This window comes from Artibeus jamaicensis, unplaced genomic scaffold (genome assembly GCF_021234435.1).
Source record: "Artibeus jamaicensis isolate MK-2021 breed Jamaican fruit bat unplaced genomic scaffold, CSHL_Jam_final contig_1016, whole genome shotgun sequence".
Taxonomy (NCBI): domain Eukaryota; kingdom Metazoa; phylum Chordata; class Mammalia; order Chiroptera; family Phyllostomidae; genus Artibeus; species Artibeus jamaicensis.
The window spans coordinates 6122717-6243622 of record NW_026521195.1 but is presented as its reverse complement, the minus strand read 5'-3'; the positions used below and the strand labels follow the sequence as shown (position 1 = coordinate 6243622).

Here is a 120906-nt window from a genome sequence, read left to right as displayed (position 1 = left end):
ACAAAAAACTCAGCTAATCCTGGCTTAAGTCCTAGGGAAATGGAGTATTTACTTAACAGGAAGTCTGAAGGTAGACAGATGGTCCTGAACTTGGTTCGCTGGCTCAACCACACCATCAAAAATCCAGATTCTTCTCATTGGTTTCCATGAACTTCACTTCTGGTTGTTGCCTCCTAGTTGCAGAATGGCTGCTGAAGCACCAAGCAGTTCATGCTGTCATAGGGTGGGAAGGGAAGAGAAGAGCAGAGAGGGACCCTCTCCCCAGCTACCTTCCTATTTTCAGGGAAAAGCATCTTTCCCAGGATCACATGCCATGCACAGACTAATCACCGGCAAAAAGGAGTGATAACCATTTTTGACCCAAACCAGGTGCTGTTGGGCTTCTGCTGTTTGCTTCCTCCTCTCTCTTCTCCTTTCTCAGCATGTCCCCTGCCCTTGCCTGCAGCCCTCGAAGTGCCATCTCGGTGATACTATATTCTTTGGGTTTTTTTGTTAAAAAGCAGAGAATGTTCTCTACCCTTTAAGCTTCACTCGATCAGTTGGACCAAAAACAGATTGTGTGTTCCCCAAAGCTACTGTTTGCTGCTATTTTTAGGGAAAACAAAACCGAAAAACCATCTCCAGGTGCTGCTTCCACTGCCTCTCTCCCCAGAGCCAGACTCAAGAACAAGGGGTGACACCCACGCATGCACACCCACACCCCCAGTGGATATTTGGAAGTTCCTGGACACAAGTTTAATTGTCGAAGCTGGGTAGACAGATGGCAGTGCTCCAAGACCCAGTGCTCCTGACACCCAGGAAGCCACCGAACATGCTTCCTGCTTCTCCCCTCCCCAACAAAGAATCATCCAGACAAAAATACCAGCAGGGCCAAGGCTGAGAAACTTGGCCTTGCAGGACGGCACTAGACCAGGAAGCCTTCTTTCCTTCTGTTGGTAATACCTTCTTGCTTTTGCCTCAGACCCTTATAAATAAGAACAGTGTCGTATTCTACACAAGCCTCCCTCCAAGGACAGTAACTTGCCCCTGGGAGGTAGCAGTGACCCAGGAAACCACGTAGCAGAGGCCTAAGGAGTTGTCAACTCATTGCTTAAATAAACTAATCTGTTTCCACCTTTGGAAAAATTGCAGCAATCACTGCCTGACTTTTGTGCAAAATGACAAAATGTTGCAGCTGCGGCAATAGCGGTCTCCAGCTGCCAGTTGCTTCAGAGACAAGCCCCATGGGAGGGACAGATTCATTGGAGTCTGGTCCCCCAAGTGGGAAGTGAGCCAGCTGGCCATGGAGAAGCAGCCTTCCATGAAGGCTTATGAATAGTTTCGATCTGGTCCATGGCACCCCTACCCACTCCCAGTTGATCTCCATTGAGTGAAAACTTAAGTCACCTTTAGAGATGTTCCTTCTAGTTTTCTCTTTCTGCCTTTCTATTTTCATCCTGGTGCGCCAGGTTTGTCAGTGCTGGAGCTGGCTGTTGCAGAAGGCAACTCCATGTTCTCTCCTGTCAAGTTCATGCCCCCGGGGACTGTAGGAATTAAGGTCCAGGACTGGCCACTGTTGTAAAGAGATTCCCCAACCTGATACACTGTCGTAAATAAGTCAGAGGTTTCTCTCTTCCGTAACCATCTGTGTAGGCGGTCCCAGGCTGCCATGATGGTCCAGTGGTGCCCCAGGCCTGTTTGCTCCAAGTGCAGCTTCTTCCTCATTGTCAAGGGTGGCTAGACACCATTTCCCGTCATCACAGCCACATTCCAGCCAGTGAGAACAGGACTTACCCTTACCTTTAACGGACATTTTCTGCGAGCTGCACTCACTGCTTCTGCTTAAATGAAGTTGGCGAGGAGCCAGAATTACAGCGAGACTCGCAGAGAGCAGATATCCTCCAGATGAACTAGAACCTTCCCTCTCCCAGAAGGTCAGATGCACAAACCCCACGGAGAACGTGAAGGTCAGTGGTCACGAGGCAGCAGGGGCCCGGGGTGTGGGGTCTCTAGTGCCCCATGTCTCCTGCCAGGCCTCACACAATTAAAGACCCCAAATGCCTTTTATCCATAAGGTAGATAAGACCATCGGTTTAAAAACAACGATATGAATCAAGGAGGAGACCCTACATTTTCAAATAAAAAGTAGGAAAAACCTACCGAATAAAAGACAACGAGCATTCTGGATGGATTCTGCCTCCTCCGGCATCTTCCAAGGCCCCCTCTCTGGGTCAGGAGCAAGGCTCCTGTGATACCTCACCCTGCAAATCTCCCGGGTCTTTTAATTTCACGCTCCCTGCCCGGTCCTACAGAAAGGGCTTCCTCCGGGGCCCACCAGGGACATATATGCAGTGAGAGGACACTCTAAGTGCACACCTCCTCGTAGAGCTACGGAGAGCAGTCAGGTGCAAGCGCCGCGGTGGCCTTTGCTGCCCTTGGCCCCTGTCCAGGCATGTGTGGGGTGAGGGCTCAGCTGCGCGGTGCCTGCCTGGCTGGCAGGGCCCTGGAAATCCCTGGCCCGGTGCGTGGGAGGCGCTTGGCAGATGCAAAACATGATTGTGACACTCAGAATAACCTCCTGGTTCCAGGTACCAACTATCTGTTGCTGGGAATTGAAGAGGATTTTATTTTCTTTCTGAGAATCTGCAGGGCAGCCGGCTGTGGGGGAGGGCCTTCATTAGGGAGGCAAGGGTGGGCATTCCCTTGGGGGAGTGGCTGTGCTTCTCGGGGTCCGCCCCCAGGTAACACTGTGGTCCTGTGCAGCGGGTGGGAATGCGCCATCGCACAGGTGTTTTACAGATTCCAGAGCGCAGGTGCGTTGGAAGCATGAAGCTTTTCAATCTGGATTTGCACCCAGGTCTCTCTGACTTGAAAAATTCACTTTTCTACCCCAGTGCTCCCCTAAATTCAAATTAAACCCTTTTTCAAGAATAAACCTCTTCAGCCCTGGCCAGTGTGGCGTGGTGGCTTGGTGGCTTGGAGCATCACCCCATCGGCTGAAAGGTCGTGGGTCTGATTCCCAGTCAGGTCACGTATGAGGAGGCAGCTGGTCAATGTCTCTCTCTCTCTCTCCTTTCCTTTCCTCTAAAAAGCAATGCAGAAGTGTTCTCTGGTGAGGATACAAAAAAGAAAAAGAATTAAACATCTTCATACACACCTTCTGCCCTGGGAATTGAGGGACCGGGTTACTCTCTTTCTGCTGAGGTCTCATTCTTTCCAGGGAGAGGTCGGACCATTAAAAAATGGCCCCAATTTCTAACCCGAAATTCTTGGGCCAGATGTATGTTACAATCAGTAATTAAAATTTGGAAATGTTCAGATTGTATAAAGGAATTCTAGTGCATGGGTCACGTCTTTCATAAGACCTGGTGGGGCTCGGGCGAGAAGAGGAGGAATGGACTTTCAAACAGGCAAAGCCATAGGCGGAGGAAACCTGGTTAAATGACATGTTTGTGGTTAATCCCATGCTACAGAGCACACCACCGAATCATTGGCTTCAGCACGCAGGCACAGAGGCCGAAGGCAGTGTCTTCCTCGTTTCTCCCAAGCCCATTACCCTAATGGCTGGTGAAACCTCAGCCAGAAAGGACTGGGGGAAATGTTAGTTCCTTCCTGGTGACAGTGTCTCTTTCATTCTCTATTGATCTTCTGCACCCACACACTTCCTCGTGGCCCTCCCATCTCCCCCGGGAAGCTCCACCCTTCCCAGAGGGCTTCAAATCTAATAAGAACTCTTTTCCTCTGGCTGCAACTGCTCCAAGTGCATCTTTCCCAGCCCTGTGCTCAGCAGCCCCAGCTCTCCTAGCTGCTGCCTGCTACTGCACGGGTCCGTGCAGGTGTAGATGCTGAGATGCGGGCTCTGCAAGGTCAGCTGCCCTGAGCCCCCAGACAACACCCCCCCCATGCAGTGCCCCTCCCCACCTGTCCGAGTGGTGCTGTGCCTTGGGAGAAATTTTCTTAACACTTGTGTAGTTAAAAACTGCCAAGCTGAATACAACCTGAAAAGGGCTGTTTGGAAAGGAAATGATCAATTTTGTGCTGCTTCTTATATGTTGACAGCCAGCCTGCCATGAGTGATGTCACTGTTTACCTGTTCCACGCCTGGACCTGGGTGGACCACACGGCACTTATAAAAGTTGCAGTTAAATGAACGCACTGATCTGCTTGCTTCTCTTGACCCGTGTGTAGGAAATCTGCGTTCAGGGCCAGTTCACCTGAAAGCCCTTTAGTATTAAAAGAAGGCTTTCCATGCAGGCCAGACTGAAGAAAAACCAGGTTCCCAAACAGAGAGCTGAGTGGGTTTTCAGCAGGTAAGGTCTGTTGGTGAAGACTTCCTTTCCATTTTGATTTATTCTAAGGGAATTAGAACTTCTCTGAATGGAGAGGGAAGGGGAAAGGATTAGGAAAGTTTACCCCCTGAAGTCTACCCCACACCATCATGCCTGGGTCAAGTCTCTGCCATCTTTGCTCACCCCCTCGGGGATGCCCCCGGGGAAGCTGGGTGAGGGGCATCGGTGCAGGGCTGGGCTGGGTCCCCCCAGCCAGGTAAGATGCGGCTCCCTTCCCTTGGAGGAATATGGGGAGCAGGCTGGAGAGTAGCTGGAGCTGTTGCCGGCACCCAGTGCATCCCGAAATGTGATGAGCCCAGGACTGTGAGCTGTGACTGACGTCCCATGGGGCCCGCACCACAGAGACCAGGCTTCCTTTTCAGAGCAGGAGCTGTCCCCCCTGGTCCAACTGGTTCCTGAGCACCCTGTAGCCAGACGAGCCCCCCTCTCCACGGGCTTTAATTTGATGTCTCCCAAAGCCTATCCTAGTAAACCTAAGTATGGGCAGCGGAAAGACCCCTAGGAAATGCTCTGCCATCGTCCCCTGGCCACGGGGCCAGCCTGGGGATGGCGTGGACCCCTGGTTGCATGGCATGCCAGCCCGGGGCGGGGGGGCGGATGGAGAATAGAGGGAGTGGCCACTGCATATTCCAGTTGTCTCCTCACTCTTCAAACACCCCTGGGTCCGGAGGGGGAGTCTTTCTGGATTCAAAGCCAACAGATTGAAAATGCAGGTTTGAGAGGGATCCTGGATTAGTGGTAGGTTTCCGTCACAGTCCTCGCTTTTGTTTTAAGTGATGGTTTTTCTATCCTTCTTCCATTCAAGAATAAAAGGGAAAGCCCAAGGAAGCAAGAGGAGGCCAGCCGTGGGACAATGACAGCAATGTGTCTGCCACGCACGAAGGATAGTGACTGATCCATAATCCAGTCCTGTGTACCTGAGGTCCGGACACGGAGGGTAGGAATGAACCACAGGAGGCCAGTGTCTTTGGGGACTGCCGCAGGGTCTTTTGGGGGGCAGCCAGGGGCAGGGACACTTCATGGAACCCCAAAGGGACTGGCAGGGGGTTTGAGTAAAGCAGAGCTGGCTGAGTCTAGTGACACAGGAGAAAAGGGTGGGTCACTCTCTGCCTGGGCATGGGCCTGGAGGACTGAGTGACCAGGCCCTCTGGGAGCTGGCCTCAGTTTGCAGGGCCAGCCAGTGGGGGAGGGGGTACGAGCAAGACCGGTTCAAACAGGCAGGCATTTCCGTCACGTCATAAGCCCTGCCTTTGCCGACATCTCATTTTCTCCTCAAAACACTGACCAGGAATTGGGGCTTGGGGGGAACTTTTCATTTTTCATTTTATTTATTTACATAGAATTTTTTTTTCAGTGGGGGAACACCTTGTGCAACATATGGTTGGGAAGCCTTTTAGAAAATCAATTACAAATTTACCAGCACGAAAATTAGGCACCAAAGCAGATACTTACCTAGAAGTGAGGGCCACCCTGCTACTTAGCTCTATCAGCGTCACGGTCCCTGTGGCTCTGGGGTCTCATCACTCTCATGTGAAAGGTCATGGCACCAGGGTCAGATGGTCGAGTGGCTTGCTGCAGGTCAAACAGTGGGTGCCGCGTTAACCAGGATAAATTAACCCAGATCAGCTCTGTGGGAATCCCAATTGGTCAGTGTCCTTGGGTGACCTTGGGTGGTGGTGGTGGTGGTGATGGGAGTATTTCTACTCTAGAAAGGCAGGTCACCTAGTTTGCATCACAAAATGATTTCTACCACGAGCCAAGTCAGTGGTGCTTTTCTGAGGTGCATTTGGTGCCTGGACAGCACCCACCGACCAGGAAGATGGCAGTAATGGAGACAGCACAGGCCCTGCTCCAGCAGGCCTAAGAGAATGAATACCTCCGCCCCCTACTCCCTGCCGCTGAATAGGAAAGAGGATCATTAGTGAAAGAGAGACTGTTTCACTGGCTGGCCCCAAGGGTCTCCGGAAGGAACCGTGTGTGTGATTAGGAAGATGACTGGATCAGCCTGCGGAAATGGCGGGAGGTGGAGGAAGACCACAGAGCGGTGGCTGGAGTGCACTAGGAGCGAGCACACCTGGGGGTCAGGGAGCAGGGGGGAGCGGAGGAGGAGGGAGAAAGGAAAGTGGAGAGGAGGGCAGGCCAGCAGGGCGGGAACGTGCAGAACTGTCTGGGAGGCTCAGCCCTGGTCCGCACCGGTTTTGTGCTGTGGTGTTTGTGTGGCTCTCCGCCATATCCACAAGGCGTGGGTCAGCTGGACAGAGCCCCTGGCCTGGAGTGGATGCTGAGTGTGAGTATGTGGGAGTCAGGGTGATTGTGTGTGTGTAGCCGAGTTCCACATCTTGACTAGATTAACAACAACAAAAACCTAAAGGAGAAAGAATAATGGAGTCGAAGTGAGAAACTGGATGGGTGGGGCTTCCCTACACCCTGGCTTGGCACTGGGTGGGTGGGGATTCGAGATCATCCTACACTGCGGTGGGCAAATGGGTCCCATCCAACACTACCCAACACCTGTGTTGTGAAGGGAACGTGGCTCTTTCGGCACCCCTGTGTGCCCAGGCCCCAGGGCTGTGCCACACACAGAGCTGGATCCGGCACAAATAACGCCCCCTTTTAATTACAAAATCATAGGCATGTGATTCTGTAACATAACACTATCCCACTTCAGCACAGAACGTGACATTTTGGGTGAAATGTTCAAATTAAAACCATAAATGATGACACCCATACGATTACCCTGCCCACCACACTCAAACAGGCGCTACTTCTGCCGGGCCCTGCATCTCATCTCATCTTGATACAGGGTGCAGCCAGGGCCCCCCCCCCAAAAAGATTTGGAATAGTGTCCAGAATTCAAAGTGTATAGAAATATTGGAGAGACATATAAGATGTCCTCACCGCCCCCCCCCCCAGGGGGAAGGGATGAATGGAGCCAGGCCATTGAGAGCTGTTTTGCATAGCAACGGTTTTGCAGCTAACCTCTGGAAAGATTATTTAACATATCTATAACCTTTAACTAGTTTCATAGATATGTTAAATAGCAGTGGCCACGTTTGGAGCCAGGGAGAAGGGAGTAGCTTAGGAACTCAAGATGGAACTAGCGGGGACTGAGGATGGAATTAGGAGGACTCAAGATGGGAACTAGGGGCTGCACTCCTGAATGAGAAGGTAGTGGAACTGAGGGACTCAGGATGGAAACTAGGGGCTGCACTCCTGAGTGAGAGTGGCAGGGACTCAAGATGGGAACTAGGGGCTGCTCTCCTGAGTGAGAAGGGCTTGGACTCAGAATGTAACTAGGGTCGGCACTCCTGAGAAGGGAGAAGGTAGTGGACTGGGACTCAGGAGGATGTAACTAGGGGCTGCTCTCCTGAGTGAGAAGGGTTTGGACTCAGGAGGGTAACGAGGGACTCCTGAGTGAGAAGGCCTGTGTGAGAGCTTGGAAAGGACTGGCTCCGAGACATGAAGGGCCCCCGCTTGGCCAGATGAGGGAGAGCCACGCGGTTTCAGCAGAGTGAGGACCCCCTCTAGGTGAGGTGAAAGAGGGAGCCACGTGGTTTTGGCAGGGTGCGGACCCCCTCTTTCCCAGGCGAAAGGGAAGAACCACGCAGCTTTGCCAGAATGGAGATCCCTGCAGCCAGGTGAAGAAGAAAGCCACATGCTTTTGGTGTAGTGCGGACTCCTGCAGCTTTGGTAGAAGAGGCCCACGTGGCTTTGGGGTGCCCCCTTTGGCCGCGGGGCCTGAAAAGCAACAGAGACTTTGACTGGAACTGGGTACAAAGGACTCTTGCCAGTGGACCATGAGAGGGTACCACAGTACTTTGGATTAACTCGAGATCCTGCACAGTGACACAGCTGACGGTGCCAGCGGCCTGCAATACAGACGTGTGCTCTTTTCCTGATTTACGGTACCCGGAGTTGGGACAGTGGGAGAAGGGAGCGCTGTGTGGGTGTAGGTGTACAACCTAAAAGACTTTGATATTTTAGTAGTGGCATTAGGCCTGAATAGCATTAAATAAACATTTTGTTTCCTTTTCACAAATCTCTGGCATTGAGACATGTCTTTCCAATTGGCGGCGGACAGAAGGGCCCAGTAGATTTTAGTATTTTGGTTTTGGGAGGGGCCCCTGTTGTATAGCGGTTTTGGGCATCCCTAGGTGGGCCAAATATTGTATTGCCCCTCCCTCGGACCACCTCTTGTTTGGTAACAATCTCCCCCCTAATTGTAAGAGGTGGGTGCTTCAGTCCCCGCTTTGGGGACAGAGAACTCAGCGCTCACACAGGTTCCACAACCTGCCATGAGCCGTGACTATGCAGAACAGGTTCGCCTGATGTCTCAGCCCGTGCCGATCCCCTGCCTCCGGCAGCCTGGCCGCTATTCCTTGCACTGTGGCCCTCTTCTAGACCCACTCGCCCAGGCTGCCTCGTGAGGCCCAGCAGGACACGGGGCGTGGACAAGGCCCAGGCGATCGCCTGACGGTCCTTGGATCCCTGCAAGGTGGCTGCCAGGCTCTGTCCCCCGCCGCCCCTTTCCCTGCAGGTTTCCATGGAAGCCAGTGGGTGGTACAGGCCTGGTCCCACCACTAAGGGGGCCATTACTCCCCCGCTGCTCAGATTGCGCCTTAACTATTGACCAAATGTGTGGAAGCTGCTTTTAAGTGTGACCTCACACATTAAGTGAAATGATAGAGGCAGATACATGGTACTCATTTTTTTTTTTTTGCCTCTTCTCAGAAATTGAGAGGAAAACATGTAAGGCAATTGTTTTAATTGGTGAGGTCTTTAAAAAGTGGACTGTGGGTAGAGTGCTGAGCCGTGCCAACTAATTTCAATGTGTCAGCCAGCTGACTGCCACCGAGACACAGCTGCGCGGTTTTTCTGGATGAAGTGTTAAATGCTGTCAAGTCTGATTTTGGGTGATAACAAGCATCCAATTATCACTAAAAAATGGAGCCTGCTCCCAGAGTCCTGCCAGTCCCCGGGGATTCAGGCAGAATCTTAGGGCTGGTCCTTGCACCCAGGAGAAACCAGCAACAATGGTTATTCACTGGGCGCCTCCTGTGCACCAGCCACTGGGCAGAGCGTCCTGCATCCAGAATCTTGTCCTGACTGCACAACAGAGTGGCCACCAGTGTCCCCTATCACACAAAGACAGAGCTGGCACCCCAGTCGGCAGCTTACAGGTGTCTGGGGTCACCTTTAGGGCTGTGCCCAAACAATCCCAAACCGGTTCTTATTTCCAAAATAGGGCAGGATTGCACTTTCCTGCCAGGTGCAAATGGTTTGTCGTTTGCAGATAAGGAGAATGGTTCCTACCCCAAACCTGCCAGGAGGGTTACCTGGAGCAATGTATACACGATCATGAGTGTGAGAATATATAGCATCGTACGAGAGGGGAGCCCCCCCAAAGCTGGAAGTCATGCATAAGATTTGTCTATTTATTCTTACATGTTTAAACTTCAGCCACCTTTAAAGTACTCACCATTTGATGCAATACACCTAGCAAGGTTTTTTTCCCCGCTGCTCGAGACAGCCTCTGAACCCATCAATTCTGAAGCCTTTCAGTGCTTCTGCCGTGTTTTGTTTCCTTTCTGCTACATTGGCAACACATTTCCTTTTGTGGACATTTTTTATCTGGGGAAACAAAGAAAAGTCTTTATGGGCGAGATCAGGTAATAGAGAGGGAAGGTGGGGCATGGGGCTCATGCCATTTTTGGTAAAAACTCCTGAACACTCAGCATGGAGTGGGCAGGTGCGCTTATAAATCACCCATCATGAAATGGGCAAAGGCACTGGAAGAATCTTCTAAAAAAAACTCAGTGAAGCTGAACCAGCCTCTCACAACAACGCCAGTTGGAGCACTGACACAGATGGGTTCCTGGAACACTCACACAGTTGGGGAAGCCTGTACTGCAAGGGGCCCATCCTCCAGGAGAGAATTCCGGGTTGTGGGGGGTCCCCCCCTCATATATGGCATATACTAAATGATTTATAAATGTTAGCTGTGATTATTTTCATGATGATGGTTACATGATGTGGCTTCTCTAGACACATCCACAGCTTCCTGTCTCAGCCATTAAGTCGTGGCCAATGTCTCAGCTAGGAGCTCTAGATGTCAAATGGTTCAGGGGGCTCTGAAGGCAGGCCACATTCCTTAGCCCCTGGGCCGTTTGAGGGAGGTGAGGAGGTTGGAGACAGGAGCCAGGCCCCTGGGAGACCCGACCTCAGGGGCATAACGTCAGGGCACCTGGCATCCGCCTTGGCCTCCCCGTGAGGGGCCAGCAGGCCCGTTCCAGAGGGAGGGACAAGGCGAAGGCCCTGTGGAGGCCACCCTGGGGATTCGTGTTGGGTGTTGGCCCTGCTGTGGAAGGAAAGCAAGGTCTCTCTACTGTTTTCTGTGGCATTGGGTTGAAAACACAGGGGCGGGCAAGCACAGGTTCAGAGTTGTGAGGGCATGAAACGCAGAGTTCGTTCTCCTGTTATGTGTGAAGTACTGTGTTGTTTACTGTGGGACAGCTATGAACCTATGTTTGCGTGGCCCTGTGTATAAACTGGGCTGGTCACTCTGGGCAAGGCGAGGCTGGCACACGCTGACATGCCACACACAGTGACAGGCAGCTCCCCTTGACCCTTAGTGCTCAGAGCAGCTTCTGTCTCACCGGAGGCGAAGAAAGGGGAGCAGTGGGCTGGGGAAGGAGAGTGGACCCTGAAGGCCCTCCCACCCTGGGATGAGTCCGTCTGGGCTAAGGTCATCTGGCCTCCAATGTCAGGCAGCCAAGGAGCTGGATGGGACACCACATGCAAACACACAGTGCTGCTGTGAGACCCTTGCTTTCCAGTCTGCAAAGGGATTCCTGAGGGTCAGGGAAATGGGGAAAGGCCCGGGTTGTTTTTCCCATTCTCCTTCCCAGCCTTCAGCTAATGCCCTGGGGGCTCCTTGCAAGGGGCCTAACTTAATTAAAGCTTTAACCACAGAAGCTGCAGTGGGTCAGAGAGGTGGGGCCAGATCCATGGTGCTGGTCTTTGCCAAGGCCCCTGAGGGGCTAGTGTGTCCCCATGTGGGCCTCCTCCGCAGCCCACGTGAGGTGGCCGAGAGGCCCTGTCTCACTGTTAACAATACCAACTTACAAAAAAAAAAAAAAGAGAAGAAAAAATGCTAAAAATAAGAAAGGCAAAAAAAAAAAAAAAAAGAAAAAGTAAAAGGTAATTTTTAAAAAGTAAAAATAAAAGGATAAACAAAGAAAAACTGGAGAAAAACTAAAAGAATAAATAAAAATGTAAGAATTAAAATAAAAGGAAAATAATTAAAAATGAGAAAAATAAAAGAAGAAAAAGAAAAATGGGGGGAGAAGAAAAAATAACAAAAGGGGAAAAAGCAGAGGAAGAAGAAAAATCAGAAGCAAAATAGGCTGTGATGTTGTGACACAAGAAGAAATACACAGTTGGTCTCCGCCTCATCTTCCCTGCAGTTTCTGAAATCCTACTAATTTCCCGAGTAGTAGGAGTGAAAGGAGCATCTTTTGTTATTCGTAATAGGCCCCTTTCAACCAAATCAGAGTTTATGTTAATTAGATGGCTGGTGGCTAAAAAGCCTTTCCCAGCTTCTGAATGGGGGCTGGTTGCTATAGAAACCAACCATGTGACTGGAGGGTTGGACCTTTCGGCCAAACCCTACCTCCCAACTTCCTGGGAGGCCAAGGTGGCTGAGATTAAATTCAGTACCAATGGCCAGTCACTGGCTCAGTTGGAATCAATCGGACCTAGTCAGTGCAACCTCCATAAAAGCCCTAAGTGGACAGGTTAGAGTTGTGGGTTGGTGAGTGCATCCTGATACCAAGAGGGTGACACACCCCAAACTCCAGGGGACAGAAGCACCGAGCTTGGGACCCTTCCAGGCCTGCCATATGCAATTCTTCATCGGGCTGTCAATTTGTATCCTTTATAATATCCTTTGTAAACCAGTAATAAATTTTAAGTAAAGTGGTTCCCTGTGCCCTGGGAGATTACAGAAATTTATCGGCCCCAAGGAGGGGGACCTGAGAACCCTAATTTGCAGCCAAGTCAGAAGTGGAAATAACCTGGGGACTCACTACTTGTAGTTGGCAACTGAAGTGGGAGCAGCCTGTGGGCTGAGCCCCTCCTCACCTGCGGGACCTCGCTGGTTCCCGGACTTCGTTTGAGAAATGAACTGAACTGGAGGATGCCCAGGGGTGTCCATGGAAAGCTGAAGACTTGCCTGGTGTGGAAAACCCACACTCTAGGTGTCGGAAGTGTTGGGAGTAGAGAGACAGTTCTGTTTTACGGACAAAAATTCAAGGAGGATAAAAATCTAACTTTGGTGAAAGTTTTTCTGATGATCCAAAGCCAGCTTGCTGACCCAGAAGGCCCGCAAACCCAGGCCCAGGCAGGGATTTCTTTGTGCCGGAATTCCAGAACAACAGCTCCTTCTCAGGTCAGAGCAGGAAATGGACCAAACGCCACCAGGGGTGACCCAGCGATTTTCTCACTTTTTGGACTCTGTCCTCACCTTTTCAAACAAAGTGGGGAATGTCAAGAGCTTTTTGTTCATCTGCACTGCAGCGATCGATACCGACCTTATTACAGGAGCTTAAGTGACTTCCATTTCTAGTTTGAGAAGCCGTGCTAATTGTTGGCTCTTTGATGAAAGAGCTTCCACCTAAATTATTGAATTCTCTTTAAACTCTCAGTGATGGGCCTCAGAATGATGCCACAACTTGACAGGTGTTGGGACACACAGGAAAGTGGCCTGTTACACGATACACAATGAGGCACACTATTAACAGCCGAGGGGAGGACAGCTTGCGTCACATTTGCATTTCCTGCTTACCACGTGGCCCTGTTTCCTTGGAGCAGACTCCTCCTCTGGGGCACCTATGTAGTGGCTGCGTCCATGGGTCAAGAAGCAAGAATTCTACTTTCTCTGAGCACTGAATAGACATTTCAAAGAACAGTTTTTGGCCCAGAGCAAAGCTTAAAGGAAGTACAGGGGTTTCCTGTGTCTGCCCCTCCACACGTGTGCACCACCACTGCCCTGCACCAGAGGACCACGCTGGTGCCAATGACGGGCCTACACTGACACAGCAAAACCAGCCACAGTCCAGTGTGAAATGGGGTTCACACCTGCACATTCCGTGGGTGTCGACAAATGTGTGATCGTGTATCCTGCACTGTAGCATCGCACAAACTAGTTCTGCTGCCCTAAACATCCTCTGTGCTCCACCTACTCACCCCTCCTCCCCACGCAACCCCCGGCCACTCACCTTTGTATCGTCTCCCCAGTTTTGCCTTTTCCAGAAGGTCATAGAGCTGGAATCATACAGTGTATATCTTTCAGATTGACTTCTTTCACTCAGTAACATGCATTTAAGATTCCTCCCTGCTCTTCGTGACTTGATAGCTCATTGCTTTTCGGTGCTGAATACTATTCCGCTCTCTGGATGGACCACAGCTGATGTACCTGTCACCTACTGAAGGTCATCTTGGTTGGTTACCAGTTTGGCCATTGCGAATACAGGTGCCAAAAACATCTGTGGGCATGTTTTGTGTGGACACAATTTTCAACACCTTTGAGGTAAATACCAAGGAGAACGATTGCTCAATCACATGGTCAGAGTGTGTTTAGTTTTGTAACAAACCGCCAGACGGTCCCTCAGAGCGCCTGTGCCACTGTGCCTGCCCAGCAGCATCTGGCGTTGCTCCATGTCCTTGCCAGCATTTGGTGATTGGGATTTTGGCGATTTTAGTATGTTTGTAGCAGCGTCTCGTGATCATTTTAATTTGCGTATGATGTTTAGCGTCCTTTTTTATGTTTCTTTGCCAATACGCATCTTCTTCGGTGAGGTGTTTCTTTTGGCCTTCTGTCCATTTTTTAATTGGGTTGTTTGCTCTGGTTGTGTCGGGTTTTGAGTTCTTTCTATGTTTTAGGTAACGTTCCTTGATGAGACATGCCTTTTGCAAATAGTTTCTCCCAGTCTGCAGCTTGTCTGCATGTAGCCAGTGTCTTTTGCTGAACGGAAGTGTTTGTTCTGCCGAGGTTTTCATGGGGATTGCATCAAACCTGCAGGTCCGTGTGTGTGGGTAATAGGTCACCGAGGAGAGCCCTCCCGGCAGTGTGGGGGCACACGGAGGGCCACCCTGGCATCGAAAGGGCGTGGCAGGGCTGACACGCTGTCGCCACCAGCCTAGCAGGAGGGCTGACTCTCACACGAATGGGTGCGTCTCCTCTCACACTGGCCTCAGGCCCAAGTCACTGCACAGTGGCTATGCCTTTCCCTGTGAGCACAGCTCCCTGAGCAAACACATGCACACACACACACACACACACCCTGGGCCGGTCACCACGCACACCTGGCAAGGCTGTTGGGACACGTGCTTTTGTGGCCCGTGGAAAACATTATCAGGATTCCTGCCCAGACCCAGGAGAGTGATCTGTCCTTTCTTCTCTGGAGGCAGAGGTCTCCTTTTATGACTGACTGTAAACCCAGGCAGGACAAAAATAAGATACACATTCCAAAGACCTGTGTCACTCTCCCCAGAACTGGGTAAACACAGTGGCAGGGCGGGGGGGGGGGGGGGGGGGGGGCACCCAGTACTGTTCCTGGGACACAGGGCGGCCTTCTGTGGGGTTTATCCACGTGAGCTCCTCCCCACAGTATTTCCCTTCACTGTGGGTTCTCTCCAAAGGCGGGAGGAACCGGTTTCTCCCAGCCTCCTCCTCAAAAGCCAGGCTCCTGCACAGTTGTCTCTAAATCCGAATTTCTCGGGGATGAAGTCAGCGCAGAGACCTGGGGCTGCCAGAAAGCCACTGGGCACTGGGCGTCTGCAGGCCGTTAGCGGTAAGGATAGGTTACAACACCACCGATGCACTTGGGGCTGGTGTGGGAAGCAGACACCCCCGCCGATTACCTTGAGAACCGGTTATGTCTTTCACTGTCCCTGGTTGATTGTCTTTCTGTTTTGATTCTGGCCTCCAAATTACATCTATATTTAAACCCAAGTCTGCATTTTCCCACCTGGATAAATGCTGCCCTTCTGTGGCAGCTCCTGGCAAATGACTCCTGTTCTGAGCCCCTGCCAGGGCCTCTGTGGAGCCCCTGCTGAGACCCCCATGCACAGTTGGCCCCTCACACCCTGGTGCCTTCTCTTTGTCGGATCTCCCCCGAGTCTCCAGAGAGTGAGCCCCACCAGCAGCCACCAAACATTCATCCCTGCAGGTCACCCAGTGACTACTCATCCAGTCGGTTGTGAGTCAGTCGGTGCTTTAAACAGGTTCTAAGGCTAATACTCTTGTGCCATCCCATAAAAACCCTACTGCTGGCAAGAAATTCAGCGGATCATGCCCCTCCACTGTGCAGGATGGTATGGTGTTCACGAAAGACCCCCTACAATGAGGCTGTGACTCAGTAAATAAGAGAAAAGTTCCCCACAACCCGAATCTGGCCAGGAGCCAAGGTTTGAGGTGGCAGTTGGCCCAGGTGACAGTTTTCACTGGGGTCACCAGCCTCAGACCTGGGGAATCAGATGTCAGGTGGTTGCCCACTCCTATCTCTACTTTTTGGACAATTAAAATTTTTTTTATTTATTGATTTTTAGAGAGAGATGAAGAAAGAGAGAGAGAGAAAAATATTGATCTGTTGTTCCACTTATTCATGCATTTGTTAGTTGATTCTTGCGTGTGCCCTGACCAGGAATTGAACCTGCAACCGTGGCATATCAGGACGATGCTCTAACCAGCTAAGCTACCCAACCAGGGCCTCCTTGGAAAATTTGATCTGAGAGTGAATTAATGCCCTGGCTTTGGGTGAGCTCGGCTCTCCCTGTGAGTTCTCTGGGGTTTCTCCTTAGTTTCCACACGACCCATTTTCCATGAAGGAAATGCTCCCAGTGAAGCGACTCATGAGTTGAAGAGACGTGTGGACATTTCTGGGACCTCAGGAGGCATCAGCTCCCTGGCTCCACCCTCCTGCCCCCCGAACAACAAATGGTTTGTCTGGTCTGACACTCGGTGATTCACTTCACATTCAGGGCCCCTTGAGATCCAACCTTTCAGCCCAAGACCCATGAAGAAAAAAAAAAGCTCATTTTTTTCTGAAGAAGCAAAATTCTAGGAGCACAATTCTTCCTTTGAATTAAGTGGCAGCATGGTTGGGGAGGGAAAGGCCAGGCTTTGGAAGGAGGAAAGTCCTGCATTGTCCCTCCACCAAGAACCGTTTGGGGACGTTATTCTGAACCTCAGTTTCCTCACAGGTAAAATAGGGTTGCAGGGGGGTCCGTCTCCTCCAATCAGCCCCGGAGATTCCTGGTTCCTCAGAAAGGCTGGCTCCTTTCCCTTCCCTGGTTAATACAACGGCCGCTGTGCTGGCAGGAAAGCTGGAGGGTCAGTCCTGGTGCTGTCACCTGGCACTGTCAGCGACAGTTGTGTGACCCCCAGGAAATAGCTTTACCTGTCTGGGAGTCAGGTTTCTCTCCTGTCAGTGAGAGACACAGACCCACCGGTCTCTAGATGAGACTTTATTTTATGATTGTTGTTTTGATAAGCACTATTACCTGCCTGGGCATTTCAGTTCAGCATTGAAGAGCAAGAGTCTCAAGAGATGGGGGTCAGCTTTCCAGGGGTGGGTTTGGGGCTGGGGCTGTGGCTGAGACATCATCTAGGATCTGCCTGCCTGCGAGTCACTCAGCTTTTCGGGGCTCAGTCCCCTGTGGGTGGAACAGCAGAGAGCTGAGGCTGGCGAAGGGTGCGGAAACAGACCAAGAAGGAGAGTGTTGAAAGGCCATTAGAGGGAAAATGAGGCAGGTGTTCCCCAGGGGCCAGGTTACTGTTGGAGTCCCCAGCAGGTGGAGCTGGCAGCAGGCACCTGAGACCTGCCCGACCCAGATGAGACAATGGCGGCCCAGGTCTCCCCACCTGAGCTCCGTGGTTCTGATCGGTCTGTGTGTCCCCCCTACAGAAGCCACTTCTATTTCAGCTGGCCGTGACTCTAAGGAGGGAAACATCGGTGATGTTCAGCCCTAAAAATGGCAGGACCCGTTTCTTTAAGGAGCTGCCTTCGGGGGTGCTGTCGTTCTAGCCCACTTTCCACAGAGACTCCTGATTCTGTCTCCCGGCCCCACTGGTTGCCATAGGTACAAACTTTCCTTTTCCCTGTGGTGTGATTCACAGTGATGCTTGATTTAAAAGGGGGAGGACTCCTTTTCTGGCCTAACTCATAAGACACAATGAAACGGAGGTAGGGAGCAACCATTTCTAACCCAGAAATACAAAGAAATATTGATTTGACTTTCATTTACTTAAGAACCAGTTGTCATTGCAATTCAATTTCTCTACATTGTTCCGAATGTTTTAGACATTTCTCTCTAGTTTTGCTGTTGCATAACCACCGGCCCTTCCAAAGCAGTTGGGGCGCCGCGTTCCTGCGGAAGGAGCTGGACACGCGAGAAGAGAAGCCAAGGCAGCTGCCAGCATGAGCCGTGGGGCTGCTCGGGGCCTTTTCTTCTTTGGGAGACGAGTCCTGCCACCCACCCACACCCCGTCTCCCCCGTTTTCCCCACGTTTGGCAGGGTCACACCTGATTCCTTCATCAGGTGTGGGAATTCCCCTCCCCGGACATCTAGTGCCACTGGGTACCCTATCCATGGGGACCCTGGTTATGGGAGATAAAAGGAGCTTTCCTGTGACCCCCTAAAGATCACTGGGAAGGCCTCCTGGGGTCCACTTGCAACGACTGTGAGGACCAACCTTTGCGGCAGTAACCATGCATCAGGAGCTATGACAAATGCACAGTAACCCTAAGAGAATGGGACTATTGTTATTATTCCATTTAACAGATGAGAAAGCCAAGGCACAGGGTGGTTAGGGAAGTCAACCAAAGTCACACAGCTAGTAAAAGGGTGGAGCCAGTGTTGCGGACCGCTCTGCCTGGTTCTAAGAATTGTAACTCTACCCCTTGTGGCTAAGGAGGAGTCAGTGACCTCTGGAATGGGAGCCGCAGGAGACAAGGCTTGTCTCTGGTAGCAAACGCTGCCTCAGTTTCCTCTCCCTGCCCCCAAAGCTTGGTCGGAAGTCAATGACAAGTAAGACCCCTCACAGCAGGGGGCAACCTAGGCCAGCATGGGAGGACTCGGGGAGGCTGTGACAAAGAGGGAGCAATGGACGCTTGCCCCTGGGCTTTGACAAAGCCCGAGTTCCTATGTTCTCTGGGAGAAGTGCTTCCTGCCTCTAATACCCTGGAGACTGAATACCTGATGGGGAGAGGTGCAGCTCCTTGTCGGCCAGAGAAAAATCTGGCATTACAAAGACTTCCTGATAAACCTGTGAAATCCGCTCTGCTAAGAGTGCTTTCGTTCATATGTTAAGGGTTTGAGTAGGAAACCCTAAAACTCTGTTCCTGACAGATTCTGACTCTAACTAAGCCCTCAGATTTCTTTGATCCTTGCCGCCCTGTACTCCTGTGTATTACAACCCAATAAAAGCCCCTGGAGGAGGGGGCTCAACCCCTCTTTCCCCTGAGAAACTGGCCACTGCTCAAGGCCTTTTTCCTCTGGGAAACTGGCCACCTCTCCTCCCCAAGCAGATCACATCATGTCTCAGTCATGTTTACTCTCATCCGTGGCACATGGGGGGACTTGCAAGGAAAGTCGCCCCCACAAGCCAGGATAAAAAACCCAGAGTCCACACTCTTTAAAATTTTTTTTAAAATTTATTGATTTGAGAGAGAGAGAGAAAAACATGGATTTGTTGTTCCACTTATTTATGCATTCATTGGTTGATTCATGTATGTGCCCTGACCAGAATTGAACCTGCAACCCTGGCATATTGGGACAGCATTCTAACCAGCTGAGCTACCCAGCCAGGGCCCTGGAATCCACACTCTGAACCATCACCCCCACTGGCTCAAAATGATGCATCTGAGTGCCTGGTGCATTTTACTGATTACTGACAGGATGTGGAGAAATGGACCCTTTCTGTAGCAATAATGACTTTCTAGCCACAGGACAAATGCCCCTGGTCACTGAAACAGCTTGGCCAGCTTTTTTAACCTCCTGGGTTTCACTTTGCACCTTCTGTAACATGAGGTTAATAGTAATACCCACCTTCTAAGTTGCTGTGAGAATTAACGAGAAAGGTTTTCCGCCCAGCACCTGGCCCCTAGCCAGCGCTCAGTAAATGCTCCCTTCCATTCCTTCTCACTGCAGGTTTTCTGCCGCAGGTCTGAGTCACGCCCTTGGGGCTCAGCTTCCTACTAAAACCACAAGGGTAGCTGCTGTTGACAGAAAATAACCCCATAGATGAGCCAATGTTGGGGATTTTAAATTAGAAGCCCTTGAATTATATTTCTAGTATTTCCTGAATTATATTCCCAGTGTCTTTCTGACGCCTGGGCCATCAGAGGCAAAGTGCAAACTGGTCAATGTCACAGGCCCCTCTCGGTGTGCGACTGCTCCTTGGACATGGGCCACACTGGTTTCCTCATGGCTGAGTCACACACCCGGCAGTTCTGTCTCGCCAGCCAACATGAGTGCCGTCATGGCCATACGCGTTGAAAGGGTAGAAGGTCCGGGAGACTCGCCGTGCTTAGCCCACGGAGCCCTTCCAGCCGTGGGTCCCAGCGGCTCTGGAGCTGAGCTGGTGAAATTCACAGCCAGGACCTAAAATTCCCTCCCAGCGATGCTCCCACTCACGCCTGCCTTTTCCTCCCACAATTTTACAATCTAAATCCTTCCTAAGAGTTGCTGTGCATTTTTTTTTCCTGAGAATCATTTACACATAATCTAGACGTTAAGACACGTTTTGTCTGGTGGCATCACAGCACTGAGCACCACTATCTGCTTCCTGGCTGTGTCATTGTTACTCAAGAATGCCACAAGGCTTATGGGCCCCCACCTGTTTGCCAAACATTGTGACTGGGACAAGGGTGAAAGGGTGGGCCACACCTGGGCCTGGCCCGCGGGGATGCCCTGTGGGTGACGTGGAGGCAGCTGCACAAACACAGGCCCGAAGGCGGCGGGGACAGGGTGGGGAACCCACAGGGCTTCCCAAGGAGGAGGAGGAGGAAGAGGAGGAAGGGGTGGGATCTGGTCTGCCTCCTTCAGACTGGTGAGGACCAAGTCCCACTGTGGGTGCCCACGGCTCTGCCCCCACCTCCTGCCTGCAGACCCTGTGTGTCTGGCTCCCCCGTGAGTGCACTTCCCTCCGCTGCCGCCTCTCGCAGGGGCGCTCCCGTGCACTCGTGGGCAGCGGCACCCCTCCCCGTGCTCTGCCCAGCTGGCACATCCTCTCTCCTCCCAGTGTGTACCACCATTTGAACATTCCATGTATTTGTTCGCTCGGACATTCTGTGTCCCCCCACCTGGGAGACACTCCGTGAGCATCTGCCGAGTGACCGGCAGAGCCTCGGAACGAAAATGAACAAACAGACAACACACTCGTTGGGTGTCAACGTCAATCCCCACATGGGCTGCTTGGGAAAGAGGTGTTGGCAGCCCTGTGACCACAGTCTTCCACACGAGGAATTGTCTGTGACAACACTGGTCAGGGGGCTTCCATGACTGCAGAGGAAAGGGGACTCACACCAATACGGGAGAACCATGACAAGGTCCTGTGCGTTAGAAACATACCTCTGAGTAAAGACATTAGTTCTAGAGTCTTCCGGGAAAAGGGACCACTCATTTTGATGGCTTATCTCTTCCCCTGCCTGAATATGGGAGGTCAACCGGAGGTGCGAAGCTGGGCCAGGCAGCCAGCCAGGCCCCAGAGAATATTCACAGTACCATCCATCACTGAGAGAGGCATGTATACATATAACACCCTCCTACATGTATACATATATGTATGGAAATGCATATAGGCATGCATGCATATTCTTATACACACACACACACACACACAGGAATGGTGAAACTATGGGGCACTGTGCGGCCAGGACAGTTTGAGCTACACGGGTCTCCCTGATAGCCAGCTATCTCCTCTGTCCTAGAGTTTAGGCACACCTGCAGTGATGCCTTCTAGAACATTCTTGGTACTACTGAAGAGGGAGTTAATTGGCTGGCAAAGTGCCATGGGCATGGGAAGCATTACGCCAGTTTGGCCCATATTTCCACATTTCTGGAGACATACTTATCTAGAAAACAGATGCGGAGCCCCTATTCAGTACCAGGCCTGGGGAGAGGACCAGGCACGCAGAGAAGCTGAGCTCATGATGGAGACAGACAGACCAATGACCGGCCACAGGAGGGTCAGGGGATGGTGGGAGGGGCTTAGATAGACTGGGGCTCTTGGGAGGCCAGATAAGGCTTGCTGGGTGGAGAGCAGGGAGCGGCAGTCAGGCGGAGGGGATGGCACGCCAGGCAGAAGGGACAGCATATGTGTGGCCAGAGAGGAAAACGGCCTGCAGTCTTGGAGATGCGTGGAGGTGGGCAGGGGCTGCAGATGGGGCTGCAGAAGGCGGCAGGGGCCCTGTCGTCAGGGGCCTTGGGTTTGAAGCCAGGGAGTTTGAAGAGTGTCCTGAGAGTGAAGCATGCTGCTCAGGGATTGCTGCAGACCTGCCCATTGGGAAGGAGCCTTGGGCAGCTGGGAAGATGCACCAGAGGGGAGGCGGCCCTGGCTTGTGGTTCCTGGGAGCTTGGACTGAGTGGAGCAAATGGAAATGAAAGAGGGTAAAACGGAAGATGCCTCAGCATGGGCGACATCGAGAGCATGTGACAAAGAGGCTGAGACGGTGGGGAGTGCAGAGGATGAGAACCACCGTGCACAAGGACCCACTGTGCACAAGGACCCACTGTGCAGAGGCCCTGGGCCGGGCTTCTGGAGCATACAGAGCAGACTGCCAGCCCTGCCTCCTGGCTCTGGCATCTAGTGGGAGGGGCCAGACAGAAAGAAATGAGCAAGTCAGCAGGTAGTAAACCCAAGCTAAGTCCTCAGTCGGAAAAGAAAGATCGCAGTGCTGGCAGAGTGGCGCGTAAAGACCTGTATGGGCCATTGTAAGGAGTTGGGTTTGTCCTCTGAGTCCGTGGGAGGAAAAGGACTGACCCAACTTCAGTTTTTGTGGGCTGACTCTGGCTTAGGGTGGAGGACAGACTGGAAGAGGCAGGGGCAGAAGCAGGGAGGCCTGTCCTGGAGATGGCAGCGGAGGAAATGAACGTGGTCAGGTCCTGGTTGAGTGTCAAGGTCAAGCCCTCTGGCATTGCTCACAGATTCCACATTTTTGAGAGGGAAAGTTGAGGTTAACTTCGAGAGCTGGAGGATTGGATTTGCCACCTTCCAAAGTCAGAAGATCAGAGGCAGAGCTGGTTTCTGGGCGGGGATGGAGATAATTAGGGGGTTAGCTTGGGAGAGGCCAAGTTTGAGATGCCAGATGGAGATGTCCAAGGAAGAGTGGATTACAGAGGTCTGGGCCTCACCTGAATTTCAGACAGAGGTGGGGACAGGGCAGGGAGGAGGCCATGGAGGCGGTCCCCACAGGGTGTCACGGCCTCCCATCTCTTAGCAACTCTGAAGGTCTAGCTTTAATGCCATAATTCTTATTGGCACTGTTGATTGTAACCAGTTAGGGAGGCTTTTTAAAGGTGTACATTCCTGGGCCTCACCTCAAACCTGTGGAACAGGAAGCTCCAGGTGGGACCCCAACCCAGAAAGTGATCGTAATGGGCACCGTTGGATAAGATTCTCCACATACAAGCGGCTTTCCGATGGTTTTGAGATCAAGGAGGTCAAGAGAATAAAAAGACAGTTCACAGATTGGGAGAAACTGTGGGCAAAACACACAGATAATAAGGGACTGTGATCCAAAATATGCAAAGAACTCTGAAAACTCAACAATAAGGAAATAAACCCTCGACTTTAAAAAAGAGCAAAGATCTGAACGGACACCTCACCGAAGAATATATATACAGATGGCAAGTAAGCATATGAAAAGATGCTCGATATCATAGGTCATTAGAAAATTGAAAATTAGGACACTAAGTTACCATCACACACTTGTGAGAATGACCCAAATCCAGAGCAGCGCCAGGTGCGGGTGAGGGTGGGGAGCAACAAGAGCTCCGATTGGTTGCTGGTGGGCAGGCCCCATGGCACCGGGACTTTGCAGAGCAGTTTGGATTCTTACGGAAGTCAACACACTTTACCACACGATCCAGCATCACAATCCTGGTAATTTACCCAAAGGTGTGGAAAACTTGGGTCCACACAAACACCTGCCCACAGGTGTTTATAACAGCTCCATTCATAGTTGCCAAAACTTGGAAGCCACCAAGATGTCCTTCAGTCGGTGGATGGATAAACACACTGTGGTCCATCCAGACACAATGGAATACTATTTGATGCTAAAAGGAAATGAGCTTTCAGGGCATGAAAAGACATGGTGGGACCTTGAGTACATATTGCGAAGTGAGAGCAGCCCATCTGAAGATACATACGATGTGATTCCAGCTCTGTGACACAGTGGGGAAGGCAAAGCAACGGAGGCGGAAAAGATCAGTGCTTGGCAGTGGGTGGGGTTGGGGGAAGGGAAGGATGAAGAGGTGGAGCGCAGAGGATGGTTAGGGCCGTGGAACTATTCTCTGGTGGCACTGTAACGGTGGACTCCCATCGTCACACACTTGTCAAACACTCCTAGAAGGCACAACATCAGGAGGGAACTCTAATGTAAACTTTGGATGATAAAAAAGAAAATGAAATTAAGGGCAGGGGGTGGAAGTTGATGGGGGAAGACAGAAAAAAAAAAAAGAACATAGCGATTTGACTCACTTTAAAGTGCTGACGACTTATCTAATGTCGTTTGGCTGGAGTGTGCCTTTTGTGCCGGGCGCTCAGCAGGTGCTGGAAATGGGTGAGTGATCGGAATGGGGCAGACGCTGCCCTTGTGAAGATCCCCTTCTAGAAAGCCTGCTTGAAAAGTGAGGAGAAGAAGGGAGGGCAAAGCCGAAGCACCCGCCCAGCAACGGCACTCAGGCCGATCTGTCTGTGCCTGGAGACAGGCTCCCCGTGGTGTGGGCTGGGAGGGCAGCACCCCCAAAGCTTGGCGCCAGGACAGAACCCAGAGGAAGTGTTCAGTCATCACCCCACCTTCTTGGACCTCAGTTGAGTGCACATTTCGATCCTAGGCAGCCCCCCGTGCCCCTTTGTACCCCTGGCAGTTGTCCTGACCCCCTAAATAATTGCAAAAAGTCCCAAAGAGGTCACTCTACAGCTGTGATTGTAGTGGCGTCATTCAAATAGCCTGAAAGTGAAAGCACCTAAGTGTCCACCCATGGATGAATGGGGAAGTGACATGTCATATATCTGTACAGCGGGACATCACTCGGCCGGACAAAGGGACTTCTGGCCCGTGGCGCTGCCTGGAAGGAGCCCAGGGACATTACGCTAAAGGAGAGAAGCTGGTCACAAAAGGGCAAGTACAACTGGTTTCCTCTTATACGAGGTCCTCAGAGTAGCCACGTTGACAGAGATAGAAAGTAGACTAGAGGTTGCCAGGGGCCAGGGGGAGGAGAGGAGGGGACAGGAGTTAATGCGTGATGGGGACAGAGTTTCAGTTTGGGAAGATACTGGAAAGGTCTGGAGGTGGACGATGGTGGCAGTTGCACAACAGGGTGAAGAGATTCAATGTCACTGACCTGTACACTTAAAATGGTTACAGTGTATTTTGCCACAATTTTTAAAAAGAAGGTAAGTGCTTTTACTAACCAGGATTACAGCCCTTCCCAGGCGGGCTCAGGTGGGGGGTGGGGGCACCAAGGGAGCTGGGGCCTCCCGGAAACTGGAACAGGGGCAGCAGATTGGGGGGCGCTGCCTGCATCCTCCTGGGGCCTCTGGGCCAAGCCCTGTCCTGGGGCCTCACAGCATCCTCGCTGCCCACAGCTTGCACTCCTAGCCTCCCTGCCCGGCTGTGACCCTCAGGACCTTCCAGCCCCAACAGCTTTCCTGTTCACTGCCTGTTCTGTAGCCCGAGGTTCACATTGGCAGGAATCAGATCACTCACCCCACTGAGGGAAACAGGTGGGTTGGAAGCGGCTGTCAGCCTGTGCGCTGGTGCCTGGACCCAGCCAGCTCTGCCAGGTTAGCGGGTCCTCCCGGGCAGCCATTTCTCTCCAGTAGAGGCTGTGGGTGGCAGTGGGTCCCAGTGATGGGACTTGTTGGAACAACATTAGCCTAGTCTGAAGCGTCAAGACTTGACTGGTTCTATATTCATCCCAAAGTCAGCTGCTCCCTCCCTCCACATCCCCACAACCTTTCCATGGTGTTATTTTGTCGCTCATTTATCCCAGAAATAGCAAATTACATGCAAGGCAAGGCCTGCCTTGTTCATTTTTATATTCTCACATCACCACAGGGTAACGCTCAAATGTTTATTAATAAACGCACTAATGGGAAAATGAAAACAGAAAAAGTACTGGATTTGGAGTCTGAAGACCTGGGTTCAGTCACACAAGGTCACTCTCTAGCTATGTGACCTCTGAAAATGCATCTAATTTCTCTGGGCCTCGGCCTCAAATTCCGCAAAATAAATGGCCCAAAATACATCAGTGTCCCAAAGCATGTCCCCCAGTGCGTCCCCCAGAAGGAGCTGGATGGGTGTTTGACCAGCAGAATTTCTCAAAGCCTTTAATATGCATAGGGGCCTCGTGAACTCCCCAGAGGGAGATGAAAGGACAGAGCTCTTCCTGAAGCCACTTGTCCACATGGTCCTTGACACTTCAGTCTCACTGTGGGGCACAGGCCGGGCGAGAGGAAAGGCAAGTGCAGGATGCGCATGGCTTCTCAGGGCTGATTTAGCCTCAAAGAATCTCTGCTCATGTGTGAGTCTGCTGGCTGCTGCCTGCTTTCTCAACTGGAATAAATGGCTTTGGATTTTAGATTTCAATGACCATAACTGGCCTTTTTTCCCTTTCCTGCCCACTGTTCATTTCCTCATTTCTTGTGATTGTCTGAGGTTCATTCACCTCTGTCTGTTTATCTGTGACCTGCAGGTAACCAAGGCCCCTGAGTCAGATTCTATGAAGTTGGTTCCCCTTATCCTGGGCCGAGATGGTACCTCCTATTACCAAGAAAGATAAGGCACTGTCACAACACGCCACTGGCCTGACAAACCACGTTGAGGCTCCCACGTGGCCAGCTGCTGCCCGAGGAGGCCCCTGGGATGTCGTTTGCTGCCAGATCATTCTCTCAGCCGTGTGGTTTGTGGGAGGCACCATCTTACTTGACAGTTGGCTGCAGGAAAGTTAACTACCTTTCATGGCTTTGATTAAGGGCCAGATATTCTAACTGGGCAGCAAGGAGCACTGTCAAGTCAAAATTCGGGGTGCACGGGCTTGCCGAGAACCTGGGGAGTACTCTCCAGTGTTTCCCTGGATTAAACCACGGAAACGTGTCCCCCCCATTCTGGAGGCTGGGCATCTGAAGTCCAGATGTTAACAGTGCTGTGTTCCTACGGACCCACTGGGGAGGACCCTCCGGGACCCTTCCTTGACTCTTCCAGCTTCTGGAGGCTCCAGGTGTTCCTTGGCTTTCGGCTGCATCCCTCTCATCTGCGTCCATCTTCATGTGGCCATCTTCCCTCAGTGTCCGTGTCCAAGTGTCCCTGTTTTTATAAGGACAGCAGTCATATTGGATTAGGGGGCCATCTTTTCAAAAAGTTTTTCTTTCATTTATTTCTTGGAAAAAGGGAAGGGAGGGAAAAAGGGAGAGAAACATCAAACAAAGAAACAAAGAAACAAAGATGTTTCTCTCAAACATCTTTGAGAGAAAGAGAGAGACATTGATCAGTTGCTTCCTGCGCACTTCCTGACCCGGGGACTGAACCTGCAACACAGGCATGTGCCCTGACTGGGAATTGAACCTGCGACCTTTTGGTTTGTGGAATGATACCCAACCAACTGAGCCACACTGGCCAGGGCAGGGGCCCATTTTAACGGCCTCACCTTAACTCAGTTATATAGGCAATGACCTTCTTTCCAAATAAGATCATATTCACAGGCATCAGGAGCTAGGACTTCGCATATCTTTTGGAAGACCTGATTCAAATCATAACACCCCTGCTGCCAAGAAAAAGCTTGTCTGGGCACCAGCTACATGCTGTGTTACCCTGGCCCTTGGTGAACAATGGCTACTTACTCTCCCCTTTCGGGGCTCGTTCTGGGTTGTCAGAGAGAAGAGTCCAGAGTCCAGGCACCTTTAGCACAAAAGCCAGAGTGTAAGGCCAGGGATAGCAAAGGTTTTTGAGGCTATATTTGCAGAAAAGGGTACATTCTCGAGTCAGCATAATGTGGGGCTGAGAAGCCAGCTGGAGCCTTTGGAACTCTGCCTCTACCCTTGGGTGGCTGTGTGACTCTGGGCATAGTGCTTGCCTACTCTGAGTTCCAGCTTCCTCGCAGGCAAATGGAAATGACACCAACCCCATCCCAGGGGTTCGTCCCTGGGGGAGATTTTGCTCCCCCACCAAAGATACATGGCAATTTCTGCAGCTGCTTTTGGTTTTCACAGCAGAGAGGTTCTACTGGCCTGTACTGGGTCCAGGCCAGAGTTGCTGCTAAGCATCCTACAATTCAAAGACAGGCCCACACAACCAAGAACAGTTTGGCCCTGCATGTCCGTCCGTAGTACCAGGTTTGAGAAACGCTGTCCACCCCTACGGGGTTGATAATGAGCTTCGGGAATGAGACGCGCACTGTGCCCTGACACTGAGTCAGCCCTGTCAGTGGGAGTCATGTGGAAAAGTAGGGTGTTCGTGACGATCCCACAAAAGTGCTTGAATGCACTAGAATTTTCAGAGTATGAAGAGGGAGAGGACGTGATGAATTATGAGTGCCTGAGAAACTTAAAGAATGTGAAAACATGATTGGCAGATGCAGACAGCGAGACATACAGAGGGACAAAAATAGTAACGGGGTGCTTGTCATGTTGCAGGCTGACACTTCTACCGACATCGCCTCTTTCAGTCATTTTGACAGTGTAATAAGGCTTTTGATTCTCATTCTGTAGGGGTAGAAACTGACACTGAGGAGGGTTAGTATTTCGACCCTGGGTCGGGCATCTGGAAGCGGCAGAGTTGGTGTTTGAGCCCAGGTCTCTCTGCCACCAGCCCCAGGGCCCCCTGTTGCCCCGCCCCATTCACACGTAGTTCCTGCAGCTGACGGACTGATTAGTCATGAAGCCAACCTGGGGCGTGGATACTGAGGGGGCAGCCAGGGAGACCCAGGGAGAATCAGGAGCCCGGCAAGGGGCTTCCTAAGGATCTCCACCTTCCTGAGACCCCCCTGCTTTTCCCTGCACGTGAGTCCAGGCCCTTTGTGTGCACTCTCTGGGCCTGACGGCTGGGCCAGGCCCACACTCCCGGAACAACTCAAAATGCAAAACCATGGTCCCGTTTATTTCCCCTCCTCCAGCCCCCACAACAAGTCCCATTCTCTCGGGGTAGCAGAGCACAGGTAAACTACACGGAGGGGAGCATCTAACTTAGCCAGAGGCATGAAACTGCAGCACAGAAAGGGGGCGGAGCAATGAAAGCACACATTTTCAAGGTTCTTGAATGTATACAAAGTGGTATAATATCACATGAAGGTAGATAGCGGTAAATTAAGGATATATACTATAAATTCTAAAACAACCATAAAGCCCTGGCCGGGTGGTTCAGTTGGTTGGTGACATCCCGTACACTAAAAGATTGCGGGTTCAATTCCCAGTCAGGGCACATGCCTAAGTTGTGGGTTCGATCCCTGGTCCAGGTGTATACAGGAGGAGACCAATCAATGCTTCTCACATGGATGTTTCTCTCTCTCTCCCTTCCCCTGTCTCTAAAATCAGTAAATGTAATTTTAAAAATTAAGAAAGATAAAATACTGAACTAATGATACAAAGTCTATGGCATATGAGTCACAAAGGAGGTAAAATACAATCATAAACAGCAATCAGTCCACCAAAGGAGATAATGCAAATGGCCAGTAAGCACATGACCAGATGCTCAAAATTATTCTTCACCAGGGAAACTGGAATCAAAGCCACAGTAAGATACCGCTTCCCACCACTAGGCTGGCTATAGGCAACAAAGTCAGACACCGAGGGGTGTTGGGGAGAGTGTGGGCGAATGAGAGTCTTCACCCGCGGCTGGGGCGTGAACAGGGAACTGGGGCAGCCACTGACGCGTGGTCTGGCGGGTCCTCAGAAAGTTAAATGCAGCTGCTGTTGGACCCAGCAATTCCACTCCTAGGTGTATATATATATACCCAAGAGAAATGAAGCAAATGTCTAGACTAAAACATGAATGTTCGTTCATAGCAGCTTTATTCATAATCACCAAAAGGTAGAAAGGCTCCAAGTGCCCGTGAACTGATGAGTGGAAAGACCGCCGTGGTCTATTCATGCAGTGGACCTCGCCCAAGGAAAGGGATGAAGTGCTGAGACAGGCTATGACATGGGTGGACCTTGAAAGCATGATGCTAAGTGAAAGAAGCCAGTGGCAAAAGGCCCATGGCCCAGGATTCCATTTATATGAAATGTCCAGAACAGGCAAATCTAGCGAGACAGAAAGTAGATTAGTCACTGCTTAGGGCTGGGGAAGGGGTAGGGATAAGGATTTGGGGGTGATAGCTAAGAAGTAAGAGGTTTTGCGGGGGATGCTCACATTTTCTCTGTGCTGCTGTGTCTCCTAAATTCCTCTTCCTCAGCCCCCTTGGACCACACTTTGGGGGATGCTCTTTAAGGCCTTGGAGGTTTTTTTTTTTTAAGGGAGTTATTCCTGGAAGGGAACCAGACTTACCAGACCGTGTTTTTCCAACATTTAGAAGAAATGGGCTAAAAAAGACCATCACTGGCAATGGTCAGAGGCAAGAGAAGGTGAGAAGCAGAAAAGTGTGTCATGAGGTCGAACCTGGCATGGTGTCGCAGCGGGGACTGGGCTGTTGCCAGCTGAGCCTGAAGCGGGAGGCAGGGCAGGCGAGCCCGACCTGCCATTCACCTGCTGCTCGTAGTAGGTGTATTGGAGCCTCTCCTCTTGGCCCTGCCCCTGGCCCCAGCCAGCAGGACTCTCTCCCTCTGGCACATGGCCTAGCTGAAGGAGCCTCCCCACCCACCCAGAAGGTCTGGGTTCAAGGCCATGGCCTTGATTTACCCTAATGTAGGAAGAGTAGCCCTTCTCCCTCTTTTGACATGACATGGGAGGAACTTTGTCCAGCAGAATCCTCCTGTCCCTTGGGCATGGTAAATAAGTCATCCTGGATACAATCTTGCTGTTCCTGTGGGAAAGGGGGTGGCAATTCCCTCTAGTGGGGAACACTCCAGCCCTTCTCCCAAATGACTTTTACTGGGAATGGTATGTGTAGGTGTATACAGCATACATGCACAGCTCGTCAATCAATGTCAAAACACTACAGTCATACAAAAGCAAGCATTATCTATAGATAACAATTGAGGGAACACAGAGATTTGTCATAGGTGAGTCATGCTGACGCCAGAGGGTCTTTAAGACTTGTTTCATGAGATAAGGAGTTACTCCTAAGGTCTTGAACTTAAACAACCGGATTATATCACCAGGGCTATCCAAAACATAACAGAGCAAGCTTCAAAAGTATACAATGTATTTATCAGGCCTGATTTCCACCCGAACCCTTGGCACTTGAGTTGAGTCATGCTTGCCACCTGCCTTTTACCTGGTTTTCCAGGGAGACTTACTAGCCCCTTTCAGGGCTTGCTCTCGTGGGGCTACAGTCTCAGAAACCACACAGCGTGGTCCCCAGCATCTCTGGAGTATTCTGTACTAAGAGAGATCTCCTTATTAGACATCCAGAAATGGAAGTAATGGGGTTTTTCCAGGAAGAATGTTCTATAAACCCCAAATTTCATAAACAAGAAAGAAGAAACTGTTCTGTGAAACAGTGAAAGTCCGAAACTAACTGGAAATGTTGCTCTTAAGAGGAAATGAATAAAACAAACAGGAGCTAGGGTTCCTAAGTGTGATGGCAATAATCACATTACTTTTAAAGATTAATGAACATTAGTTTCTGTAATAATAATAATTGTGGAAGTGGTTGGGGGGGCACGCAGGGCCTCTGATGGTAAATGCTCTCCATTTGGTACTGTAAATGAAGCCACCTCGTTCTTTTGGGACTTTGCTCCAATAAGCTCCAGCCAAAAGCTCCATAAAAACAATGTGGTGATTGCCAGGGAAAGGGGGTGAGGCAGAGGTGAAAGAGGGTATAAGGAGGATCGATGGTCATGGAAAAATACAATAAAAATTTAAAAATAATAAGGCACCAATTAAAAAGGCATTTAGCATGTCAGGGAAATGACAAAGGCCTTCCATTGTCAGCCACGTAATGAAACAAAGTATCCGTCGGTAGACTATGAACTTTAAAGGAGGAATTTGATGCAAAAAAACCGCAACTGGTACTGCCCAAGTTTCATTTCCCTTCCCTGGGAGAAGGCCAACTTCACAGAAGGAAGGAGAAATAACACCTGAGGCTCATTGGAAGTTGTGAGCAGGAAGGCCTGTTGTTTTTAACTGGTGTTGAGCTCTCTGGGGCGGTGGGGATGGAGGGGGGACACTAAGTCATTTACTAAAACCCCAAACAGACTCGGGCGTGCAGGTAAGAACACTTGGGAGCTGCTCTTCCTCAGTCCCCATGTGTCCGACCAGGAGAAACAGGCTCCTCTGTCTGTCGGCAGCCACCCCTTGGCAAATAGGCTAACATGTCTTCAAACAGATGCATAGAACCTGCATGTGAAATGTTTTTTCACAGTCTCTTGTATTTGGTTTATTGTCATGGAAATGTTTTGATTAATTCACTTTCAAAATTTCATTTTGAGAAAAAAAATGCTTACACAGTAGACACATTGGATAGGCCTATGTCTCTTACAGGAATTGAATAAATATGAATAACCTTCCAAGAAAGAAAGCACCAGGCCCAGATGGGTTCACTGGTGAATTCTACCAAACATTTAAGGAAGAAGATAATACCAATCCTTACCATTTCTTCCAGCAGAGAGAAGTGGAAGGAGTGCCTCCTGAACATATTCTGTGAGACCCGCATTACCCTAATACCAAACCAGGCAAAGATGTTACATTGTTTCATGCAAAGGAAGCTTTCTGTGTAGCACTGTAATGTCAGTTCAGTTGTGGCATCATTCTGAGACCAATCACTCAGAGTTTAAAGGAGAAAGATTTTAATATTTTAAGTGTAGACATTACAAGCTTTTTAAAAGTCAAAACTTACTACTACTTTTCAAACCAGGACTACAGGGGCGCTGAAGCATCCTACAGTTTTAACTTCTATAACTTAACTCCACCGCAGTGCTGTGCTTTATAAGATATTTGGTCTTCATCCACCGTTGTTGGCTCACAGCTCCCCAGACACTTGAAATTTATAAGTGTTGAGTGTGATAATGGTGTCTTTTATGTTAATGAGGTGACCTTTGGACACCACCCAAGGGTCGGGGCTGGTTGCCAGGAGAATCAACCCTGTGATTAGAAGTTGGGAATTTCAGTCTGGTCCCCTGACCCCCAGGGAGGGGAGAGTCCATCATGACTATGTAATGAAACCTCCATAAAAGCCTGGTGCAGGGGGCAGCTCATTGGTCTGTTTTTTCCAGAGAGCTCCCACTCTGGGGAACTAGGAGGCTTCCACCATGCTGGCCCCAAGGTCTGAGGGGACAGAGGATCCCTTCTTTGAGAAATTGCCCTAAGAATCTCTTATCTGGCTTTGATCATATCCTTTAATATCCTCTGTAATAAATCAATGATCTAGTGAATAATGGGTTGTCCTAAGTTCTGGAGTCGTTCCAGCAAATTATTCGAGCCTGAGGAAGGAGTTGTTGGAACCTCCACTTTGTAGCTGGTAGCCAGTGGGTCAGAAGCCCAGGTAACAACCTGTCCTTAGGACTGGCACCTGAAGTGTGTGTGTTTGTGTGTAGGGGGTACAGTCTTGTAGGATTGAAGAATTCCTTACCCTGTGGAATCTGATGCTATCTCCAGGCAAACAGTATGGGGATTAAGCTGAGTTCTTGGACACCCAGATGGTGTCTGAGAATTGTTTGTTTTAGGAGGGAGGGGCTCCCTCCCCCACAGTGGAATTGGGTCCAGGAACTCTTTTCACCCACACGAACAAAAAGCTCTTGTTTTTGACTTGTTGTTATTGGTTTGGGAACAGTTGAGTATTCTTGGAGGTAAGAAAATCACTGTGAAGTATCCCTAGCTGTGATAGGTGCATTTCTTGCTCTGATCCCTTAAGGAGCCATTGCTCTGGAATTTCAGCACCTATGTAAATCCCTGGCTGAGCCTAGGTTTGTGGTTCTTCCAGGTCGGGAAATGCTTTTAGTCACCTGAAGGAGTATGCCAATTTTTTTCTCTGTGACTTTTTTTTGTCAATATTGCTGACTATTTTTCTTTTCCCCTTCTATTCTTTTTTCTTTTACTTATTTTTCTTTGTTTCTTTATTTTAACTTTTCTAATTAAAGAATTTTCTTTCTCATTTCCCCCTTCTTTTCTTCTTCTCCTTTTTTTATTTTCCTCATTTTACTTCTGCCTTTTCTTCATTTCTTCTTTTTTCTCTTTATTCTTTTCAATTTTTCTCAAGTTTATTGTTTTGTTCTTTTTTCTTTTTCTCATTTCCTTATTGCAGGGGCAGAATATATGATATTCAATACCCCCTTCTACATGTCTGTGGACAGCCTGCTTTATTGCAAGAGCTGCCACAAGATACTCATCTACCACTCTACAAGAGAAGGACCCTGAATACTTCAAAATTCTCATGACACAGCTGGAAAACAAAACAACAAATAACCAAAAGCACTTTCCCTCCGAGGTTTCAAAGCCTGGTGAGCTCATCCTAAGAATGGGACAAAGGTTTGAGGAGTCATAAAGGGGACCGAATTTGGAGCTGTGGCGCATCGGCTTACCTTGCTGGGAATGCAATGCCAGAGGATCACATCTATATGCTAAAATAGACCACTTCAGTATTCGAAACCTAACACAATGACAGTGCACTTGCGCTCCTGCTACCCCATCTGCCAGGCCCACCCATCACTGGGGAATTTCACTGGGCTTCTCTTCTGCTAGCTCCACACTCAGCTTCTTGGGTGGCATCCTCTGCTCCCTGTCCGTCCCCTCCTCTCCACCCTGGGTCACCTACTCCTCCCCAAAGTAAGCCTGTCTTTTTTTTTCCTTTAAGTTTCAGGAGCATTCCTTTTTATTTTTGAAGATTTTTCCCAACTTCACTGAGGTGAATTGAAGTATACTAAGCTGTACATACTTAATGTGTACCATTCTGTCAGTCTTGACATACATATACCCATAAAACCATGCCCTTGCAAACATTTTCATCATCCCCCCAAAGTTTCCTGTGTTCTTTTTCACACCTTCCTCCTGCCATTGTGTCCCCCACCCCCCCACCCCCGCCTCTGCATCTGCTGATCTTTCTCTGTAGATTAACTTGTATTTTCTAGAGTTTTGTTTAAATGGAATTATACACTGTGTTCTTTCTCTCTTTTTTTGGCCTGGCTTCTTTCATTCAGTACGATTTTGAGATTCTTCAGTATTGTGTGTATTCATAGTCTGTCTTTATTGCTCAGTTGTATTTCCTTGTACGGGTATGCCACAATTTGTTTACCATTCTCTGCTGGTAGCTTTGAGTTGTTTCTGGACTTCAGCTATAACAAGTAAAGCTCCTAGGATTTCATACTTTCTTTTCTCTGGTAAATATCTAGGGAATGGAACAGTTTGGGTCATATGGGGACTATACGTTTAATTTTTTAAAAAACTGCCAAACTGATTTCCAAAGTGGTCATACCATCTTACACTCCCACAAGGAATGTATGACAGTTTCAGTGGCTCCGTGTCCTCACACTAACACTTGCTGTGGCCAGTCATTTCAAATTTAGCCATCTCATTGGGTTTTGCTTATTTTAATGCACAACAGTTTAGCTACCTCTTAGCTTCATTTCTACCAAGGGGAACACAGGCTTAGGTTTACAGGGAATCAGACCAGATCACACCTGCTGTGCCAGTGAAGTTCACAGTGGATTTCTCACCCTCCAACGGGTCCTGGTTTGGATATAAAATACATGGTTTCTCTATTTCTTCTGCAACTGGCCATGACCCCAGGTTGTCTACCTGTAGCCACAAAGGCCCCGCAAGGCATTCTGTTCCAGGAAGACTTTTCCCTCCTCTGAAAGTGCTTCTCTTAAATGGCTTTTTTCTTATTTCAATAGAATTACAGGAGGAAAGGAGGGGCATAACTTAGTGTGTTATTGGGGAGGAAGAGCAAGCGGAAGTTGATGGACAGAGGGGCTCAGACCAGGTCCTGATGACATCATTTGAACTGGTTGCAGCCATGCTTGAGGGACAGAAATCTACTCCTTAACCGCCTCCCTCTTTTTTTGTCTGAGCTAGTTTGAGTTGGATTTCTCTCTCTTGCAATTGAGTCCTGACTAATAGGAGAGCGTGACTCAAGGCAATAGCATTTTACCAAAGCCTCGGCAGCCTCTCATTTCACATGTCTTCCCCGAGAGTTACTGTTTTAGCTGACCTAGCTCTGGGACCAGAAAGCAGAAGCATTGGTCACTTCAGTTGGGAATGAAACTTCAGAGAACACCAGGGGCAAAGTATTTAACAGCATCGCCACATGGTTTGTTCAATCGAATACTCTAGCTTCACGTGTCCACTTTAATGCAGCAGAATCTTTAATCTTGCATTACAGAATCTGTAATGCAGCAAGTAATCATTACTTACTTTAATGACAAGTAAATCGTCATTCCCAACTAGCGTTTCCTTCCTTCTTAATGAGATTTAATGCTTAAGGAAATATGCATATTTACTCAGTGCTAAGTGTGTACATGAGCATTCCTGTTAGTGACCTCTGTGAACACATCCCCACGGTGAGTCACTAGCGTTGTTTGAGGGCATCTCTGTGTGAGCGGTGCAAAGGTAATACTCTAGTGGAAAAAGGCAGTAAGTGGGGGTGGGAGGTGGATGGCAGAAGTTAAAAAGATCCCATCCAGTCCCCTCTATAAAATTCTCAAATTTGACTGAACCGAGAGGTCCCTGACCCTCAGGACTGCCTGGCCCCTGCTCCATGAGCCAAAGACGAACGAAATTTGGCTGGAGGCCAGACAGGGACGGTCCCTGGGCGCTGCTCTCCTCCGCGGGGCTGTCGGGCTCCGCCCTTCGAAAAGCAGCTGCACAAGTCTCGCCTTTGGTGAGACTAAACAGCCCCCAACCCGCACAACCAGCCGAAGTCCAAGGTAGCAATCCTAAATCAGTATACGCCGACTACAGAGAACCCTCCAGTGACTCGCCACAGTCCCCCGGGTATCGGCCCCGCCCCGCCGTCCCTAAGTCCCGCCTCCGTGCTCTCGAGTTCTGTCTCCACCCCCACGCGCTCGGGCCCCTCCCCGCGTCCCGTGGCCCCGCCCCGCCAGAGCCCCCACCCCCGCGCTCTGGGGTTCCGCACTCCCAGGCCCCGGCCCCACGCTCTGGCCCCGCCCCCATGTGTCCCAGGGAGTAGGGGGGAGGAGTTGCAGCGCGGGAGGAGGCGTGGCCGTGGTGCGGCGGAGGCGCGGGTGGCGCGGTCGGGACTTTGGCTTTGACACCGACGGCGAACGGGACCCAGGCGCTGGTGCTGGGCACTGGATGCGGTTCTGGCAGATCCCGCTTCCGAGTGAAGCGCAGGACTTTTTGCCTGGATCAGTGCAACTGCGGCGACGCTGCAAGTCCTGGTGCGGCCGCAGCGGTTGGCTTTCGCCGCGGGTGTCGCTGCCCCGCAGTCCTGCAGCGCTGTCGGCTCTGGGAGAAGGACTCCGAGAGTTTCTCCCGCAGAAAGAGCCGGGACGCGCGGCCCGAAGCGGCGTGGGAAGGACGCGGTGGCCCTGCCCCTGACCTGCAACCCTGCCTGCACCAAGGCTGGAGGCAGGGCCCAGTGCTGTTCCGGGCTGGGCTCCGGCTTCGGAGCCGCAGGTGGAAGGACGCCCCGGGGTAGCGACCGAGAGGTGGGGCGCGGGGAACGGAGGCGATTCTGGTATTCTGGTGGGAGTCGATGAACACCTTCGTGCCCACACTTGTGAGCACAGAATCCGGCAGGAACAGAGGTGTGGGCTGATGGAGATAGGTATCTTTCCAAGAGAAGCGAATTAAAGCCGTTTTGGATCTCAATGGGATCAAACTAGACCTTTCCAGAGGAAAATCCACAGGGGCTAGCCTCGCTGTGTTCAGGGTTCAAGGACAGCCACCAGCCCGGGATTCCTGGTTAAGAACTCCGGCTCTAGGTAGGGAGTGCTAATGCAAACTGATTAGCTGATTCCATTGATTTGTGTATTTATTAATTTGTTTTCCAGGTGGCCAAGTGAAAGGTACTGTTGGACGCTTTTTGTGCCTGTGAGACACAGAGAGTTCCTAGTCAGAGAGTTCTTCTGTGGTGGCGAGGCCTTCCAGGACCCCTGATTTTGGCCGGTCATGGGGAGCACCCTGGGCTGTCACCGCTCCATTCCCCGGGACCCCTCGGACCTGTCCCATAGTCGCAAGTTCAGTGCAGCCTGCAACTTCAGCAACATCCTGGTGAATCAGGAGCGGCTGAACATCAACACGGCCACGGAGGAGGAGCTGATGACCCTGCCAGGGGTGACCCGTGCGGTGGCTCGAAGCATCGTGGAGTACCGTGAGTACATCGGTGGCTTCAAGAAGGTGGAGGACCTGGCACTGGTCAGTGGCGTGGGCGCCACCAAGCTAGAGCAGGTCAAGTTCGAGATCTGTGTGAGCAGCAAGGGCAGCTCTGCACAGCACTCTCCCAGCTCCTTGCGGCGGGACCTGCTGTTGGAGCAGCAGCCTCATCACCTGGCCACCACCGTGCCTCTCACCCCGCGCGTCAACATCAACACGGCCACCCCGGCTCAGCTCATGAGCATCCGAGGACTCACGGAGAAGATGGCGGTCAGCATTGTGGACTACCGCCGGGAGCACGGGCCCTTCCGCAGCGTCGAGGACTTGGTGAGGATGGGCGGTATCAATGCTGCCTTCCTGGACAAGATACGGCACCAGGTGTTCGCGGAGAGGTCCAGGCCCCCGTCCACCCACACCAACGGGGGCCTGACCTTCACCGCCAAACCTCACCCCAGCCCCACCTCCCTGAGCTTGCAGAGTGAGGACCTGGACCTGCCGCCAGGTGGGCCCACCCAGATTATCTCCACTAGGCCTTCAGTGGAGGCTTTTGGAGGCACAAGGGACGGGCGGCCTGTGCTGAGGCTGGCCACGTGGAACTTGCAGGGCTGTTCGGTGGAGAAGGCCAACAACCCCGGGGTGCGAGAGGTGGTGTGCATGACGCTCCTGGAAAACAGGTGAGCAGGGGAACCACCAGGGGTGCGAGGGGTACCAGGGGTACAGGCAGCCCTTGCATGGCCTCATCTGTACATGCCAACGAGTGGACTTTTGAGGGTAGGAGAAGGGCAAGACTATTTCATGAGTGTCCTTGAGGCCCCAGCCGGTACTGTCACCTGTAGCTGAGCTCTCCTCCAGAATTTTCGGAATAGAGCTGTTTGGGCTTGTGGCCTCTATCTTGAATGTGGTACAGCTGAGATCAACTTAAAATTTGTGGGTAAGTGGAGGTTGTATTGGTGTTACTGCTTTGAAGAATGGTGTTTGGCTCAAGACTTCATGGGTTTGTAGCACACCAGGCCATCAGAGCATGGGAAATACAGTGCAGTTTTGCATGTGAGAAAGAGCTAGTCAGATTTTTTTAATGAGCAGGAAAGTCACATTTGTTTTACCAAATGTGCCCCTTTGTGTGCACAAAATCAGCTGAAACACCAGGTATTTTCAAACACACGCATGGTATATATTTGCCAAAATGCCATGAATGAATCACTCTTCATTCTTTTTCCCTTATTTAGCCTGAAGTTGGTTTTCAGGCCCACCAATTGCAGTGCTAAATGAATGTGACCTCTTTTGTCCCATAGCCAGAAAAGGTCCCACTGGTGTATGATGAACATGGGCCACATCTCCCCATCTGAACCACAGTAGAGACTGTGGGATGGGCCCTTATCGCAGTGTTTACATTATTCACAACAATACTCTCCATAGGAACTTCCGCCAATCCCCCCACCCCCGTAAAACTGAAACAGTATTATCTTAGCAACAACTGCTGTTAGTAAAATAGTGACTGTATAATGTAATCAGGTTTGGGAAGGAAAGAGATATTTGTATGACCCCTTCCAGGCCAGAGATCCTCTGAGCCTGACACCCTACAGAGGTGGTGTGTGCTGGTGGCAACTGGCCGCTTTCCTTTGCTCTGGGTTGTTGGCCCTCTCAGGGTGGGGGTGGGAATCACAGTGCACTGTGGCAGAGCATTGAGATAAATGGGTGAAAAGAAAACCAGGTCACGTTTTGCTGGCACCATCCCAGTGGCACATTCTCGTCACTGAGGGTGCAGAGACTGTGCACCAGCTCAGGGACCTGTGCCTGGGAATCCCCAAGAGCTCTTCCCTGCACTGCCGCGGCCTCTGATTTGCAGCATAACTCACTCTTTTTGCAAAACCATCCTGTACCCAGGTGAGAACTGGGTTCTGCCCTGGGAGATATTTCTCCAGGATGCTTGGTAATTGTCCACATCCATAGCAGTATTGGTGTGTGTAAGGGGCAGGGGAGGGCAGGGGGGAGAGATGGCTGTTAAATTCCCATCAGGGGTTTCTTTAAGGCTCGCTATGTGGGTGGAAGGGGATGAAAAGGATCTGAAGTTGCCCCAGTGAGAATGATGGTCTGAGCAGCTCCAGCTCATTTACAATGACAGTGATTTTTCAAGTGCCTTCTCTGGACCAGCACTGGCTTCGCAGCCGACTTGGGAACTCTGGGTTTCTTGTGTTTTCTCATGCCCTCCAGCTGGTTCTGGCACACATGCAAGGTTGAGCCCCGTTGTAGTGTGTGTCAGGCAATCATCTGTCCCTCTGGCTTGCTCTATAAAGTGCCCCCCCCCAGTGCTGGCTTTTCTGACAGGCTCAGTCAACCCATCCAGAGCTTTCTAGGTGCTGTGTGTGTGTATTTGATTGTTCTGATCACCCCTGTGTTTGTTCAATCATATGACACTCTTTCTGGTCAGAATTTGAAGGGCTTATTCAGCTTTTAGAATAGATGAATGCCAAGGATAAAAAACAGGAGAAAGAGCTGGAGACAGCCAACCTCAGAGTGGACTGCACCCTGCGGGGCAGACCTGGGGTAGCCAGGGGCACTGGAGGAGGAGTCTTAGCAACTCTGGTCCACAGCAGCCACCTCTCTCATTTCTCACACGGGACCACAACTGTTGTCCTGGGCAGTGGTGGCTCCTTTTGTCTGTTCACAATGTGCGTGGTGCTCTGGGCACTCCAGCCACCTGACTGGGGTTTGGTAAACATGAAGTGACAGGCTCAGGGCCTGTGTGACTATCCTAGGGCTCTGAGAGATGGCTGATTGTGACAGAGTGGATCACGTGTCTTCAGATCAGCAAGGCACATTCTGGAAGAGCTGTGTGTTCATCCCGAGTCACAAAATCTTTCACATTCTAATGGATCCCTTTCTTAGTAAGAGGAAATAGATTGAGGTTGAGCAAGGATAGATGTAGGTGAGTTTCCGGGCAGCTCTTTTTATTTCATTCCCGTGTACAAGCAAGGGTTACCTGACTTCTGGATCGGCCCTCACAGCCTCCGGCAGCTTTCCCATTCGTTCGTCGTCCCCAGTAATTCCAGGAAGAGTGCAAGGCTTGCTTTGATTAGTGATCTCCATCTTTAGGAGAGGAGAAACAAAAAGCAAAGAAGTTCCGTGACTCGCCTCCATCTCACAGCTTATGTCAGTGACTCAGCTGGGACTCAGATGCAGACCCTCTGACTTTAGACCCGTGCTCCTGGCATGCATGCTGCGTTGGGTGAGCAAGTCACCTTCATCCTCCCTTTGTGCGTGCACCCCACACTCTGCCCATTCCAGGACACTTGCCAGATGGCATGTGCTAGTCACATTTCCTTACATCCATTGTAAGCACGTTACACACACACACACACACACCCTTGACCCCACCTCCTCTGTGTTAAATTGGTGAAATTCCTTAACCTATCCAAGTCTCAGTTTTTTCATCTTTTAAATGTAGTTCAAGAAAAAAAATAGGCCCTTCCTTTGCAAAGGGAATGGCTCACTGATGGTCTTCCTTTCTGTGGGTTTGCTTTGGGACAGGGGTATCAAACTCATTTTCACCAGAGGCTCCATCAGCATCGTGGTGCCTTCAAAGGGCCGAATGTAATTTTAGGTCTGGATAAATGTAACTACTTCTTAACAGTTAAATGAGAGCTCAGTGCTGCTGCTGGGTAGAAACAAGGTGCCAGGCCAGGTAAAACAAGGTGGAGGGCTGGATTCAGCCTGAGGGCCAGATTTAGCCTGAGGGCCTTGTGTTTGCCACCTGTGCTTTAGGAGGTGTGTTCTTAGAGCAAAGGCACCTGTGTAGTTCTAACGTGTTTGTCCGGCCTTGCCCTGAGGTGCTGCTGCATTTGTGGGCCGGCATCTGGGAGCTCCAGGGGGCTCTGTTTTGCCTGCAAAGGCTGAGGCAGGACAGTAGAAAGCTCGATAATCAACAGTCACCATGAGCCTTCAGGATGTGTGACAGGGAACTGACAGGTTTTCTGAGATTCCTTTTGCCAAATCTCAGTCTTAGGTAATATTTCTTCCTTGTTCAGGACGTATGGAGCAAGACTGAAACAGGAATGCTTCCGCTAAATATCCTTGCGAAAATTTGGTGACAGCCAACATATGGAATGGGGATTATTTAATTTTTCTTTCTTTTTTTTTTGGCTGAGGAGTTTTTGGTTTCTGAAAAAATAATCCCGGAGAAATGGAGAGATAATCTCTAAAAGAAATCAGGAGGTTTGATATTCCACTTAATCCAGTTTCCCCATGGTCTACAGCAAAAGGAAGTGTGTCAAAGTCTGGAGCTTTATAATGGACTGAATATGCTTTTATTTTTATTTTTTTGGCATATAAGGACAAGGTGAATTAGTACCTGGCTTACTGATTGTGAAAAAAGATATTAGTTCATCAGACTTGATTGTTAGGATCAACATAGACACCACTCATCTTGTCATTTGATTCGTTCATTGGAAAATACCCATCGCATGGCTGCTGTGGACACGCAGACGCTGAATTCAGAAGTCAGCTTAGCCTTGTTATTTAACAGTCAAGTAATTGTGAATCAGCTCACATGGCTCAACCTCAAATAGTCTGGGAAACCCAGATTTTTAAGGAGGGGGGAAAGTCACTGAGTATAAATGATATCTGGTTGTATGTTTCCCACATGAATATGGGGCTCATTCTGGGTGAAAGGAGTGGGGTAGGTGCAGCCAGACAGAGCATCTGGGGGCAAAGAGCTCAGCAATCCCCTTCGAGGAGAAATTGTGGAACTTGCTTTGACAGCTGTGGAAACTGAGGCTCGGGCTAAACAGCATCCTCATGACCTTCAGAAATGGAGGCGTTGGAATAAGGATTTGAAGCCAGGCTTTCATCTGATTTCAGAGTCAGGAGCGAGGTGTCTGTTCCCAAATGTCTTTGTCCTGGGGCCAAGCCTCCCTTGCCTCCCTGCCTTGGGTCTTAGACTGCCAGGCTTCACCTACACTCCAGGGGCTGTGGCAAGGCCCCGGAGGCCTCTGCTCTCTTCCTGTCTTTGTTCTTCTGAAGGACCAGGCTTATGGCCAGAGGTAGAGCAGTGCAGAGGACTCAGGGCCCCTCCACCCAGCCCCTGTAATGCGAGTCCACGACCTTGGCTCAGCTCCAGGGTGGAGTTCTGCTTTTCTGAGCCGAGGAGCTCTGGGTCATTTCCAGAGAGCAAGGTGGTCAGCACTAAGCCCACTGGATTAACAGGGGACAGTGTGAGTGCAGAGAGGTCCTGATGTGGGCTTGACATGGGGGCGGGGGGGGTAGGGCATGGGCGTGTCTTTTCACCCAAGGGAAAAAGGTTACCCATGTCTTTCCAGAAGACTGGGCCCATTTGGGATCTGGTTTTGGAGGTTCGATGGTGCTGATTGTCCCAGGGGATAGTCATTCCTTTATTATTTCCTCATTCATTCAACAGGTAGGTTTGGGGCTCTCACTGGGTGCCAGGTTCTGTGTCTGGCTCTGGCAATAAAGTGGAGAACAGGTCACCATCCCTGCTCCCACAGAGCTTCTGTGCTAGGTGGGGAGAGGAACACCCCACATGTAGATAAATACAGACAGTGGCTCGTGATGAGGAGGGTGGAGGTCAAGGAAGGCCTCCCCTGAAAGCCGATGTTGGTCAGGAGTCAGGCATTGGACAAAGTTGGGGAAAAGAGGGGCCAGCCAGTGCTAAGGCCCTGAGACTGCTTGTTCCAGCCAGCCAGCCAGAGTTCCGGGAGCGGCAGGTGGCTGGGGTTACAGGGAGAGGCAGGGCCAGGTGGGTGGGACTTCTAAGGCTCTTATTTTAACAGCACAGGGAAGCCAAAGAGGATTAGAAACAGAGGTTGATGATTACCTGTGGCCAGGTTGTTCTGGCTGCTGGGGGTCCCGTAGTAGTGGGTCCTGGGGGTTTAGTAGAGAGGCTGTTGCAGAGCAAATGCTAAAGATGATAGTGGCAGGGAAATGGGAGAGTGGGTGAAGATGAGAGGATCTTTTAGAGGGAAAAACTGGAAAGACTTGCCTGTGTTTTGGATATTGTGGGGATTAACCGGGTGGATTTCTAGAAGACAGGCTCAGAGGCACTTAAGAAATCCCGGGGCTGACTCGCATGCCTCTGCGCTTCGTGGACACGATACAGCTTGCCAGCCTCACCCCTCCCCTGTGCTGTTGCCTTGCTCAGGACGGGCGTGGGGTCTTGGTCCCTCGTGGATGGAGGAAGAGCCTGGTGGTCTGAAATCGGCTCAGACTGGCATCTGACAAGGCAGTTTCTCTTCGATATCTGTTCCTGTAGAACAAGGGCATATTTGGGGGGTTCTAGGGGACTATTTCTATCAGAAGACATCTACACATATTTAATTCAATGTTGATTGAGCATGTACTCTGTGGCCACTAAATGGTGAGGTTAGGGAGGCAGGGAGCCCCCAGGTGATAATGTGTGATGAGGGAGGAGGTACAACTTAAGCGCAGAGGTCTACCTGCTGCCTGCCTGGTTCTGGAAGTGTGTGACGTCAGCTAGAAGAAGGCAGAAGGGACAGGACCCGGTCAGGTGGTTGGGAGGGAGCCAGTCTAAAGAGGGGTCGGGCTGTGAAGTGGCCATCGAGATGAAAGTCAGCAGCCACCACGCACGCAGCTTACAGGTGAGGAGTAGGAAGTCGGAGTCAGTCCCGACACTCAGGGGCCAGGGTGGCCCACGCCCAGGCTTATAATCTAGAATGTTCAGATGGGGATATGTCAGGCTCCCACGTGTGGTGCCTCCCAGGAAAGAATAGCAGTGAGGTGTGTGCTATTTTTATTTCAAAATCACCCTGCCTTCCCAAAGATTCTATCCTAGACAGAATTCCTTAAGGAAGAACTCTGCCAATAATGAATAAAATGACGCAGTTTGCTAAAATTTGGTGTGCTCAGCCTAGACACATGGGCTGTGTGTAGTCGTGGACAGTGGAGTGGAAGTTCCACCCCAGCGATTTCTAGCATCAGATATCCGGGAGGTGCCACAGAAATGCCTGGCCCTACCTGCAGCCTGGGAGCCCTCAACCAATAGTTAGGGACTCAGAAGCTTCCGGAGCCTGTGCCTTGTAGACGGGCCTGGCCTGGACAGCAGGTTTCAGTGCAGTGTTTCCATTGACAGCCGCCAAACAGCTGGATTCCAGTGGAGAGGAACGCTGGGAAGCCAGGCTCAGCGCTGACATTTCTTTATAGAGGAAACCCTTGAATCCTTCTGCTGAACCCTTGGATGAGGAAACCCTGGGTCTTCCCTACTGGGTGCAGCTATCGCACTCTGTTGCTTTGTTATTTGTTTCCAACCAGCCCTTGTTTCCTGCAAATTCTATTTTGGTTCAGCCATTACCTGATTAGGCTGTTAAGCAAGGCCTTCCATTGTCTTTCTCTAGCAGAGGCTGTCATGTGTTCCCGTGGCCACATTTAAGATTTCAGGGTGTGGTTTTATTGTGTTCTGGGGTGCTGAGTCCTGTTTGCTCACCCAGAAGCTGCGGGGTAAAATTGGTACCTCGTCTTTCTCACCTTGGGCTAAAAGCGTGATGTCTTTTAAAGTGGGAGGTCTCAGATGGATTGCTACTTTTAAAAGTACTGATCCAATATTCTACTAAAACAAAAAACTTCTCCAAAATGTATTTTCTTTCTTTTTTTCCTTTGTTTCTTTCTCATCACTGTTTATTGGGTGAACTCAACTGGGTGAAGAATGTACTTCCAATAAGCCAATTCAGCCTGAGTCAAATGTGTTTGCAGTCTTTTCTAAGATGTGGAAAGAGTAAAACAGTTTTGGTGGCCTCAAAGTACCCATGACTGTCACTGGGCCTTGAACTCGTCTCCCAGTACACTCAGGGCTTCGTCCTCTCTTGCTTGGAGGGTGGCTTCTGCCCATAGCTCCAGGTTACCGTGTTGCTTCACCGGTCAGTTCTTTACAAAGAGCTCCCCAGTTATTTTTAATTGGAGGGGACTCAGTAAATTTTAAGCAGTAAAATTCTACATGTCCCTCCCCCTTCCCATAGTGGTTGTATTTTCAGTGTCCACCTGGTTGTAGTCGTACCGAGAACAGAAATGATGGCAATCAGCACTGACAAGTTCTGTAGCGAAGGCCCAGAGCTAAGCAGCTTTACGTGTGGACAGCATTATTATTCCTCTTTTACAGATATAGGAGAGATGGTTCAGGGGAGCCAAGTAATTTCCCCCAGGTCACACAGCTTTTAGGTAGTGGAGCTTGAATGATAGAGGACCCAGGCAGGGAGGCTCCAGAGTTGGATGATAAGAAGCTGCCTGGGCTCACTAGAGCTGCCCCACGTGCCTGTACTTATTCATCACCCCTGCCTGCGTGCTGGACTAGAGTTCTCTTCGCCAGAGTGGTGTGCATTCCTGAGTCATGACCTCTCATAGGTATGCCGTTATATAATGAAGTCCATATGTGTGTGTGTGTGAGTGTGTGTCTCTTATTTGCTTCTTCAAAGCCGAGCAAGGGTATTTGCAAAGCAATCTGAGTGCCGGATCCCATATGTTTCTGACTCTTCAGTCTTTTCCAGTCGTCGTCGTATCACAGCTATTTTGACAGTAGTTTCTTTCAACAACTTGCTTTTAGAGGAACTTCTCAGGCAGTCTTGTTAGTTTTCTTAGAAACAGCTTCCTCTGCCCACTCCTGTTTCATCAGCTGATGTCATATGTCAGGAGACCACAGTCACACGTACACCCAGCATAAACAGGGCTGGGGACAGACCAGCACACGGTGGGCGCGCCTTGAGAGCGGGCATGAACAATTCGTCTGTCTGGGGGTGCACATGCGCCATAGGAGTCCACTGCTCAGCATGCTTTACGCAGGGTTTGGGGACAGTCTGGTGGGCCCCTAGGGCAGAGAGGCTGGTTAGGACAACAGCACACCAGCACCTGGCCCGAGTGACCTTCTTTACTAGTAGCGGCCGTATTGCCATGTATGGATATTGCAGACCCTGGCAGTGTCGGGGGGCGTTCCTGACCCCCAATTACTTTCTCTAGAAGATTCACTCAAAAATGTAACCATGTAGTTATTGAGTTGAGAATTCATTGTCCCAAGTCCCCACTCAAAATTTCATGCATATTTTAGAAATAGAAGAGGTGAAGGAGCAATGTGTGGTTTGGTTTGGTTGCTTTGTCTTTTTCTTTAAATATATATTTTATTGATTATGCCATTACAGTTGTCCCATTTACCACCCTTCATTCACCTCCACCCTGCATACCCCTCCCCCACCATTCCCCCCGTAGTTTGTGTCCAAGTGTCACAAGTTCTTTAGATTCTTTATTTCCCATACTATTCTTGCCCTCCCCTTTGTCTATTTTCTATCTACCGTCTATGCTACTTATTCTCTGTACCTTCTCCCCCCTTCTCCTCCTCCCACTCCCCTGTTGCTAACCCTCCATGTGACCTTCATTTCTATGGTTCCGCTCTTGATCTAGCTGTCCTCTTAGTTTGCTTTTGTTTTAGGTGTGGTTGTTAATAACTGTGAGTTTGCTGTCCTTTCACTGTTCATATTTTTCTTAGATAAGTCCCTTTAACATTTCATGTAATAAGGGCTTGGTGATGATGAACTCCTTGAATTTGATCTTATCTGAGAAGCACTTTATCTGCCCTTCCATTCTAAATGAAAGCTTTGCTGGATAGATCAATCTTGGCTGTAGGTCTTTGGATTTCATGACTTGGAATACTTCTTTCCAGCCCCTTCTTGCCTGTAAGGTCTCTTTTGAGAAATCTGCTGACAGTCTGATGGGAACTCCTTTGTAGGTGACTGTCCCCTTATCTCTTGCTGCTTCTAGGATTCTCTCCTTGATTTTAATCTTGGCTAATGTAATTATGATGTGCCTTGGTGTGTTACTCTTTGGGTCCAACTTTTTTGGGACTCTCTGAGCTTCCTGAATTTCCTGGAAGTCTATTTCCTTTGCCAGATTGGGGGAATTCTACTTTATTATTTGTTCAAATAAATTTTCCACTCGTTGCTGTTCCCCTTGCCCTTCTGGTACACCTATAATTCGGATGTTGGAACGTTTAAAGATGGCCTGGAGGTTCCTAAGCCTCTCCTCATTTTTTTTGAATTCTTGTTTCTTCATTCTTTTCTGTTCGGTCATTTTTCTCTTCCTTCTGGTCCACTCCCTTGATTTGAGTCCCAGTTTCCTTTCCATCACTATTGGTTTCCTGTGCATTTCCCTTTCTTTCGATTAGTTTAGCCTTCACTAGTTCCTCTAATTTGTGACTAAAATCAACCAGTTCTGTGAGCATCCTGATCACCACTGTTTTGAACTGTGCATCTGATAGGTTGGCTATCTCTTGGTTGCTTAGAAGTATTGGCTCTGGGGCTTTGAGCTGTTCTTGAGCCATAATGTTTTGGTCTGTTCTCGCCTGTTAGGTATGAGGGGTGGAGCCTTAGGTGTTCACCAGGGCAGGGCAACCCAGTCTCTGGGTTGTGACACTGTATGTGGGAGTGGGGTCAGAGAGGGGCAATGGCGTTTGTTCTACGCTGTCTCAGATTTTGGTCCCCTCTGCTGCTTCCTGCAAGCAAACTGGGCCCCCCTGGTGCTGGCTCCCGGGTGTGTGGGCCTGTGCACCCTCCAGAACCCTGTGGGTCTCTTCAACAAGCTGTCTGTGAGCCTGGGAACTTTTCTCGGCACCTTGACCCCAAAAGTTTTTCCAATTGGAGCTTTTAGGCTTTAATTCCCAATACTGGGGCCCTAGCCTATGCGGTCTGTCTTACTGCTTGCTCCTTCACCTGGTTTATCTGCACGCAAATGCGTGACTGTGGTCAGCCAGCCACCTGGCGCCCCCACTGGGTCCACCCATTGCCACCCCACGCCTGGGGTCTGCCAACCGCTGCCCGAGTGCCTGGGTCAGTCCTGCCACTTTTTCCTGCGCGACCCCGCTCCACCAGCCGCTGACTCCACCCCTTACTGGTCTGGCTGAATGGTTTGTTGTTGTCAGACTTCTGTACAGTTCAATTTTCTGTGTTTTGGTTACATTTTTGTTACTAAAACTTTGTTGTCTTTAAACTTGGTTGTGTGAGGAGGCACAGTGTTTCCACCTATGCCTCCATCTTGGCCAGAAGCTGGTTGCTTTGTCTTAATACCCGTATGTGTCTTGGCTTTTTCATTGGTGACAGAGATGGCTTGCTCACCAAATGCATGAATAAATGTGAGCTGGGAGGCACTTAAGCAGGTGGGCCAGACTGGATGGCTTATTAAACACCTTTTCAAGCTTGTGACTCTGCACTGTCTTTTCTCACTGTTCTGGATTTGATTGTCCAGTTTGGCTTTTGTTGATGTTGAACATGTGTCCACACATGTGACACCCACCACCTAGGGACTGCTGTGTGGCAGTGCCCATGGGCTGGATTCAATTCAATGCTGGGCAAGACTGTTTGGGGTTGGTTTGCAATCTTGAATTATGTCAGTTGCGACGCTTCCAACAGTTATGATAAAAATGCAAGTCGTTAGATATTGTTAGAGGTTCTACTGAAAACTAAGAGGTACTTCTGTTTTTTTAAACCTTTGGGTACATTTAATTGAAGGGCATCTGAGATGATAAGATGGTTGTTCAAAATGTTATCATTTGCAACTATTTATGCCATCTTTGTGGTTCAGGAATGTCTTGTCACTGATGAACCAAAACAAAATAGAGAAATAACCTGGGTGGTGAGCAAGAGAGAAGGCCGCAAGGCCCCCTGTAAGCCCTGATTTCAAATACGGGATCTGTGTTTATCAGATAGGAAAGCTAAGGCATTTTTATTGATGGATGCATTAGTAAAGGTTTTATATTTGCATGTATATACTTCTTCTAAATCACCAAAGTCCCTTCCAACCCTGAAGCATTTTTTCCACACAGAGGGGAAATGGTCACTATTTCTACAAAAAAGGCTCCATTCCGAGAAAGAAGAATAGTTGTTCCTATAGGTAAGAGGTGCGACAGTTTCCTAGAGCGCCATAACAAAGTGGCACAGACTGGGGGGGGGGTGCTAAACAGCAAACATTTATTTCTCACGATTCTGGAGGCCGGAAGTCCAAGATCAAGTGTCGGCAGGGTCGGTTCCCCCGGAGGCCTCTCTCCCTGGCTTGCAGATGGCTGTCCGCTCTTGTGTTTTCCCGTGGTCATCCCTCTTTGTGTGTCTGTGTCCGAATTTCCTCTTCTTATTAGGACACCAGCCACAGTGGATTGGGGCCACTCTAACGGCCCCTCTTTACCTTGTTTACTTCTTTAAGGATGCTGTTTCAAATACAGCCCCATTCCGAGATGCTGGGGGTTGAGACTTCAACATGTGAGTTTGTTAGGGGCTGAGGGAGTGCACGATCCAGCCCATAACAAGGTGGTGCAGGAAAAATTGCATCCGGACCACCTTCTCGGCTGTTGTGAGGGACCTGTTCCTTTGGGTTTTCCTGGAGAGATGCTGACTTCAAGGTCCTTGAGTGACAGTGTCAATACTAGAGAAAGATGCATCAAAGGGCCAGCCTGCTTGGCAGGCGAACTGGCAAAGCTGGAGGCAGGACCAGGGGGCTGGGAAAGGGCAGGGCAGCTGTTTGCTGAGCTTTTTATATCTGGAGAGCGTGAAGAGATCGGTTTAACTGGGGGCGCTCCCTGGGCTGGGTCGATCTGATGAGCGGGACAGCTACCAAATGACTGGTGGGCAGGCTGAGTGTTGCCCCTTGTCTGTGGTGCCCTTTATACCACAGAAAGTCTTAATTTTGCCGCGGTGAAATCACTTGATTTCCCTTTGGATGCTGTTTAGCAAATTTCATGTCACCCCAAGTTCGCTCCTGCACTTTTCTCTTAGCTTCTTGGAGCTCCACGTTTCTCAAGCACAATCATTTCTCTGACTCCACTCTCAACCACAGGTCGTCCTCCTTGTGTGAGTAAGTTCACGGCTATGAGTGGCCCAGTAGAAAAGCCCAGACATGTGCTGATGCCTTCAGATGAACAAACGAAAAAAATGTAGCCACCCCACATGATAAGTGTTTACATTTGAAGTTAATTTTATTTGCCCAGAAGAGCCCTAGCAGTGAGTCAGACCTTATGGTAGGTCAAAGACCTTGGGATTATCTTTTGTAGTTTAAACATCACTTTAAAAAACATTTTTTTAAGCCTCGCCTGAGGACACTTTTCTCATTGTGTAGAGAGATAGGAAGGGGGAGGGAGAGAGAGACATAACTGTGAGAGAGAATATCAGTTGGTTGCACCGCAACCAGGGATTGAACCCGCAACCTAGGTATGTGCCCTGACCTGGAACGGAACCCCTGACCCTTTGGCTGTCTGCTAGACGACTCTCCAATGGACTGCGCCACAGCGGCCAAGGCTAAATATCATTTTGTAGGCCTTGTTTTTATGAATCTTTTTCGCTCCTCACGTGTCCGTGGAGTCCTGTGTATGCGGCCACAGACAGGCCATCTGTCTGTACGTGCTTCCACCCACAGAATGTCTGGCTGTGTGTGAGTTTTAAATACACCATGTTTTAAATAGATCTTTATCTTTGGTGTTAATTGCCTCTTTGCTTCTTCCACTTTCTAAGTGACTAAGCCGAGTTGGGAGGACCTGGGTGCAGCTGGCTGTGTGCTGCCTTCCGAGTACTGGGTTGGCCGAGACGTTTGTTTGTTTTTTCCTGCAAGATGGCTGTAGTAGTGCTTAGTTGTCTTTAACTTCACTTGGAACAATTTTGTTAGGTTGTGTTGTGACAGCTGTCATATGAGTATGCATTTAAAAAAACTTATCAAAATTGGTGAATTTTTGTGTAGCCATTTTAATATTGAAGATGGGAAAAATACGCAAACTTTTTCAGCATATTTTGCTTTATTATTTCAAGAAAGGTAAAAACCCAACTGAAAGGCAAAAAGAGATTTGTGCAGTGTATGGAGAAGGTGCTGTGACTGATCAAATGTGTCATAAGTGGTTTGTGTAGTTTCGTGCTAGAGATTTCTTGCTGAACAATGCTCCACAATTGGGTAGACCAGTTGAAGTTGATAGTGGTTGAACTGAGACGTTGAGAATAGTCAACCATATACCATGTGGGAGAGAGTCAACATACTTAAAATATCCAAATCAATAAAGTTATTGGTAAAAATGAAAAATGTGCCTTGGATTTTATGGAAAGAACTATACGGACTTTTTGGTCAACCCAGCATTTGTAAGCTCTCCTCCGTGATTACTTTCAGCCAAGGCCAATGGTACCAGGCAAATATTAGAAATTTCTTTTTCTCTAACTGGCTTTCAAATGGCCAGCAGCTGCTAACATCAGAGATGAATGCTATGGCCTCAGTCTTTTGCATCGTTCAAGGCCAGACTGTGAAGTTTGTTTTTATTGTCCAAGTTGGGACCTTTAGTTTTGATGTGGAACATTTAAAACATACAAAGAGTGTAAATCCTCCTTGGGCCCTTTCTTCCCTCTTGTTGGTCCCTTTTACTTTCTTGAGGACCCAGAGCCCTTGGTGTCTCACTGTTGTTCTGTTTTCTCCCTCCCCATCCCTGCTGTGTTCAGAAAACTTTCTTGCCCTTAAGACGTGGTGGGCAGTAGAGGTCCAAGGGAAGCAGGAAGTGCATCCTTTGCAGCCAGGGCCTGGGCTCTGCTGCTTGGGGGCTTTGTCCTAACCTCTGTATTGGGAGCCAGTAGGGCTGGCAGCGCACGGGCTGTGAAGAGCTCACTCCAGCCGTGGGGACAGTTTGCACAGGATCAGGTCCCTGGGACAGCAGGGACAGTGTGGCTGTTGGTCCTTTCCTGCAAGAGCCTGGCCTTCTCAGTCTTCTGATCACTTTCCCCAGGTAAGTGGTCACATCCCTGGCCCATGCCCCAACCCTGCCCCAGTGTGGACACCCGGGTCCGAGGACGTTTGTTACAGGCCTGCTTTAGAGTCGTCTTTAAACACTATCCATTTTTAAGATAAAAAACTTAAACAGTCAACCAATCAGGAGGCTGAAATGCACCGTCCCGTGTGAAGGAGAGTTTAGAGTAGGGTCTCTCAACCTTGGTGATTTTGACTTTTAAAGAAGTTTTCATTTTGAGGTTAGTATAGATTCACATTCTATTGACATCTTGGGCCAGACAAGGGGGGACTGTCCTATGCATTGTGGGATGTATAGTAACATCTCTGAACTCTACCGCTAGATGCCAGGAGCACCGCCTTTCCCAGGTATGCCAACCAGAATTGTCACCAGACACCAGATGAATGTTCCCTGGGAGGCAGAACTGTCCCTGGCCAAGAGGCAGGGACTATCTCTGGAGCCACTCATCAGCAAGCCATGGAGGGTGGTGTGGCCGCAGGGGGACGGCGGCTCAGGCTGGCTGCATTTCCGTGGTGCCAGTACAAGTGCTGGACCCCGGGGCCTGGGCTGGACAGGAAGGAGGGAAGCCAGAGGGGCTGAGAGGAAGACCACTTGGTTTGTTGAGGTTGAAGGAGAGGTGTGGGTGACATCTTGCCTGTGGGTGACAGAGGCTGGGAGTGCACTCTTTTAGCTGTGGAGTGTGTGGTATGGATGGAGCTGGTGGGGACATGTGGAGTAGAAGGCAAGATTGAGGAGGCAAGGCCCAGGGGTCCCCCTGCATCCTGCCCCTCAACGGGACTCCCAAGTAAAGGAGGAACTTGGGAACCCTGAACCGATCCACCACTTGTTGAGGAGGGTCAGCTTGGGATGCAGCAGGGTCCGGGATGCAGGAAGGGCAGGGATGCTAAGCTGAGCAGAAGTTCCACAAGAGGAATTTTCCTACAGAAGATAAAGCAAGAGCTCAGGGGGCAGGGGGTGGTGCCAGCACACGTCCTGGATGATGAGTCACTTCAGGAGCAGCCTGGGGAGACTGTCCTTCCTCACACGGCCTGGGACAGAGCAGAAATTCAGAAGGAGAAGATGTGGGGTTACTTATTCTGGGCCTTGTTTTATGGTAGAAAAGTTGGGGCTCATGGGGACCCAGTGAGTTCCGCAGGTTCCTTTATGCAACAGCTATTTGAATAAAACTATTTCCATTCCTCCTCTGCTAGGAGGTGCCACTGTTACAGTTGTGAACGTGTTTGTAAAATATTATCAGGGTTCAAGATACTCAGGCATTAACGTTCATACTTCTATTGAGATTATAACATTTCCTCAGGAACGACCCCTTGAAAATGAAAAGGGAACGCTTTGCCGACATAAAATATTTTTGTGTACAGAGCAACATCTCAAATTAGAAAAACACTTATATTTGAGTTTAGGTGACGCTTACTTCATAGGCGCGTGACTCTGTTATGCATACAAGCCTAAATAAACCGCCAATGCCAAACAGCAGAATAAGTCGTTTTTAGCGCAGAGAAGAGGTGGGAGGGAAAGAGCATATGGTGTTAATTCTATATATAGGTGTTACCTAAAAATAGAGCCGCCCAGTTCTCCTCAAGCAGCTCTTCTCGGTACCGGGAATGTCTTCAGGGGAAAGGGAAATAATACATTCAGAAACAATTACATACATTTTGACTTAAAATGCGAATGCCTAAATTTTTAGAGACAGAAAGTGGGTCGGTGCTTGGGGCGGGGGTGGGGACAGGGATTGACTGCAAAGAAGCACAGGGACAGTTTTGGGGGCCAAGTGTTCAAGAACTGGGCGGTGGCGGGGACGCCGCCGCTGTACATTTACCAGAAAGTGATGGAAGTGCACACTTGCAGGGGTGGCATTGATGGCGTGCAGACCGCACCTCACGGATGCCTTCAGAGTGTTCCTGCTCTGTGCCGTGGGTGATCCCTGATTTGACTTCCCAGCTGTCTTTGTGTCTCCTGGTTTCATTCATTCTTTCAACAAGTGTCTGACGTGCAGTAAATCATTGAAACTCTCCGTACCTCCTCTTCTTCTCCTGGAAAATGGGGTGATGGTGCACCCACACTGAGGTTGTTGGGATGGGTGCCCGCTCCTGATTCCTGGCGTCATGGTCCCCATCATCATCATCATCATTGTCGTTGTCTTGATTATTGTCATTTTCTTCTCTGTCCTGACCTAGGGCCTGCTCTGGCCCAGGCCCCCTCCCCTCTATGTTGCAGACAGAATGTGACTTTGAAGGGGAAAACCTAGCCCTGACTGGTGTGGCTCAGTGGGTTGGGCGTTGTCCTGCAAACTGAGAGGTCGCTGGTTCTATTCCTGGTCTGGGTACACGTCTGGGTTGTGGGCCAGGTACCCGGTTGGGGGCATGAGAGAGGCAACCAATCAAATTTCTGTCTCATACCAGTGTTTCTCTCCTTTGTCCCTTCTTTCCCCTCTCTCTAAAAATAAATGAAACCTTAAACAAAATAAAAGGAAAAGCTAAACTTTCTGAAAATGCTGCTGTGCTTCCCGTAGTGCTTGAGATGGCGCCCAGACTCCCTGTGCTAACAGCAACACACACTCACTGCATGCACACACTCACTGACACACACGGTGGCCCCCTCATTGTCTGCTCCCCCATCTCAAGCTCTCCAGCCATCTGTCAGCCCTTGAAGCTCCAGGCTCCTTCCGGCCGAGGATTCTCCCAGCTCCCCATCTGGGCTCTTGCTGATGGTCTTCCTTCCCATTTTCTTCTTCTAGATGCTCCCAGGCTTCTAGTCCACAGGCTCCCAGGGAGACCTACCCGGAGCTTACCTGAGACCCTCTCAATTTGGGGCCCCTCACAAGCCCTTCTGGACGGTAATGACCGTAATTCCTCACAACTGCACTGTGAACCCTTGAAGTGGAGCGTGGCCTCGGGCTCCCTCCCGGTCACAGCCTCCAGCAGCACAGTGCCTGGCCCTCAGGCGGGTCAGCCAGCCTTGCAGATCCACTTACCTTCTGTGTTAACCGCCCCGGGGAAATAACTTGATCCCAGAGTGTGCTGTTAATCTGGGAAAGCCTTAGGTCTAGAAGCCTTCCTCTCTTAGGGCCTTCATGCAAGAGGAAACTTCCTTCTGCCTTCCAGAGGTCTGACTTGCACTAGCTAAAGGTTAGGGCCTTGGCATCCTACAGGGAGGTCCTCATCCAGGGGAAATCCTTTCTTCATCCACATCTAGTCCCGGGGATCTTAAAGCCCTAGTCTTAAAGCTGGAAATGCTTTCTTTGCATGGACTAGAAGAGCTTACCCTTTAACCATCTGCTAATCTGCCAACCAACTTGGTTTCCTGACAGATCCTCTTTACTCTTTTCACACAAGGATTTCAAAAACATATTTCAACAAAGCAGTATTCCAGTTTTAATCTCAGGGGTTCAGTGGTTCACCACACACGCTGGTGATCAGCCTTCCCCTCCTCCCCACTGCTGGGTCTGGGGGTGCAGCCAACTCCCTGATCTCCTATTTCTGTGAATATGATCCTGTTCCTTTAACATTTTTTATTTCAGCTGTATTTTATCATGAGCATAATATTACATTGTACATCTATTTAATTTGTTAGTAAGTTTCGTATATCTGTAGGTACCTATGGGCTACATGATCAAAAACAGTAATCATGCCCCCTGGTTGAGAGAGAGATGCGTTTTTAAAAAATTAGGAACATGAAAAACAATTAGATACTTACCTACACATCAGCGGAAGCTTTTCCTGGAGGGAAGTTGCAGGGCAGCCCCAGCAGGTGCACGGCACACACACACACACACACACACACACACACACACACGGAGGGGCTGGGGCCTGCAGTCCCGCCCACCCGACCTCCCTGAGCCATGCTCAGCCCTCTGTTTCCCAGTCACCTGAGGAGTTTTAAGGATGTTCTCACGCTTCTTTCCACACTGGCTTCTTCCCTGAGATGCCCCTGCATTGTTGGCCTGGGGTGGGGCAGGGTGGAGTCGTATTGTCCCCAGAGTGTCCCAGTTGGTTCTGAGACCTGCCTCTCCCAGCACAGTGGGTCCGGCCACAGGACCTCAGGTGCTGGGACTGTGGAGCAATAGGAAAGAAACGCCTAGATAAAGGAATTAGGGAACCAGCAGGGCAGAGGGTGCTTAGAAAAATTGTACCACACCTGGAGGAAACAGTGTTGTGGGTAATCGCCACCCGTGTGAAAGGGCATGCCCTTTCTACTTGGCCCATTGGGGTTGACAGGAGACGGTGAGGGTGACAGAGCAACAGTGTTTTCCTTCCTGCCTGCCCAGCTGACTCTCTGATTATCCTTCCTAGGGACAGTATAGGGAAAGCATCCAGAAAGGTGGCAGGGTCTTCCCCCAGATCCCCTCCCACAAACCAGGGCCGGGTGCCCCTCCCTGGCGCTGCCGTTGGAATGCTGGGGATTCTGTGATTGTGCCAGGGTTGTAGCTTGTAGACCAGGGTGGTGGGCAGGAGAAGCTTTACTAGACACAGTCAGCCCACACGTATTGGGGGCCCTCCCAGCAGCCCCAGTGGCCACGAAGTTCAGGAGCCTACATTTGTGTGCCTGGGTTTCTCACTAATGCCAGCTGGTCCACGGATCCCAATTTAAAATCCTTCCCTCTGGTAAGCTGGCCATGATCCTGGATGGATTTGGCCCCTTCCCTGCTCCGTGTCTGCTGGGACGTTGAGTATCCGCCCTAGGTCTGGTCAGTTCTACCCCGAATCTGCCTCCTGCTCTGCAGGCCCTTGTCCCTGGCTCCCGGCCCCACCAGTGTGCATCTGGCCTTGGTAGCCGCGTCCCCCTTCCTCGCCTTCTCGTGGCCTGCCTTTTCTTACTGGCTCCGGAGTGGCTTGGACAGTGAAGGCCCGCCTGTCACCCCGGGGACCCCCACCCCCGTTGCCCTGAGCAGCCTTTCCTGATGTCAGGCTGGATAGTTGGTGGCGTTCCTGGAGTGTCTGTTTGGTGTGAACTCCTGAGCGTGCCCAAACCTACTAGCTCTGACCTCGGAGGGCAGGGTCTGGGAAATGTGCTTCTGACAAGACGCTGGTGTTGTGAGGGGGGCAGAAGTGTGAGGACCACCGCGCAGGCTTCACCAGGTGGTCAGCAGTTACCTGCCATGTTCCCTCTTCATCCTATGACCCTGCCTCTTGCACCACACTCCGCTGCCACATCCCACCGCCCTGTTTCCCACGGCTGCCCTGCTCCCCGCACCCCTGCAGGGCTCTGCAGTCGGAGTGGCCCAGGTGCAGGTCAGGTCCCCCTTTGCTGTGGCTCTCTCCGCGTGCATCTCCACATTTTGGCAACGATCGAATCGACGTGCCCATCCCGGTTGACTCCTTTGTCAGCGTGTCAGGAGGAAGGTCATACCCATGCAGTCCTCACGTTTCACTCAGCCCCACCTGGGAGGCACAAAGCAAAGGTGTGAGGGGAGTCTGCAGGGTAAGAAGCGTCTTGAGTTCGGCCTGTGTCTTGTGGATGCTTCATGCTCTTAGGCCCCAACTGCCCCTCTCACTTAGAGGGAAGTATGCGTCTGGGTGGAAATACATTAGCATAAGGGATAAGTAAGTGAATATGACAACCATGACCACACAGGCGGGATCTGCTGGATATTCTCTTGTTGCCCCACGATCTCGGCACCACGGGCCAGCAGGGTGAACGGAGCCCACATGTGGTTAGGGGCATCTACTTTCACACCCCATGTGCTCGGCTGTTCTTTCTCCAATGCCTCATTTGTCAGTGCTAATGAGTTAGAGGAGGAGGGGAAGGAGGAGGAGGAGGATGAGGAGAGGTGGGGCAGAGCGACAGCACAGGCCAGCCAGGGGATGTCACTCCTTCCCTAACACCACCAGCCAAAGCAGGGATCATGAAGGCTTTCCTTGCCCAGACCCCGTCTCTCGTGTTTCTCACCATTGACTAAGGCCATTGGCAGAAATAAAGATGCTCTACAGAAGAGTAGCATGGGGGCATTAAAACCTACTCCCTGCTTTGTTAAGGGGGAAAGTAAGGAGCCATATTACACTTTTATGTATAAAAGGGAGAGAAACTAAGGCCATATGTTTATATGTACTTGTAAATGCATCAAGAGGCACTGGGTAGACACTGAAGGCCCAATACAATGGCGATCCACGGTGCGGGGGATGCGCAGGGGACGGGGACCAGGCACCGGGGCTGTGTTTCTCAGTGTCTCCCCACAGCGTCTTGGTGTTTTGAACCATGTGAATGTATTACTTTTCAAAAAGTTTATTTTAAAATAAAATAGCTCTAATATGGTTTTAAGTGCAGTGTTATGTAAATGACCTGATTATTCTTCTGTTATTAACACCAAACTGGTCACAGTACTTTTGCCCGACGTTCCCACTGAGCATTCTCATACCTTCTTCCATTTAGTCTTTACAAGGAGGTTCCGGTCTTGCCCCGGAACCTGTGGCCAGAAGTGGGCGTGGCGGGTTCGGAACCCCCGATCCTCAGTGCAGGGCTCCATCTGCTCCATCTGGCAGAGAGCTGCCTTCCCTTTGGCGGGGGACACAGGAGCAACATGCAGACACAGGCTCTCAAATGGCACCCGTGCAGTTAAATCCTGCCTCTTGTATCCTTTCACCCTTTCCCAGATTTGCTTCACGTCTATAGATGCTCTTTTGTCTGTCCACATCCAGTGACACTTGACTGGTCCTGTCATGCTGACCTTGTGCCCCTTCCTTCCGCTGTGGAGGGCAGTAGCCACGGCAACCCTAGCGCTCTGTTGTGTGTGAGGCAGGGCCTCTTAGGTGGGTGGGTTGGGCGGGCCTCAGAAAGGAGGGTCCGGGCGGTGCCAGTCCCTGTCCCTAAGCCCCCATCCCTGAGCCAGCTCACACTCCAGTCCGTTTCATCTGCTCCCCGCACTCGAGCAGCTGACTGGGGGCTGTTCTGAGTGTCTTAGCATGTGCAGGTGGCAGGCATGTGTCATCATGTTCTCCATAGGGACAGAAACCTGGCTGGCCTGGCCCAGGTTTGTACCTGGCTAACACACCTGATGGATGGGCTCCCGGGAGAAGATAAGGAAGCCCCAATAAGCCCAAGCAGGGTCTGTTCTTGATAACACTTGGTCACACCTACAGAGCAGACCAGGCTGGCAGAGGCCTCCACAGGCTTGCTGCTGTACTTCATTTAGCATTGTGCATGGCTTGTGTCATAGCAAGCTGTCACCTGGGGATGGTGTGGGACTTTGCTAGTCAGAGCAGCTGCTTCATATCTGTTCAGACAGTAGTTTTGCTTCAAATAATGCTCGTATTTTTGTTTGTTTGCCTCAGACTATATGGACTGTTCCACAATGTGTATCCCTTTCTGCTTCGGCTGCTCAAAACAAAGGTGGCTGGTGGGCCGGGTGTGGCCTGTGGGTTTGCAGGGTGCTGATGCCCGCTCCAGACCCCCGATGGATCACTTCTGATAAAGTTGAATACACTCAGCAGCTCACAGACCACACTTAGCCTAGGGTCCATCTTATCCAGGTGCCAGTCACAGCGTCACGATTCAGATGGATACAGGGGATCTCAGACCAGGGACTCTGTGAGGTCAGGAGAAAGCTCTGGAAGGACAAGTCAGTGTTTCTGCCTTCTGCTGAGGATTTGTAATCCCTTCCGTTTGAGACATGGGTGACTCCCTAGTTCTCTCTTTTCATAAAATAAATTACTACAAAACTGCCACAAAGTGTGCGTAAGATATAAAAAATTCACAAAATGGTGAACACCTGTGTGCCTTCCACCGACATAATGGAGAGACATTCCCTTTTAAAATTCCCTTTGTGCCCTTCCTGCACAGAGATGACTCCCTGCCAGAAATTGGTGCTTTTGTTTCCTTGCTTTTCTGGAGAGTTCGACCACCTGTGTATGTATCCCTAAACAGATGCGGCACTGAGCTCCACGTAAATGGAGCAACATGCCGTGTATTTCTCTGCAGCTCACACTTTTGTTCTACTCAGCCCTGAGGTTCATCCACGCTGGTGCACGTAGCTATAACGCATTCAGGTTCAACTCTGTGCCGTTCCGTTGTATGGACCACCAGTCACTGGTCCATTCTGCTGTTGAGAGACATCTAGATTGCTTCCAGTTTCTTGTTCCCACACACAGTTCTGCTGCAAACATTTTAGTATGTGTCTCTTGGTGCACATGGGCAAGAATTTCTTTGGGGAATGGATTAGAAGTAGACTGGCCTGCTGGGTGGCTGATAAATGGATTTTATTTTATTGATCAAACTAGCACCAAGCAGCCCTGTGCCAGACATGATTCAGCAGGGATTGGTGAGCGTGTGCCTTCACCCCCATGGCCTGTGGCCGATCACACTGCTACCTTGGAAGGACTCTGTCCTCAACAGCTCACCATGATCACTGTAAAATATGAGCCTGCTGAGTTGCAGACAGCTCCTGGAAGGGGAGGGCTTCCAGGGGGCCTCTGCAGCTGCTCCCGGCTCCTCAGCAGCCTCGGTGCCTCATCTGTGCCCTTTGTGTCGGTGGCAACGTGTTTGTTTGTCATGTCGTTAGGCTTTGCAGGGATCCTGTGTCCTATATCAGGTTTCTTTTAAGCTCTGTAGAAAGCCTTTACCTTGGCACAAAGCATACAGCCTAAATCCGACTATCCCATTAGCAAGCAACTGGTGAAAGGGACTGCTTAACATTGGAATGAGAACTGGATGTTACGATAGCTGTGGAAGTGTGCTCACCTTCGCCGCTTTTTCCTTCCTGGGGATGATGTTATGCTGGGTAGGTTGGTTTCCTCTGGGCTTTTGTAGAAAACCATGGTTTTAGTCTTCTAGATCTAGTCTTTGACATCCTCAGGCTTCACAGGGAAGGGAGACCATGGCCTTGGGGCAGGCCGCCTCTTCCTACCCCCAAAAGTTTACCCCAAGTGAGATCAGCCTAAAGTTCTGAGTGCAATTCCGGGGGGATAAGCAGGGTCTGTTTCTCTGGCCCCAGTCCCAGGTCCTCAGTGGGCATCGTAGAGGGTTCTGTGGGCTTCACTTCGGGACAGCAAAAATGAATCCCTGTGACCCCCTTTGAATTGGGAAAACACAGCAGCAGCCTACCGGAGGGACCCAATAGTTGTCCATTTTCTCCTAATGACTGAATCAGCATTTCTGCACTGATCTAAGGGGAACGGAATGACTCAAGGCGAGCCATGAAAAGTCCCATGATGCATGTGTAGTTAAGGATGCAATGATGTGCACGCGTGTGGGTGGAGGGGCAGGCAGGGCCGTTGCTCTCACTGGGGTACATGCAAAATCTGGACTGATGAAAGTTTAATGAGGTTGCCATTCTTTCAGTCACCTTAGGAACCGTGACTGGAAAGGTTGTACACCAAACTGTTTTGCTCTGATACACATCTGTAACACAGGGTAGGTCTGATGTTGCTGTGGCTCGTGCAGATATGGGGATGGTGTCTGGGGAACGTGGAAGCCGCTTGTCCCCAGCACGTTCCTCCTGTGCAATGCTGGCAAACCTGGCAGAGCTCAAGGGAGAATACACAGCCCGTTCACCTTGATCTTGGTGCGTGGTGGCTGGTGTGCTGTCCCAGAGGTGACTTTGCGTGGTTCTCTCTGGGTTTTGGCATGACGAGTCATGGCCTCAACTCCCATTTTGCCTCTTCAGCCAAGCCACCTTTAGCTTTTAGGGTGTTAAGTGAAGTCATTTTTATTTAAAAAAATTTTAAATTGTGGTATAACATACGTAACATAAAACTTACCATTTCAACCATTTTTAACTGTGTAGTCTGTTGGCACGAAGGCCATTCCCATTTCTGTGCCACCACCACCAGCAGACATCTCTGGAAGTTCTTTCTTCTTCCCAAATTGAAACTCTGTCCCCATTAGACACAGACTCCCCATCCCCCCCCGCCCCCAGCGCCTGGCAACCACCATTCTCCTTTCTGTCTCTGTGATTGGACTACACTTAAGAACCTCGTGTAAGTGGAATTATACAACCTTCCACCTTTTGCGACTGGATTGTTTCAATTCATATGGTGTCCTCAAGGTTCATCCGTGTCATAGCACGTGTCCAAATTTCCTTCCTTTTAGAGGCTGAATAATATACCACATTTTGTTTATCTATTTCTCTGTAGACACTTGGGTTTTTCCCCACCATTTGGCTATTGTGAATAGTGCTGCTATGGAAATGGCTGTATAAATATCCATCTGCAAGCCCCATTTCTTCACTTATTAATAATTTAACACGTTTTTAGCTCTGCTGGTAATTTTTAAATTGTAGTTGTTACTTTCTTTGTTAATCCTCTGGGTACAAATTTGCATCAGTCTTGTATGGTCTGTGTGTGTGTGTGTCTCTCTCTCTTTTTTCTAAATAAGCCCTGTTATCTTTCCTACAAGACTTTTAGAACTCGTACTTTACTTGATAATCAATATAACAATAATGATTGTATTTGACGATGAGGCCAGAAAGGAGTTGGAAGAGGCACTTTCTGTTCTCCCGGCATGAGTCTGTTCCAAGGGTGTAATTTCATAGGTCACCCGCGTGTCTGGCACCTGCCGGTGAGGTGCTGGGGTCGGTCAGGGTGGTGTGGTTAATGGCCTTCAGCATCCCTGCCACTGTCAAAAGGGAGGACAGTGCAGCTGGCGGCAGCGTGACTGCAGCTGGGACAGGCAGGCTGAGTGGCCGTCGCCTGGATCTGCTGGGAAGGGGGACCTGGGGACACCAGAGGCTCTGAATCAGTGATCGGCATCAATAAAAAGCAAAATTCCAATCAGGGGCTTTCCTTCGCTTTGGTGAGATCGCCAGTATGTTGGGTGAGGGTTCATTCCACATATTTTTCCTTTGCTGAAATGAGTAGTTTGCACTCAGAAAAAGGAAAAGAGCTATGAAATATACAAATGGGTAATTACACATATGTATTTTTAAATAGGTTTGGAAAATGAGCAGGTAAATACTTATGAGGCCCATTGGTTACTTCTGATGTTTTATTATGAATGTTAAATGTGATCAAGGGTTTATATAATTTCATATTTGGAAATGCATGACAACAATTTATTAGCAAATACTAATTTCCGTGTTTAAAAAACTTTAATACGTGACAAGTTGAGTGTCGCTCAGTGGTTTCAGTTTGACAGGAGCTGGGGAAATTTTGAGGAGCCTGAAACCTTAACCAGTGCTCTGGAGGTGTGCCTGCCCTTCACCTTGGCCCAGGGCTGGTGTTAGCAGGTGCCAGACCATTTCTGTCCTATCGATCCCCCACAGGATGTGAATCCAGTGCAGACAGCCAGAAGCTGTGGGGGAGGGACCTAGCCCAGCGTCTGGCACAGTGTGATCCTCAAAAACATATTTACAGATTGGCTAACCCAACTCATGGAATTTCAAGGTCGGAGCTAATCTAAAATCTGGGGGATGAAACACTTGTCTAGTTGAAAAATAGGAATTTTGAAAAAATATGTTTTCCTAGAAAAAATAGATCAGGAATGGTTGTATTTAGTCTTGAAGTACTAATACTGATGTTATTATTAAATGTGTAGTAACTATGGCCTAATGTTGAACTTTTTGATGTTATCAGTGGGCATGAATTTTGCTAGATGGTTTTGAAGTTCTTAGGCTATGGGTTTTTTTTTAATCTTAATATCTAGCCTGTGTTTACTGAGCACCTGCTATGGGCGGAGCTCTAGGAGGCCCAGTGCTTCGGGACAGAAGGAGGTGCCTACCCTACCACTACCCGAGATGACGGAGAGGCCAGGCTCCTTAGAAATCCTTAGTTACTCACAGTTCCTTCCTGAGGTTCTTCAGCCTACTGAGGTTTGGAGCAGAGGCCCCCAAACAGATGCTCACTGTCAGGATTCACACAAGCTTTCTGCGCCTCAGTTTCCCCATCTATGAACTAAAAATAGCAAACAAGCCTCTTTGGCTTTGGTGGCATGTAGACATGATGGGCGTGGCAGGCTCCTTAGCATATAGGACACGTGCAGCCTTAACCACGACTGCTGGCTTGGGTGACTCTTGATGTGGCTGCTCTATCTGTCCCCCACCCTCCATTCCCAGAACAGCAGCAGGAGTCAGTAGAATCCTGACCAAGAAATGGTTCTTGCCTGAGTTTCCAAAGGCTGTGTATTTCCTTCTTTGGCCCCAGCCCCTCTCGCGGGGGGAGCGCAGGCAGTGACCCGCATGCAGGGTGGCTGGCGTGCACTCCCAGAGACGGACACAGGGCGGCTTCTCCGGGCTGCCTTTGTCCCTTTGAATTTATTTTAGCTCTCCCAGTCTGATACCTGGTGGGAGCCTGGCACACAGAAATAACTTTCATCCAAGCGCAGTTGTGAGACAGCTCTTTAGAAGTGGGGGAGTTGGAGCCGGCAGCTTGACCATCCCGGGTTATTTTTAGAGAAGAGAAGCCCACCCTTAGTCGTCACGTATCCTTCCTGGCCTCTGCCTTCTGGAGTAGCTGGCCCCGAGCAGGACTTCCACCCACCCCACCCGGAATGCCCGGCTGCCTCATTTTGGTGTGTTGCCAATCGTCTTCCCTGAAGTCATTACCGGTCATTGACCTCTCTTCCCCCAGAAAAATGCGAAGCGGTTTTTGAACTTGAAGTGGTTTCTCCCTTCGCTTTTACTGGGGGACTTGAGAGTTCCCTCAGTTGGACCAGGCAGTATTAAACCGGACAACGCCTGGAAGGGAGTGTACTGGTGTGAAGTTAATGAAGCGTCTGGTTACCTGGAGCAGACATTTCATTGACTGGTCCTCAAATTCAGCCTGTGCCAGGACCAACAAGAGTGAGCTGACAGGGCAAGGGCCCAGGGCCCAAGGTCAGCCACTGCGATGGCTTTAATTTAGAACCTAAAGTCAAGGTTTCAGCCCGGAGCCCTTGTGGCGGTGAAGCCTTCCTGGCACAGCTGTACGGGTAAGCGTGGGAGAGGGTGCGGCATGCCAGAGAGATGGGGCCGGGACACCGGATTCGCTCAGAAGCAGCTGCTGCCCCGCCTGCTGAGTCCTCCCTGTTACGGCCGAGACCAAAGATGGCGTTGGAGGGGACTGTCATTTGCTTTCCACCGTGACTTTCAGCCCACCGTGGCAAAGAGCAGTCAGCGTGGGGGTGGTGAGTGATGCGTCCAGCTGCCTGGTCCCTGTGAGCCATCCTCGGAGCTGTGAGTCTGGGCCCAGCTGCCTAAACCAGGCCTTATGCCCTGTCCATCCCAGACGGCCACGGCAGGTCTCTGACCACACACCCTTCATTCTGTGTCTCTACCGTGTGACTCAAGGTTGCTCTGTTCTGTTAGTCCGAGGGAGCTTATCCTGGTGTGTGGCCAGAGAGCACAGCCGTTTCTGGTCTGGGAGTCTGAGATCCTCAGGCTGTTGGTGACCCCTGACCTGTGCCCTTGACAATAATGAATGCATAAACAGCTGCGGGAAGTCAAGGCCAGGGGCCCCCAGCCTCTTCCAGGTTGCCACAGTTCTGCAGTTAGAGTCCCTCCCCTGCACCAGCCCTTCTCAGGCCAGGCAGCACTGGGTACCCCACCCCCGGCTTGTGCCTGCCCATCTCTAAAAGCGGGGCCTGGGAGCTTTGCATTGCAGATGGGATTTTTATTTTTAAACGCTGGGAGTGATGGTGCGTGAGCAGTGACGCATCGACAGCCAGCTAATCTGTATTGTGTAAAAACACACAAACCACAAATTATTTTTAAAGAGGAAGAAAGCACAAAAACCAATGCAGCCAACTCCTCGGGTCACGAGAACGGAGGGGAAAACTCTGCAGGAGGCATTTCTGAGCAGCAGAGGGGAGGCTGGTGTGACCGGCACGAACGGGCAGGAACTTCCACCTGCTCGCCTTCTCTGGGATGGCCGACTCCTTCCCCGTCTGGCACTGCCAGGGCGCTGAGGATGTTCATTTCTAGGGGCATGCATTCCTTCTTCCTCTTTGCTTGAACTGGATCTGAATAATTTTTGTGTCCATGCGGAAGAGCACAGAAAGCTGACTTACACAGCTCACATATGATCACAGAGCGATCAAACCTGGACCTCAAGCCATACAACCAACCATATGCATCGAAGGCCCACATCTCAACACTAGGAAATACTGATTCACTAAAGTCCTAAACTTTCCTAAACTTTCATATAACCCAGCTCCTCTTACATGAAAAGTACTGATATTAAAATCCAGCAGTGGAAATGATACTCCCGGGACCACCATTGGGACTGAATCATGTTTCCGTGAGTGGAGTCCGAGACCTTCCCAGATCTGGAAACTCAAGCCTCGGAGTGGGAAGGATCCCTTCTTCCCTGTCCCTGCTTCACAGGTCTGGCTTGGCTGCACGTTGTCCCCGAGGACAAGCGGTGCCCAGGTGCTCGCAGGCCGGAATGGAGGCTGTGGCACAGGACTGCTCCTCAGTCCCTGTGTGGGGCTCTGCTGCGGGTGTGTCGGCGGAGGGGCAGCCTGGCCCACCGCTCACCGCGCCCACGTAGGCAGTCCAGGCCTGACCCTGCTGGGCTCTGACCTGTGTCTACACTGAAGAAACTCCTGGTCCAGAGCCGGAAGCAAGCGGGACACACAGTGGGTCATTTGCTGCAAGATTGCTCACCCAGTCTGGGGTGGCTGCGGGGGGTATCAGGGAAGGGCCCCAGAAGGACTGGTGATGAATGCCAAGATCTGAAGAGCCAGCCAAGAGAAGTAGATGAAGAAGAGGCTTAGGGAACAGATTCCAGAGAGGGAGAGAGTGCAGAGGCCTGAAGGCCAAGGTCGAGTGTGGCTGGAGTACAGGGACAAGGCAACATGAGAGAGACCAGGCTGCACAGGAAGGGAGTGACCCCTTCCTGCAGGCCTTGGGAGGCCACTCGGAGGGTTACCCGAGGGCAAGGGGAAGTCCTGGAGAGACAGGCCAAAGGGCTGCGTGGGAAGACCGGTGAAGCTCTGGGCGGTTCCTCACCGCGTGCCCTGCGGTGGCCCGACTCCCTCTCCTGGTGGAGACGCGTGGCTAGAAACGCTCCAGGGACCACAGCCCGCAGACGGCCCCCCCTTTGGGCTCAGTGGGGTGTTGTTTCATATTCTGTGAGGTGCAGTTTTTTTTAACATTTGCCCACAGTTGTGTTTTCTAAGAGGAGTTCAAGACCCTGGGCCAGCAGTGGCCGCTGTTAGCAGGTCACTGCTACAGACCTGGCCTGCAACAGACCAGTGCACCCATTGTAGTGCGCTCTTCTATGGCTTTTCCCAAAATAATTGTCACCTTCCTCTAAGGTGGCCTTTGGGGCCACGTCACCATGCTATGGCCTAGGACACAGCGGGAGGGACTGGAAGAGCTTTGCCTGGAGTGTCTGCCTGAGTCCTCAGGGCCAGACGCCCCCACCAACCTGGGCCTCGCTAGTCCTGGTTTCTCCTCTGTGGCTCTGAGCTCCACGTGGCGCGTCTTCTTTGTGCCAGCAGAAGTGTGGCTCCTTCTGCCAGGAGGCCAAAAAAGGCCCGAGTTCCTATGTGAGGGGCCTCGGATTTCTAGTCCCCCCTGGTGCGGATGTTGCTGCTGAGTCCCGAATTAAGCCAGCCACCACTTGGAATGGCATTGCCTCATTTGGCATGCCGTCCGGTCCCCGAGGGTCTCCTTGTGAACAACACGGACCAGTATCAAGCTTTTGACTGGAATCCTGGCCCAGAAATTCAGGTTCGCGCTTGGGAGCTGGGCACCTCTCTCCTCTCTGAGGGACATGGAGAACGTTCTCGTGAAGCTGTAGGTCTTCCTGGTGCTCAGCACACCCTGCCTCAGAGCCAGGACCCGGGTGCCGCCCTCGTGGCACTTTCTCCTTTGGGTGTCAGGAAACTGCGTGGCCTAGGTTTTCTAGTGTGGGGACTGTCTAGATGACGCCTATTTTCTAGAAGGCACAGATACCATCATTGTCATTATTATTAAAATTTTGTTTTTCCTCCCTTTAGGATTTTAACTTTTGTAACTATTGGCACGGCCCTCAGAAAGGATGAGGAGCGGGGCTTGCTGAGAGGTGGCAGGACATGGCATTTGTAGGAAGTGAGGCCTCGTGTCTGGGATTGATGATGACCAGTAGTAGTGATGTCTGGGATTTAAAGTCCATGGCTTTCTGGAAACTCCTGGGGCCAGTTTTATGGAGTCTGAGGGGAAAGAGAGAAGTGGGGAGCATAGCCTGTCCTCAGGGAGGTCTGGGTTCACACCCCATTTTTCCTTTCCTGGCTGGGTGATGGCCTCTCAGTCTCAGCTGCTTCTGCACTAAACTGGGAATCACAGGCTTTCTGCTGGGTCCTGGTGCCTTGGCCTCGGGGCGGGGCTGCAGGACCGGCAGACCCCGGAGGCTGCGGGTGAAAGTGAGCTCCCTCCCTCACCTGTCCGGCCAGGCTGTCCCGAGGCCCGGCCCTGAGTACACCACACACACACAGCCCCTGGCCTGTCCCAGGCACCTGTCAGGGACGGCTGTTACTCATTACCTGGTGAAGCTTGAATTCTGCCTGCTGTTTTATGGGATGGGTGGGTATTTCCTCCCACACCCCACTTCTCTCAGCATGCCCAGCTTTGCTCTGGATTCAGAGCGTGGTTCTGGAGAGAAGAACTTACTGGAAAGGGGCTGTTACCTGCGCATTCCCGTTTTCTGGCGCCGACAAGTCACTAGGTGCTTGATTTGCCCTTCAGCACACACTGGGGAAGTTGGCACCTTGGGGTCTTTTGTTTGTGTCTTTGGTTTATGCGTCCCTGAGATGACCCGGCCCCGCTTCATGCCCGAGGCTGTCAAGGCAGATTTGCTGGAGTTTCCCGGAAGGTTGTCCCTCAGCATCGCCGGGCTGTTACCCGGGTGTGACCAGATCTCCGAGTCCTGTCCCTGCTCAGTGTCCCTGTAAGCCCTGAGGCACTCATCCGTGGTCCGTCCCAGAATCACCTGCTCAGACAGTTGGGAAGTCTCCAGGTATCTCCCTGCGGATAGTTGTTAATGCCAGAGGGGACAGGAGGGACACCTGTAGACCCCACCGTGAGGGGACGCGGCTGCCTCCGGTCTCTCCTGATACAACGTCCTGAGGCGAGGACGGCCTCACTCCTGTGGTGTTTTCGCCATAACACATCATCTGGACTTAACCACGAGGAGACAACAAGTAAACCCGCACTGAGAGATTCTGCAAACAACCGGCCAGGACTCTCAGATTACGCCGGGGTCCTGGAAAACAAAGCCGGACAGTGGGACTGTCCCTGATTGGAGGACACCAAGGAGACGTGTGACTGAATGTGGGGCAGGACGAGAAGCCCAGTGGGCAGTGGTGACAGGCGAACGTCCTCTGCAGGGTGGACACAGCACTGTGTCACCACAGGCTCCCTGGTCTGGGGAACCGCACCGTGTTCTGTAAGGTGTTAGCTTTGGGGGGAGCCGGCGGAAGGGTCCCAGAGTCCTCTGTACCAGGGTGTGGAGGAAAGCGCTCAGGGTTTCGTGCTGGAAAGGCCAGGTCAGGGTTCAGATCTTGCCTCTGGTGACAATGACCTGACACGGGACAGTTGCATTACCTGTCCTGGCCTCCATTTCCTCACATGAGGTGTGTGGGTAACCCACGGTCTGTAGTCCCTTCCCCAGGAGACACCAGGGGTTTTCCTCTTCCCCACCTTCCTGCCTTCCCCGACCCGTCCCTTTCTCTGCCAGCCGCCACCGCGTGCCCTCTTGGGTGGCATTTTCAGAAACCTGCACGTGCATGTACGCAGGTCTAGCAACCTGGCTCTACACGTGAGAAACTCGTTCTTGCCAGATGAAGCCTGAGGTGGGCTCGCACCCTTGTCATCCTGCCTCGGCTGCCCTCGGGCCCGCTCGGGCTTCCTTTCAGATTCTTGTTCAGAGGCACAGCTCCTGGTGACAGGGCCCAGGGCAGTGTCCGGGCCCCTTCCGGTGGCTCTGAAGTGCGGCTGTGTCAGCTGCTCCTGGGCCATCACAGGGTGGCTGCACCTGGGCAGGAAGGAACTCAGAAAAGCGCTCAGGTGAGCGTTCTCCCACCACTCACCCGCCCTTCCCCTCCCCTTTCCTGTGGGTGAGCAGGGGACAGGGGAAAACCAACCAGTCTGGGGGACCCCTTCCCCAGGCCCTCCCTGCACGGCAGCCTGCTGTTTTCAAAACTCTGGTCTCCTGTAGACGCAGCCGAGGGCTCTGAGGCCATCAGCTTTTATGGAAGACTGCATCGTCATGGTAAAGGCCGCCACGTGGGAGTGGCAGTTATCTTCGGGGGTGGGGGGGTGGGGGGGGTGAGAATTCGGCAGTGAAAACAGTCCGGCTTTCAGGAGCTCAAAGACACCAGCCAGGTGCTTTAATGCAAAGTAGGCATTGGGCCAAAAATCACCACCCACTCACTTTCTGATTTGAAATAAATGTCATAAAAAAGAATATGTTTTACTATGAAAATTTAGATGAGTCAGAACAGCACATATAATCAAGGAAAATCATGGTTCATACTGCCACTTGCAGTAACTGCTCTGCGAACCTCAGCAAACGTGCCGCCCATGTCTGTTTTCTGTGCTCACAGATAAATGCTTATTTGCACAAAACTGGGGTCACGCCGATGCACAGCTTTAGAAACCACTTCTTCCCCTTTTCCCCCCACTTGATGATATTTCAGTCCCCCCCCCACCCCGTGCCATTAAATGTCCTTTTGAGCAGCCAGTGGCCGCCTTGGACAGAGGCACCGCGATTCACCTGGGAACAGCAGCAGTAACAGAGGTGACGACGACGATGAAGAAGCTTTGCCCAGTAGTCCCCTCTCATTCACAGGCAACTCTGAGCTGAAAATATTAACTGGAAAGTTCTAGAAATGAACAATTCATAAGTTTTCAATTGCGCGCGATTCTGAGTAGGCTGATGAAGTCTCGTGACATCACACTTTGTCTTGCTGGGCACGTGGCTCTTCCCTTTGCTCAGTGTGTCCCACGCTGTCATGCTTCCCGTCCCTCGGTCACTGCTAAGGTGACTGTCTGGGTGCTCAGATGGACAAAGCGTGGCACTGCAGCTCTTGTGCTTATCATGGCCCCAAAGCCAGTCACACAACTTTCACTGCAGCACACTGTTACAGCTGTTCTGTTTTACTGAGTCGTGGTGGTTACACTCTTTCCGTGCCTGACCCGTGCATTAAACTTCATCATCTGTACATATGCATAGGAAAACACGTGGTATACATAGGGTTCCATGCTATCCTCGGCTTCAGGCGCCCACTGGGGGCCTCGGAACGCATCTCCCGAGCATAAGGCTGAGTTCTAAGCTTTACACATAAACCCATTTCACCACCACACAGTCCTGGGAGATGGGTTCTGTTGCTGTTCCCATGTAATCTTTGTCATTTGACATTAAGCTTGTCCTGTAAAAATATGTATTTCACACAAGTCTGTAATAAGCATCCATCCTGAAGCACACCCATGTCCCACCATAGGTTGCTGCTGGGTCCCAGGGTCTGCGTGGTTCAGAGCTGGGTGCCTGCTCCTTGTTGTCTTAGAGAATGGATCTCCCCTCCCTGTCCCTTTTCCTCCTCCCTTTTGTTTGGTCTGGGGGTGGCCTGTGAAGTGACAGGGCCTGCGGAGTGTCACATCTTGGGGGCTCTGGAGAGGGGGCAGGTTTTCAGTCCTGAGCTCCCAGACCCCGGCCCTGGCCCTTTTGTCCCTCTGCATTACAGGGTATGTCCGGTCTCCTGGCGGGGTGTCTCCTGGTGAGGCTGAGCATTCCTCGTGGGTGAACCATTTCCCAGTGGCCCCCACAGGGCATGTGGTCTGTGAATGAGTATCCACTGAGCAGAGAGGGAGACAGTGTTAGTTGATATGGTGGGTTTTCCTTGCAGCTGAAACCGATTTTGGAGGGGGCGGAATCTGATATGCCCCCCCAGAGCAAGTCCCCAGGGAGCAGGCCTCCTGAGAAAGCCCACTGGGTCGGTGGGTGTGGATTGAGGCACTGACCTTGGTGCACAGAGCCCCCTGCAGTCCGGGATCTCTGGCCCTCTGGTGCCCCAGAGCACACTGAGGATGAAGCCTGGGTGTCCCGAGCCTGGCCAACAGATGAGGCCGCCTGGGTGCAGAGCTGGGTTGCAGCTGGCCTGGGTGCGCCTCCCTCCCACCCCGTATCCTGGAGAGCCTCCATGGAGTTCCTGAAGTGTCACAAGTGTCTGGCAGTTACTTCCTGGGGGCCAGATTTGGTGCCAGGCCCCGTGGGTGTAGGGACAGATAAATCGTGGGTCATGCCTGTGGGAACTGGTTGGGAGACCATCCTGTCCTGGTTCTAAGACAGGGAAAAAGGTTGGGGAGCCATGGTCCAAGTTTGTCTCTGTTCCCAACTGTAGCCTGTGCACACAGGTCACCCCAGGGCCCTTGACCCTGCTCATTCCCCATAGGGAGAGGGTTAGACAGTGCAGGGTAGGCAGGAGGAGGGGGCTGGCAACCGAGCGGGGCAGACAGACATCATGTTTCATCAGGACCGAGTCCTGGAGGTGGCAGAGTGTGAGCTTTCTGTCACTGACTCCCTTTTGTACTATCAGGACTTTTCTTCTTATAATGAGAATGAAGTCTTGTATTACTTATATAATACAAGTAAAACAATTTAGAAGATAAGCTATAGATAAAAATACTCTTTGACTCTAGACTCTCCCAAGACTCCCCTCCTTTGAAAGCTGTTTCATGTCTAAGTCGCTGACACTGATTGTTTTGCGATAGGAAGACTTGCTCTGCATTTGACACAGGTGAGTGGGGAGGCCACGTAGCCCTTCTGGCCTCTCCTGCGCTTTGCAGAGGGTTTCACATTTCATCGCCCAGTGGCCCTCTCAGCGCTGCAAGGGGGAGGGGGAAGGCATTGGTCTCGGGGTGAACTGGAAAACGAGGCTGCAGGTGAAAAGCACGGAATGTGATTCTTTCCCCACAAGGGAAGTGGCGTGTGAGTTTGAATTATGTATTTAACTTTTGAAATGGGAACAAATTCCCAATGTTAGCGGGCCATTTTTTCAGGATTGGGGGCTGAGTTGCATGCGGACGCCAGATCTCTGGCTGTTTTATAAAGTTTTGGTGCTTCCATGAAGTGGTATTTTCTGCAAAGAGGGGACAGGGTAGCCCAGAGCAGCAAAGACAAAACCCCATAGAAACCCTCTCTCGGACACTGGAGTAATGGGGCTACTGACCTACATACAGGCAGGAATCTGCCAGTACAATGAGCTCGTGTTGCCAGGACGGGCTGAATCGAGGCCACGGCGCCCGACATTCACACGCTGGCCCTGTGCTCATTCAGGCCCAGACGGCAGGCGGGCTGCTGTCCCAAGACGGCAGACTGCCCCCAACCCGCCCACAGAGCGTTTCCTGGCACCAAGAGTCTGCTGGAAGGCTGTGTGGTAACGGGGCTAAATCCCTGGCCAGAGATGCTGACGGAGGAATAGGATTTCATTGTAAGAATCCGAGATGTGGAGATAACCCATGTCCTTCGATGGACAATTGGGTAAAGAAGATGTGGTACGTGAATGGAATGAGATGTCCTCAGCTGTGAGGAAAGGTGAAATGCTGCCGTTCGCGATGACATGGATGGGTCTCGAGAGTATCACGCTAAGTGAAATAGTCAGATGGAAAAAGTCAGGGAACCCTGTGATTTTTCTCCTATGTGGGATGTAAAGCAGAGAGCAACAAATACACAGACAAATACGACTCATAGGCAGACAACAGTGTGGTGCTCACCAGAGGGAAGGGAAGTGGGAGAGGATGAGGAGGGTAAAGGGGGTCAAATATATGGTGGTGGACGGAGACTGGACTCTGGGTAGAGAGCACACAATGCAATGCACAGATGAGTGTTACAGAACTGCACACTCAAAACCTATGCGCTCTTATTAACCAGTGTCACCCGGACACATTCAATTTAAAAAAAGAAAAAGAAGAATCCCAAGAAATGAGCCGACCTTGGGCTGCAGGGCTGGGGAGAGTGAACAGTCTAGAACCTCGCTGTCTAACTGAAGTACAACGTGCCTTTTACATCTTCAGACAGAAAGAACAGTTTGAAAAGGCGAGCCAAAGCAAGTGGCATTCATTTTAATATTTTTTACTTAACCCAATGGATCCAGAATATGAAGATCCAACGTTTGTGCACATCATTACAGCATTGTACACTCCTTTCTTGTGGTTTTGGAAACCCAGTGTGTGTTTTACCCTGTACAGCACCTCTCAGTCTGAGCTCGTCACCTTGAAAGTGCACGTGGATGTGCGTGCCCACGGCTGCCATGTAGGTGAGGGCAGGTCTAGAAGCCAAATTCCTCAGCGTCTTATAGGGTTGGCTGGGGAAGCGACCTCGATGCTGTTAGGGCTCGGAGAATTACTGTAGCATTCAGGGCAGGGTCCCTACAGCTTTCTTCTGCTATTAAAAAAAGAAAGCTTTAAACCTTCATAAGTTACAGATAGCAATTCTTCACATTCTCACAGGCCTTTTCCATTACAGGATATTTTTAGTACGTTCTCCTTCACACCTAAAACTCAGTGAAGGAGGCAGGCAGGTACCAATGCCTCCAGCAAACGGTTCTGCATGTTCCACACTGGGTGCGGGTCCCAATGCACCTACAGCTCCTGGATCTCAGATTCTAGTGCAGGAGGGGAGCAAGGCACTGTGTGCATGTAGTCATAATTGCAGTGGGAACGTGAGTGGGGAATCGCCTTGATTCTGCCCAGGAGGTGAGGGGGAAGCTCTTCAGAGGAGGCGTATTTGAGGGAAAGATGCAGAATGCAGGGACCTTTGCTAGGCAGGTCAGTAGGGATGAGGGGAAGACATTCTGAACATGATCCATCTGGGTGAGCACTCTGAACCTGGCGTGTCCCTTTCACTGAACTGGGGCCCGGAGCTAGGGGTGAGCGACACCGAGAGCAGCTCCTCACCTGGAAGAAGAGATTCCCGGGGCCAGGTCTCTAGAAGGGAGAAGGTGGTGGGAGGGGCCCTACCCTGAAACCTGGCGACCTGGCAACTGCAAATCCAGGTCCTTGCCTGCAACTGCCCGTTTTTGCTTTCAGATCTGGAGTAAGAATGTTTTCATTCAGCCCTGTGTTGTCCTTCCACGGAGGTTCTGTAAGGATGTGCACTTTTGGGGCCATTGGCCCCGCGTCTGTGGTCATTATCAGGGCATTTGGGGGGCAGAACCACTGCTTCTGGTGTTTCCAATGCAAGTGAACTGACTGCCCATGTGGGATCTTGGTGCAGGATTTTTACCCGGGCAGGGAGCTGCTTGCCTTTTGTCCACCAAGGCCCTTGGCCACCATGAGGGCAGGACAGAGACAGTGCCACATGCCCTCCAGGAATGGCGAGCCTCCTCTGCACTCAGCAGTTTCATTTTTATCTCATCAGCGTGTTCCTCTTTTTACTGTGAATCCTAGTGACCCGAATGAGCTGTCGGCCTGGGCCCGGGCCAGCGGGACCAGGTTACTGCAGTTCACAGGCGCCCTGGGCTGTGGGGGGAGGGGCATCGGTGAGGGTTCCCTCTGTGGCTGGGTTGGGGACACGTGGGGCACGCTCATCCTTGCAGGGGCAGCAGTGGCCCGCCAGTGTGACGCGCTCTCAAACTGGGAAAACGTGCCCAAAGCCGTCTGGGGCCTGCGTTCCCCGTCCCTCGTCCCCTTCCTAGCAAACCTTTTGAAAGAACAAGCAAATTTGCAAAATTCAGATGCTAATATTTAGAAACGCAAAACCCAATGTGAATAGCTCTCCGAGTTTGTCTGTTGATAGATTTCAAGCCCGCTGGCTTTGGCATTCAGGTAGGTGGGCCTGGCTGAGACTTTACCCGTGCTGATGACCTCGAATAGCGGGGTTTCACACTCCAGGATGGGGCACTGTTCAGGGGGTGACCTTTCCCTGGAGCTGAGTGGTCAGCGGTGGCTGCCCTGGGCTCTGGGGGCATCACATGGTGGAGTTTTAGAAACTCCACCCTTCTGGCTGACCCCTGAAACTCACGTGAGTCCCAGGGAAGAAAGAATAGGATTTGTGGGCCCCTTGCGCTGCATGAGGGCCAGTGTTAATTAAGTACGTTTTCTGCACGGGCCCAGGAGTTGCACACGACAGTTGTGTAAGCTCATCATCACAAGCAGCATTTTTCCTTCCACAGGGAAGTCTTTCTGCAGGTGTGGTCCCCAGACCAGCAGCATCACTGGGGAACTTGCTGGAAATGTAGGTTCTCAGGCCCCACCCACACTCTCCAGAATGGGGACCCCATTTCTTTTGGGGCAGTTGTCAGGCAGCTTCATGTGAATTTCTGATTCTTTGCCGTTGCCGGGTCTGATGGGAGGCTCCGAATGCCACAGGCCAGAGGGGTCTTGTGGGCGGCACGTACTCAGGCCACATTAGCGGGAGGCTGCGTGTGGTTTGTGGGCCCGGCCGGGGCGGGAAGCTCCATGCCCCTTGGCCTGCTACCATCTCTCCTGGGACTTGGGGGCGCCTGTGGCCACAGGAGCAGGCTGTTTGGCATCCTGGCCACATAGCTTTCCATTTCATCATGACTAATAGGAGCTTTTACCCCCATTGAGTGGTTAATGAAAATGTGGCCATGAGAAGGTGCCGCAGGCTGGGGGCTTAGACAACAGAAACTGATTTTCTGGGATCTCCAAGTCTGAGGTCAAGGTGTCAGCTGGGTTGGTGCCTTCTGGGGCCTCTATCCTTGGCTCCTCGGTGGCCTGCAGAGGTGGTCTTCCATCTGTGCACTTCTGTCCTCACTGCCTCTTCTTGTAAGCACACCCCTCACTGGGCGAGGGCCACTTTGTTGGCCGTGGTTTAACTTAATTGCCTTTTCAAAGATCCTGTCTTAATTCCAGTCACCTTGTGTGTTACTGCCAGGGATTAGGACTTCCTCCCATGGATTTTAGGGGGAGGCAGCATTCAGAGTCTCAGGAGAGGAGCTGCAGGGAGGCTGCAGGGGCCAGCCCCAGTGTGGAGGGTGCAAGACTGGGGAAGGTGGGCTTCTGCAAGGTCAGTGCAGAGGGCCACGTCACAGCGGGGCCGGGACAGAGGTGGTGCAGTCTGTCCTTCAAGGGCAGCAGTGGGCCCTGGAGAGGGGTAGAAGCCTGCTAGGTGGGAGGGACCATGCAGAGCATGGGACAAGCATACCAGAGGGAGAAGAGGGGCATCTTGCAAAGTGGATGCCATGGCTCAAGGTCAGCTGGGCTGAGCACTCTCTGTCTGTGGCATGTGATTTTTTAAACAGTTTCTACAGGAAATAGATATCCTGTTTGAGACAGGACAGCTGCACTGGGCCACCAGGCGCCCTCCCTGAGGTGCTGGGAGTCTTCCCACGGAGCCCTCTCACCAGGTCTGCTCGGGGAATGCTGAGGCATGTCCCACGTCAAGTTGGCCGTGTCTTCGCCCTCGTGGGAGTGGCATTCCTGTCCCAGCGTACCCTGACTCTGTGGTCCCCAGGTAGGGTTCCCAGGCTGCTGCATCGGCCTCTCCTGGGGCCTCGTTAGCAATGCCGGTCCTCAGACCCCACGGTGTTCCTGCTTTGGGAGAAAACTCTGGGATGGGGCCCAGCGGTTCATTTTAACGATGTTCCAGGTGATGCTCACCAGGGCCCTAGAGCCACTGTCCTCGATCCAACAATACAAGCAGTCAGTTGGAAATGCACCCAAGAGCCTCCAAGCGGCAGTGTCTTTTCTCCTCCTCCCAGCTTCCTGGAAGAGGTTTTGAAGCCGTCCGCACACTGGACCCCTGAGCTTGGAGAACTGGGCTGACAGGCGCAGAGGCCCGTGTCTCATGGAGGCATCTTCCATACCAGGGGGCTGGCAGGCTCTGCCAGGACCCCAGGCAGCTTTCCTGGCCTGACTCTCTGCACCGGGTTGGAGCCAGCTGGTGGTGTTGAGGAGCGGGGAGACTGGGGCATGGGGAGAGGGGGAAGCAGGGGGCCTCCCGGGCCTCCCTGAATTCTGTATTTTGAGTTGAAGACTGTGAGGGACCGAGGGGAGGGCAAGGTTTCCCACGCAGCAGCTGGAATGCATGGCAGTGGTGTCGGGACCTCTGGCTTTGAAGACTGGGTAGGATGCCGTTGCTTAACAAAAACCAGCCGCAGCCCAACCACCGTCCTCCCAGGGACTAGGCTGGGTTACTGCTGCCGCTAGCGTTCTCCAGGGTGCCCTGGAGATCAAAGCTTGGCAGCATGGCTGCTGCTGTTACTGGCAAGGGCCTTGACCTCAGCCGCAGCCCACACTCATTGCTGGATGGGGGGAGTGGGTTTTCTCCTTTGGTAGCTAAGAGGGACAGACTTCCAGAGACCAGCCAGGTCCCCACCTGTCTGAAGCTGATTCTGGGAGCCGGGGATGAAATGTCACAGAGAGCCGAGGCTCTGTGCACAGCGGAAGTACCCATCTGTCCCTGCTGTGGGTCCCCACGCACCTTCTGCAAGCCTGTAATCACCATGCAGGGCGCCTCGCTGTGGGGGGAGGGCCTTGCTGTCCGGGTGTGTGTTCCCATGTGTTCTGTGCTGTTGAGCACAGCAGTTCCTGGAACTGGGGGTGGCTGTGGCCACAGGAAAGGTCTCAGTGAGGATCTGGATGTTCTGGGGACCCAGGGCCGGCTGTTCCTGGGCTAGGGAGAAGATCTGGTGTCCACCTGCAGTGTCACTGCTCCCCTCTGGAAAACCTCTGGGCTCCCCTGCAGCCCACAGATGGGTGTCCTGTCTGACTGAATTCTTCTGCATTCCACATGCTTAGATAGGCAAACCTTCCCCCAACCACCGGGAGGAGGGAGACCCAGGGGGGAGACCCCCATGATTTTGAGTCAATGAGGAAAACTTTCTAGGCACTCTCTTTAAAATTATTTTTCTTTCCAGTGAGTGGGCTTTAATCATACTGCTGCCAGCTGGCGGGCCCTCACACAACTCATTTTGGGCAAAATATTGATAGTCATTACTTATTGAGAATATTCGGTAATCTAAAATTGCCAGGCATATGGTTCTAGTGTCCCCGGAAAACTGCACCCACTGACCAAAGGAGAGGAATTTCAGCTAATTTCTAGAGGTCTGGCTGCTCACTGCGCCGGGCTGCAGGGCTTCCCTGCCTGACAGCATCACCTGTGTGTTGGTGGCCCTGCCTGGCACTGCCTCTCCTGCCCATCACTCACATGCTCTGGTGAAAGAAGAATTGAAATTGGCCAGTAAGAGTTCAGTTTCTCTAATGGTCGGGTCAACATGATTTTAAACAGCATAATAATACCTCTTCCACCCTTTGGATTAGGGAGGATTTACAAAAATTATGCGGGGGAAGGGAGCCAGTGGGTCGTAAAACGGCTGGTAGAAGTCTCCTTCTGCAAAGCAATTTTGCAAAGGTTCTTTAAAATCTTCAGGCCCTGGCTGGTGTAGCTCAATGAACTGAGCACCCACCTGTGGGCTAAAGGGTCGATGGTTCGATTCCCTGCCAGGGCACATGTGTGGGTTGTGGACCAGGTCCCCGGTTGGGGGCATGCAGGAGGCAACTGATCAATGTATCTCTCGCATATTGATGTTCCTCTCCCTCTCTTTCTTCCTCCCTTTCCCTCTCTTTAAAAGTAAATAAATAATATCTTTTAAAACATCTTCAAATTGCACATAGCCCTTGACCTCCTGGAAACTTGTTGTTTGAAACAATTAAAGGTATTCAGAAAGTGGTATATGAAAACTTTGGTGCAAAGTTTTGCACCGAAGTGCTGATTAGAAACGGTGAAAAATTCCCGCATATAGCTATCTTTATATCTACATATATGAGTATATTGCCATTAAAATTACAACAAATTTTAATTTAATAATGTTATTTTAAAATAATAACAAGGAATCACATCAATAATGACCATAACTTACAATTTAATGGCAATTTAAAGATAATAAAAACAGCATACACAATATTACTTCAATTTTATAAAATGCATATACTAATTTTTTTAAGTCTAAAAGCATGTGCATCCATATGCTAATGGTATTTCCGTATAGCAAGATTATGGCTGATGTGTCTTAATTCTCGCTCCTTGCGTGTGGGTGCATGAGTGTGTGTGTCTTCTCTACATTTTCTGCAGTAATGTGCACTTTGTAAAGAACTTTTTTAAAAAAGCAAATAAGAGGTTCCTGTGAAATCTGCCCTCATGCTCGCCGTTTTAAACCAACTGCCCGCCCAAAGAATCGTACTGGCTGGTTTATGTCCAAACATTAGATTTCTGCCAGTTAACGAGGCTGCCGCCTCTGACAAAACCCAGAGGTGGAGTCCCTGTGGCCTCAGAGGTGAAAGGTCCACGGGGAAAGCCAGATGAGGAATTTCGGCCGGAGCACTGAGAGGGAACCACAGACCACGTATTGTCTTAGATAACTTTCTAACTTCCAGTATGTGCTGAAAGGAAAAATAAATTTCTCACACATTCCATTAATTACTCTTACTCTTTCCTACAAAAATAAAGCAAGTAAGTAACTAAGTTCTTAAGATGGTGGCTATGAGTCACTGAAAGCAGCAGGAGGGAGCCTGGCTGGGTTTCTGTGACACTCGAGTTGTTACAAAGCATTGGGGGATGGGTGGGGGTGGGGATGTTTTAAGTAGAGCGGAGGGTTTCACGGTTTCACGTGGGGTCAGGAATCTGCAGAGGGAGGTTCAGTTGAAAATCAGAGGCGATTCTTCAAGGCTGGCCTTTGTGTGAAAGGTCAGAAACCAACTCACTGGGCTGCAGCTTACTCTGGAGCGCATCAGAAATGGTGGGTTGCTGAAGGGCAGTGGCCATGCGTGTGAGACGGTGAAAAATGCGAAATGCTAGTGATGATGGAATGGGTGCCTCTCTGAGGGAGAGGGGCCTGGATCTGATCTGGAATGAAAGTGCTAACTATTGATGGATTTCATCAAATTACAGGGATAGTGCCCATTCCAGCTTCCCCATTAAAAGGCTCGGCACTGTGAAATTTGGAGTGAGTAAAATTCACCTTTACAGAAATATTTCTAGATTGCTGAGCAAGCTTTTAGAACCTATTTACGTGGCTAAAATACCAGTTTGAGTCTTAGGAATGAAAATTCTTTTTTGTTCCAAAGAAGATAAGAATTATGTACCAGGTGATATCCAGATCAATTGAAATTAAATATTAATGGCTGTCACTTACTGACTATCTGTACTTGAAGGAAATATACTATATAATAAGTGCCATTTCATTGAATCCTCACAATGACCCTCTTATATAGTTAGAATCAGTATCTTGAATGTACAGATGAGAAAACCCAAGCTCTGGTCAAATGCCGTCTTGGTCCTCACAGACATCCCCACAGCACGCTGGCCACTCGTGCATACGTGTACACATGGTCACTCTGAGCTGAATTGTCTTTTATAACATCGCCACCAGGCCCCTTGCTAAACTGTATAGTTTATTATATACTTAGCTCACGATATAGATGGGAAATACCATGCATTACATGATCACTGGTTTGTTGCCAATCGCCCCTCACTGATGGTATCCTGGATTTGGTGCGGAAAGGCTCGTGGAAGCCAAAGGCACATATTTCTTCTTGTGTCTGTGTTCAGTCACATCAAGTTGGTGGCTGGCAAGGGGCCATGGTGGGAGTATTGACACCATGGGAATTGGCAAGTGCTCCAGCTCCCACCTCGGCACCCACCCTGAGGCCAGAGAATAAACCTATATTAGCAGACCACTGCCTCCACCTCTCACTGGAATGGGAGACTTTGTCTTGTTTATTGGCTCTACCTTGGGTACCAGAACTACAGCTGGCATGTAGTAGGTGCTCAGTAAACACCTGTTGCATGAATACAAAGCAGCAAGTGCTTTTAAACCGTACAGACCTGGACTCTGCTCCCAGCCCTTGTGTGGGCCTTGCACAAGCCACCAAGTCTCTCTGAAGCTGTAAAATAGGAGTCGAAGCCCCTGCCTCCTCAGTTGAGGACAAAATATCCCACAGGCAGGAGTAAGAAAAACAAAAGCAGTAGTACATGGATCATATAACCAGTCCCGGAATGCTGTGTAGCTGGAATCAGAATCTACTTGGAATCTGCAGTTTGTTACGGCTCTATGTGCCCTCCAGGAGGAGCTGGGGTGTAGGAGAAATAGTGTAAGCCTGGCTTAGTGGAGTCCGACATCGGGAAACCGACATCGGGAAACCACGGGCTAATGGCACCCTCCTCCGCTTCTTCAGTTCTCTCTGTGTTTCAGTCTGTTCCCCCGTCTTTCCTTCTGAGCTTCCCAGGAATAAAATTCCCCAGGGTTCTGTGGTCTTATCTCCTGCAGGTAAACCATGCCGTTAACTTTGTAATGGGATTTCCTGTGGGACCTCAGACCTCAGAGGAGGTTTGGTGTTTCCGCTTTCTCAAAGGTGGTACGAAGTCAGCACTTGGGTGCCGAAAAAATAGGTGCAGCATGGAGTGTTTCGCAGCCTCCCTTCCCCTGGCCAGCGTCCTCTCTTGGGCTTGAGCTTCTTCAGCTGTTTTCTGTTCAAGTCAGGCTGTGTTGCTTCCGGCTTCCCCAGGGGTTTGTAGTTACAGAAATTTCCAGAAGGTGCCGTCCTGGTCCTGTGCTCTGGGTCTCTTCAGGAGTTGGGATCTGGGGTCCTGCCAGCCACTCGGGAGCCTGGAGGCTTGAAGTGGGCCCTGAGGAGCAACCTGCCGCAGAAACGGCTTCTCTTTGGGGTACTTTTCCCCACGTGGAGCATGAAGAGTCCAGCAGTTTGAGGAGGAGCCAATCCTTCCATTTGCTGAACAAGCTGGTGGCTGAAACAGGAGACCAGACGTCCTCCTTCCCTTCAGAGACGCCATCTCTGGGAGCACTTGGCTGCTGCTGAGACCATCTCCTTGTTCGTCAGAAAGGCACGGGCCAGGCCCTAGTTCCAGGCATCCCATGCCTTATGCCCCCCCTGAATCCTCCCTGCGGCACCCATGATGGCCTGCAAGAAGAATGAAAACTCACAGGCAAGCAGCAAAAATGAGGCATCAGTGGATGATAACAATGAGGCCGAAAGAACTGGACTGAGGGAGCCAGCTTACCCCACAGAGGTTTGCAAAGAGGCACCACCCTCACCACCCCACCCCTGCCCCTGGAAACAGGGAGCAAGTATGTATCCCTTCTCCGTTGCTGGCTCCTGACCCACACACTTGTAGCAGTTTGACCTGGCTGGCCTCCCTTTTCTGCCCTGGGTCACTGCTTTAGACGTGGGTCCCTCTAACCCATCTCTTTTCTTTGCCCTCTCTCCCTTCCTTCCTAGATCCAAGTAGGGAAAGAAAACACTTGAATGTGATCAGATGGGACATGGGGTAACATGGCATGATTCCAGGACATTGTAGTAAGTCTACTGCCCAAAAGTAAAGCGCTTCAAGCCAGGTGCCCTGGTCGCTGTGTATTCTGGGAAACAGGATGCTTTCTGTCTTGAGTTGATTGACCGTCTCAGAGCAGGCGGTGTATCTCACAGAGCGAAGGTTCTGAGTTGGCTGGAAGCTGCGCCCTTCGCCCTATCCCCCCTGTCCCCCGGTTCCCCCTGCAGCAGGTGCAGGAAGGAGATTCATTCTTTATACAGATGGCAGGAAATGGAACCACCGTCCATGCATTGTAATGTCTGCTGAAAGTCTTTGGTCTAGATAAGCTTGTCCTTGTTCAGGGGTAAATAGAGATTTTTTAAAAAGTTTGTGGGAAAGTCCTGCAGAACAGCATAAAGGCAACAGCTCTTGAAGACCCAGGAGCCGTGTCTGCTTATGGGAAATCATCTACAGCAGGATTCAGGGGAGAATTTTGGGGAAATGTGTGGAATCCTCAGCATCCCACAAAAAGGCATGGCCTCCCTAGGACAGGAGAAGAAAAACTTCAGGAAAGAGTGGGTTGATGGGAAAAAGCAACAGGGAGAAAAAATTTTAAGGGAGATGGATTAAATAAGGGTAATTTTGGGGAAAACAAAATCCAAGAGAACTAAAATCCAGATGACCGAGAGTACAGGAGAATGCTAACGTGGGGTAGGCTGAATGATAGCCCTCCGAAACAGTCATACCCTCATCCCCGGGACCTGTGAGCGTTCCCTCATACAGAAAAAAACAGCCCAACTCTGCATGTGTGATTCCGTTAGTTAAGGATTTTTCAGAGACAGGGAGGTTATCCTACATCTGAGAAGCCCCTAAATGCCATTGCAAGCGTCCTTATAAAAGGTGGGCAGAGGGAGATTTGGTGATAGGAGAGGCAGAAGTGGGAGCGATGCGGCCACAAGCCAAGGAGTGACGGCAGCCCCCAGGAGCCAGGACAGGCAGGGACCCAGTTCCCCCATAGACCCTCCAGAGGGCGGGTGGCATCTCAGCACCTTGATTTTGGCTCCCTGACACTGACCTCAGACTTCCGGCTGCCAGAATTGCTGTGAGTCGCCACGTCTGGGATCATTCATTAGAGCAGAGAGAGAAAACTAATGCACAGGCCATGGAACATCAAATCAGTGGTGTGAGTGGAAGGAAACAAAACTGGAGAAGCAGTTCTGGAAGAGAGAGAGAAACAAGGGACAGGGCTGTAGCCTGGAAGACAGGAGTGGGGCTGGCGATGAAGGGGTCAGCAGTCAGGCTGGTTGGGTGTAAAACTTGCCCCACCCCGGACCTGATGAGAGAGGGCTGTGAATTCCAAGGGCTCCCTGCCCACATCTGAACAAGCTCAGGGAAAAGAGACCCATGAAAAGGAGATGGAATAACAAAGATAAAGGGGGAAAAACATTCCACAAGCATCCAGACAGGAAAGAGTAATGCAAATCAAGCCGACTTGAGACGTGTTCTCTGTTCTAAGCATGTCCGTGTTTGCAGAACCTGTCAGAAGATGACACCAGGGGACTTTTTTTTTTTCTGGATTCAGATCCCAGACCCCATGTCACTCCTAAACAGATGGGGGTCTGGGAATTGGAAACATTGAAAGTTCTGGTTATCAAGTAAACTTACAAATTGTCTACAGACTTTTGGGGGTTATGTTATAATCCAACAGTTTTATACTCAACCAAGTGACCTTTTGCACATGAAATCAATCCCCTCAAAATTTCTCAGATATGAAAGAGCTTGGGAAAATATACAAACCTGTCCCTTTCTTTAAAATTTACTTTAAAGCTATGTCGCAGAACCTCAAAAGGGAAATGAAATAGAGCTGAAGAATAGCCAGCGTAGGCCCTAGAATCAGTAATACTGGAGCACAATTTAAAGTAGTAGCATAAGTCTGGGGACCAAAGACAGATGTCACAAATGGTTCTTGGGACAAGAGGTAGAATGGAGAGACGACAGTGTGACCGTCTTCCAGAGGCAAACCCTGGACTATTGTTAATGGAGGTCAAAACGGAAGAGGAGATAAAGGTCTGTTCTGCGGCTTGTCTGAAATAGGCTGGTACCAAAAGAGTTGTTTTGTGCATTCTAATCTTTAGAGAAGTCTCAACGGCTGAAGAAAGGCTCTGGGTAACCTTGGCACCAACTGCCCTTGTCTTCCGTTTCTTCAAGTTCATTGTCTTTCTTCCCTGCTGTCAGCCTGGCCCCTGGCCCCCTGCCTCATCACCACATCTGGTTCTGTTACAGACCTCGCTATGATGGATGCCACCAGCTGCATTGGATGCCGCCCTCGAGCTCCTTACCTGCTTGTAGCTTGTCTAGCAAACATTGACGACGTGCATTCTAGGTCTTTCTGAGTGTTGCCTGTCTTGACTTTGGAACTTTCCCTTCAGTTGCCATTTTTTCTAAAGAAATCACTGCTTTCGTGTGAGGTGCCTCTCTTCCAAAAATCAGTCAACATATCCTTGGGTGAGAATTCAAAAAAAGAAAGAAAGAAAGAAAGGAAAGGAGAGATGAGATTCCCTTCCAGATGAGAAGCGAGAGGGGTCAAATGGAGGATTTGTTAAGTAGGCTTGTTGCTTCTTCATGGTAAGATTCCCTCCCAGGGAATGTCTGGTGTGCTAGAAGAATCACATACCAGAAATAGGAAATAAATACTCTCAACTTGGAGAGTTTCCAATAAGGAAAGAAATAACATTATGATGGTTATGTAACAGGAAACATCTCAAATCCGCCTTCGGACCACAGCTGTAAGGAGTTAGAAAAACACAGCTTCCTGGAGAAATCCAGTGTTGGGAGCAGCTGTCACGGCAGCTTCATAGTAATACGCGCCTTTTTCATCCTGAAATTCAAACCGTGTAGATCCGCGTGTCGTGTTGTCTCCTAACCATCTTCACCATCTCTTCTCCCCTGTCCCTGAAACAGTCTTGTCTCATGTCATTGGGTTTAGTAGTGTCAAACGCCTCATTTTCCTCCCCTGCCCCTCTGCCCCATGAGTGCTGTTCGGTATTGTGTCTAGAGCAGGCGTTAAATCAGTTTCATCTCACGTGACAAACTTCAGCAGGTTGGTGGCTGCTCCCTGGAGTGTTGACAAGGCTTCTGAAGCTGTATCTTAGTTAAGAGGGGAAACTGCCACGGAGCAGGTGGAGAGGGGTGGAGAGCAGCGGTCTGCGTGCCCAGCGTTTGCCACCCTCGTTTGGGAGACAAGCAAAGTGGTGAGAGCAGGGAGGAGCGTCCTGCAAGTTTTGATCTAAATAAGAGTCAACTGAAGTTGTTTTAGTATCATTTCAGGCAGAGCCTGAGACTGTTGGTTTTGAACTCACTCACATTCTGCAGTGGTTTGAGTGTAGTGTCCTTGCACACAGGGAGAGAAAGAGGGTGGAACGTCTTCACAGGGTTCAAACCTTCTCTCTAACCTATTAATATCCGATATCCGATCCCATATTGGCCTTCAGGATGGGGAAGAGGGGCAGGGACAACAACCATTTAAAACATCCGCCAGTGTAAATATTTTCCGTGGTTATTTAAGAAACAATTTAAGCTTCTGAAAATTGAGCCGCAACTGGAATCTTCTTAGCATAGAAATTGCCATCCAGGTTGACACTTGGGAATCCAGACTGGTGGGCTGGGAATCAGGGCGAGCTGAGGCATGGGCTGAAGCTGCGACCAGCCACAGGCACGCTGAGTGGCGGGCACCCATGCAGAGGCGCGGAGCACTGTTCATTGAAGGAGGACACTTGCTCAGCTCCTTTGAGACGTTCTTTTTCAGATGGAGGGATTGAGGCTTGGCCAGTCATTGTGCCTCTCCCAGCCAGAATGAGGGGGATATCATAGGGGACTGGCTGGCAGGCAGCATGGCCTGGCCAGCTGGTCAGTAACTCTTCCTCGAGTTCTTCCCAGGTGCCAGTTATAGACCGTGCACATGGGGTGGCGGGAAGACCCTTGAGCCCCAGCCTCAAGGAGCTTCCATGCTGGTTGGAGGAAACCAACAAGAGCACCCCAGCAAATAAATGCCTTATGGTCCCTCCCAGTCCCTGCACTGAGGAAAGAAGACAAGTGGGCCAGGGCTGCTGCAGGGAGAAGGTGGCCTTTGCATCTGGACCGAAGGATGCAGTGAGTCAGAGTGGGTCTTCTGAGGTCTCTGGAAAGACCCTTCCAAGTCAGAGACACAACAAAGCAAACGTGTCTAAGAGATGGAGCGAAGCGTGTGACAGAGCAGAGGGAATTGCCCGAGTGCGGCCCACTCGCCCCGGTGTTCGCTGAATCGGTGATGGTGGTTTCTTGTAAGCCTTTAAAACTGTCATTGCACCTCCTGGAGTGGCTTTTAAGTGAGTCACTGCATCGGGTCAGATAGTGCTTGCTGAGTCGAGTAGAGAGATTACGAAGAATTTTGTGGATTAAGGTGACTTTATCATGGGCATGATTCCTTGCAAGGGAGGTGTGGGGTCCAGGTGGGCCCCTTTCTGTTCCAGAGAGCCAGCGCAGGTGGGGGGGGGTTGGGGGCACTGTGACTAGTGACCGCAGGCAGACTAGTTGCACAAAGAGGGAGCTTGCTGGCACTATCATTGCTGACCCACTCCCTAAACGGTCTCGCTGACCTCTCCTGCCTCCTCCTGTGTGCTGGTGAGCCCAGCCTTAACTGCCTGCTCATTGTGACCATGAACATGTCAGAGACCACTTGTCACAAAAGAAAAACACCTCTCCTATGACTCCTCTACCCGCTTCCAAATGCTCTCATCTCGGCTTCGGGCTGCAAGCCAGGCCCTGACCCCCAGACTAGAACCTGATGGGCTCTGCTGGCCCTCTTGGTGCCTTTGCCTGTGCTGGCCCTCCATGGATCGCCTTTGTCCCTAGCCCCCTCCCCCTGGCAAAGCCTACTGGGTCCCTCCTCCAGGAAGCCTTCTGTGACCTCTGCTGGCCTGGCTTCTCTCTGAGTCTCAGCCCGCCCACCTGGCACACTACACTTCCTACTGTGGCCTCCAAAGGGCTGTGAGGACCTAGTGGGCAGGGAGTGCGCCAGCGTCATCATGCACCCTTGGTAGCCCACACACAGTAGGGCGCAGTCCGTGGGCAGGAAGCCAAGGAGCGGCTGAACAGGCCTCTTTGTAAGCCGAGATTTCAGCTCTTTGCTTGTTACATCACCAAAGGGGCCACGGGGCAGGGTTAACTTGGAACATGGGTATTTCCTTGTTTACAGTCCTCTGAATTTATTCACATTCATTACATGAAGCAGCTATCAATTACTTTAAGGGTTTTTTGTAGTGAAATGCCCATAACATACAATTCGCTATGGCTTTAACCACTTGTAAGTGTCCAGTTCAGTGGCATTAAGTGCGTTCACATTATGCAACTGTCACCACCCCACCCCCATTAAACACTAACTCCCCCCACCCCCAGTGCCTGGGAATCTCCATTCTACTTCCTGTCTCTGTGAATCTGACTGCTCGGGACCTCGAGCAGGTGGACTCACACAGTACTTGTCCTTCTCTGTCTGGCTTATTTCGTCTCAGAGTGTCCTCAAGGCTCATCCGTGTTGCAGCCCATGCCAGAATTTCCTCCTTTTTAAGGCTGGACCACATCCCATCGTATGTGCATACCAGACTTTCTTTATATGCGCATCCATTGATGGACACTTTGGTCGTTTCCACCTGTTGGCTGTTACGAACATCACTGCCAGGAATGTGGGCGCGGACGTACCTGTTCGAGTCTGTGTTTTTGACCCTTTGGGGTATTTGTACTTCCATGATTTAGAAACGTTTTTAATAGTGCTGAAATGGTCATCGCAGTTCAAACCCAAGGTCACCTTACAATGGGAAGTGATGCAGAGAAGCGGGCTGACATGTCACAGTTTTGTTCTGGTGACCTAGGTGATGCTTGGTGACATGAAATGGTTTGTTTTCAAGTGTGGTTTTAATTTTTTCTTACAGCATCAAGCTTCTCGCTGTGCAAGAGCTCCTTGACAGAGAGGCCCTGGAAAAGGTAAATGTTTTGTTCTTCTTACTCCACGCTCACAATCTTCGAGCAGAGTGGCACACACTGAAAAGATTCAGCTCCTCTCGTATTCTCAACAGTCAGTGCACTGTGCAAAATTTTAATCAAAACCCCCCACATTACTCATCTGCTGTTAACTCTTACAAACCCTGCCTTGCTGAGCCCTCTGGGGCCCTGGAATGGCTGAGGCTCACCTGGCCATGGCCGTGCTCTGGAGCAGACTCCACACCCTGGGCCCCATCCACACCCTGTGGCAGCCCCTCACTGCATCTGTGCTGTGTGTTACTACCTGGACTGATGGATGACAGCATGGAGGCCCAGTGGGGTGACGTAATATGGCAGAGAAGGGATTGAGCCCTGTCGTTCCATTTCAAAAGCTAATGCTTTTTCTAATCCATAGACAAGTTCATGAGGGCGAGACCTTTTTTAGGCTACTGCTGAGAATTGGGCAATTCCCTCCCCGCCTTAAACTAAGGTTTCCACTATGCCCTGAGAGAGCTCTGCACATACCTTGGCTTTCTCTGTTCAAGTCAAGATGCAGCTGGGAGTTTTGGCCAGTTGTGGGTTCCCTAAAGCATGCTGGGCAGGTGCCAATGAGGCCAGGCTCCCAAGTGCCCCCCACAGACTCCCCACCTCATACCCAGCTGCTCCCTGGGTAGCTCAGGATTCTTCCCAAATACATGGCTATGGGTGTTAATTAGCATCTATGTTAACGTAAAAGAAAGTGGTTAGAGAGAGAAGCACTGATACGGTGCATCAGTGCTTATTTTACTTATATATTTAAAATGTTTGGACTAGTGGTCACTGAAGCAGTTAGGTTTTTAAGCGCTGAGCCATGACATGAGGAGTCGGGGTCCGGGCTCTGCATTTTACATCCCAGCAGCCTCCTTTCCATCCCAGGTGAAATGAGGACCGCTCTACTGCCCGACCTCAGAGAGGCAGGCTGACCCCAGATGAGTTCGTGTGGACGAAGGGCTTTCCAAAGGTGAAGGCACTCAAGTCCTATCTACTCTTAATTGCGGGCATTAATTCTTTATGGGCACTCAGCCATTAAATTGTACTAGGCCCAGGAGTGCATGAAGATTCTTCTCATGGTATTGAAACTTTTTTAAAGTTACCTCTCCTAAATCAAATCTCTTCTCAGTATTCTCTACTGTCCCTTGTTTTACTTCTCAATTTAAAACAAAATGGAACAACAGCATCAGACCAAGCTGGTAACACGCGGAGCCTGTGGGCTAGGGTATGTGATTGTAACGAAAACACAGGCGCCAAAACTGTGGGTGGGCTTGGGGACTGTCAGTGTCTGATTTGGGGAGGCCTCCAGTTCAGCGATTTGGGGGTGCTGACAGTGGTGGGAGGCGAACAGTGGGGGCTCAGACAGTGGAAACTGACGCTTGGCTGCTCCTTCATAGCTGTCTCATTTTGGGTCTCTGGTCCTCTCTGAGCTTCAGGTTCCCAGACTGCAGAGTGGGACTCTCCGTAACCCCCAACCACTGAGGTTTCGAAGAGGCTAGGTAGACAGTCAGCATGAAAGAGTTTGCGCTGTGTCTGGCTGTGGGACTTGTTTTTTTTCCCTCCTCTCTCTCCTTTCCCAAGTCTGGGGATTCCCAAGTCTTCTTGCACCTTCTCCATTTGTGACCAGTGGGCAGCTTTACAGGATGGTCTACATAGGCCCAGGGGCAGCTGAGAGCCAAGGGCCCTGTTTCCTTTTCTGTCTTTCGTTTGTGTGTTCATTCAGTCACTCCCACTGCAGGCCTCTGCTGAGCTTTCTCTGTGCCGGGCAAGGAGCAAACACTTCCACTTCAGCTTCCACTGAAGCAGCCCATCAGCACAAGTGTGGTGTCTAATTGCATTGGGAGTGACCTGTGGTCTATTCCCTGGCACAGGACTACTTCTTGCACCTGTTTATAGGAGCCCCATGACCAACGGATTCTCTCCCACCTAGATAAGGTGGAGAGCCCCCAAGAAAAGTGCTTGGTACCTCGTAGAGCTTTGCAACTCAGAGCGTGGTCTGCAGACGGCAGCACTGGGAGCTCCGTAGAAATGCAGGTTCTGGGGCCCCGCCCAGCCCCCTGACTCAGCCTGCATCCTAACCAGATGCAGGGGTTGAGGGCAGTGACATTCAAGCAGTTCATTCCTGAGGAATGTCATCAATTGTCACCAACACTGCTATTGAGCAGTCCATCCTCAGGGACAACTTGGGAGGTGGCAGCTTTTTGCTGTTGTGGCCAATGAGGTGATTTATTTATTTATTTGCATTGAAATGGAAGTAAACACCATCATTCTATTGGTAATAACTCGGCCTTTACCTTCAGCTTGCCCGCTTCTTCCTTTCCATAGAAAGTCATCTTATTTAAGAGGCAGAGGCGGTAAGAAGAGCCTCAGTGAGACTCACGCCCTGCACAGCCTCAAACCCCTTTGGCTGCCTGCGCAGCTGGGCTCCAACCAGCAACACGCCTTGGGTTTGGCAATTACCGAACCTCTGAGATCCCACCTGGCGGAAATGGTCACTTCCGGACAGATGGTCCCCACAGTGGAGACTGGCGGTGCCTTTCTCTGGGGAGGTGGGAGCTACGCGAAAGGGCTCCCTCCCTCACAGGGGCACTGGCAGGTTTGGGCCGACCAAGTACTCAAAGGGTGGAAAACATCATAGAAAGGCTGAGATGAAGCAGCAGTGTTTGGGGGTCTCCTAGACAGTGAAGACTCCTGGTGCGTTTTCTCCCTGACATTGGGTGTGGCTGTAGTGACCTTAGTTCTCGAGTTTCAGAAGACCGGCCATTTGTTTGACTGGCTCCCGGGTGGAGGTGCAGAGCCTGCCCATCTTTGGGACGGACTTTCCCGGCATCTTCAGCCCACAGCCAGTGTGGGGAGGCCCTGGCGTAGGAGACCGTGGCCCCCCACCCGCAGCCTCGCCACTGTCGGGCCGTTAGGCTGTGAGGACCTTTCTCAGGTCCCCTTCTTCATCCCTGGAACTAATGCAAAACTTTCTGCAGCTCCTTCCCACCCTGGCACTCTCGGGGGTCACTGCCACAGTGGGTCCTTGATTGCATTGTGAAGAGGGGGAAATTCTCCTTTCCATACTCTGTTTTCTAGCATTTTTCTCTCCTCCTTCCCCCCAGGGTTCTTACTGGGTTTCAGGCCTGTAGGTCTTATCTACCTTAGTCACCATCAACCCACGCCTTCTGGGGAGAGCTGAATGGCCACCCCACCCCTCTGGCCCCATATATAGATCAGTAGGGCTCCAATATTTACCTCTTCAAATGTCCTTTGTCTTAACTCAGGTGCAGCAGGGTGGGGACACTTGAGATGTCAAGTGTCCGAATTTCTCTTCTCCACTAACGCTACATAAAGCCATTGCCCAGACAAGTGACAGTGATTTGTCATTTATTTAAAAAATAAGCTTTGAACCCTACAGCTAATAACTGTAAGTCTCTCTACCAATCTCTTGTTTAAGAAATTGGTCAGAGCCACGAGAAGATGCACTAATGTGCACAAATGTCAGGACTCGTGACAGCCCTCTGAGGAAGCTTCTTGGATCTGATGGCGGTTTCGTCCAACATCCATTAGGCACCGAGAGCAAGGACGTGCTCTGAGAAGGGAGCATGACCTCTCTTTGCTTAAGATCGGGCGGCTTTTGTTTTTTGAACTTAAGTCGCACCGATTATTTCCCAGGCTCTATAAACAGGCCCACCTAACGCCTTTAAAACATGGCATTGCATGAAAGGAAATAAAAATATTGGTACAGCTTGATTTAGCAAGATCATTTTTCAATGACCCTTTCAAATGGCTTCCTGCAAAGCTGCAAACAATAGTTTGGCCGTGGACGCCAGCTGGAGGTCACTCTTTCCCTGAAGGGTCAGAGGGCAGAGCGCTGGCTGACCCCACCCTAGACCTGCCAGGCTCACAGCCATTGCCTGTGCCACTCCCACCCCACCCCAGCCTCCCTGGCCTCGCAGGCCACCACTGAGCCTCGGAGCAAAGCTGACTGCAGCCACACCCAGTCCTCTAGGCTCCTGCAGCTCTGAGGGCGCCCAGGCTGGGGCTGAGTCCTCCCTTCGGTTTCCTAGTTGTGAGACTTCTACAGCAGGTTCCTGACAAGACTCCAGTTCTTTTCAGAATGGGGGTAGAGAGGGGAGGGGGAATGTGACAATGGCATTTACTTCCTGGGGATTTTTAATGAGAACTGAGTGCGATAATGTAGGAGGCAAAAGGGATTATGTAGGTAGTGAGCCCCAGAGTAGGGTGGCTAATACTGTTCCTACTACGGCTGACTAGCTGCAGCGGCAGTCATTTGTCATCCTTGCTGTCACTGATGCCGTGTATCCTCACCGCCATCACTGGTATCTTATATCATCATTATCGTCAGCAACTACCTCCACCTTCCCTCTGGAGAAGCCCAATTTGAGACTGAGTTGTTGCCATTAGCAACGTTAAAATGGGAGCCTGTCCCCCTTTTGCCAAATTGTCTAGGGCACGATGCCTGCCTGTCCTTCCTGCATGCTGCTGCCAGGTGTTTGTTCGAGAATTCCAGCAGCGAAGTCCAGTCCTTAGTCTAGTTTTTCTGCAGATGGGGCAGGTGATGGAGCAGGTGGTCTCTAGTCTTTCAGCGGTTGTATGTGAGATAAAATGCATTTCACCAGTGAGCCAGGGACCAGAAAACTGAACTTGGCATTTGCACACAGTAACTAGTCAGGGACTCTTCCAGCCACACCCTCGTGGTGAGCAGCAGTGGAATTAGAAGTCAAGAGCTTTGCGAGAGAGGGGCTTCAGAAGGAAATAGGGGTAAATAATTGCCGAGTTGATGAGTGTGAATAACGTGGGGCCTGCCACTGGCGATGGTGTTTCTGAGCACACTCACGTGTGTGAGCACCAGCTCTGCGGTCACCTGCTTTCAGATGGGCGGTCACTGATTGGGACTCCCAGTTGACCGAGTGTGTGTGTGACGGCAGAGTGCTGACTTTGTGCCTCAACCGCACGACACACCAAGGGGATAAAGTGACACAAATGCATTTGAATGGCACATCCAGGATCCCAGCATGTCAGAGCTGAGGGAGACTTTCCAAAGCAGCAAACCCTCCCTGTCATCTTGTGGACAGAAAGTGGAGGCCGGAGTAGATGAAGTGTCCCTCTTGCCCACCCAGGGCCGTGGCAGGGGTACTGGCAGATCCAGGGCCCACTCCAGGGGCCTGGGCTCCCTCTGGGCCCTTGTTCTGTGTGGCCCCTGCCTGTCCCCCCACGATGTCTTTTAATCTGGACACACCTTCAGCAGCCTCTGTGGGTGCTTCTCTCTCCCCAAGTCCCAGGGCCAGGAGCCACCCAGAGGCTCAGTCCCTGCCCTGGCGATGGAGAGCTGACATCCAGACTTCCCCAGAGCATGGTGCAGGGGGAAACAGACATGACATGTGGTGTTCGTCTCCGTGGGCGCCATGTGGTCCGTCAGAGGAGACAGAATGTGGGTGGATTCTTGCAGGGTGAGGGGCCTGTGGTGATGGGAGGCCTGCGGTGATGGCAGGTCCTGGGAGCGCCCAGGTGTGGAGGGACTTGCGGTGGCTTGGGGACCGCAGGGGTCCAGGGGCCTGCAAGAGAGAACGTGCCCCAGATACACCCTTCAGGGAGGCTGTGTCCAAATGAATGGCTTCAAGAGTCTTAACTCAGTACTTAAAAATACCTTTAAAAAACAGTGTGTTCATTTTAAAATACCAGAACGAGATTCTGCAGCTCCCTGGTTTAGTTTTCTTCCCATGCTTAGTCCTTCGATGGCCAGTATTAGGTATCGGTTAGGTTTTTTTTTTTTTCCAGATGGTTGAACTAGATTGGTGTCTAATCCGTGATTAAAGTCACTGTAATCATGTTCTTGGCTAAAAGTCTCTCAGCAGGTAACCTGCTGCCTTCCTTGAAGGGGCCAGTGAGCAGAAATGGGGGCCCCTGTGGGGCTCGGGGCTCGGGCTTCCCCAGACCTCGTGTGGAGCCTGGCTCAGGCACTTGGAGGTCTCTGCAGCCACCAGCTCCCCCTGGCTCAGTGCCCCCTGGGCCCCGGCCCCTGCTGCAGAAGGCTCTGGGCTGGGGGCTCTCTTAGTGCCTCAGCTGCCAAAATATGGAGCATCGTGATGAATGACAGGTCAGGCTTCCCAGTTCATTAAAAAAAACAGATACATTTTCTCCCGATTCTTTTAAAAGCATCCCAAGATACCATGTAGATTTCGAGGCTCCCACAACCTTTTCGTTTTTACGAAAAGCTTTCATTCCACGTGAACAGCCAGTGGGGTCCCCGAACAGGACTTTTAAATTCCCTTTAGCTTTATGAACTACCAGAGATAAGCTAATTAAACAATGAGGGGTTTTCTTTTACTGTGCTTTTTTCGAGTGATTTCTTTTCTTGGTGGTTGTTTTAGGGTTTACCATGTGCGTCTCAATGTACTACATGTACACTAACTGGTTTCTGTGCGACGGGGACACGTGGCTCCTGCGTAGCTTCGTGTTCCTTCTTTCTCCCTTTGTGCTGTTGTTACACACGTTACGTCTAAATGTGCTACTGGCCCAGCTGAGCATTGAAATAACCACCAGTTTACATATTCTCGTGTCTTTTAAAGAAGATGAGAGGAGAAAGGAGAGCAAGTATACGTCAGGCTGGCTGAAAAGTTCGTTTAGTTTTTCATTGCTTAGTTGTCTTTAACTGCATTTGAAATGATTTTCTTAGATTCTACTGTGACAGCTGTCATATAGTGTACACTGAAAAATCTTATTAAAATGGGTGAATTTTTGTGTGGCCGTTTTAATTGGAAGATGAAAGAACACAGGCAACATTTTTGGTGTATTATGCTTTGTTATTTCAAGTAAGGCAAAAATGCACCTGAAACACAAAAAAAGGTATGTGCAGTGTATGGAGTAGGTGCTGTGACTGATCAAATGCGTTGAAAGTGGTTTGCTTAGTTTCTTGGTCCTGTTGACATTTTGGCCAAACAGTTCTTTGCTGTGGGCTGTCTTATGCATTGGAAGGTGTTTAGCAGCACCCCTGGCCTCGACCCGCTGAAAGCCAATAGCGGGAGATACTCAAAATATCCAGATCAATAAAGTTATTGATGAAAATGAAAAAATGTGTCTTTTATTTTACAGAAAAAACCGTACAGACTTTTTGGCCAACCCAATATTTGTAGCGTTATCTGCATTAACCTTCTTATTTACCATTCCTGGTTTCCTTTCATTGTTTCTGGGGATCCACAGTCCCATTTAGCATCATTTTCTGGTTCCAGCACATCTTTATCCTTCCAGGTCCTTCGGGTTGTTGCCAGCTATATGGGACTTCTGTATGGCACAGGCCCAGTGGTACCACTGTGTACGTGTTGTTCATCCAACAGGAGGAAAGGAGAAAACAGGCGTTTACACTGTTCTTTATAAAGACATAATTACCTCACTGCTCTCTCCACCTTTTTCATGAGGATTTGAGCTGTCCGGGGTCACGTGCTCTCAGCCAAACCACTTTCTTTACTATTTCTTATAAGGAGGGTCTATTAGCAGCAGATTTTTGCAGTTTGGTCCGTCCGGGAATGCATGCACCTTCATTTTTGAAGACGCCTTTTCTGAGTTACGATTCTTGGTGGGCACTCAAAGGGAATTGAAAAGTCCTGTTCAGGGACCTCACTTGCTGTTCACTTCGAATGAAAGCTTTTCGTAAAAACAGAAAGGTATTGGGGGCCCTACGTCTACATGGTATCTTGGGGTGCTCTTCAAAGAACCCTGGACTTTGACCACGTCACTTCACTGCCTCTGGCCTCCTTTGTTCATCTTATTAGGAACAGGTGACTTCAGAAAAGCTGGCCGTCAACCTCGGCACCGTGGGCACTGAAGGGGTGTTTCATTTGTTGGGTTTCTCAAGAGAGATTCACCCTCAGTGTCCCGAAGCTGGCTTGGCTTTAGTGACATTAGTGACACAGGTGTGTTTGTTTGAGGAAACTTCAAAGGCTTTATCTGCATCAAATCCGACAAAACATTTCCCATGGTCTGGCCAAGAGAGAATGAAGAGGACCAGCTTCACGACACTGTAGTGAGACCAAAGACTTGGTGGTGAGGAACAGCTGATTTCAGTTCTCAAATTCTACGTGTTGAAATCAATTTAGTAATTACAATTGGCATTTGTGTTATTATAGAAGTATACAAATGGCTGGATGGATGAGGGGTACATAGATGGATAGATTGATACATGCATACTTGTATAGCTGGCAGGCAGACAAATATACCAGATTGCCTTATAAAAATGATTTATTTCTGTGAGTCATGGTCAAGAATGTTGGAAAACTGCTGTCCTGGACCATTCATTGGCTTGGGAGAGGACCTGCTCTGGGATTTTCCCAGGACTGGAAAGGCTGGGCTCATTCACAGTATATACGAAGCACTTTTTGCCCCCATTAGTCTCTTGACTCTGTTTGGCTTTTCAACAGAAAAAAAGCTGCTCAACCCATTGCACGCCCTTCACCATTGCTGCATGCATTCACTGCCCCCCCCCACACACATCGCCATGGAGACAGGAGCGTTATGCAATTTCCTGTTTTGTTTGGTCCGCCCTCATATGTGTCTCTTATTGGGAAATGCTAACAATAAGTCGGTATGAGAGAACTTTCAATTCACCTTTCTGAGGGAATTCTGAGACTTTTCATGAATGGTTCATTCATTTCTTGAGAGCACAACTTTGTATTCAGCAAAGTTGGGCTAATTTGTCATTTTAAATGAAACGGAAGGGCAGGCAGGTAAAACCTTCTGGCTCTGTTGCTGAAAACATTTGTGCTGATGTTCTTAGCAGGTGAAATGATACTGATTGAACTGGTCATAAAGGCTCGTTTTCACAAAATTAGTTTGATGGAGCAATCTACCCAGTTAGGATGAGTAGGTGACACAGTATTGTTTGGGCAGCACTGAAATGGTGAATTGGGGCCTTAATGAGATTCGAAATCTCTGGGAAAGCATCCAACCTGCTTTCGGAGACTTTGATCCATCTGCATAGAATTGCAGGGAAGTGTACTGACATCCCTTAGGAAGGTATACGAGGCCCCTCTCTGGATCCCGGAGTTGGTTTCCCTGTGGCACTCTAACCTGGGCCGCCTCCCCACGCCTTCCCTAACCCTCTCCTGTCCCCCCAAATGCTCATCCTCTGAAATACAGACTCACTTTCACAGGAAGGATTAATTAGGTGGGAAAAGGCAGCCAGAGAAAACCGCAGCTCCCCATGTGTGAGCCCCTGTGAAATTGCCTGCCTTCCTAGTTATCTGCCCACGGCTCCCACGTAAGTGGCTGTATGAAGTCACCATGAGTCCCAGAGCATCTTCCTGATGTGTTCAGCTCCCAGACTCCACAGGGATGAGCGCCCAGGACTAAAGCAAAGCTGTCAGCATTTACAAGCCAAAGGGCTGTATTTGGAAGAGAAAGGGATAAGCCCTGGGTTTTTGCCTGAATCCTGACATTGGCATCAGCTCCTGGGGCTCATTAAAGGCTTTTCTGCCTGATTATAAGATTGTGAGACTGTGGTTTTGTGCTGTTGTGAATCTTCTCCACCGTGGACTTTCCTCCCTGTCTCCACCTGGCTGAAACTCTAGGGGAGTAATAAACTGCTGGGTAGTGATAGTTCATTTCGTTTCTTGCTACCCAGGCACCGTTGTTGTGCATTTAGTTGGGGCGGCAGTTTGTGAATGAGGGGGAAGAGAAACCAATGTTCTTAGGCATCCTTTTAGGGACATTTATTGTTTTCCTCCTCCATTTATTTGTTTATTTATTTATTCGGTTTTTATTTATTTATTTATTTTTAGAGAGAGGGGAAGGGAGGGAGAAAGGGGAGAGTGAAACATCAATGTGTGGTTGCCTGTAGCACACACCCTACTGGGGACATGGTCTGCAACCCAGGCATGTGCCCTGACTGGGAATCAAACCTGCGACATCTTGGTTTGCAGGCCCACGCTCAATCTGCTGAGCCACACCAGCCAGGCCTTCATTTATTTACCAGTGGTACAGAGTCAGCTTTTATTTATGAAAAAGAATTAACTGTGTGTGTCTGTATGCACACAACACATGTCTTCTCCACAGATAAAATTCAAGCCATTAATCAATATTCATATGATGTCTAGAAAATTTGAAAACAGAGAAAAATGAAAATGCAAAATTAATATATGGTCTCTGTGACTTTAGTCCCTTATTTCTATTGTTACCAGAGTAACTCTTCTAACACACAAGTGTGATCACATTCCCCCCCTCCTTGTGGCTGCTTTGGCAGGAAGCCAAGTGACTTCACGGGGTCAGAGGGACAAGGGTTTGGGTCCCGGCTAATCCCTCCAGCTGTGTGTTCCCCATCCGTCCAGTGGGGAGCATGCATCTGTCGCGGGGCCGTGGTGTGAGTCACCCCAGGTGACGTGTGTGAGGAGCCTGAGGTGATGCTGGGCACGTCGTGAGCCTTCCGGCGAGTGTGCACCACTCTGGTTCTGGCCCATAATTAGAGGTTTCCTCTTGTGCACTGGGGGCACTGCCACGGCGACTGGTGTGCCACCTGACCTTGTAATGCGTTCCCCTCTCTCTGTCCTGTTTGCTTTCACGCCTCCCACTCTCAGTGTGTTGGAAGAAGCCTGAGAGCCTACGAAACTAACGTCAGGCAGTTTGGCAATTTTTAAATGTCTCTGACCGCCCTGGCTGGTGTAGCTCAGTGGATTGAGCGCGGGCCTGCGAACCAGACAATCGCGGTTCGATTCCCAGTCAGGGCACATGCCAGGGTTGCAGGCAGGTTCCCTGCAGGCCAGTTCCCAGCAGGGGACGCACGAAAGGCAACCACACGTTGATGTTTCTCTCCTTCTCTCCTTCCCTTCCCCTCTAAAGATAAATAAATAAAATCTTAAAAAAAAAATGCCTCTGACCGAAAGTGTAATCGAAAGTGTAATGGGAGAGGGAGGCTGACGAAAAGACAGTTTGGCCGGGGGGGAAGACTGGGGGTGTACATGTCTGCACGTTCTCCAAAGAGAGGGTGCTGATTCTCGAGCTGCCGTTCTCACGGCTACCACGTGTCCAGGGATGAAAGCTCACGGGGCCCTCCATCCCTTGCTGACCACGCAGCAAAGAGCAGCCGAATCCCTGTGGTTTGCCCTGGAATCAAGTAGGGAACAGGCAGGCTTTAAAGATGAGGATTTGGCCTATGCAAATCAAAATAAAAGAAGACATGAATCAGTGACACTTTCGCCCACGGCGCTGCAGTCTGTTTTTATGGTTACTGCCGCTGAGGGAGGCAAGTTTGGGAAAAACGGCCTTTTGGAAGAGCGGGAGGCTGGCAAAGAAAAACGGCAGCCGGAGCCATTTCCCCGAGGTTCTGACAGCACGGATTCTGTCCAATGTACTGGTCCCAAATAACACTGGGCTCCTCACAGACACATGTGGGAAGTGCTGGGCAGCTTGCAGTCTGGAGAGAGGCTGAGAGTGAACTAGCGTGTATGGGCTGCGGGGATCTATGTCCAGGGTTGGAGGAACAGGTAGGTGGTCTGTGGGAGGGTGGGGATGGCAGCTAAGGGAACTGCCAGCGCTGTTCTGCTCCTAAATGATTGGGGTCGGGGGAGCGGGGGGAGGATTTAAGTACCTAAATCATCGTTTCCTGCCTGGTTGTGTTGGCTTTCTCTTGCTTCCCGGTCTTTCTGTTGCCAGGTCTGACACCTCGCACGTAAAGATGCTCTGATTTGGGAGTCTTGACTGGGGCTTACAAGCCGTCTTTCCCCATGGCTGCACCCTCTGACCTGTTCTGTGAGCCTTTTCACTTGACATTATCAAATAAGGAAGACGACTCTAGAAAAGGAAGCATTACGGTTGGCCAGGTCACTGTGGTTTGTCTTAGGAAATAAGTTCTTATTGTCTAGCAAGCTTGGGGCAGCCTTTTCTGCCACAAGCAAAATGTAACATCGATGGTTGGCTGTGTGGGTCAGCAGCTCTTCATAGGAAGGACCCGTGAAAGTGCCTCCTCGACCTTCAGTGTTGGCGCATTTCCCAAGGGAGGTGGAAATGTTGGAATCCAGGGGTCGGCACAGAGGTGCCCACTGTGGGGTGGCCACCACGGGGTCTCTGCTTGGATTGGGCTGCTTCCCTGTGCCTGCTCCTTCCCACACTCTCCGAAAAGAGCCACACACAGAATCTTCCAAAACTCACTGCTATTTTCAGACTTGCCTCCGCTTAGCATAATTAGTCTCAATCATTACTCACAAGGGGAACGTCTAATCTGGGAAGGCATACGTATTTTATTTGCCCTAAACCGTCTTTTTTTGAGCTTCAAAAAGCCTACCTTCCAAAAATTACTGGGCTGTGTGCTCCTCTCTCAAGGGTTCGATAACCGTTTGGAGAAAATGCTGGAATGAATCAACTCTGTCTACATCCCCAGGGGGTGGTGCTGCCTCCCTGTCCCCCCCTCCCCGCCCCCACTAAGGTCTCCCGAGGGACAGCGGGCTCCGCAGGGGCAGCACCTGGTGAATGAAGAGAGTCTCCTCTGCTGTATCTGAAACCTCCAACCCGTTGCCCACCCCAGTTTTTTTTTAATGAAATTAATTATTTTAGAGTCCATTTGAAAGTGAGAAATTCAGTGGCATTTGGTGCCTTCCCAGTGCTGTGTAGCTGTCCCCGCTGTCCAGTCCCAGAACATTTTCATCGCCCACAAACAGAAGCCAGTGCGGATACAGCATCACCCCCGCCCCTCCCTCCGCCAGCCCACCTCCTGGCTCCTCGGCTGTGTCCATTCCTGTTCGTGCGTTTCGTACTGGCGGCACCACGTGATAGGTGGCCTTTGGCATCCGGCTAGTTGACTCAGGGCAGGGTTTCAAGGCCCATCCCTGTTGGAGCAGGTGTGAGCTCATTGTTCCTTCTCAGGGTTCAGTGCCATGCCGGTGTGCTCTCCACTCCTCCGCAGGGGGCCGTTTGCTCCGTGTCCATCTCCCGGCTACTGCATAGTGCTGCTGTGAACGCTCACGCGTGAGTGTCTGAGCCCTGTTTCCACTCCTCCAGAGCCCATTTTCTGCCTCCCTCGCAGACCCGCCCACGGCTGTCCGCAGGCCCCCACTGCACCGCTGAACCGGTGCGCTGTGGCCGGGACCCTGCTCCGACCTGCACTCTGCAGCGAAGCCCCGCGGCCTCTCCATAGGCGAGCATGTTCACACCCTTTGTTGATTTTTGAGAACGCTCGCAGCACGTAGGGTGCAGAGTCCCTGCAGGGCGTGGAGGGCCCCCCGTGGCCAGGCCTCTGACCACCGCTTTACGCCCCCCTCACCATTCTGCCCCTCGCCCTCTGCGCCACAGCCTTCTGCCCCCCAGCCTTCTGCCCCCCAAACTCCCGGTGCTCCGTCCCTCTGCACGGCCTTTGCACCTCCCCCACGGGGGGGGCGGGGGGGCGCCGCCTCCGTGGGACAGCCTGGTAGTCTGCCGAGAGTGAGTGTAGAAGACTTTGTAGCAACGTGGCACGACTGTAAGTGGGAAAGTGGGGCACGGAAGTATGTGTGTCCATACGACTGGACGGACAAACAGACATTCATGAAACACAGAGGAGAGAGGCTGCCAGGCGACTCACCCCCGGCGTTAGCAGCGGGCACTTTTGTGCCTGGCGCCGCACTGAAATTTCCCTGCTTCCTCTGCCTGGCAGATGACCCTGCCCTGAGCTTGTCCTTACACCAGGACATAGGCCTCTATTTAAAGAGAAGGGAAAACATACAGAGTTATTACCAAGTCTTAACTCCCATCTAAGATTAGGAGTCTTAACACCCAAAGCCTCGGAGAAGAAAACAACCTTTGGAAATGTCCCTGAAGGGACGATAAGGACAGTGACAAGGATGGTGGCCATGTGGGAGTGTATGGTGGTCACACAGGGGTCCTGCGGCCGTGCGTGGCTGTCCTCGGGCTGACTTCCATGTCCTCAAAATCTGCAGTTTTCCCCTCACTCGCCATTTTACAGTTTCCCTCACAAAAAAAAAAAAACAACCCCAACCCAAAAGACGTTTTAATTGCCCTTGAAAGCACCCCCACCCCACCTCCCTTATTTTAACCACCTTGTTCAGGAAGTGTGACGAGTGACTGTTGGAAGCACCGGTGACCAGGGTCTGCTGACGGCAGTGCCCATGGCGTCGCTGCCCTCGATGAGCTGGCTGTGGAGGCCGAGGAAGGTCTCCCGTGGCCTCCGACCTTCCTTACCACGTCAGGGATGTTTCACAAGGACCAACAGTCACCTAAATGTTTTCCAGGTCCCCATGGAGGGGTGCGTGCATGGAGCCAATCTGGAAGTGGCTCGTGGGCTGTGAGCACCTCACTTCCCTCCTGGGGTGAAGACGACTGGGTCTGAGCTCTGAGGGTGGCAGCGGCCTTACAGGTCTCCCCACCCGCGGCTACCTGTCTGCAGCTGACACATGGGTGATGAAACTGATTTCAGCGGTGCGGTGGCTCTGGAGGTTTCAGCTCCCGAGAACCCAAAATCTGCAGTGTGTGTGGTGCGGGGAGCTTGCATGAGTCACTGGTGCACCTTGTGTTTTGCAAGCCTCCTCTCCTAAGTGCATGGGAGCACTGGACACGGCCAAACCAGGCCTCTCACCCACCTGGCCCACTTGCTGCTGGCACTGAGTGACCTGGTCGTGGTGCCCTTCAGGGCTGTCATTGGGATTAACGGTGACAGTCCTTGAAGAGAGCCTGGCAGCTCGGTGGCACTTAATACATGTTGCTCCCTTTTCTCCCCACTCCTCCCTGTGCTGATTTTGTTGTGGGTTCAGAAGCAAACCTGGTCAGAGATTGCTGGCTGCCAGTGTATTCCAAATATTCTTGGATTTAGCCAAATTTAACCTGTTAAAATGACTACCTATTACACGTAAGCTCCTATTCCGGGCCTTCAGGTGGGTGGGGCTCAGGGGACATCAAGGAAGGCTGGTATCATCTTCTGTGGGAGTGGAGCCCACTCCCCATGTCTCGGGGGGCAGCCTTCGGACAGCTACCCCTGTGCCTCGTCGACGTAACCAGCTTCTTCCCGGAGTTCACACAGCACGTATCACGGAGGAGGGAGGAAGGAGTGTCAGTGTGAGAATCTTGTGTTTCTTCTCCCATTTTTATACTTCTCTTGCTGCTGACTTTGAGACCCCTTCTGGCCACACCAAAGAATGGGGGGGATTTGGCTCTGCCGTCTGCCTAGCAGGGTGCGGGCGGGTGATGTCGCCCCCTTTGGTCTGAAGCTAAAGAACAAGTGTAGACTCTGGTCATCCTTATAACTTATCCTGGGAGAGAGAAGCCATGCACTGCGGTCCCCAGGGGATGTCCTTGGATTCATTCATCCCGCAGATACTCGTGCCATGTCTACTGGGAGCCATGCCTGGCCAGCCAGCTCCTTTCCGCCTAATCCCCCCGGGCTGGCTGTGGAGAGCCAAGGTCAGGTGCTTTCAGAGCTGGGCTGGGCTGAAATGTTGTGTTCTGTTGAATAATGAAAGCTGCCTGGCCAGACCACCGCTGCACCACAGTGTGAAGGAAGGTTGAGTTCTAAGTCAGTGGCCTCTGGCCTTGCCTGGGGCTTCTCTGACTTCAGCTGCAAATGCTCCGGGGACTTGTCAGAGGTTCCTCGGCCCTAACCTCAGAGGTTCCGATTTGGTCGAGGGTGGAGTTTGCAGATCTGTGGTTTTATGGACAAGAACCACTGTGAGTCTGACAGAGGCAGGCAGTGGGTTAGCCTCCGGGGTTTTAGAAGCACAGGTGGTGTGGGGGAGGGGGAGCTTGGGAGGACTCAGGCGTGCAGGTCACAGTCACCTGGGAGACTGTTTCCAGCCATGCGCCCCTCCGCCTTTTCATTTCCACCCTGTGTACCCTGGCGAGCCATTGTGACTTATGAGAGTACTATTTCTTCCTTCTGCTATGTGGGCGAAGCAGAAAATTTGAGAACCAGCTGTTCAACATAGAACAGCCCAGATGGGAGGGCTCTCAGAGGGTGCCTTTGTTTTCCTTGGAAATTTTCAGGAGGAAGGACCCAAGGGTTTGCTATGGCGGGCCTACACCCACCCCTTTGAGGCACAGGGCAGGAAACTCACTTCCAGCTGTGTGACCTTGAACGTTAACTTGAACTTGGGCTTCACCAAAGCTTGTCCATCACCCTGGGACCCTGGGACAATGCAGATCCCAGTGTGGCAGGTCTGAGGTGGGCCTGAGGCCCAGCATTCTGAACATACGCCCAGGCGTTGTGGATGCTCCGGGGACCACACTCTGAGGAAGAGACCCTAAATGGTGCTCCCCTCCTCAGGCCTGCTGACAGCTGCAGTGCACACGGTCCTCTGAGTTACCGCACTGGCAACTCCTTTTCCGATCCTAGCAATAGAAGGCAATACCTACTGTAACCCAACGCTGACCATGAACCTTTGGGCATAGGATGCTTTCAGCCATCAACACTTTTCTCCCGTAAATTATTCATAGTCCCCAAGCACATGAGAAGTGCAGAAGAAGACGGGGCGGGGGTGCTGCGGGAGGGGCTGGAGAGCAGGGCTGCAGAGGAGCAAATCCCGGCAGCCAGCCGTTTTAGGAACTATGGGCCCTTAGGGCTCCTAGAGTTTCCCTGGGAGGGAAAGGCTTTCACATATAAACCACAGGAAAAGGGGACTGTCTTCCCTTCATCCTCTAACGCCGACTTTGAACTGGTATCCGAGTCAGCCGGAGGGACCACCCGGGGACCCTCGTCCAGTGGGGCCCGGGGATTTGCAGGTTTGATGAGTTCCCAGGTGACTCTGATCGCACTCTGACCAGCACCCCATGAGTCCCCAAAGGCCATCTCCGAGAATGCGAACACGGGAAACTTGTCCTGTGCCACCTCTGTTCACGGCCAGCCCTCCCTATCAAAGTGCCCTTGCCTGGGACGGGACTCTTTCAGCTGGGCTGGGACTTGAGGCGTGAATGGGGGAGTCACCTGTTGTCAGGTGTCAGAAGGTCCTGGGATGATGAGGAGAGACTAGGTGGTTTCTGGCTGCCTGCAGGTGGCTGTCCCCGCACAGCAGGTGGATGTCAGAGGCTGGGCCTCCCTCACTGGCTGGTTGCCCGATCTCCCTGGAGGGCCTTTTAAAAACAGAGCCTCCCAGTGCATGCGGAGAGATTCTGTTGAGCAGCTGGGTGTGGGACCCGCCATGAGGAGAACAGTGCCGCCCAGGCGGGCAGCGGGGAGCTGCTTTCCTTTGTAGTGATTCTCGGATTCTGCCCTAATGGTTCCCGGGTGGCAATCGGGCCTTTTGTGAAGTACATTTTCTCTCCGGATCCCTAAAGTTAGAGCGGATAAATTCCAGTTGTGTTTTCCAAAGTGCTTCATTTGCTGCTCGTGGCACCAGCTAGCCCGGGGGAGGCAGCAGGGCGAAGTCCCAACCCTGACCAGCATAGCCCACAGCCACTGGCACCGGCAGCATTGGCAGCTCCGCCCCAGGGAGAACACTTCCAAGGTAGACTGCAAGGCAGCTGGAAGTTGAGGCAGTGATTTCCATAATTAGCTCCAAGGAGCAATTCTCCCTTTGGTTTGTCCTGCATGACCTTGAGGAGTGTCCTGGTTGACCAGCAGACAGTTGGAGGGCGTCACTGGACACCGAACTGTGTGCCAGGTGGGCTTTGTGAAGGTGACTCGGGTATAGGCCCTGACTTACACCGTCCTCTGCTGGGGAAAGACAGACCCAGCCCATCTAACTGTAGAAGCAGCAGAACTGCTAGCTGCATAGTGATGCATAACTAAAGTGGGCTGCCCAGCACGCCGCCTGCCTGGCCCAGTCTCGCTTTCTCCGCAGTGCCTGTCATGGTAAAAGTGATTGGCTGAGTCCTTGCTTGTGCTCCATCTCCCCTCTTGCTGTGTAAGCCCCATGAGGCCAAGGCGAGGCCAGTAGACTCTGGCATCTCCGAGCTCTGGGATGCGGGCCCGCCAGGAAGCTGGGCAGGGGCAGGCTCTCTGCAGCTGCAATCCCCAGAGGGGGCTTCCGGCTGACGGGTGATACATCAGCGTGGCCAGTGTGTCGATGGGCAGAGAGGCAGCTACAGGCCACAGCAGTGGGACTGGAGAACAGCAAGCGGGAGCTGCGGCTGGATGGCACAGTAGAATCAATGGGTTGGGCCAAGTGGGTGGGCGGGGCGTGGTGGGAGAGGGATGAGGCTGAGTGGTTGGATGGATGCAACCGCCAGCATGTGGGCAGGGGAGTGGGAGGAGAATAGCGTGAACCTTTGGGACCTGCTGCTTTTGTGGTTCTATGGAAACCTTCAGATAGAATGGCGGCTCCAACGGCGGAAATACAGTTCACAACATAGGGGGGAAAGCTAAGCTTCAGGTCCCACTGGGGGGGCCTTCGGGGCAGAGCTGGAGCTGGAGCTGTGGGGGATCAGTTCGGGGCAGCTCACTGCAGAGACGGCAGCGGTGCTCCCGGAAGGAAGCCGCACGCGCTGCAGTGATTGAGGTGCTAAAATCAAGGGTCGAGTGGGCGTCCCCAGGAAAGGGTGGTACCAGTTGTTGGAGTGTCTCCAAAATTGAGCCCAAATCTGACAAATTCTGGGGGCCCCTCCAAGGAACCAACCCCAAGCCCTGGCCAGGTGGCTCAGCTGGTTGGAGTGTCATCCTGTACACCAAATGGTCGCTGCTTCGACCCCTGGTCGGGGCTCATATGGGAGGCAACTGATTGATGTTTCTCTCTCTTTGTCTCTCTATCTTTCTTTCCCTCTCCCTTCCTCTTTCTCTAAAATCAATAAACATATCCTTGGGTGAGGAATTTAAAAAAGGGAGGGAGGGAGGGAGGGAGGGAGGGAGGGAGGAAGGAAAGAAGGAAGGAAGGAAGGAAGGAAGGAAGGAAGGAAGGAAGGAAGGAAGGAAGGGAGGGAGGGAAAAGAAAAGAAGCAACCCTGAGAGGCTGCGTTGTGTTGGGGGCATGAGTTAGAGGAGCTTTGAGGTCCCCTGTTTTTTGATGCCTCATTTTACGTTGCCTGTGTGGTTTTTGCCTCGGGTAAAATCGCCTTGCGGTTCCCACTCCGAGTTAGTGGAACGCGCGCAGAAGCACTAAGAAGCCATCCTGGAGGGCGGGGCTTTCTTCTCAGACGCAAACTGGGGTGAACAATGGGGTGCTGCAGGGTGAAGCCAGGGGTGTGGGTGTTTGCTCCACGCAGCTGAGCCCCCGCCAACCCTGGGGGAAAGGCCACTGCATAGTGGTCTGCTTCCCTCTGCCTTTGATGCTGAGCTAGAGCCTGCTCTGCTGGGACCTGCAGCCACTGGGTCACAGGGGTACAAAAGATGCTGGCAGCTCGTTTTGAACTGTTTGTGCTGGAAGGCCACAAAGAGAATCGATTGCTGCGAGCTAAGATTCCCCTGGTGACGATCGTGCTTTTCATAGAGGGACAGTTTGCTTTTCAATTTGTGGTTCTGGAATTTAGTCATCTGGGCCGATGAGTCAGGACCACTCACTGTCTGGCTCCTCGGGCCGCCCCAGGAGGGACACACACCGACCACGCGTGCTCTGTCTTTGCAGTTCTGTGTGGAGCTAAACCAGCCGATCCTGCCCAACATCCGCAAGTGGAAGGGGCCCCGGGGGTGCTGGAAGGCCGTGGTTGCCGACGCGCCGTCAACTCCGCTCCAGAAGGTACCCTCGTCGGCAAACTTATCTTACCCTGTTGTCGAAGCATCCTTTTCCCTCCTCGCACTTAACATTTTCCTTTGCCAACACCCTTGATGCAGTTTTGTCATCTTGCCCATTATCGCCATTCATTTCAAAATGCCCTGGGTTGTGGTCCATGCTGAGACCGGGAATGGACGGCTGCCCAGGGGGAAAGGGGTGTTTGGGGTCCTGGGAGGAATCCTGTCGGGAGCCAGGGCAGCAAACGGGGTATTTCTGTCCTTTGTCCTTGTGATCCCTTCCCGCCACCTGCCTCCGCCAACCTGGTGGAGGAAGCCCAAGTTTCACTGACTGAAAGCTTCACAGACACCTAATCCCCACGTTCAGTGCTACAAACTGTGTGTGTGGAAATGGTGGTCATTTCCAGCAGGTTTTGAGTTTGAATTTCCTTTCCTTGGTATCACCCAGGTGGCTGGCTGTACACATTTTCACTCTTACATGTCATATGCGGGATCAGTGTTTGCTCATCTGGAAAGTTCAAAATGCCAATGTCAGTGGCATTTTAGATGTTAAAACAGACTTTGGGCAGTGAATCATGAATTAGAAGCTGTCATCACATAAGTTTCCTGTAAATGCAGATGTTATCATTTTATCTCCAATATGCCAAATATGCTTAAAAGTGTATACGCATTGTACTTATATGAGTGATACTGAGGTTTGGGGCTTTTAAATTATAACGTATGCTGGATTAAAAGTATCCAGTCATTTATTGACTGTACGCTCTCTTTTTAGCTGCCCCTCAGAAAACATGCTGTGAGTCTTACTTCTCTGGGTTCTATGTTGTAGAGCGTCGACGGTACCGTGGGTGGCAGTGGGGGGCGGGGCGGGTGCGGTCACGGTGGGCTGGGAGTAGAGCTGAATGGGAATAGATCTAGCTTTAGCCCCTCACTTTGTTGTTGTTGAGTAGCACTTCACATGCAGGCAGGTGCACAAGGCTGTTCTATTCCCTGTAATGCTCTGCCGTCATCCACTCAGCAAATCGTTGGAAAGGTCAGTGCGCGCCAGGCACTGTTCACCAGCTCCCCACCCACCGGCAAGGAAAGCAGACTCAGCAGCCCGGCCCCGCCTGTTTTCACTCTTTGTCGGCCCAGGGGGTCCCGACCTGAGCCTCGTGGAGCCCCTTCTGCTGGTCTGGGAGCTCACATTCTGTTGGGGGGACAAGACAGGAAACCCTACCCCAGGCTGGGGTGTCAGGGCCATTGGACAGTAGCATGCAGTTGCAGCGAGGCCTGAGTTCAAGCGACTTCAACCTTTTGGCCTCAACTCCCTTATCTGTGAAATGGGAACAGAGCCCCTTCCTTACCTCACAAGATGACTGGAGGATTTAAAAGATAGTGTGCCCTGGAATGTTCCATCCACAGAGCATGGGAGTGGCCTTGGGGCGCCCAGAGGCAGCGGCCAGCCAGGCCACGTGGGGCTGGGGGCTCATGTGGCTCCAGCTGCCGCTCCCCACAGCCCCCACCCCTGGGGGTGTGGGCCCAGTGAGGACAAGTCTCTTGGTTTCTCAGAAGATGCAAATATATCCATTTTCATGTGAAATTTCCTGAATTTTAAATAGGGGCAGTAATCCCCCCCCAAAAAAATGTGAACACATTCTGGGTCTCCCAGACGATATCTTCAAGTCACGAATGCTTGTCTCAGCCTCGACAAACACCACAGAGTGTCCCCAGGGCCGCAACCTCTCCAAGGCCTGAAGTGGCTCCCGGGCATCTGCCAGCTGCCCCTGCGGCACTCACCACGCAGCCGCAGGGGCCATTTCAATGACTGCAGGCAGGTCCAGTAGATGAACCCATTTGCCCAAAGTCCGATGCAGGTGGCAGTGGCAGCAGGAGGCACGCAGAGGACCCCCCTCCCATTGCCGGGGTGGCCGGGATCGGCACCGAGCTCCAGGGCCCTGCCGACGCCACCCTGTCTGTCCACCCCCTTCCCGGCCCTCCCAGCGCCCTGCTCCCAGGCTTTAGTCCCCTGAGTGGGGCCCTGTCCACCCTCGGAGGGCCTTGACCACTTCCCCATGGGGGCTGGCACCCCTGACGGACCTCCACCCATCTGTCTCGCAGACATTTCTCAAGTGTCTCCCAGGTGCCAGGCCCTGGGTGCTGGAGACTTATCTGCATTCTCAGCACTTTCGTTTACACCTGAGGGATTTTAGGGAAGTTACTTAGCCTCTCAGAGCAGCTGAGTGGTCCGGCCCCGTGGAGCAGGAGGGGCCCCTTCGTGGGATGTGATGATTACAGTGATACTCCTGTGCACAGTCCGGGCTCTGCCCCACCTCGTACCCACAAAAGGAGAAGTGCCCAGGCACCCTGGCTGCATAGACCACTGTTGAAGTCAGGAAATTGACTTTAGGCTGTGCCTTTGTTTCAGCAACAGCCCCTGTGAGCCTGAGCAGAACCTCACAGCCCAGCCTCTCCTGCCTCTGCTCCCAGTCCCGAGACCCCCCTCTCCAAACTAATGCCCCTCTTCTCCTGCAGGGGTCCGGCTTCTTGGGGTTCTTGTGGGACACCTGGGCCGGTGTGGAGCTGAGAGACGCTGCCTCGCAGGAGAGCTCGCCCGGCAATGGGCACGGGAAGCCCTCGGGCCCCAGGCCATACCTCGCACGGTTCAAGGTACCCACTCCCTGTCACCATGAAGGTCCACTTCCTCTAAAAAGGGAAAACAAAAGCCCCCTTGCAGCTGGGGCCAGAGAAGCCCCGCCTGCTGGCCTCTACTGTATTCTGTCCTGGGTTTCCTTTGGCTGGCGAACTTGTCCAGTGCAGGAGTAAGAGCGGTTTGGGGGACCTCGGGCTCTGATAACTCCGCCACCTGGGCAGGAGGGACAGCAGGTGCTGGTTCTGAAACCTGACACACGTCCCAATCACCTGGGCAGATTTTCTGAAGTCAGGGATCCCTGCACCCTACCCATGACCTACAGGATTTTGGGGATAAGGCCCAGGACTCTCAGTCTTGAGGGATCATTTGGATTTGGGTTTGGAGGGAGCCACTGTGTTGTGGGGCCAGGACATCTCCTAATGAGCCCTCACTGGCGTGCCAGTCTGTCCCATCAGAGCCTGTCTGTTTGTCCCACCTGGTCGGGAGCATTAGGCTGACCGAGCAGCACCGTCTCTCCTCTCCCCAGATGCCCTGGCAGGTGCTGGTGAACAGTAGACCCTCAGACGTGGGTCAGTGGCGCAGACTGCCGAGAGGGCCGTCAATGGACCTGTCCCCGTGGGCTTACCCATGAAGTCACAGGGCCCGGCAGGCCGCCTGCAGGGCATCGGGGATGTCCGCTTTCTGTGTGCTCCAGGGCTACCCCAACACCATTTCTGTCTGGACCCCGGGCTCCATGCTCGGGGGACTGGGCTGCTGTGTGCTGGGCGTGGCTGTGTTGGCCCTGGTTGGGGCCCGTGCCCTTCCCGCCCCTGTAGCCGTAGAGCGGCTGGCATTCCATGAGCGCACACACTCCTGGAGGCATCTGGGGTCTGCACTTATGGTGCTGATGTGGAAACCAGCCAGGTACCCTTTTAAATCCTCCTTACAGCACCCGGGGGCCGTTTTATGTAAAGTGGCTGTGCCGGCTTTGGCCAGCAGGGCGACAGCCAGAACCATCTGGGTTCTGTAAAGGTGGGTTTGCACATCAGGGGTGAGTGGCCCACATCCTCTAAATGAAGCAATCCCCTAGACAGGCACTCAGCCTCTTGTACTTCCTGTCACATTCTAGGGGAGCAGGTGGCACAGGACGGAGACGAGGCTCCTCCCCGGGCTCCCCACGTGGGGTTCCCCTGCCCAAGGCCTGAAGACCTTTCCTTTGCGGTCAGAGCCGCAGCTGCAGAGAGCCCTCCGGGGCTGGGTGGTGGCAGCGGCAAGCAGGGTCACATCTGTAAGACAGGACTGGCAGCCGCCACTTCCTGGGGGTCCCCCTGCCCACCTCCCTTCCTGGCAGTGTTGTGTTTGTCACCATGACAAACGGAAGTCCGCATTGTGCAACGCCAGGCAGCTGAGCAATGCTGCGGACGGAGCTCAGATCTGCGCCCCATGGTCCCCAACAGGGGCAGAGCCTCTATGGCTAGTGTTCGGCCAGCTCTGGTTCTGGACACGTCAGGTGCAAGCAAACCTCCGGGTGTGGTGGTCTCCAGTGGGTGAGATTTGTAGGGGGAAGGAAAGGAGGCAGGTCCCAGCAGGGGGTCCTGGCAGGGGATCCAGGTTGCCCCTTCCCCCTTCAGTAACTAGCCACTGCTAGAGCCACCTCCCCTTCCCTCGTGGTTGCCTACGAGGAAACCCCAAACCCCGACACGTTCAGATATGCCCCAGGAGTGGGGTGTGCTGTGGGTCCCAGTGCTGTAGGTGCCTTGAGCAGATTTATGGTGTGCCGCCCCGCCCAGCCCCGCTTGCCTCCCGGGCACTGGCAGCCTTGTGTTCACTGCTGTCAACACTGTGTCAACATCATGCGTGAAGCTGTTCTCCAACCGGAAATCCTAAGTATCTAAGACTGCTCCTGTTACTTTGTTTCCTCTTGTCCAGGTGGGAAGTTATGACTTGACCCTCGTGAACCTTCACCTGGCAACCCTGCCCCAGTCTGGGGGTGAGAATCCAATGAAGAATCACAGTGACAGCCACCGTGTGGCCAGCTTCACTCAGACCCTGCAGGAAATGCTGAAAGGTGGGAAATGGTCTTTCGCCCTGGCTCCCACTTCTGCTGGGCGGCCAGGGGGGTGGCCTCCCCCTTGCGGCTCTCTGATCCCGTAGGCCGGTCGTTGGGTTGGCTGCAATGCCTGGCAATGGACATGGGAGATGGTGGTGCCCCGGCATCTGCTGGAGCGCCACCGTCTGCTGGCTGCCCCGGGTGTGGTGACATCTTCGTCTCTGTGTGCCTAGCATGCCGGGGCCACAGCATCCGGCTTTGTGGCTTCCAGTCTGTCTTTGATGGAAAGAGGGAGGGGGCAAAGCTGGCACCCTCCCCTGGGACAGCTCATCCTGGGCCCAGCCACCTCAGCTGTGCCATGCGGTGGCGCCACCATCATCTCTGCCTGTCTCATCTTGTGAAAGAGAGACAGCTGGTGACAAAGGACAGGGGGAGTGGGAGAGCCCCGATTGCAGGACGGCCATCTGTCTCCCTGGTGGCACACAGCCGGCCCCGAGGGCCCAGATCCTCAGGAAAGCTGGATCAGCCTCTTTGCTCCTTCAGTAGCTGCAGGACCTCTGGTGGGTCACTGCTGCACGTCAAGTGCCACCCGAGGGGGGACCCAACGGTGCTGACCTCACAGAGGTGCCTGGGGGTCAGGGGTCGGGAACTGTCCGTGCAAGAACCGAGCCCGTCGGTGCAGGGCAGGTGTGCATGGACTCGGAAAATACCAGAAGGGTTCAGAGAATGTTAAAAAGAGTGGAACTTCAGCAGGAAGGTGGGCTCCCTGGCGCCTAGGCTCTGACCCCAACACAGAGGGGTTCTGTGCGTGGTGGGCCGGGAGGAAGAGTCGCCGTGGCGGCAGCGTCAGTGTTTCCAGCCAGGCTCAGGTTTTCAGAATGCTGACCCGCTCTGGGGCGGGTTGACAACCTGGAATTCTTTCTGAGCCCCCTTCCCTGTTAAATTGGCCCCTCACGATGCACTCGGTTTATGAAGATGCAACTATAGAAACGATTTGTCGAACTACAGTCTTACCTTTAAGAAAGATTTTTTTTATCCTTACCCAAAGGTATTTTCTTTCATGGCTTTTATAGAGAGAAAAAGGAGGGCAGGGAGAGAGAGAAACACTGATGTGAGAGAGAAACATCAGTCGGTTACCTCTCGTACACACCCTGACTGGGGGACCGAACCGCAGCCCAGGCACGTGTCCTAACCGGGAATCGAACCTACAACCTTTTGACTTATGGGATGATGCCCAACCAACCGAGTCTCCCGGGCCAGGGCAAGAAAAATATTTTTTATTGCAGTAAAATCTCCATAACATCAAACTTACCGTCTTCGCCATCTGTAAGCGTGCACGTCAGTGGCACACTCACGCTGGGTGCAGCGTCCCCACCAGCATCCCCGACTGAAACTCCGTCCCCAGGAAATACTGACTCCCACCCCCCACCCCAGCCCTTGGCGACCACCATCCTCCTTTCTGTCTCTGTGAATTTGACTGCTCCAGGGACAACGGAGGAGTAGAATCTTCAAGTATTTGTCCTTTTGCGCCTGGCTTCTTTCATTCAGCTGAATGTCTTCAAGTTCCCTCCCAGGTGTAGCACGTGCCAGAGTGTCCTTATTTTGAAGGCCAGGCTCTGTGCCCCTGTGTACAGGGTGAAGCAGAAGTGGGTTTGCGGTGGTAGAGTGCAAAACTCAGTTTATTCTTGTCTTATTATTCATTAATGGTATTGCTCTCCACACAAACCACCGTGGGCCTGTTTTCGCCCACCCCGGCCGTACACCACATTTTGTTTGCCTGTCCATCGGCCAGCGGACACATGGGCAGTGTCCACCTTCTGACTGCCACAAACACTAGACTCGGCTTAAGTTTGGGGCCAGGATGCTCTGTGACCATCGTTCTACTTAAGTTTTGAGTCTTTGGGCTAAAAATGCAGCAGCTATGTGGGAAGTTGTTTACCTCCAGCTGGTCTTTCCTGTGTGACAAAGGGTGACTTGATAGCTGTTGAAATCTGTGGCCGTTTCTGTTGCTCGATCTCCAGCTTTCCCTCGTTTTCGTTTTGTTTTGTGCTTTAAACATGGAAACAGAATGGAGAAATGCCAGGTCGTGACTCCTCAGGTGACCTGAAGCGCACCCTGTCTCTTTCTGCTCTCTAGGGAGCGGTCAGGCGTGCACCAGGAAATCTGCGCAGATTAGTGGACAGGTCACCAAAGGGCTACTGACCCCCCACAAGGCTCGACCTCCCGGTGGGGGCAGCGGTGCACGCCCCCTGCGTGCTGCCTGCGTGCTCACTGTGGGCGTGGCACACCCGAGGCGGCAGGAAGTGTCCAGCCTGCTGGGGGCGCAATGGGCTCCCCCTATCCGCCTGGGCAGTGCGGCCAAAATGCAGAGCAGGCTCCACTCCCCAGGCTCCCAGCAGAGCAAACAGAGCTGAGTTCATGCACAAACTCCGGGCCTTTCTGCCTTTGTCTGGAATGTGCATCCAAGTTCGCGTCCGTGGAGGGATCGCCAGTCGTCTGATGGCATCTTCTCCTCTCAGACCCCACCGGGCTCAGCACTAGGGAAATCTGGCACCGAGTGATGCCGGACATCCACGTAGGACCCGCCCGCGGTAGGGACCAACTGCTGCGGTTGTCGCTGACATTTTGTGAATCTGTGAGCTCACTGGGAGATCGGCCCTGAGCGTTCTCCCTGCACTTCTGGGAACCAAGGAAACGACTCGGGAGGCCACCCCAGGGGGTTGCTGTCTGGGAGAATCCAGGCCTCTGCACGGCTGGGGTTCACGGTGACGAGAGCTGTCTCCGCAGTTTCAGCGATGCCGGTGTAACCGAAGGGAGACGTAGGAATCCTGGCTGCGCCTGTTCAAAAAAATAGCTATCGACCTGCGTGAAGAGGAAAGTGAAAGCTGCTATTTTCATCCCTGATGTTGCACAGAGCTGCTTTTTCTGATCCGGGGCCACTGGCTTCCCTCCCGCGTCCAGAATTGTCTTCTTGGCCTCAAGTTCACCAGGCCTGTGCCCCAGCAAAAATCTCCCCCATTCTAGGGAACCTTCTGCCTCAGTCTCTTCTAACCTTCAGTTTTCCTTGACAGGCAATACGCGCAGCACCTGCCTCTCCTTCCCTTTCAAAACCAAACTGCGCCTGGGTTCCGGGGTGTCTCACGCCTCACTCACGTGCCCTGCCCACATGTGTCTATGGAGGGTCTGCCCTGTAGCAGGCACTGGGGGTGGGGCGGTGAACAGCCGCCCACATCCGCATGGCTGCCTCCGGCTCTGTGGTGAGAGCGGGTCAGCCTCTCAGAGCCCCATCTTCTTACCTGCAGAGAGGGCCTGGCATGCCGGCCAGGTGTGACTCGCTGTTAATATTTATTCTCTGCTCAGCTTTCCCCTTAGAAGTTGGCAGTGATTTTTCCAGATGGCTCAGGCTCACTCTGCTGTGGGTGCCAGTTGTTCCAACTGACTTAGCGCGAGGGCTGCCTCTGTGTCGGCCCCACAATGGAGCCTCCAAGGGCTCCCCCTTTCATCCATTTCCCCCCACCTTAAGCCCCTGTAGAGGAGGGTCACTGCAGTGCGCTGGTGCCCTCTGCTGGTGGCTTCTGGCACTGCCGTATAGATTTCTTCTCCAGCCATAATTACTTGAAGCACCTCTGTGTTGATGAGAAGACTTGCTGAGTGTCTCAGATACATTTGGCTCTCTAGTCTGTGAACTCTTGCAAGGTGTGACAGAAGCACCGCTCCCTGGGATCACATGACTCCCTGGAGGGCGCCTTGGGACAGGCAGTGGTGGCCTGGCAGTGGATGGGAATCGCTCCAAGCCCAGCTGGGGCCACTGCCCTTTCCGACTGTCTGCTCACTGTGGAAAAGCCTTCCCAACGATCCACTCCCTCTGGTGTAATCAAGACCACATGGGGGGGGGGGGTGTTGAAAGTAAATTCTTTAGAGAGGAAAGCTTTGCACTTTGGCTCTGTGTGAATCTACTGGGCGGCTTACACAATAGAAGGTCATTTCCTCACCGTTCTGAGGCCAGAAGTTCAAGTCCAAGGGGTCAGCAGGGTTGGTTTCTACTTAGGCCTCTGTCCTTGGCATTCAGATGGCCACCTTCTCCCTGTGTCTTTACATGGTCTTTCCTCTGGGCTCAATAAATGTCTCTGAGCTTTTGTAAAATCTCTGTGCAAGACCCTTGGGCCTTTTTCTGCTGCAAGATTCAGAACACAGGAGCTGAAAGAAGGTGGCCTGTGCACCCCGCCCCCCATTTCCAAGTGTGTCATGAACCTGCTCTTAAAGGTTTGGGGGTTTTGCACAAGGAGTTTGGAAAAGCTGGGAGATAAGAAACATGCTATCGTTCTCACCATCCCCCACCCCGCCCCCAGGGTTTCAAATCCCAGACTCGAGGTCCCACATGAAAGGAGGCATGATCAGTGTTGAGCGCACCTCCCTCCACAACGTCCACTCCTGATTCTCTGTCTCCCACTTGCAGGAGAAAAAGACGTGGTTGTCCTGGGGGATTTCGGCCAGGGGCCGGACAGCAGTGACCACGACGCCCTGAGGAGGGAGAAGTTCCAGCCCCTGGTCCCGGCACACACCTTCACCAACATCAGCACCAAGAACCCCCAAGGCTCCAGGTCCCTGGACAACATCTGGATCAGTAGAAGCTTCAAGAAGGTTTTCACGGGTAAAGCCAAAGTCACTATTTTTTTTTTCTCCTGGTCAGAAACAAAGGAAATCAGTTTAGGGGCTATAGTTTAGTCTGCCCTCTTTGTCTGCCGGGGGCCCACCAGCCCCTCCCTGATGTCTGGGTCTCTTCCCTGTCCCTCCAGGTCACTGCGCTGTCGTGCGAGAAGGCCTCACGAACCCTTGGATTCCAGATAACTGGTCCTGGGGCGGCGTGGCGTCCGAGCACTGCCCCGTCCTGGCGGAGTTCTACGCAGAAAAGGACGGGAACAAGAGGGAGGGCCCTCGGAACGGCAGCGGGGTCACCTTGGAGCGAAGCGAGGCCAACATTAAGCACGAGCGATGATGGCGCCAGACTGGTTTCTCTACCATTAACCGCAGGGCACAGGCGGGAGTCAGCCCTTCCTGGGGAAGAGGCAGGATCTGAACTTCCTTATTCTTTGTCCTGGGCCCTGACCTGTGTACCTTCTCTGTGGACGTTTTTGGACCTCTCGTCGGGGAGGGAAGTGCAGTGGCCAAATCAGAAGCCCAGTGGAGAACTGGACTGTCTTCCGCTTTCAGGCCCTCCAGCCTCTGCAGACACGGCCAGCCGCCCGCACCTGGGTTGCAGCGCAGGGAACAGTCATGGAGGCGGGAAGGGAGTGTGCAAGGTATTCTGGGCTGTGAGGCCTGTCTGGGCAGTACCTGGAGCTCTCCTCCCTGACCACCAGTCTGTGATGTGCTGGCTGCAGATTACATAAAGCTTTTAACTGTGGTTGAGCATTCTTCTCAAATGATTTGAGTGGGGGATTTTTAGTTTTGTTTTGAAAAATAATCAGGGATGAAGCTGCCTGGCTGCAGGGAGAGCCTGGGACTGGGTCCCCAGCTGGGGGTGTTTTGTGCCCAATTTCGCTGCGTCTGTGGGGTGCCGGCTGGAGGGTCTTAAACACAGAACAGCCCCTTCCTACTTGTCTCACCCCCGCCTTACAGAGGCACCTCTTACACCCCCATCGACCCCGCTGAGACTATAAAATCTTTACGTCATCTCCTCCCTCCGGCCTGCCCTGCCTCATCCGACGTCTCTGCTAGGCCATCCTTTACGTTAGAGTGCCATCGTGCCTCGGACACTCAGGGCAGGTCCCTTGTGTAGCACAAGAATTCGGTGAGAATGGCGGCTCCTGCCTCCCTCCCCACCAGCTCCAATTTTGGGGGCAATTCTCTGAGGAATACCTGTGGATTCTGGTCCTCGGGATGCTGAGCCTGGAATGGCCAGGGAGGGCCCTTCTCTGGGGCGGTGGGGACGAGCACGTGTTATCGGCCACCGGGCCCTCCTCCCTGCCCTGGTGGGATTCTCCCTTAGGCGTCCCCGAGCCCAGGACTAAAACGCCCTTTCACGGCCAAAGAAACAGGCTTAGAGAGCGGAAGCCCTGAAGGTCACACAACCAGGAAGCAAATAGGACCCGCACTCAGCCCACCGTCCACGCACATGCCACCTATGAAAGCACCGACTCTGAGGGTGAGTGAGAGTCGGGAGCCCGTGTTGCCCAGGAGATTCCAGCCCCCCCAGTAAGCTGAGGGTGTCTTCCTCCCTCCACACTGCACATGACATGGACCCCAGAAACTGCTGTCACTGCACAGTGTGGCCTGACCAACTCTTTGGGCCACCGCTGTGTCTCTGAATGCAGATGACTCCAGGGCATCACAGTTTGCTGAGGGACACTGTGCCCCTGTGGCTGGAGGCACCCAGGGCCGGGAGCAGTGTGTCCAGTTGGTGGGACAGGCTGGGGGCTGCTGAGGACAGCTCTCTGCTGTGTGACTTGAGGAGACAGCAGACGACTTCAAGTTCCCAGATGGGAGTAAGAGCCAAGCCCAGACATGGCATCTGAAGTGGCGACATATCTTGGTGGGCACGGCTCCCCTTTGAAAGTCCTGGGCCCCCGCCAGGCTGAGGGCGTCACCGGGCTGTGGCTGCAGCTGAGCCGGCGGGTTTGCCACGTGGTGGGACTGGTCTCTGAGTCCCCCCAGGCCCTTCCCACCTGCCTGCCCCCGGCCTCGGCCTGCCACCCGCCAGCCCAGGAGGCGGGTTTTCCTAAAACTCACAGAACTAGAAGCTCACATGTTCTAGAAGCTTTAAGATGAATGAATAA

At 51.5% G+C, this 120906-nt stretch overlaps 1 protein-coding gene across 3 annotated transcripts; it reads left to right on the top strand.

The window, feature by feature from the left end:
- Positions 1-36883: 36883 nt before the first annotated feature.
- On the top strand, positions 36884-119810 carry EEPD1 (endonuclease/exonuclease/phosphatase family domain containing 1). Of its 3 annotated transcripts, none has more exons than XM_037126560.2 (8): positions 36884-37285; positions 37663-38658; positions 89824-89875; positions 109369-109479; positions 111984-112118; positions 114010-114148; positions 118587-118781; positions 118927-119810. In XM_037126560.2, the coding sequence occupies exons 2-8, from the start codon at positions 37781-37783 to the stop codon at positions 119124-119126; spliced, it is 1710 nt and encodes a 569-aa protein (XP_036982455.2). In that variant the 5' UTR covers positions 36884-37285; positions 37663-37780; the 3' UTR covers positions 119127-119810. The 3 variants fall into 3 exon arrangements, with proteins under 3 accessions (XP_036982455.2, XP_036982454.2, XP_036982456.2); XM_037126559.2 differs by having other exon boundaries at positions 36884-37317; XM_037126561.2 differs by lacking the exon at positions 109369-109479 and having other exon boundaries at positions 36884-37317.
- Positions 119811-120906: the final 1096 nt, after the last annotated feature.

Excerpts from the sequence above, each read along its gene's own strand:
- EEPD1 (XM_037126560.2), top strand. The coding sequence starts at position 37,781 with ATGGGGAGCACCCTGGGCTGTCACCGCTCCATTCCCCGGGACCCCTCG. Across the intron at positions 89,876-109,368 it reads ACAGAGAGGCCCTGGAAAAG|TTCTGTGTGGAGCTAAACCA; the intron begins GTAAATGTTTTG and ends CTGTCTTTGCAG. Across the intron at positions 109,480-111,983 it reads CGTCAACTCCGCTCCAGAAG|GGGTCCGGCTTCTTGGGGTT; the intron begins GTACCCTCGTCG and ends CTTCTCCTGCAG.